At 42.1% G+C, this 144,179-nt stretch overlaps 1 protein-coding gene and 1 non-coding gene across 2 annotated transcripts; one reads left to right on the plus strand and one right to left on the minus strand.

Annotated features, from left to right (window-relative positions):
• Positions 1-2,942: 2,942 nt before the first annotated feature.
• On the plus strand, positions 2,943-99,580 carry FOXO1 (forkhead box O1). Its single transcript, XM_059143837.1, has 3 exons — positions 2,943-4,035; positions 94,440-95,794; positions 96,246-99,580. Exons 1-2 carry the CDS (start codon positions 3,385-3,387, stop codon positions 95,775-95,777), a joined length of 1,989 nt encoding a protein of 662 aa, XP_058999820.1. The 5' UTR covers positions 2,943-3,384; the 3' UTR covers positions 95,778-95,794; positions 96,246-99,580.
• LOC131814189 (U6 spliceosomal RNA) lies at positions 66,246-66,352 on the minus strand. Its single transcript, XR_009347190.1, has one exon. It is a non-coding gene; the product is annotated as a U6 spliceosomal RNA (small nuclear RNA).
• Positions 99,581-144,179: the final 44,599 nt, after the last annotated feature.

Below are 144,179 nucleotides of genomic sequence, written 5' to 3' on the forward strand. Positions count from 1 at the left end.
TAACATCAATTTTAACATTAACATTCTGCGGATCTAGCTGAAAAGAACCTTTAGGGATTAGCTTGATACAACTCTTATGGAATGCAATTTGACAGTGTGTCTCAAAATTGCAAATGCATTTAACTGCTGACCCAGTGATCTCTTTTCTGGAAATTCCTCCTGTGCATATACTTACACAGATGCGAAATGAGTTATGTATGGTTATTCATTACAGAATAGCTTGTGCAAGCTGAAGATTGGAAACAGGCTAAATGTTCACCAGCACCCTAAGGTTCAGTAAGTAGAGTAGGCAGCTGGAAGCTAGAAACACCTTAAACATACGTTCAGTGTTTTTGGAACTGTTGTTTCAGGGACATTGGCCCTCTAGGTACTCTGTGCCTACTTTGAGTCAAATTTCATAACAAGGCCAACGAAAAGCAAACTACAACAATTAAAACAATTAGGCAGGACAGTTCAGATTTCAAGGGCCTGAGTAAAGTCTGTAAGAAAACTTCCTTCACCAAGTACTGTCCTCTCATTGAAGCCATGAAAAACCGGAATTGAAAGGAAGGCAAAGCCAAATTTGCAGCTGGTTTCCTTTGCCAAGAATGATCCACTAGGGCACCGCCTATTTGCAGGGTGCGGCCATCTGAATGGGGGCTGCCTCTGCAGAGCTTGATTGGCGAGGTGGAGGGTATCAACAGTTCCACATTAACCTCCTTCCTTTGAGCTAATCATCTGGGTTACTGAGGTCCCCTAGCGGCTGGCAGAGGAGGCCCAAACTGTCCAAGTTTGATAGTACAGAGACCACAGGTGGAGGAGGGTGGGAACTAACCTGATCCTTCATCCATCAGGCTCAGGACCTTCTCCCCCAGGCCCCCATTATCCGTGGGAAGCTCTTGCGATAAGTGTATTATGAAGAAATAGGGGTCTGAACTAGGGAGATGATAGTGAGAAGGTAAAGGAAGAAATAAATCTCTAAGTTCTTTCAAACTTTTGTAAAGGAGGCCCAAGTTGTTTTAGACACTTTTTTTTTTTTTAAAATTTTATTTATTTATTTGACAGAGAGAAATCACAAGTAGATGGAGAGGCAGGCAGAGAGAGAGAGAGAGAGGGAAGCAGGCTCCCTGCTGAGCAGAGAGCCGGATGCGGGACTCGATCCCAGGCCCCTGAGATCATGACCTGAGCCGAAGGCAGCGGCTTAACCCACTGAGCCACCCAGGCGCCCCTAGACACGACTTTTTTAATTGAAGAATTAAACCTGTAAGGAAAAGGGGATTTTTAAAGTAATTGGGAGCTGTCATTTTGCTTTTCTTTCTTTTAAAAAAAAAATATTTTATTTATTTATTTGACAGAGAGAGAGATCACAAGTAGGCAAAGAGGCAGGCAGAGGCAGAGGGGGAAGCAGGCTCCCTGCCTAGCAGAGAGCCCCAAATCGGACTCATCCCATGACCCTAAGACCATGACCCCAGCGGAAGGCAGAGGTTTAATCCACTGAGCCCTCATTTTGCACAAGATATTTAAGACTCTGTCAATCTTCCAACCTGAGGGATCCCATCCCGAGGAAAGGAAATGCCTTCCATATTCTTCCTAAAAAACCAAACCAAAACAAACAAACAAAAAAAAACCCTGTTTCTTGAAAACTGCTTCTTTTGCTCCGTAGCACACAGGATCACTGTCTTCCTACTTTTGGCCCCACTGATCTCCACAGGACCGGGAGCCCAAACGTGGGGTTGGGTGGGTGATGGGCTTACTGACACTCGAGGCGAACAGTTTAGAGGAAACTGGGTTTGGGGCAGGGCTGAGCCCCAAGGCTTTCGTCTTACCCTTTGGGCGCTTTTACTTCTCGACCGACACCTTGCCAATTCCATCTTCCACAGCAAGGAAATAACAAGCAAATAGTGGAAGTGTATTAGGGGTAAGTAATAAAGTGAGGAGGTTCTGTCTACATGCTCTTCTCTGATTCCTCCCCCGCCGCCCCTGGATTATTAGAGTCTGAGGTTCCCGCCGAGGGGAAGATGTTCCCACAGAGGGAATGAGGTCTAGGATGCTTGAGTCTGGGTGTGCATGTGAAATAGGATTGTCTTCGGCCGCGCTGAGTCCCCTCTCCCTCATTTCTAGCCTTTTAGGTCAAGAATGGAGTGAACCCAGCTGGCGGCTGGTGGGCTGGACGCCTGGCCCTCGGCCAGAGGGAACCGCAGAGGCTCCGCTTGGGGTCGCGGACAGGTGGGTTCCGGGCTCGGAGGCGTGGGGAGGGCGGCCGCCGCGCGGACTCCACCGCCGGGACCCTGGTGCGGGGGGAGGTTTGCTGTGCAGCCCGCGTGGGGGCTGGAGAATTTGACAGGTCGCAGGGAAAGAGAACAAAAAACAAACACAAAACCCACCTATTTCCCCACGTTTCTCTGCAAAAGAATCGTGGGTGGAGCCGAAAAGGGGGGCGACTGAGTAGAATTCCGCGAGGCCACCTCCGCCGCCCACCTAGCGCCTGGCGGAGCGAGGAGCGTTCCCCCGGCCCCCGCCCCGCCCCACGCTGGGCCTCGAGAGGAGGTCGAGGCGAAGCGAGACACTCGTTCCACTCGAGCTTCCCGAGTACTCGGCTTTGCTCCTCAGTAGTAAACAAAGTGTCGCCGCCGCCTCCACGCTGGTTTGCCTCCTAGCAATCAAAACACTGAGAGGGCGAGAGACTCACAGAAACACTTGAGAATTACCAGAAAATAAACACAGAGATCCAAAAAAAAAAAAGAAAAAGGAGAGAGAGAGAAAGAAAGAGAGAGAGAGAGAGAGAGAGTGAAAGAGAAAAACACCCCACTACCCCCCACCAAACCACTGCCGCCTCCCGGTGGAAAACCGGCCCCCGCCCAGGCGGGCGACCATTGGCTGCCTGGGCGGCGGCGCCGCGCGCTCATTGGTAGCGCGCGCTGTCCGTCAGGGGCGGGCCGGCGCGCGCGCCGCCGCGGGCGGGGGGCGGCGGCAGATCCCGTAAGTCGGGCGGCAGCGTAGTCGCTGCAGCCGCCGCCGCCGCCGCCGCCACATTCAACAGGCAGCAGCGCCGCGGTCGCGCCGCGGGGAGAGCGAGCGGCCCGCTGCGTCCGTCCGTCCTCCTGTCTGCGGGCCCTGTCAGCAGGAGTACGACGCCGACCGCTGTCCGGCCCAGTGACTCTGGCCTGCAGTCCTGCCGGTACAGCGGACCTGGAAGAGCCTAGATGTTGATGGACCCGCGAAGTTAAGTTCTGGGCTCGCGCTTCCACTCCGTCGCGCCTTCCTCCCGGTTTTCGTCGGCCCGAGGCACGGACCTCGCCCCCCCCAAATCTCGGACCGGCTCTTCGCACCCCCTCCCCCTCGGCCCCGTGTGGTGCGCTCGACCCCTTTGGCTCTCCCGCGGCTGGGGGAGGGGTGGGGGTCACCATGGCCGAAGCGCCCCAGGTGGTGGAGATCGACCCGGACTTCGAGCCGCTGCCGCGGCCGCGCTCGTGCACCTGGCCGCTGCCCAGGCCGGAGTTTAGCCAGTCCAACTCGGCCACCTCCAGCCCGGCGCCGTCGGGCGGCGCGGCCGCGAACCCCGACGCCGCCGCGGGCCTGCCCTCGGCCTCGGCGGCCGCTGTCAACGCTGACTTCATGAGCAACCTGAGCCTGCTGGAGGAGCCCGGGGACTTCCCGCAGGCGCCCGGCTCCGTGGCGGCGGCCGCAGCGGCGGCCGCAGCGGTGGCGGCGGCGGCGGCCGCTGCTGCTGCCACCGGGGGTCTTTGCGGGGACTTCCAGAGCCCGGAGGCGGGCTGCCTGCACCCGGCGCCGCCGCAGCCTCCGCCGCCTGGGCCGCTGTCTCAGCACCCGCCGGTTCCCCCAGCCGCCGCCGGGCCGCTTGCCGGGCAGCCGCGAAAGAGCAGCTCGTCCCGCCGCAACGCGTGGGGCAACCTGTCCTACGCCGACCTCATCACCAAGGCCATCGAGAGCTCAGCGGAGAAGCGGCTCACGCTGTCGCAGATCTACGAGTGGATGGTCAAGAGCGTGCCCTACTTCAAGGATAAGGGTGACAGCAACAGCTCGGCGGGCTGGAAGGTGAGTGGCCTCGGGGCGCAAGGCTGGACGGAGCGAGGGGGCGCGGGGAGCCCTGCCTCCACCCGAGGTCGTGGTGGGGCACATGACGGGGCGACTGTGGAAGTTTGCTTGCCCTCAAAGTGCAAGGCATGCGGGCGGCGCGTGCAGAGAGAGCGCGAGAAGTGGCAGACGTGAGTGGTGGGCTTGCCCGGGACCCGTCGGGGGACAGGAATAAGTGTGTGTGAGCGCGCTCAAGTGAGTTCGAGTGGGACGGGGAAGGGGGCTCACTTGGGAATTAGGAGTGAAAAAAGTACAGTAAGAAGTGGACATCAGAGAAGGCAGAAAAGTTCGCCGGTGGGGGGAGGAAGGGGTTCACTGGGGTCTGCTCCCCCACGACTGGAGGGGACTCGTGCCATTACTCCTTTTCCTCCAGGACCTTGGGGGGTGAGGGCGGCTCCTCTCGGTCTCCTGCGGTGCGCGTCCCACCAGCTTTGGGCTACGCAGCAGAGCAGTTTCCGCCGCGCTGGGCGGAGGAGGGTGCGGCGGGGCTCTTCGGGGGCCCCGCCGCCCAAGCACCGAGCTGTAGGTGGAGGGGACAGACAGGTCGCCAGCCGGCCCCTGGGGGCAGGCAGCGCAGTTTTTGGAGGCCGGTGTGCATTTTGCTTTGTTTTTATTTTATCCGAAGTGGCCGCGAGTGCAGGGGGCCGGGCGAGCCGAGCTGGAGGTAGTGCATCCGACACGTGCGAAGAGGTGGCCACCGCTTGCGGAGCGCGGGCGCTGGGCCGCGCGGGGAGAGCTAAAGTTCAAGTGTGACCCTCGGCGGGGGCGGGGGTGGGGGCGGGAGCTGGAGCTGCGACGGAGAGGGAGGGGCCGCAGGCGTAGGAAGAGAGCGCCTTTAAAGGGCCAGCGCGCGCCCCGCGGCGGTGCGCAGCTCCCGGCCCGGCCGCGGGGCTGCGTGGCCGGCGCTCCTCTGCGCAAGAAATGCCCCCAAACTTGGCCTAGCCCCTGCTCCGAGGCCTTTAATTAGGCATGGAGAGGCTGCTCTGGGTGACGAGAGTTGGAGATGTGTGTACCTTCTCTCTCGCTTTGCCACCTCAGTGTTACCGAGCGTGAAAGTACAGACGTGGCAGGGGTCTTTGTGACAAGTGTTTCGGGCGAGTGGGAGTGGAGGTGCGCGTGAAAGGAATGTGTGGGGACGTCCTGCTTCAATAGAGGATTATAGATGAGGCGCCTCTGGTTCTTTTTTAGTTTTCAGAGAGAGGAGACTCAGAGGTTCTCAGGGCCGGGACAGGTACTTCCCTACTTGCGGGTCGAAAAGACCCGGGGGCTCTCAGGACAGGCTGTGGGCAGGCTTACCGGGGGTCCGTTCGCAGTGTGGCCTTCTGAAGCTGACGGTTTCTCAGTGTCGCAGGTGGAGGGATCGATACGAAAATTAAGTTGAGAACTTCTTCCTCATCCCTTATCCTGACTGTGTAGCATAATCAAGATTGATCTTTGCTACGCAGTTGGTTACAACACGATGGTTTTACATATGCTGTCATGTTTGTGGTTAATGTGTGTCAAAAAGGTTAACTTACTCATATCTCATTGAAGTTCCTGGAGGAGGAGCCAGGATTTTATTTTTTTCCAACGTGTGTTTTAGAGTAAAAGTAACCACTTACAATCTCATTCCTAGGCATTACGTGCAGTTTTACTGTTTCAAAAAGCTTGGTATGTATTCTTTCAAGTCACAAAATCCAGATCCAGTTTTACTTAACATTTGAGTTTAAGTATTTGACTTGCTCATCTGGCAACCCTGCTTGAGCTATTTATTATAAAGTATTTGCCATTAAAAAATTTTTTTTTTGAACATTGAAAGTACCGTGTGTACTTAAACCATTCTTTTATGTCCTTGGAAATGGATACAATCTACTTCAGTTTGCTGGAGTGCTTTCCTTCAAAGATGGAGAAGGGCATTGTTTGGGGATTATATTTAGTTTTGCCTCTCATAGGGTCTTAAATCAGAGTATTCTTCTTAAACTAGGAGTATAACCTAGACTTTTAAGATTAAGTGCTTTTTTAAAAAAAAAAATAGATATTAAGGCCAAATCAAAGCCCCAAACTTTTTTTTATTAGGTTCTTTCTTGTTATAATTTTTTTTTTTTTACCTAAATGGAATTCTAATTTTTTCTTTAAAAATATACTTATTGTAGGTAGAAGATCCATCAAGTGATAGTAAGAATTGTTACTATCTGTTCAGAATTGGAGGCCCAGTGACAGCTCCTGGTGGAAACCAAGTGGGGCTTTGGGAGGGAGTGGGCTGCTGTTCTCAAGTGAGTAAATGTTTCAGGTGTAGTGAGAGTCCGTTGGTACAAGTCAGATTACAGCAAGTGCATTTTCACTTTGAGTAAAAGGATATTTTAAGAAGAAAAGAAACAACCTTAAGTATTCTAACTCATAACTGGTCTTCTGGTTAGAGTTTTCATAAAAATGAGTTAGTTGTTAAAACCAAGTTTCTCAGATTTGAAAGACTCATCTGTTACAGATTCATAAAAGGGACACATTTTACTATGACTTTTAGCTTAAAAAAGAAATTGAATTCTAAAATGCAAATCAACCCAAACCTAACTTTTAGAACTGAGGAGAGGCTGGTTTGGAACTAAATATTTCCTGTGATTTACTACTGGGAATTAGACTGAATCTTTAATTAAATGCAGTTTCTTGTGCTTTAACTTCCTGGGGCCTGCCAGAGATTTTGAAAGCCATTTGCATAGGACAGAATAGTTGAAAAGCTGATAAAGAGTTCATAAACTTCTAGTTCCTTAGACACTAGTTGTATTTGTGGCATGTGCATTTTATGTTTGTAGGGATGGTATATTACATCTGTTTTACACTTGCTTTGTTATTGGCCATAAGTGTCATAAGGTTACATCAAAGTGGAAGCTAAAACTTTTGGAAAACCCGGGATCTTTTAAAGCATTTACAGTATTTATAAATAGTGAAACTTCATTTCCATGACCTGTCCCCCTCCCCCACCCTCCCACCCACAGAGAGCTTTCTAGAGCTTGGGAAGTAGTATTGTGAGCTCTGGCTCCACTTCCCCTCCCCCCTTTTAATGGCAGTTTTAAGTTGACTCTTGTTTTTTGTTTTGACATTATTTGGAACACCTGGGTTAAAAGAATGTTTCAACAATAAGACTTGATACCTAAAGAAAATTTTAAATTGTTTTATATATCTCAGATATTTGGTTTGGAATGACTTTTCTTAATTTGGCCTATGAACTGACAGTACTTTAAAAAAATTTTTTTATTTTAAAATTCACATTTTGGAGGTGAGTGATTTAAATCCTACAGAGTCCTTGGCACAGGGATGACAGATGTTTTCTTGCTGCATACTCACATTGGACTTAAAGAATGGCCTCTTGGTGAGGCTAATTTCAGCTTATTACTGAAGTTACCTTAAAGAAAACCTTGTTTTACAGTGGAGTGACAATTTCCGTATATGTATTTGGGGAAGGGAGCATGAGGTAAGAGAATTAAAAATGAGTAGGGGAATTAATGCAGCAAAATTGATAAGCATATTTGCTGAAGACTGAAAAAGGTGTGTGGGACTAATGGGACAGTTCTTACGGCTGGTACTTTTTTCCCAGAAATTCCAAAATTGGTGTCGGTGTCAAGTGTGAATCCCTTCATTGGTGATTATCAGAATTTTATTTTTATTTTACCTATGTTTTTATGGCAGGTCCTTGGGAGAGATGTGGCCAGAGTGGCGACTTCTATTTTTGTTTGTGCCCCCCCCCCCCATTTTATTTTCTCAGAGTGGCAAATATTTGGATACTGGAAAGAAGACATTTTTAATTCTCATGTAAATTTTTAAAAAAGGTTAAAGTACATTGAGACCCTTTTCCCCCTGCCCCACAATAACTTAGAAGCTATTACATTAGCAGTGGGCACAAATACGGCTAGATACCATATACTGCACAGAGAATCTTTTAAGGGACATATAAACTGGGGGGTGGGGATGGAATACTCAGTGGTGAGTTAGAATCCCTGATAGCTTGAAAGTGTTTTGCCTATTTTTGTGCGTTACCATCCGAGCTCCCTAAACTACTATTCTGTATGATTTTCTAAGACAGCAGCTGTCTGTATTTGCCTGGAATTTCTTTGGAGAGCCTGAATTATTTGCATTTTTCTAGAACACTCTGCCCTTGGAAACTACCCAGTAAACTGGCATCATGGGAATTTAATCAGCTGTTTTTTTTTTCCTCCCCCCGTATGTGCCATAACTTTGGGGCTTCCTGGAATCCTTTTGGAGAAGCACTGTAAACCCAGTGGTGACTGGCGAGGGCAAAGGAGTATTTAGTTGTACAGAGCATTGGAACATTGAGTAGAGTGGATCTAGCCTTGGTTCTTTCAACATTTGCCTTGGCCTTCATAATAACAACTTGTAGAGACCTGCCCTTGGCCCAGCGTCGAGGACCTCCTTTGGGTCAGATAACTACCTTTTCTTGCTGTGTACAAGATTCTGAAGTTAGTATGGGTTCCTTCTCAGTTGTCAGAGGATTGGATGAACTTGGAAAGTTTTTATTTTGTTGTCTAAGGGGTGAGGGCTTGTGTTCCAATGAATATGCTGTATATAAGAGCACTAAAGTTTGGAGGAATTCACCCTTTTTGCTAAATTCCTGATAAGGACTAACAGAACTCATGTCAGTGGTGCAGAAATTCTTTGCAGAGAATTACTGCTTGTTATCTGTAGTCTTCTAAGGAACATATGAAATGTGAAAATGGATTTTTATATATTAGTGATTTCACATGGTTCAGGTTTTTAATAAACCACCCTCTTCATGGCATCCCACTTTATTCCACTCAGTCTATGTATGGTTTATAAACTTGTGGGGTAAGCACTGCAATTACTGAGACTTGATTTGAATTATTCTTGCCACTTGGAAGGCTTTTTGGGGGGATGCTTTTCTCCCCCCTCTTTTTTATTCATCCTTGTATAGCTTTGACATAAGCTCTTAAGAAGAGCGAACTAGTTTTGATATTATGCCAAATAAGATCAGAAAGCTAAATTTGCTGTCCCTTTCCAGTTTATTATGTAGTGAATTTTCACCTTAATGCATTACTTTAAATAAGGACAGAAATTGAACAAGTGTCCTTTATTTCAGGCTGTATTTATTACAGGAAAAAAAAAAAAGTGAGGTAGAGCTGTGTGATGAGCTTCTGTAGCCCCCAGTTTTTGGTTTCTGATGATTGCTGAAGCTTGCCGTCTTTTTATGGTCAGAGGTCACTAAAGCTGACAGGGGAGTGTCCAGGTCTTCCCCTTTTGCAGTTTTCCATTGACCACCCAGTCCATTCTGACTGGGCACTCAGTTATATGGACAGTATGGCTTCTCCTCCAGTTGGTTCACTTATTTATAATTTTTTTCTTCTATGCTCAAACCTAAAGATACCCCAGGACAAGGTGCAGACTTTTTCTCATTTTTTCCCCCCTAGATAATTTAACCCCTCTATTGTCCTGGTCTCCAGTTACTTAAAGGCCATAAATGTCCCACTTTCACCTCAAATTGAACATTTAAACCCAAGCATGCTGTATTTCCTCTTACTCTGAGATGAGGTTCCCATCTTGAGTTTCCGGATTTGGTTAGTGGTCTAGTTAGTTAACCATTTACCTAGTTTTCAGACTTGGACGTCCTCTTCAGCACACTTTTTTCATGCTGTTCAGTGCCCAGAGTATCTCCCCTCTTCTTTCTCAGTCTGCTGAGACATTGACTTCCTGACCCCTACCTGTTACAGGTTAGGTCTCTTCTTTAAGTTCTAAAAAACCATCGTGTCCCCAGGACTTGGATCATTTTGTGCCTTTACTGGAGGTTTTGAAAATTTTGCTTAGTATGCAAAGCTCACACATCTGTTTGCCAACTTCCAGTCTTGGTTCCTGCCTGAAGGCATTTTTGCCTTCTCATAGTGAATGCCTGGTGATCTCTTGATTTCATGCTGCTTTGTATTATAACTTAACTTTAATGCCTGCAGTTATATTGTAAATATATGGTTGGGAAAAAGTTTTTCTTGAACTACGGATCTTTTCTATTTTAGCTTTCTGTGTTTTCACAATGTGATAATGTTTATATTAGTATAACTATAAAGTTCTGTGATGGTTTTATTTTCTGGAGATGGTCACAGTATCTTATTTTTTCTCCATTTGTTGTATGATTATTGGATTATTGGTGTAACGAATGTTTACAGGATGTTATATTAGATGTATCTGAATGATAGAAAAATGATTTAAACATGGATCCTGTAGGGATATATGAGGTATGACAAGTAAGTAACTATATAATACACTGTAGAAAGGGTTATGTGCCTTCAAGAAAAACTGAGTTCTGTGTTGGCTATTGAGATGGACCTTGAAAATGGGATGTTAGTCTCCCACGATTTCATTATAAAATTTTCAAATGTTAAGCAAAGTTGAAAGAATTCTACATTGAACACCTGTATACCTGCCATCTAGTTTCTATGACTAACATTTTATTGTACTTGCTTCACTGTGTATCTGTTGTTGGCACATCCATTTTTCTATCCATCATGTTATTATGCTTTTAAAGATTCCATTTATTTATTAGAGCACAAGAAGAGGGAGAAGCAGGCTTGCCAGTGAGTGGGGAGCCCGATGTGGGGCTCAGTCCCAGGTCTCTGGGACCATAACCTGAGCTGAAGGCAGACACTTAGCTGACGGAGCCACCTGGGTGCCTCCCATCAGATTATTTTTTAAATTGATTTTCTAAATGATGGTTTGGCATTCATAAAGGCATGCAAATAGGGGAGCATCAGTTTCTCTGAGTGATATGTAAAACCTAGGAAGTTTGAAAAAGTATAGGTAGACTATTGTCAGATTGAAATTGGACTTGGTATATAGTATGAAAATAATGTTACAGAGGTGCCTGGGTGGCTCAGTCATTAAGTGTCTGCCTTTGGCTCAGGTCGTGACCCCAGAGTCCTGGGATAGAGCCCCACATCAGCATTGGGCTCCCTGCTCAGCAGGAAGCCTGCTTCTTCCTCTCCCACTCACCCTGCTTGTGTTCCCTCTCTCACCGTGTCTTCTATCAAATAAATAAATAAAATATTTAAAAAAAAATCCTCTTGGGGCCCCTGGGTGACTCAGTGGGTTAAGGCCTCAGCCTTTGGCTCAGGTCATGATCTCAGGGTCCTGGGATTGAGCCCTGCATCGGGCTCTCTGCTCAGCAGGGAGCCTGCTTCCTCCTTTCTCTCTTCGCCTGCCTCTCTGCCTATTTGTGATTTGTCAAATAAATAAATAGAATCTTTAAAAAAAAATCCTCTTAAAAAAGTTATAGATTAAATTTTTCTATGAAATTATATTTTTTAATAAAATAAGAAATTATGAAAATATGGTCACATTTTTAGTTCTTAAAATTCAATTTCTTCGGGGGCACCTGGGCGGCTCAGTCGTTAAGTGTCTGCTTCAGCTTGGGTCATGATTCCAGAGTCCTGCTATGGAGCCCTGCATCTGGCTCCCTGCATAGAAGGAAGCCTGCTTCTTCCTCTCCCGCTCCTGCTGTTTTGTGTTCCTTCTCTTGCTGTGTCTTTGTCAAATAAATAAATAAAAACTTTTAAAAAATCCAATTTCTTAGAGATCTCATATAAATATAGAAACCCATGGAATGCAAATAAAGACAAGGTATTACATTTGGTTTAAAATTCATACATAGAATTTGGTGATGGAACACATTATATAATTAATTTAATATGAATAGTAGGCATGGGACTCCTGGGTGGTACAGTCAGTTAAGTGTCTGACTCTTGGTTTTTGTTTGTTTTTTTAATATTTTATTTATTTATTTGACAGAGAGAGACCTCGAGAGGGGGAACACAAGCAGGGGGTGAGGGCGAGGGAGAAGCAGACTCACAGTGGAGCAGGGAGCTCACTGCCAGGCTCAATCCCAGGATCTTGGATCACAACCCGAGGCAAAGACAGATGCTTAACAACTGAGCCACCCAGGTGCCCCAAGTGTCTGACTCTTGAAACAGACTCTTGGTTTCAGCTGGGTTCATAATTTGAGGAGAAATCTTAGGCTCTCAGGATCGTGTCTGTCTGGCTCTGTGCTCAGGGCAGAGTCTGTTTGGGATTCTCTTCTTCTGTACCCCTTCCCTGTGCCCCCCGCTAAAAAAATAAGAAAAGTATATGAACAGTAGGCATTTACATAATATTTAGCTTTTTGTTTGGTCTGCTCTTTAAAACTAATATTTAGGGGCTGCCTGGCTGGCTCAGTATGGTGGAGCGTGTAATTCCTGATCTCATGGTGGTGAATTTGCACCCCACCTTGGGGGTAGAGTTTATTTAAAACAAAAAAACAAAAACCTGAACTTCATACTTTTGTGTCCTGGGAGAGTGATTTAAACAAGGAAAGCTCATTGTTGTTGGTTTTATCTTTTTAAAATATTTTACTTACTTAATAGAGAGAGTAAGAGAGAGAAGACGAGCGGTGGCAAAGGCAGAGGGAGAAGCAGATTCCCAGGTCATGGGATCATGACTGGAGCCAAAGGCAGATGCCCAGCTGATTGAGCCAACTAGGTACACCGCACCCCCCACCTCTTTTTCAAAGATTTTACTCATCCATTTCAGAGAGAGCAAGAATGAGGAGGGGGGGAAGGGGTAGAGAGAGAGAGAACCATACACACCCCACCCCCCACCTTGTGCTGAGCAGGAAGCCCAACACAGGCCTCAGGCCTCACCCTGCCCTGATCCCAGGACCCAGAGATAATGATCTGAGCTGAAGGCAGATGCCCAACTGACTGAGCCACCCAGGTGCTCCAGAAAGCTCATTGTTACATATTATTATTATTATTATTATTTTAAATGAGAAATCCTAAAGCTGGAGTTAGCAATCTCAAAATATACCTAGGGCAATTGTGAGGCAAAGTTATATTGGCTTAAAAAGATGCCTTAAAATTTACATCAGTTCTAGTATTGCATTAGCGAAATACTAGAAATTCTTGAGAGCTTTCTCATTTTAATATGTTTATCCCCGGGGGAGGGGGGGGCTGGGTGGCTCAGTGGATTAAAGCCTCTACCTTTGGCTCAGGTAGTGATCCTGCTTCCTCTGCTCTCTCTGCCTGCCTCTCTGCCTCTCTGCCTACTTGTGATCTCTGTCAAATAAATAAATAAAATCTTAAAAAAAAAATACGTCTTTACCCACTGACCTTAGTATAGGATGAAGGTAATAATGAGAGACTTCAGTGGGTCCAAAGGGAGTTAAATTTTGATGTGCTAAACCTAAAAGTGATATCAGGCAGACAGACATGGAACTGAGTGCATCCTGAATCCTTGTGTGAGTGAGCCTGGCTAGCTCATGGAGAATTTAAAGATCTATGCAGTATAAAATGTACTCAGTTATAGCAATTGGCACAAATTTACACCTATTAGAACTTATTAGCCATGTTAGAAATAACAAGTGTTGAAGAAATGCAGAAGGCTATTTTAGTATTATATACATACCTATAGTAGCAGACAGCATATCATTTAAAAGGTACCTTGCTTTGGGGAGTGAGGGACAGGGAATCAAAAACAAAGAGCTCACTACTATGAGGTTTTATTAAATGTGTAAGTTACATTCCACGTGGACAAAATAGCTTTCGTAGCACACCAGGATACACTTGTGAGATCAAGTGAGGTTCAGAATTGTAGCTCATCTTTGGTCTTTTCATTCTGTAAGTTGAGAGAGATGTAAAATACCTTCATCCTTTAACTTGTGTCTTATCTTAGTTGTGATCACGAAGGACAGCAATGTGGGGTCTTAGCTCCTAAGAGGAGAGGCAGAGTCAATTTGATGATCTGTGGGAGGGCAGGTCATTTTTTTCCAAGGTAGCTTATCCCTACTGACACTAAGTCACAGGAGTTCTTGAATTCTTAGGGATGGTGGATGGCACATTTCTCCAGAAGAGAATGCCACTTCTAAAGCCTGTGGTGCATTGGTGTGCAACTGTAGTGATGTTGGGATGTGTGCTCTTATCTCCTACAACCCATGCTCCTTGTACACTCTCCTGTTGGCCATGTACGTGGGAGTCCCCAGGCTGCCACCTTTGTGAGTGTGGCTGGTTCCCACATCTCTGTATGGATTTTTGAGACCTGAAAACAGAATCTTTTTCAGCCTTGAAAAAGATTTCAGCCTTACCTTCTCCCCCTAGTTGATGCTGGTTTTAATTACAGTGTGTCACTTTGTGTGGCTTAAGTTAGGAACTGATCCTGATGCTAAATCCTGTGACCTTAATGGCTGTGGAGATGCTGCTCACCTCTTCTGATTAAAGGAGAGCTGTTATGCAAAAGAGGGTGGGAAGAAGGGGTGGCCTGTATTCTTTTGTTGGATTAAACACATTTCTTGGATAAACAGAGTTTTCTTAATTGCCATTCCTCATGAATCTAGAAAATGGGTCATAGTTTCCTGAATCTCTTCTTTTTATTGTACCAACTCTGATAAACATCAGAGTTGAGAAAAAATGTTTTTCTCCTTATAACGGGGATCCCGAAGTTGTTACAGAGCTGCCTGTGCACTGCTGGTGAGAGGCCTCCAATTACTGGTTTTCTGAGTTAACAGTCTGAAAGTAGCTCAAGGAACCTGACTTCAGGAAGGGGAGGGGACCTCAGTGGTTGCATTTTATAACTGCAGTAGAAAAGTCTTGAAGAGCAGGATTAACCCTCTCAGTTTTACTTGGACTCCAGCTAAGAGAGAGGCCTAATGAAGGAAGGAGGAAGAGGAGAACCAGCATGGATTCTTTGGGTAGATAAAGATCTTTTCATTTCAGTATCTCGCAAATGGTTATCTGAGGCCGGGAGGCACCTACCATTTAGCTTTGCTTCCCTTGTTCCTCCCTGTGCAACACCCTCCACCCCACAAGTTTTCCTTTTTTTTTTTTTTTGTAGTCTTTGTGCCCACCATGGATGGGGCTTGGGCTCACAAACCCTAGTTCAAGAGTCGCATGCTCTACTGACTGAGCCATATAGGCGCCCCCAGTTTTCCTTTTTTTAATCTAGAAAATTAGTGCTTTTCCTCTACCAGTTTCATGCTGCAGAAAGCCTGCCATGCAGGTGTCTTTAGAGAGGAACCATCTTGTTGTCTAGGTGAGAAATCCCTGCATATAGAATGGGAGAATACATACATCCTGCATACAGAATGGATTTCAGATCCAGTTTGAAGAGAAATTAAAATGAATTGCATAATTCCTAGGGTTGTAAATATTGTGTCCTTCAAAGCTTGAAAACAAAATAACCACATATGTATTTGGGAATGGTCTGTACAAGTACATATCAAATACCTTAGACAGTTTGGTTGCTTGGAAGCAAGGTCAAAGGAAATGGTTTGCATATGGTTTAGCTAGAGGCTCTTATTTTGGCAGATTCTTGAGGTAGTGATAAGTCAAAATGTGGATGTTATTGTACTATTTTGACATGAAAGGAATTTTTTTACCTGTTGTTCTCATATAACCTTAAATGTAGGGTTGCATCAGGATAAATCAGTCAAATTTTTTTTCAGAGATGATGTAGTTTCTTGAATTTGGGACTTGTAATTTGCAGAATCATCAATTTGTCACACCAGTGAAGTTTCAATGTCCAGTTCAGCCCACCATACTGTGATTTGAATGTAGGAGAAACCCACCTACCTGAAGGCAACTGTTACATCACCTGTCTGCATCTGGAACCTCTCTGTCTCTCAGTCTGAGGGGCCAGCTCTGAAGTGGGGGGAGGAGAACTTGCCAAACTTGTAAATACTACCTAAGGTTGTTTGTGTACTGGGTACCAAGCTGGTTGCATCTCTCTAAATTTCAATGTAAACCTTTTTTCTCTGGATGGGTAGATATGCATGCCATCTTGAAATTTACATGCAGTGAATGTGAAAGCTTCCTGTGGACATCCTGCTGACTTTTATGTAATCTGTGGCACTGAATTGGTTTCTCCTTTCTTTTTAATGTCCCATTATAACATTTGCATATACTGAATGTGAAAGATTCCTACACCTCTGTTACTGGTTTGTCTTAAATGGTTTCTTAAACCTCTTAGAATTCATAAAATAGAATTGATTATATAGAGCCTAGATTTATGTCTATTATATATATTTGCATTAACAGGTGGCAAATTTGTGTATTTGGCGGGGAGGGGGGGGATGGTATGTATATGACACTGATTTCAAACACAGTATTTGATGGCTTTACATTTTAGAAGAGATCACCAAATGGTTTTTATTGCTATTTTCTGAAGTATTGGGGAAAGTTAAAAAAATAAACACTAAGGAAAGGTGTTAGGGTTAAAAATTCCGGTAATTAGTTGTGTCTTGATGTGATTTACATCATCTTTTTTGGTTCTGTAATGGGTACTTCCCCAGCTATGATCTCAGTGCTTTCTAGTAGCACTGTAATACTATATCCTAGTATTCCTGGATATTTCCTTAAGGTGCTTTGTATTTCATGAAATGCTGTTTGATATCTTTGAATAGTTACATAGAGGACATTCTAAAAACAAACAAACAAACCCTCCACAAAACCCCCAGAGCACAAGAAAGCAGATTTAGAATTACCAAAAAAGAAATTTTAGAATCATGGCTGCATGGTTGTAACAGCTTTCATAAGCTTACACTTTGGTGTTTAGATGGGTCCTGTGTATTTGGGGGCTAGTCCCCACACTGTCTGTTTTCACTTTTTCAGAGACAGACCTTCTGTATGATCCTTTTAGCCTGTGATGTTTAACTCAGAAGTAAATATTCTGGAATCATCTTTCCAGGTTAGTTGGGTTTCAAGCCATTTAATAAGAAGTTTGAATATTGTCATTGCATTCCTTAGTGTAATTGCTTTATTTTTGCTTTATTTTGAGCTAAAGGTAGAGGTTGTGGGAGAGAGATACAGGATAAAATGGAGAGAATATTATAGTGATATATATGTAGCTCACATTACTTGTTCATTCTGCTCTGCAGACTAAGGGAAGGTGCATGTTTGTGAGTCAGTTTCAGAATTCATTACCATTGGATTGCATGGTTTATAAATTATATTTCTAAGAAATATAAAATTATATTTTCTTTAAAAACACTAAAATAATGGCTATTGTGCCATGTGATTCTGTTGAACAGTGTAAATGATCTTGGGTTATATCATTTGCTGAATTCATTCGTAGAAAGACCCTTTTTAATTTCTTTTGCGATGAAATTTTGGAGACATTTTAATCAAAGACAAGCTGTTGAAGGCTATGTTTCTTAGACTAACCATGACTTCCTCCTGTGTTTGTATAAAAGGAAAGAAGAGAAAAAAGGAAAACCTCTGTAGTCACGGAAGTCAAGAGCTGAGGTCATTTTCCTTCGATTGACAGCTCGGGGCCTCCAGTTAAGCTCTTTCACACTTCCCACCCCCATTTGTGTTTCAGATAACTTTTAAAGAGGACCGGGAGAAAGAGTAAAGGTGTGAGAGGCATAAAGTGAAAACTTTAAACATCTCAGATTTTAAGGTACTGCATCAGAGGGATTCCTTTCCTGATAAAATTCTTTTTGTGATCCTTAACTGTGAATATTACATCTGGGATTTGAAATGGAGAGCCCTCCTTTAGTTACATGCCTTTTTAAGCTGAGACTGTTTTAGGGACTCACTTAAATTAAAAAAAAAAATGACATTGAATTTTATTAAGCAAACTTTGGAGTCTTGTGACTTGCCTTTTGCACAAAGCGCATCTCTCCTGGTGAGGTAGGCCTGCTCCCTCAGGCTATTTTGTTACTCTGGCTTGAAACAAGTGAGCAGCGGCTTTCCTGCAGACCTTCGCAGGGCTTGTCCTGTCAGGGGCACACTGATAAGAGCATAATGACTTGTTAGACTGTATTTATTTTGCAGATGAGCTTGGAGGTCGCCAGGACTGCACGCGCGTGTAGGCTTAAAAACTTCTGAATTTAATGCCTCTTCCATCTTTACTCAGGTTATAGTTTTTGAATTTTAGTTATTCGTTCTAGCTATAAATATATTAGTAGTATTTTTCTTTGGCCAAATATGGGGTATGACCTTTGACATCCTGCTTGGCTGTGCCTGGGAATTTAACATCCTTCAGTTTAGATGGAATTCCCTTGCTTTGTTTCCTGTGATAGTGTGGGGAATACACATTTTGGCTCTTTCAACCAGTGGTGGAGGAAGACAGGAAAAAAATAAAAATTGAACCACACAAAGAGGGTCTTAATTATTTCTGCTGGGTGTGGTTCAGAAACAAGCGTGCTCTTTACAGGAGTTTGAGCCTACAAAATTATTTAGTGCAGAATATTAGGAAAATATTATAATGATATTTAGTTTTATTTATTTTTTTGATCTGGCTTTAATTTTTTGACTAGTTAGATATTTTAGGGTCTTTGAAATCTTGTATTTATAGTAGTATATAAACTATATAGTATATTATATATACTGTATATATATAATATATATATTATACTATACTGTATTATATAGTCTTGGGGTGCCTGGGTGGCTCAGTGGGTTAAAGCCTCTGCCTTGGGCTCAGGTCATGATCCCAGGGTCCTGGGATCGAGCCCCAAATCGGCCTCCCTGCTCAACAGGGAGCCTGTTTCCTTTCTAACCTCTCTGCCTACTTGTGATCTCTTTCTTTCAAATAAATAAATAAAATCTTTAAAAAAGGAGAAAGGAAGAAAGAAAATCTCTTTTTGTGATGCTTTTATATGTCTTAAGTATGCTATCAATAGCAGAGAAAGCTGCAAAAGGGAACATATCTCTCCTCTCCCCTGAGCAGGAGAGCGTTTTGCTGTTACTAAGTTTACATGTGTGATTGTTTTCCTGAACCACTGTTAGAACCTCCATCAAAAATTGTTCCTTCCGAATTGTCATAAAATTCAGTACCTAAAATTTGTTGAGGTAAAGAGAAGTGTTGAAGCCAGACTTTTGCAGTATTCCCTTTTTAGAAGTCACAGAATTCCACTTTTGCCTTAAGTGCTTTAAACAGAAAATCATGACACCCTGTTTATGACACCCTTCTTGGCTACTGCCCTCCCACCCCCCAGCCCCTGCATTAAAAGGCTTTTTGTTCATTAATTTTCTCGTGGCCCATCTAAGGCTGATACCTGGGGTAGATTAGTTAAAAATGTGGGATGTAGGGAATCTATCTGATCTGGTCTCAATTAATTCACTAAGTGAAGAATGCCACATAATCTTCTGAACTTTTGAGGGTACAGATCTAAATGGCTTATATTAAAAGGGTCTTTTTGATCATCTCCTACTTCTCCCCTCCTTATATTTTCATTTCCTTTTTGCATTCTTATTTTCAGTCCCCTAATTTATTTAATTTGAATAAATTTCTCCAACCTATTAATGTAAATCAGGTGAAACATTTATTCCAAGGTTATTGCTGGTTACTGGTACATTTTTACTTCGTTAAAACAACCCTATTGTATCAATTACTGCCATGGGAAATGGTCACTAAATTATTAATAGATCTAATCCCATTCAAAAGTATTTATAAGTAGAATATTTAATGTCTGACAAATTCTATAGGAGTTAGGTTAAAGTGTTTGGATTCTCATTTATTTCCTAGTTCTTGAATTTTGGCTTGGGCTTTCAAGTTCCTTTCAAGTTTGTGTAATGAAGGTATGAAGAATCATGGAGACTATTTTTTTTTTTAAAGTAATCTCTATATCTGATGTGGGGTTCAGACTCCCAACCCCGAGATCAAGAGTTGCATGCTCTGCTGATGGAGCCAGCCAGGTGCCCCTGAAGTTTCTTTTCGAACAAATTCTAGAACTACCCATCTGAAACAGAAGCCTCTCTTCGACCTTTTGCGGATTTTGAGTATCTTTTACTTCCCACACTGCTATAAGCCTATAATTCCTCCCTCCCCTACCCCTGGCTTGCTTCTGGTTCTGGATTTGGGAGCCATCTTGAATTAGCTTAATTTATTTTCCCTCTGGAACAGGAAGCCAGTTCCTATAATTATTCTTTTCCCAGCTAACTAGTTCTAACTCTTTAATAAGGCTTTCAGAAGACTTAGATTTCTATGTGTTGACAAAACAGAATCCCAAACCTAGTCTTCTGTTGTGGGTGGGGAATGACCAGTGAAGTACACAGCAGGGTTGCTGGTGCCCTTGTTTGGGCACCATGCTTCTGGGAGAGTGGCTTGAGCCTGTGCTAGTTTTTATATGCTGTCGCCATTTGACATAGAAGAACTGTAGTAGACTGTAGGGGCGTAGGGACGTGTGCTTCTAACCTGTGTTTGGAGGGTGGTAGTACGGTGCCTCATCAGAGCATGTTCCACATTAAGCAAGGCCTATAAAGAGGAGAGTAACTGAGAGGGGTAAGCTAAATGGAAAAAACTCAGTGTACTGTAGTCTTTAAGCTAAAAAAATCTGTAATTGTGTGTTTACCTGTCTTGAAAATACATATATTTTTTAAAGAGGTTCCCCCCCCCCCCTTAAGATATTTATTTATTTATTTAGCAGAGACACAGTGAGACAAGGAACACAAGCAGGGGGAGGGGGAGAGGGAGAAGCGGGCTTCTTGTGGGGTAGGGAGCCTGATGTGGGGCTCTATCCCAGGACGCCAGGATCATGACCTGAGCCAAAGGCAGACATTTAATGACTGAGCCACCCAGGTGCCCCCCCTTTTAAATATTTTTATTTTATGTATTTGATAGAGAAGGGAGTACAAGCAGGGAGAGGGAGAAGCAGGCTCTTGCTGAGCAGAGAGCCGGATGAGCAGAGAGCCCAATGTGGGGCTCTATCCCAGGACTGACCTGAGCTAAAGGCAGATGCTTAACCAACTGAGCCACCCAGGTGCCCCAAAAGATAGTTTTACTAAAATTCAGCTTGTACCGGTAGATAGGCAGGGAAAGGAAGGGAACAGCTTTTCTGGCATCAGATAGTCTAGTTGTATAGATGTCAATTTCCATTGAATCTGCACTATCAAATCCATCCTGTTATGTGATGTGTAGTTAACCTGTATTTGACACTTGGAAAGAGAGAACCAACAAAGGTGCAAGATAATAAGTAAATACAGCTGTATCAGTGTTAATTCTGGGTGCATTTTTTTTTTTTTTTAAGATCTTAAAGTAACCTCTACCATTGTGGGGTTTGAACTCACAACCCCAAAAGAGTCACATGCTCTTCTGACGGAGCCAGCCAGGTGTCCCTTTAGGTGCATACTGTTACTACTTGTCCTCGTGGAGTTAAAAGTGTATCTTCATGCTGTGCATTGGTGACTCCTAAACTGTGGAGCCATAATCTGGTTTAGCAGACTTTGCAGCCTTCCCATCCCATCTGTGTTAAATCCAGAAATTATTAATTTGGAGATGGATGGTGTTGGTTGACTTCACATTCTGATATATCTCTGTGTTACCATAGTCTGTACATTAGTAAAAGGAGTTAAAAATCGCAGGGTTGTATGGTTTTTGTGCTTTAATGAGTATGAGCAAGAATGCTGTCCCTGTTTTGCTTTAATACTTGGCATGGACATTTTTGTCTGTTGATTACAGAGATTTGACCGTATCAAACCAGGCAGGCTTAATGGAGTTGGCATCTCCAGTGCTAAGGGCTCCAAGCTCCTGTAAACTTCTTGGGAAGTGCCTGAGCCAGCATTGCATGTGTGACCTGTTACATGCCTTGGGATGACCCATGTACATATACTGTGCTATGAATATTTCTTCAGCTGCATTGGATTGGGTGTTCATTTCGTCTCTGCCTTCATCATCATCTCCCTACCCCTCCTAATAGTTCCCTTTCTGTTAGAAGCGGTGAAGTTCCCACGTTCCTCTGTTAGTCGATGTGGAAATTTTGCCTACTTGGCTTCATTTGAGGTGAGCTGAGGTGGGAGAGGAATACTAGTCTTAATCAGAGGTTGTTGGGATTGTGTGTTTTAATTTCCTTCTGTCTCCATTTTCCCATCTGTGATTTTAGATAGTCTAATTGGCTGGCCAGTGCCAGCGCCTGCAAAACATGCTCGGAGGTCTTTAGTCAGATCAGTTTTCTTACACCTCTGGAAGGATGTCCTTAGATTACCAAGGTGTTCCTGAACTGATGTTGGGACCATTGCAGAGCCTTCAGAATTCCTAACATTTGTGTTTTATCAAATGACCTCAAGAGCCTCACCCAGATCTGTAATATTGCGGTAAATATTAGGAATCCTGGATTCTGTTTTCAGATTGGCAACCAGATAATTTATATTTAGATAAATCACATCACTGCTGTACTAGTTTCTTGATCTGTAAAATGGGGTTAACAATTCCACTGGGAAGAACTTGATAGGACAAATGGAAGTGTTTAGAGCAGGAGCTGTATAATTACGCCATATTACACACTTCAGCATTAATCAGAACAGTTGGACTTAAAATTCAGAGTAGCTGAGAGTTTGGGGCTTTCATTTTTCCGTTTATGGGCTTCTGGATTATATGGAATATTCTTGTTTATTTATTAAATAGGTTTTATTTAATTATTTATTCATGAGAGACAGAGATAGGCAGAGGCAAAGGGAGAAGCAGTCTCCCTGCAGAGCAGGGAGCCCAATGTGGGACTTGATCTCAGGACCCTTGGATCATGATGTGAGCCCTAAGGCAGACACCCAACCAACTGAGCCACCCAGATGCCCTGGGATATTTATATTTATTTATTTAAATTTATATATTTAAAAAAAAACTTTATTTGACAGAGCATGTATAAGCAGGGGGAGTTGCAGGCAGAGGGAGGCTCTCCCCCTGGCCCCCCATCTGGGTCTCTTCTATGGAATATTTTCAGGTAAAAAGCACAGATCAGAACCAAAGAAAGAGCCAAAATACCTAGCTATCTTTCCTAATAGTACAGCATTGAGTTTGATAGGGACATTCTGGAAGACTTGTTTTGTATTTTGGAAGAGCTTCTGATGGCATGGGAAAATACCTAGCAACATGAAAAAGCAGAATATAAAATGGTATATAAACTGATCTGACTGTATGAAATACCTTTCAATTTCCGGTTGTGTCAAAAATCTGAAGGAAGTAATATCCAGATGTTAATGGTGGAAAGTATTTGGATTGTATAAATATGGGTAATTTATTTTTCCTTTATATTTTGACTGCCTTTTCACATTTTAAGCACCAAACACATTAGAAGCATGTAAGCTTTTTGAAATGAAAATTAAGTTTATGGTTTTCCATTCCTCTTTGAGAGAGTATATTGGATTCAAGCAAGTGTTGATTAGTTTTACTGTTAAAGGAAGGAGAAGAGGATGGGAATTAGACTGCATATTTATTCAATCGCATAAGCATACCAGGTAGATATTGTTACTATCCCCATTTTTAATTATTTTTCCTTTTGTTTTTACTATTTTTTTAAGTATTTATTCATTTAAGCAATTTCTTTCTTTTTTTTTTTTTTTTTTAAAGATTTTGTTTATTTATTTGTCAGAGTGAATGAGCATAGACAGACAGAGTGGCAGGCAGAGGCAGAGGGAGAAGCAGGCTTCCTGCTGGGCAAGGAGCCTGACGCGCGCGACTGGATCCCAGGACGCTGGGATCACGACCTGAGCCGAAGGCAGCCGCTTAACCAACTGAGCCACCCAGGTGCCCCGTTTAAGCAATTTCTACACCCGAGGGGCTTGTACTCATGACCCCACGATCAAGAGTCTCATGCTTCTCTGACTGAGCCAGCCAGGTGCCCTCTATCCCCATTTTTTAGTTGAGGAAACTGAGGCACAAAATGAATTGCCCAATGTTATGTAGTAAGTAATGGTACCAAGCAAGATGTCAGTGGTTATTTATTATAAAACTCAGGCTTTCAACCACTTCACTGTGCTACATCAGAGAGAATGATTATCTTTGGACTCTTGGAGAACAAAACTAGAACTCAAGGGATACCTGGGTGGCTCAGTGGGTTAAGCCTCTGCCTTCAGCTCAAGTCATGATCTCAGGGTCCTGGGATAGAGCCCTACATCGGGCTCTCTGTTCAGTGGGGAGCCTGCTTCCCCCTCTCTCTCTGCCTACTTGTGATCTCTCTGTCAAATAAATAAATTAAAATCTTTAAAAAAAACCCCCACAAAAAACAGAACTAGAACTTAAATTTAAAATTGGAAATACAAGGGTAAAATAATATTAATGGATAATAATCAGTTAATTAACAGAATCTAAACTGTTAATGCAGAAACTGGCAATCCCAAGACAAATTTTTGTTGACTCTTCCAGTTGGTTAACTTTTTTTGTTTTTTTTAAATTTTATTTATTTTATTGGCAGAGAGAGACACAGTGAGACGGAGCAGGGATCCTGGTGCTGGGCTTGATCCCAGGACCCTGGGATCATGACCTGAGCTGAAGGCAGCTGCTTAATGACTGAGCCACCCAGGCGCCTCAAGCTGGTTAACTCTTGAGGATGACAAAGTACTTTGGTGGAAAGAACCTTTGGGTTAGTGGGTTTTTTCCTCTTCTGAGGAGAGGAAAGAGTGCATTTGTGGTGATGATTAATGAGTGGTTGGGAAGAGATGACCAGGTGACCCCACATGGCTCACAGTGTGGCCAGAAGGAGTTGCCCGGTGTTTTCCTTTGTAGGTGAATGGGTGGACTTTACTCCTTTGTGCTGTGGACTCTGTCATTCCCTCCACATACTGCTTAAAAGAAGGAAAGTAGTTCCTTTCACAGATGGACTTGGCTTGCTGATGCTCTATGGTTGACAAATAGAACAAGCACTGACCCATTTGGACAGAAAAGACTTTGTTCTTGGGGTGAGCTTAAGCTTCAGAAAGCTTACTGAGTCCTCATTTGAAGGGCAAGGATGAGGTAAAATTCTCAAGCTATTAACCAAACTTCGTTAAGTGCTAGTCAGTCTTCCTTACCATTTGGCAGTGTCTCCAATGCATGGATAGGAAACTGAGGCCAAGGGAGGCCTTGGGGCTTGCTCCAGACCACCCTCCCGGCAACTCGTAGGAGTTGTGGATTGCCAAGCCTTCTTACTAGATCATCAGTTGGCCTTTATTACTACTGGGATTTCCCTTGTTTAGAGAAATTGTTTCGGTGTTGCTTTGCAATATGTATGAAGAGAGTTGTGTGGTTCAGAGGCAGTGAGTACCTACTTGCCTTTAGATCTTGCTTCCAAATAATGTTCATTCCCATATAACTTTTAAGAAATCATGTTAGCTCAACAGTGGTTCTTTCTTTTCACTGCTTCTGTATGTTGCTTGTGTGAAGAGGTGGTATTTTAGATGTTCCTAAACAAGTAGTTCATAATAGATGGACAGGATTTGTGCCAGTGTAGCATGAGATTATGTAGGTTATTAATATTTGTTTTTTTTAAGATTTTATTGTTTATTTATTTGACAGAGAGATCACAAGTAGGCAGAAAGGCAGGCAGAGAGAGAGGGGAAAGCAGGCTCCCCACTGAGCAGAGAGCGGAATGCAGGGCTCTATCCCAGGACCCTGAGATCATGACCTGATCTGAAGGCAGAGGCTTAATCCACTGAGCTACCCAGGTGCTCTGTAATACTTGTTTTATTAAAAAAATTTCTTCTTTTTTAACAAGATTTTATTTATTTGACACAGAGAGCGAGATGACAAGTAGGTAGAGAGGCAAGCAGAAAGAGAGGGAAGCTGGCTCCCCACTGAGCAGACCCTCTGAGCCACCCAGGCGACCCAAAGTGATAGAATTTCTATTTACCTATGTAAAAGGGCTCCTTGGGGGCAGTAAGTAGTGTTTAGAACCTTGAGTATTGTCACCAAATTTATTCAAGGTTGTTGAACTTAGTCGAACTTATTCATTAAGTATGGTTTCTTCATCTCTGAAATGAGAATAATACTTCCTGGGATTGTTGTGAGGGCTGAGATTGGGGTTGCCACATAAGGAGGCAGAATTTGCTGTCTCCCCTGTCCTCTATCCATTTTATCCACAGAGATTTTTTCAGATAGAGGGAGAAAGGAAAAAATTCTAAGTATTTTTGCATTCTTGTATAAAAGCCTAGGCTAGTTGTTCTCAACTGGGAAGGAGTTTGCCCCCCAGGGCACATTTGGCAATTGGGGAAAAACTTTTGGTTGTGGAAATGGGGCAGGAGGGGCTCACTACTGGCATATCTAGAGGCAGAAGGCCAGAGTTATTGCTAAACATCAAAACATCCAGCAGTGCTCTGGACAGCCCCTCAACAAAGAATGATCTGGTCTCAAATGGCTAATACTGCTGAGATTGAGAAACCTTGCTCTGTGCAAAATTACCCTATATATTTTCCCTATACTAAAATCCCTTTATTTATTGATCATTAAGTGTCTGCAAAACTCAGAATGGCATGGATATAGAGTTAGCTTCAGTTCTTCTCCTCATCGTCCTAAGAGGTCAATAGATATTCAGGACCCTTGCTGCCTTCTGAGACCTTGGGTTCCCCAGGTGTGTGTTAGCAAAATGCTCATCCCAGGCCTGGTTCTTCACAGAATGGGCATTGCTCTCACTGTGCTTCCTTCCTCCTCCCACACAACCTCTTTTACCACCTCCTTTATAAGCTTTTTTTGATTTCCTCAATGGAATTTCTCCCTTGGATTCCTCATAACAGGTGTGCTTTCTCATGGAGATTCTCCTGGATTTGTCTCTTGCTTCCTGTGTCTCATTAGGCTCTGAGCTCTGTAGGGCAATACTCTTCCTTCTCTTTCCTGGTTCTGGAAACACCTGAGTTTAGTTCCTCACACATAATGGCCGTGAAACAGACATTTAAAAAATAACACTTTTTGTTTTTCTTGATGAGGATGTGAAACTGTTTTATTCTTTAAAGTTTTGTCTTCCTCCTATTTCTTTACTGTTCCTCTGTAAGTTACATGATGATGATGATGATGATGAGAATGATGATGTCATCAGAGGTTCTCATCTGACTTCACATGTTTTTCTAGAGTAACCATTTAAATTATCAGGTCCACTGTTGCTCTTGGACTAACCTAACCTAACCTAACCCAGTCTATATGATTCTTACATGTAGAAAGGAAGAGAGTATTTCAATCTTTTCTGCCACTGTACTGTGCTGGTAGAAAAAGAAATTTCAAGAATTTTTTTTTTAAAAAGTACAGTTAAAGTAGGCAGACATACCATTGTTAAGGAAGCAGGTAGACTCTAGATAAACATGTGTATTGTAGCTTGGAAATAACTCTAAAGTGCTTAAAAATTTTAGTTTCGCCTATAATTGATTTATAGAGAAACAGAATGTTCTGAAATTCTGTAGTATTGGTTATCTAAACCATAGATTGAAGTTATTCTCATAAAGTTACTAGTTGCTGAGAAGTCGGTGGACTAGAGTGGCCAAAATCTTGGTTTCTGCTGGTCACACTGCTTGGCTCAACTTCTGCCTTTAGTACCTTGTTACTTGGGCAAGCCACCTCACTGTGCTGTAGCTTCTCATCTGAAAATGTGAATAGTAATTCTCCTCTGAGTTGTGAGAATTCAGTAAAATGTAGAATGTCCTAGTGAGGTGTTTGGTATGTAGGAAGTGTTTTATAAATGGTAGCTATTGTCATTACTTTAGCATAGAAGAGATTATAGAAGGGAGAAAATAGGAAGGGCATTGACATATTTTGAGTTTGGAAGACTCAGGTCAAGGGTGAGCTCGACATGTGGAACTGCTGCGAGGATTTATACTAATGTTATTAGCCATTCCATACCTCCGTTGCTGCAGGGCGAGCAGTGTAAATAGTTTCTCCCATTCCGTGGACTGTCTTTTCACTTCCTTGGTATTTTTATCTTTTTTTTTTTTGAAATATGGTAAACTACATATAAAGTCACCATTGTAACCATGTTTAAGTGTGTAGTCCATGGCGTTCAGTAGTGTCATATTGTTGAGCAGCCATCACCATCTTTCTCCAGTGTTCTTTTCATCTTGCAAAAGTGAAACTCTTTACCCATTAAACAGTAACTCCCCATACCCACCTATCGTCAGCCCCTGGCCACCAGCATTCTACTGTTTCTGAATTTGAATACGCTTATTTCACTTAATATAAGGTCTTCAAGCATATACTATAGCATGTAACAGACTGTCCTTTTAAAATGCCAAATAATATTCCATTGCATATACTACATTTCCATTCATCTGCCAATGGACACTTGGGTTCCTTCCATTTTTTTGCTCCTGCTGCCATGAACATGGATGTAGAATATGTGGTGGTGTTCTTGGAAATAAAAAAGGGGTTTTGTTTTTGTTTTTTTTGGTTGTTGTTATTTTAAGATTTTATTTATTTATTTGAGAAAGACACAGTGAGAGAGGAAACACAAGCCAGGAGGGAAGGAGAGGGAGAAGCAGGCTTCCTGCTGATCAGGGAGCACTGTGCGGGGCTTGATCCCAGGACCCTCTAATCATGACCAGAGCTGAAGGCAGATGCTTAATGACTGAGCCACCCAGGCACCCCGGAAATAAAAAAGGTTTTAAGAGTTTTTGGTGGAGGCCTATTTATCTATATTTTTGTGGTTGTTGCTTATGCTTTTGATGTTGTATCTGAGAAACTCATTGCCTAATCCAAGGTCACAAAGATTTCTGCTTATATTTTCTTTTAAGAATTCAATAGCGTTAGTTCTTATATTTAAGTCTGATACTTTTGAGTTAATTTCAGTATATAGTATGAGTTCCCATTCATATTTTTATGGACTGTTGACTTTAAATGTGTTCTCCTGTTGTCCAGTCTGCTTTGGTTATGCTGCAAGTTTGGAGCATAAACACTTCTGACGGGGACCCTTCTTCACCACCTGCTACAGGACCCCGAGACCCCCCTCTCCTAGCCCCAGAGGACTGAGAAGTGTGGAGCAGAGACTTTGGCAGTTACTTATTTTTGCACCGTCTTCATGTTTCTTTATTCAGCATAATAGCTTCATTCTTTCTCACTTACCTCCACAGCATACTTTATGTTAGGTAGAAGACTCCCCCCTCCATGTAAGCCTCTTTGGGACTCGGAAGTCCCACCTGTGTGAATGCACGTCCCTTTTCTCTTCTGACCACACTCCAGCATAGTGGTGTGCCAAGAGGGATCTTAGTGTTGTACCTCAAGGGAGCTTCCCTCCCTCCCATTTAAGAAATTTAAAACAAAATGACAGTGGTGTTGCCAAAGGATGTAGCCTTTATAGTACTTCAGTAGATTGTTTTAGGCCCTTTTCTTGTTTACCAGACCAGTCATTAGATGACAAGCCTCTCCTGGTTTTTCCAGTGTCGACAAGTAAGTTTTGCTCTTCAGTAGGAACAAAAATAGCCCAGGACTGTTTTTGAAGGATTCCCCCTGGCTTGTGTGTGTATAAACTACATGCAGAGTTTCTATACAATAGAGATTTTCAGGGTTTCAGTTCCCCTTGCATAGTATTTGAATTCCAAGAACAAAGTGCCTAGCATTTTGGAGGTCTGGGGTTCCTGGTTTTAGCTAATTATGTTTTAAAACCTCTTTCCCTGGGTGCCTGGGTGGCTCAGTCAGTTAAACATCTTCCTTCAGCCCAGGTCATGATCCCAAGGTTCTGCTCAGTTGGGAATCTGGTTCTCCCTCTGCCTGCCACTCCCCCCTGCTTGTGCTTGCTCTCTTTCTCTGTCAAATAAATAAATAAAATCTTAAAAACAAAAACTCAAACACAGAAAGCCAAAAACCTTCCCTTAGTTTTTGGAGGTAGATAGCCAATTTTTAAGTGGTGAGCATTCTTTAGTAAGTTAAAAATACTAAATGAAACCTAACTAAAGGTTCTTATTGCACCATATGTTGATGGGCTTGAGTTGCTGAGCATGAGAAAATCTTGGTGACCACCAGTTCCTATCTGCCTTCTAGGTCCTCTGGTTTCAGAATGATGCACATTCATTTCATTGTCCTGAATCCTGTCATCTGTAGCTTCCTTTTGAGAACAGTGACCCCCGGGGAGCCATGTGGAGGCCAGTGCCCCATAGGGCAACTGGATCTGTGGTCTTTCTTCAGGCCCACCCACAGCCCAGTATGTGAAAGGAGGGTCTGTGGTGGATGGGCCCCACATCCAGCCACTTTATACACCCACAGACTGCGAATGAAGTTGAGGCAGTTGAGAGCTTACTGCTCTAACCACCCATTGCCACTTACTGCCTGGGGCTGTTCACTGACCACAGTTGGATCACTGCAGTTCATTATGTTCCTGAATTTAGACATGGAGCTCTTAGGAAGCGCACAAGCCATAGAAAGCATAGGAAGATGAGGTATAGAGGGAACAGGGGGAAAGGGAGAAGCAGGCTCCCTGCTGAGCAGGACCCTGGGATCATGACCAACTGAGCCACCCAGGCACCCCCATGTGGTATTGTGATGAATGTGGTAGACCACAGATGGTCTACCAGAGGATCAGGGACAGTTCTGTTTTAATTCAGGGGAGAGGGGAGTCTGTTTCCAGGCAGGCACCGGGGGGTAAACTTTGGGCTTTCAATATATGGAGGTAATGATGCTCAACATTATTTTGTATTATTTCAGTTTACACAGTACTGTCATACTTTCAACCTCAGTTTCTTGGACCTTAGCCACTCTGCCAGTTGCCAACTGCATCTTGTCAGTAGGTGGCCATAATCCCCATTTCACAGATCAGAAAGTGGGCTTCTCATTGCGCATTTGACACATCTTCGATTTGCATCTGGCTGCGAGTCCAAATTCCACTATTCCTTTTCCAGAAAGTAGTAGTAGAATGAGCAAAACAGCAGAAGAAAGACAAGCTCAGATAGTACAGTGAATCCTTCAGGATTGTGGAAAGGAGGGGTGAAGAGTAAAGGGAACAGAGGCCCATGTGATCATAAGGTACGGTGAGACAAGTTGTCAGCCCAGGAAGACTGAAACCCTCAGGCTTTGAGTGTGTGTGTTTTTAAGAAACCGCTTTTTGAGGTGTAACTCAGTACATAAACTGCACATATTTTAAGTACACAATTTGATAAGTTTTGATGTACAGATGCACATGCGAAACATTACCACAGTCAAGATAATGAACATATCTATCACTGAAAAGCTTCCTTATGCCCCCTCAAAGGGCTTTTTAAAAAACAAAACAACCTTTTGTTTAGAAATATTTTCGAGGGGCGCCTGGGTGGCTCAGTGGGTTAAAGCCTCTGCCTTTGGCTCAGGTCATGATCCCAGGGTCCTGGGATCAAGCCTCATGTCAGGCTCTCTGCTCGGCAGGGAGCCTGCTTCCCCCTCTCTGACTGCCTCTCTGCCTACTTGTGATCTCTCTCTGTGTGTCAAATAAATAAATAAATAAAATCTTAAAAAAAAATATTTTCGAAAGGTAAGCTTAAAAATATAAAGAATTTATGTGCACCCTTTATCCAGATTCACCAATTTTTAACATCTGCCGCATTTGTTTGCATTCCTATGTATATATACATGTATGTGTAAATTTATATGGACATATGCACACATTTTTCCCTGACCCATTCAGGAGTAGCTTACATAAAATGGTGTTGCTTCATTCATCCCTTAATGTTTCAGTGTGTATTTCCAAATATATAGTATTTCCTATATATCCATGGTACAGCTGGCACATTTAGGAAATTTACTACTTTTTCTTCCTACTTTAATTTATTTTTAAATTTATGTTTTTGGGATGCCTGGGTGGTTCAGTGGTTTAGTTTAAGTGTCTGCCTGAGGCACAGGTCATGATCCCAGGATCCTGGGATCAAGTCCTTGCTCAGTGGGGAGCTGTCTTCTCCTCCTAGCTGCAGCTCCCTCTGATTGTGCTTGCACACTGTCTCTCTCAAATAAACAAATAAAATCTTAAAAAAAAATAAAAATAAATCATCTATTTAAAAATCTTATTTTCTGGGACACCTGGGTGGCTCAGTTTGTTAAGCAGCTGCTTTCGGCTCAGGTTGTGATCCCAGGGTCCTGGGATCGAGTCCCACATCTGGCTCCTGACTCAGCAGAGAGCCTGCTTCTCCCTCCCACTCTGCCTGCTGCTCTCCCTGCTTGTACACTCCCTTTCTGTTAAATGAATAATTAAAACCTTAAAAACAATTCTTAAAAAAAGTTATTTTCTTTAGACTTTATTCATTTTTTAAACATTTTATTTATTTATTTTAGAGGGTATGGGGGTCAGGGCAGAGGGAAAGAGAGTGGAAGAAAGAAAGAATCCTAAGCAGATGCCTCCCTGAGCCAGTTCCATGCAAGGCTGGTCTCACCACCCTGAGATCACAGCCCCAGCTCAAACCAAGAGCTGGAAGCTCAACCACAGAGCCACCCAGACACCCCTAGATTTCTTTCTTTCTTTCTTATTATTTTTCCAAAGAGTAATCTCTATCCCCAATGTGGGATTTAAACTCACAACCCCAGGATCAAGAGTTGCATGCTTAACTGACTAAGCCAGGTGCCCCCAAAATTTATTAATACAGTGCTTTTCATTCCTTTTTTTTTTTTTTTAAAGATTTTATTTATTATTTGACAGAGACACAGTGAGAGAGGGAACACAAGCAGGGGGAGTGGGAGAAGGAGAAGCAGGCTTCCCACTGAGCAGAGAGCCCGATGCTGGGCTTGATCCCAGGACCCTGGGATCATGACCCGAGCCGAAGGCAGACGCCTAACGACTGAGCCACCCAGGCGCCCCTTCATTCCATTTTTTAATTCCATGTTCCACATTTGTCAGCTTCCCAGTAGCATCCTTACTAGTGGTGTGCTTTTTCTCCTGGTACAGGATCCAGTGCCTGGTTGCACCGTGCACTGAAGCATTACTTTATTCAGTAATGCCTTTGAACAGTTTCTCAGTTTCATCTCTCATGCAGTTGACAGTTGAAGGGACACACAGCAGTTAGATTAAAGAGTGTTAGGCTTTTGAGCAGGTGGTTGAAGTGATCCCTCTGGGTCCAGGGAACTTGAACAGGGTCAGGATGGGCAAAGAGAGCGTCTGGGGCAACGGTCTTGTTGAGATTCAGAGAGGTCTGGGTTAGGCTAGAGGAAGTGCTGATAAAATTGCTTGACTGTGGGCAGAACTGGGGAAGTGCAGAGGAGATTGCAGGGTTCTAGTGATGCTCATGATTTAGCAAATTGAAGAAATAAAGAGGAGGGAGGAGTAAAGAAAAATGGGACAAGGGCAGATTCGTGTCCCCGAGTCATATACATATGTCTCTTAATTCTTGACATCATAACACCTCTGGCTGGTGTTAACTTTGTTTAGAGAGAGGTGGTGAAATGTTAGGAGTTCTGGATCTTGTGGCAAGATAGATAGAAGTTTGTTACACAAAGGGCAATTGTCAGCAAAGTCTCCCTTGGGCTCGTTTTGATAGCTGGTCGTCCTTCAGCTTTGGATGGAGGGAAGTTGGTCCTCTGACTCTAAGGAATCACGGCTAATGTCATTTTGGGTAGCAGAGTCTGGCTACCCAGTTTTAGGGAAGTTCATGAACCCCTTGTCAGCTGTGAAACCACAACTCAGTACACATTTGGAAAGGAGAGAGGTGTAGGTGGAGTTTACAACTTTGTAATATAGACTACTTTAACTTCCTTTCGGTATTTAACACTGCACTAAGGGTAAGGAGTTACCTCTAGGTTTTCTGTGTAATACAGTTGAGTCAAGAAAATTTGGGAATCTAAACTGACATGGGAGGCACCTGGCTGGCTCAGTTGGTAGAGCATGCTATTCTTGATAATCCGGGTGGTGAGTTGAAGCCCCACTTAGGGATTACTTAAAAAAAAAAAAAAAAAAAAAAAAAAAGTATTAAACGGACTAGGAATTATTTCTATAACCCTTCTATAACCCTTGAGAAACCCTTGCGGGGTTTGGGGCAGGTCTCTCACTGATAGGACAGCTTTAGAAACAGTGTTACATTTCCAATTTTATAAAAGCTTATTGCTTTGTATTGAACTGTTATAACCATCTAAGATCAGTGAACTTATTTGGTTCCTTTGTCAGGAGATTGGGAGTATCTTTGAAAGTTTTTACGATATCTTAGTAGTGGGATTAGTTAAAAATATATCCTGTTGCTACTAGAATGCCTGTTGGTGGGATTTCTTTTTTTATTTGATTTTAGTTGAATATAGACTGCCCCTGATACATAATGGTTTGACTTAAACGATTTTCCAACTTTACAGTGGTGCAGAAGCCATACGCATTCAGTAGAAACCCATACTTTGAATTTTGAATTTGGATCCTTTCCCAGCTGGGCAGCAACGCCTCCCAGTCAGCCACGTGATGACGGGGGTAAACAATAGATACACTTATAGTCATCTGTACCCATATGACCACTCTTTTTCACTTTCAGTACAGTATTCAATAAACTACCAGAGATATTCAACACTGTTTTAAGATAAGCTTTATGTTAGATGACTTTGCCCAACTGTAGCCTAATGTCCATGTTCTGAGTGCATTTAAGGTAGGCAAGGCTAAACTGTGATGTTCATAAGCTGGGTGTATAAATGCATTTTCGGCTTAGGGTATTTACTTTTACTTTTTTTTTTTTTTTTAAGATTTTATTTGACACACAGAGAGAGAGACAGTGAGAGGGGACACAAGCAAGGGAAGTGGGAGAGGGAGAAGCAGGCTCCCCACTGAGCAGGGAACCCAATATGATCTCAGGATCCTGGGATCATGACCTGAGCCAAAGGCAGATGCTTATCAACTGAGCTACCCAGGCATCCCTCAACTTAGGATATTTTCAGTTTACAGAAGGTTTAATCAGGATGTAACCCCATCGTAAGTTGGGGGAGGATTTATATTTCTTAGAACAGGTATTTGCTCTTTCTTTTCTCCTTCCTTCCTTCCTTCCTTCCTTCCAAACAGGTATTTTCTAAAATAGAGAGTAGTAAAGATGAAAAAAGCTTTCCACCCAGATCCCAGGTGCCCTCATTTAAACTCTCTTGTTTCAGTTTCAGCATATATAAAATAGAGCTGATAATCCATACTGTCCTGGATTGCTCTTAAAAGTATACACGTGATGTCTTCAGGTAGCAGTAGGGAAGGTAGCTATCTATGTAACATCCCTACCATGAGCCACATTTTCCTTTAATTTGCACTTTAAATATATATATATATTTTAGATTTTATTTATTTATTTGACAGAGAGAGAACACAAGTAGGCAAAGAGGAAGGCAGAGAGAGAGAGGAAGGGAAGCAGGCTCCCCACCAAGCAGAGAGCCCGATGCAGGGCTTGATCCCAGGACCCTGAAATCGTGACCTGAGCTGGAGGCAGAAGCTTAACCCACAGGCGTCCTGATACCATTCTTTTTGATGGCCGAGTAATATGCCATTATATACTTACCACATCTTTAGCCGTTCATCTTTCAGTGGGCACTTGGGCTGCTTCCATAGTTTGGCTATTGTAAATAATGCTGCAATAAACATAAGGGTGTATGTATCCTTTTGAATGAGTGTTTTTGTATTTTGGGGGGTAAATGCCTGGTGGTAGGATTGCTGGATTGTAGGGTAGTTCTACTTTTAACTTTCTGAGGATCCTCCGTACAGTTTTCCATGGTGGCTGCACTGGTGTGCACTCCCACCTGCAGTGCAGTGGGGTTCTTTTTTTTTTTTTTTTTTCCCCTATCTTCACCAACACTTATTGTTTCTTGTGTTTTTGATTGTGTTGCCAGTAGCTTTGATAACACTACTGTTCTGCTTTCTGTTGACGGCACTACCAGGCTGCGATGTGGTAACACTCCAGGGGCACGACATCTTAGAATTGAGACTAGGTTATATCTCCTTTCAGCCTCTCCTGCAGAAGTCACTTAGTCCCTGTTTATCTGCAGAAATGAGGGCTTTTTTGACCATAGTTTGCACTTTCAGCCTCCATTCCTTTTATAAGATGCACTCTCATTTACCAGTGTCCTTGGGGTGTGCCAGTCAAGAGCTCACCTATCCTCTGGCTATGATGTGGTTAGTTTTGAGCACAGTGGGACTTTAATTTCCTGTGATCTCCCTTTGATTAATGCAGTCTAAGACCCTAACAGAACCTAACTGATGGTTCAATTGAAGCTTGCAGTCAGCAAGTGTTTCTGTTTCTCACATCTTTGTTTTATAATTCTGTTGAACTTTCAATTTCATCTTGATTTTTAACCCAGCATTCTAACTTGTCAGTGTAATTTAATTCTGTTGTTGGTTTTCTTGCATGTCTCATTTTACTTCTTGTCAAGTTTGCTGGTCTTCTAGGTTATCATGTGATACACAGAGGTATACACATGGAATAAGAAAAGGTTTATTAGTAAGAGTCAGCAGTAAGAACTAATGCCCCAGGTGTTCCCCAGGGTCACGTTAAAAAGCCTGTGTTCATTGAGTGGCCTACCAATGGATTAATGTTTTATGGTCATGTTTTTGATAGAGAAATGTATTTCAGTATGATTGTGTAGTTTTTCAGAAGTCAGTTTACCATCTTCATTGTTCTCTTCCCCTTTATCTACATTTCATTGTTTTTTTTTTTTTAACTTTACCATTGGAGGATTAAAGGAAAGGTGAATAAATGCAAATGAGGTTTGTTTTGATTTAGTAGGACTCTTGATAAAAGGTATTCTTTCAGCTGAGAATTTGTGTGAATGTGTTAACCATTAGCATACTTAAAGCCAAATAAAATGATTGGCATAGGCTTAAATCTCCCAAGTCTGAGCCTGGAAGCAGGGAGTGCCCTAGTGGGTCTTCTCCTGTGTGAAGGTTAGTAATGAGTAGAGCACTCTTCCTCTTCCATGCTTAGCTCTAGTAATTTTTGGGAAATGGGCAGTATAGGAGTAAATTGGGAAATAATTTTTAAAGGATTGGAATTTTTCAGATGCCTGGGTGGGTGGCTCAGTTAGTTAAGCATCTGCCTTGGGTTCAGGTTATGATCCCAGGGTCCTGGGATCAAGTCCTACCCACGTCCTTGCTCTGCAGGGAGCCTGCTTCTCCCTCTACCTGCCAATCCGCATGCTTGTGCTCTTTTTCTCTGACAAATAAATAAATAGAATCTTAAAAAATATTTTTTTAAGGATTGAAATATTTCAGTAAATAATAAAAGAGCTAACATTTTTTTTTAAGATTTTATTTATTTATTTTTCAGAGAGATAGCACAAACAGCGGGAGCAGCAGGCAGAGCAGGCAGAGGGAGAAGCAGGCTCCCCGCTGAGCAGGGAGCTTGATGTGACTCAATCCCAGGACCCCAGCATCATGACCTGAGCTGAAGGCAGACACCTAACTGACTGAGCCACCCAGGCGTCCCAAGCTAACTTTTTTTTTTAATTGCTTTATCTGTCACTAGGTACTTCGTGTATATTATTTTATTTAATCATTAAACAACACTGAAATAACTACCTGCTGTTAACCCTGTTTTGTAGTTGTGGAAATGGGCTTAGGGAATAGTGGGATTATGTGGAATTGGCAGAAAGTTTGGTTACTTTTGTGGAGATAAATCTTGGATTTGAGAAAGGCAGATTGCCTTTTGCCAGAAAAGAAAGAAACTCCATGGGTGAGCTGTTATCCAGGAGTGATATCTCATGGTGTCATGTTGAGGCTTAGTCATTTGAATCAGAGATTTTTTTGTTTTTTTAATAAAACTCCCCTTTATTTTTTAATTTTGTATTTAGTTATTCTTAAAGGTTTTATTTATTTATTTATTTGACAGAGAGAGTGAGAGTGAGTGTGCACGCACGGGAGCACAAGCAGGGGGAGTGGCAGGCAGAGGGAGGAGGAGAAGAAGCAGGGTCCCTGCAGGGCAGGGGGAACCCGACTTGGGACTTGAACTTGATCATGACCTGAGCTGAAGGCAGTTGCCCAACCAACTGAGTCACCCAGGAGTCCACACACCCCCTTTATAAGTGTAGCATTTTCCACAACTGTGAAATTTGAGATTTTAATTTTAGAATGAAGAAGTCTTTAATGGAATATAGTCTGTACCTAAGAGAGAAGTGTCAAGCTCGTTAGTTAGGATACAAATCTTTTAAAAATAACTGTATATAAATAATTACATAATACTGAGGAATAATATTAATACATCAGATCTCTTTTGAGGAACCTCAAGTCATATACAGAGTACTTTAGGGTTTTAAGGATTTGGAGGAACCCCAGTTTTGTACTGCTTTCTACTGCTGGAATGCTGATGGAAATAAAAATTGAGCTTAATGGGGCACCTGGGTGGCTCAGTTGTTAAGCGTGCCATTCACTTGGGTCATGCTCCCAGAGTCCTGGGATCCAGCCCCACATCGGGCTCCCTGCTCAGCGGGAAGTCTGCTCCTCCCTCTCCCACTCCCCCTGCTTGTGTTCCCTCTCTTACTGTGTCTCTATCAAATAAATAAATAAAATCTTAAAAAAAAAAATGAAGCTTAAGCCATAGATGAGCTAATGACATAGCTGCTTTTTATTTGATACTTCTTTTGTACTAAGGGCATCAGTAGTTCTAATTCTTACTCCAGCCTTACAAAGTAGATGATGTTGCTATTCCCCTTCTTTGAAGTGGAAATCAAGGCTTAGATAATTCATGCAATAATGCAGTTAATAGAAAGAACAGACTGGGATCAAATCTAGGTCTGTCGGTCTCCAAGGCTCTTAGTTTCTATTATTGTACTACCATCAGTTTTGTAGTTCTGGTCTTCAATAAAATGAAAGTACTCCTCTCTCTGCCTTTATCATCGATTTGAGCAGAATCATCCACCTTAACATAATCCCGCAACATGGAACACAGCTCTTGGGAGCTTAGAAAAACGAAGTGTTTATTTTATTTTGAACTGTATTTACACGTGTACTTTTAAAGTTCTTAAATCTTGAACTGATCTGGAAGGAATGTTTGGAAATGTGGATAATATCATTTTGACAGGTGTTGTTACTTGTTGGTTTCTGTTTTGTCAATGAGAGGATGGGGTTGAAGTGGCAATTACTTGTTCAGTGGTCCAAAATGTGTGAGAGGACTTGACCTCTACATTTCTTATTTATGATAATCTTAGGCTTACACTCTAGTTTCCATTCTCTCCAGATATTTTCACATATAGTACACCTCCTTTGTCGTACCGTGTGCCATGTTGTGCCGTGTGGGGTGTAGTCTACTCATGCTTTCCTTGCTTTAGAAAAACTGAAATTAAAAATTAAATACTCTTTGGTTTTTGCTTTCTTCTTATTCAGCATTGTTCACGTGTCTCTTTCCGTTTTTACATCGTGATTTCTTTCTTTCTTCTTTTCTTTTTTTTTTTTTTTAAAGATTTTATGTATTTATTTGGCAAAGAGGGAGAGATTGCAAGTAGGTAGAGCAGCAGGCAGAGAGAGAAGGGAAAGCAGGCTCCTGCTGGGCAGAGAGCCTAATGCAGGGATTGATCCCAGGATGCTGAGATCATGACCTGAGCCAAAGGCAGACCCACTGAGCCACCCAGGCGCCCCCAGATCGTGATTTCTTTTCCTCCTAACAACTCATTTGATAGATATTTTTTGTTCCTTCATCCAAATACAAGTTAGGATCGCAGAAATGCTGGCCTCTTGAGGCTTGTGTGCTGGGGCTCTTTGTCTCTACTAGCTTGGACTGTATTTCCCACCTGGCCCTTGCATACCGAGGACATGTTATTTGGTCGTCTTTTCTATCAGAAGATTCTGTGGTCTGCGGTGATGTCACCTTTCTTTCTTTTTGTAGTAAATGTTTTTAAAAACCTTTCACCTTTTCCAGTTCCCTTATTCATTAGGGATAGTTGGTTCCCTAAAATACACTTTCTCTTCCTATTATCCCATTTGGATTCCATGCAGAAATTCTAATTAAAGTATCCATGTAAAGATGAATATTTTTGTATAATATTTTAAAAATCTGTTTAGTTTTTTCTTTTTAATTGAAAATTGTTTGGATTCAGCAAGGTGGGTAAGGGATGTCATTGTATGTATTTGTGTGTTAGGGTTCTAGAGCAGAAGGAATGTAACTTGGAAAATGAACACCTGAAAAACTTGGAATTTGTCTTGTGTTTCCTGTATCAAGCAACCAACCACTACCAGTTAATTGCAGTTTGAACTGGGGGTTAGTTGCTACTTTTCCCACATACCTGCCCCCCACCACCCCCATCCAGACTACCAAGTACTGCCAGTTTATCTGAATTCTTGGGTCTCTTTTAGGTCTTAATTTTACTGTGCTTCTTTGCCTTTGCATCCACCCTAACTCACCGGTCTATTCTGTCCTTCAGCACAGAAACAAAGCTTCATCTCTCTCCTCTGTATTTCAGGTGGGTTCCATTCCCGTGGTAGCTTTTAAGACTTAACCTCTTCCAACCTCTTACAGAGTAACATTGCTGATCACAGGCTTTTCGTACATCAGGTGTCTCTCTGTTATGAAGTGCCCTTTCTGCTACTCCTGTTTACGATTTTACTGATAGACCTCTTGTCCTAACCGGTGTGTTTTGCCCTTTGAGCCTCTTCATCTGAAATACTGTTTCCCTGTCTCTTCATTAGACCTACATTGTCTCATCCTCAAGACTCATTTCCTTCTTAAGAACTTTCTAGAGGTACCTGTTTTGATTCTTATTTCTGTCAATTAGTATTTCCATCTCTCTCCTTCGTACTTCTTCAAACATTAGTGTCTTTGTAGAGCTCTTCTGGGAGAGCTCAGTGTGGTCTACTAAAGATATTTGTGTTCCATTCAAGTAAATATTCCAGATAATACTTTTGAATTCAGAAAGACCTTATTCTTTTCCCTCTCCATCCCATGTGCGATTTTATCAGCAAATTCTGCTCTCTCTAACCTTAGAGTGTTCAGATTTCCTTCCCACGTCTCACCTCCTCTATCCCTGGCCCTTGGTCCAAGCCGTATGATTTTTCACCGGTTGCTTGCTGTGTCTCCTAACTGGTTTCCTGCCTGTGCCTTTGCCTCTGGTCAGCCTGGCCCTCTCAGTGTAAACGCTGAGATTCCTCCAATGGCCTGTGAGGCTCCCGTGGCCTGATCCCGTAGTCATTTCTCTGACGTCCTTTTGCTCTCCTTGGTAACCTTCTGATCACATTGACCGCCTTGCAGGCTGGCGTCTTCCTTCCCCTAGGCCTTTGGCACCATCCTTTGCCTCTGTTTGTAATGCTCTTCTCCAGGTATTCCCAGCATTCTCCTCTTTACTCTATTTTTCATGGTGGCATGTATTGTCACCTGACCCACTGCATGTATTCTGCTTGTCTGTCTCCCTTCTAGAGCCAGATGCCACGAAGACCAGCATTTTCTGTTATGCTCATTCCTTTGAACCTGGCACATAGTAGGTGTTTGCAACTGTTTGTTGCATGAATATACCTTTTTCTGTACCTCCAAGTTCACTGTGCCTTCTGTCTTACTGGGGAGGATTGGGATGGTCTTTGGGAACATCCACTTGTTTTGTGTTGTGTCCTAATGCTTTCTGGAGCTTTTGAAACCCCTCTTCACTTGTGCATTGATTGATCCCTCACTCCTTAAAGTGGTCGTCAAATTAGCAAGGAATGAGGTTCTCAGGAGAACCTGTATAAACAGTGTTAAATAACTGAACTTACTTTATACAAAGTTTAAGCAAGCTCCAGATGATGGTTTGAGAGGGTCTTTGTGCTTTGTAGGTTAGTAGTCGGTTTTCATTCTTTCCTTTCTGTCCTGACTTTCTGGTTCATGTTTGTCCAAATAGTCTGAACGTTTTCTGCTGGAAGGCTGCCTCCAGAGAAGGGGGCTGTTGCTGTGCTTTGTAGTCTGCCTCTCCAGGGCCTAGGGCATGGGTCTTCCACTGAGTGCACTGCACTGGAATTCCTCTAGCATCATTCTCAGTAACAAAACCCTCTACGTGATGATTTGCTCTCAGAAGCTGTCTGTGCCTTGGTTTTAGAAAAGTGAGGGGGGGCCTGGCTGTGTTTTTAAGTCTTTTACAATTCCAGTGACCTTGAGTCACTTAGGCCACTCTCTAGGTGGCGATTTCAGATGAATTACACGTGCTGCCATCCTGCCTCAGGATTGTGCTCTGAAATGGAGGGCCACATTCCTAGCAGTGCTCTCCTCTTTCTAAAGTAGCCTTAGCTGGTGGTCAGCACATATTCTGATGGGTAGAGATGTCTAGCCTCGGAATTTCAGCCACTGGAGGAGGTGGGGACAGTAGGGCCCAAGTGTACAGCCCTCGGTTTGGTATTCAGAAGCACCCTGGCATGGCTGGGCGCACACGCACGTAACGAACCACTGACGCTAAGTCAGTTCCCGGGGACTTTTCCAATACTTGTCTCCGTATTGAATTTTGTTCTTATTCCTGAAACAGAGTGGCCACTGAAATCAGGAACTAGATTGTTGGAAAATACCTTTGGAAACCACTGTGTTACATGGTAGAGGAAAGGTAACCACCAGCTGGTCAAATGCTGGGTTGGATGCTAGGACTTTTTTGTTTTTGTCCACCGCCCCCACCCCCTTCAGAGAGGGGCTTTGATTTGCTTTCTCTTCTGTCTGCTAAAGCTCTTCACAGACTTTTTAAAAAATGAGCCATTTAATGGTGCCAGCCATTAGGGTGCAGCTTGAAATGCTGTGAGCGCCATCCTGGCGGTCCTGGTCACTGGGCTCTGAGGAAGACTGCAGAACTGAAAAAGGGGGGCTGCCAGGCGGTCAGGCAGATGGTTCTGGTGTGGCCTACACTCATGTTTGTTCAAGTGACCTGAATGTGCTTCCTCTTTGGGGACCTGCTTTAAATGCAGATGCTAACACCCCATAATCACCCACTAAACTCAGCCAAGTGAGAGCCAGGAAATTCAAATTCATAGTGCCTGTGACTTGGCCGCATTGCCCACACACATATCAGGGTCTTAAATCAGAGAGACTACCATATACAGTAACACTCAAATTGCAGATGGGAGTAGAGTTGCTGTTGCTGTGGGAACTGCAACTTTGAAGTTCCAGACTTTGATGTGATTAAAGTCTCAGACTTAAAGTCCCTCTGTGTGTGGTAATCCTTTTTTTTTTTTTTTTTTAAACACCAAACTGAAAATAAAAATTGATTTAGATTGGGGATGGGTTGGCGAAGCAGCTTGTAAAGGGAGGAGGCCTCTTGCAAACCACATGTAACTGTCACATCCTTATGTGCCTAAGGAAGAGTGAGGTGACAGGCCACTGACCTTTTCACTGTCTCTTTCTGCTTCTAGCCATTTGTTCCTCACACGCTGCCCCCAACACAGAGGCCCCTTCCTGCCAAAAGGAGGACACTTTGGACTTTGCTGTGTTTCACTGACCTGCTGATCATCCTGATGGAGACATAAGAGTTTATATGCATTAGGTGTTTGTTTTAACAAAGATCCCAGGGTTCAGGTACTTGGGATCAATCTGGCGAGTTTCTTAAAATTCTGGCTGGTAAAAGTTTACTTCTTTGACTTCATGTTGCTGAGGAAAGAAGTATGGGAAAGCAGAGTTTGTGGATCATTTCCTTTTGAAGACGTTGCCATTAAAATTCTAGACCTCTTGATACCAGTAATGGAACTGACTTTAACAAAACAAGAAATTTTTGTGCCTAGGACTTTAAAATACCTTGGCCGCAGAAATTGTGGGGTGAGCTTTGTTTTGAAAAGAAGTCTTGGGTATTCTTGCTCTTGTGTATGTATTTGTGTGTGTTTGTATGTGTAACATGCGCACATATATATATCAAAATCCCTTCTATTTTTTAAGGTTGGAACCCTGAGGTGTCATCCTCATACTTAATTTCGCAGACTCACAGACACCCTATAACATTAATGGCACGTTCCCTTAATATTTCAGTGTCTGCCGTGTGCTGTGCACCTGTGCTGCTCTTTCCCTTTCTTTATAGAACCGCATGCGAGAGGTGATGAAGCCTAGATTTTGTGGAGGAGACTCGAGGTCTCCACAGTTGTGACTACTAGAAAATGCAGGATGAAGAGTGGGAACTCTGCAGGGCAGTTCTTGGCCAGGCCTCTACGAATCTGTTGTCTCTGTCCTTGGTAATTCCTGCAGGGAGGTAGGGCAAAGTTTAGTCCCCTAGTTCTTGAGTTTTGTATTGATAATACTAGCTGTGATAGGAGTGAGGTAACAGGGCTTATGAGAGAGCATAGTTTGTGCCTTTTAAAACTCTTGAAAATGAGAACAGCACTCCAAAATGTGCCTTCTGCTATTTGCCTTTCCTCATTCCCCCATTCGTGGTTAGGGACACAAGGAGAGTCAGGTGAGAAGGGTAAGGCAGTAGGAACATTCGCAGGTTTTTCTCTCTCTTAGCACCTTTCAAGGGACATCTGGGTGGCTCAGACGTTAAGTGTGTGCCTTCGGCTTGGGTTGTGCTCCTGGGGTCCTGGAATCCAGGCCCCACATCGGGCTCCCTGTTCAGCAGGAAGCCTGCTTCTCCCTCTGCACCCCCTCTTGCCCCCACTCCCCTGCTCGTGTTCCTTCTCTCACTCTATCTCTCTCTGTCAAATAAAAAGCATTAAAAAAAAAAAAAAAGGAGATGGAATAATGGCTTAAGTCTCTCAATGTGAACGTTCAGCAGAGCTATGGATTCTTTGTATTCAAATGTATTACGCACTGAGAGCCATATATAATTCTAAGTTAGTCATACCATGAAGTATACCTAATATTGGCTGCCATTTTGGATAACAAACAAGATTGCATTCTGAAGTGTTATCATCAGAGGTCTCTAGAACCCATAAGGTTCCCACAGAATGAATTTAAGTAGCAGGACGGAACAAACTCATTGTTCCTAGAATGCCCTTCTCACTCACTGTGGTTATTTTATCTGCAGCCATGATGGTCTTAACGGTTTTGTATGCACTGTAGATGTCATTGGATAAGCATTTATTATGGCAAAGGTGTCCTTTTCCCCCTGACTTTAGTTGGGAGGTTGTGGTAGCCAAGACTTTGGGTTCTGGAATGTATGTATATATTTGTGTATACATAAATGTAGTTTTATCAAACCTGGCAACCTTAACAAGTGGTGGCGAAATTTTTTGGTCATCTTTTAACAGTATTATCATGTGGTTGACAGTTTAAATAAGCAGCACTTTATCTTGATAAAAGCGAATGCATTTGATTGGTTATCTTGGCCCTCCAGGGTGTTTGTTGGTCAAAAATTTAATTTTCTTTCTGGGTGTTTATATTATTTTTCCTTCTAGATGTTTGCAAGGTATTGTTTTTATAGCTTATGTGGAAAACATGCTTTTTCTTTTTAAAGTGGATTGTAGTATAGAGCTTTGTTAATAAAACTAAAATAAAAATGGTAAGGCGGAATGACTTAGTTATTTTTATATTTTCCTGTAAAAACAGCCTCAGTGAAGTGAGCCACAATGAGCCATGATGTATTTCCTCCATCAGGATGGAAAATAAGCCATTTATTATTTCAGGTCTGACTCACAGTGAACCTGCTGACACTGGGATGTTTTAAAATCATAATCATAAGGAACAGGTTAGGGCAGAAACTTGGACGCTGGGCCTAGGATTACCTGCTTATTACAGTGTTTTACAACTTGGATGCTTTAGGTTTTCTGGCACAATGTCCTAAACCTCACACACTAAACACCCCCTTGTTGTACAATTATTGCTTGCTGATTTTAGATGGTGCCAAACAGACAGATGCCTCATCATAATTACCCTTTTTAAATTTCACTGTTTTACACACACACACACACACACACACACTGTTCTCTCCTCTCCCTTCCTCCAGTGTGCTCATCTCTCTCTGCATTCAGGATATCCTCAGTTAATAAGGACTGGAGAGTCAGAGTTGGGGCTCAGGGTGCAGCACAAGTGATAGTGGGTACATTTATTGTAGGGCAGTAGATGTGTTTCTTTATCAGTATATTAAAATAACAGGATCTTTTGGTGAGTCATCGTAATTCTGAGGTAACTCATTACAAATAAATATTTTGAATTTTTGATAGCAATTCTAATGTGGAGATACCAAAATTCCATTGGTGCCAAAGTCGCAGGAACTGCTAATACTATGTTGTATTGCAAGTAATGCTAAATCGCAGTGCGAGGTTAGCTTGAAAGAAAGTGTATGTTGTTTATTGCCCCCCAGTTACTACATCCCTTGAGTTTTGCTCTGTGTTAGGAAATTTGGCTTCGAGGGATTTCCCCCACACCCTGAAGAATATCTTTATCACTTTGAATATATGTAAGTAAGTAGTCTTTCATGAAGACTGTGCCATTTTCCTGGTCTTGATTCAGAAATGGGGAGCAGTGTTTAACTTGGTTTTCCTGGCCAAATTTTAATGAACCATCTGTAGACCACAATGGACTTCATTTTTTTAAAGGAGAGCACCAATTCGTTTGACATTTAAAAAAAAAAAAAAAAAAAAGATGCCTTCAAACTTGTATCCTTTTTTTTTTTTTTTTAAAGATTTTATTTATTTATTTGACAGACAAAGGTCACAAGTAGGCAGAGAGGCAGGCGGGTGAGGGGGAGTGGGCTCCCCAATGCGGAGCTTGGTCCCAGGACCCTGAGATCATGACCTGAGCCAAAGGCAGAGGCTTAACCCACTGAGCCACCCAGGCACACCCAAACCTGTATTTTTTTGTGCTATTACATGAATGGACTCACAGGTGCCTGGACTCCTGTGTAATTCTTTACATAGTCCAGGCATATAATACAGTGTATACTGTTGGATGAACTTGGAAGTTACGTCCTTTCGAAGGGAAGTATGTCCTCATTTTGTATACAGAAGAACAAAGAGAGGTGACACATTAACCTTGTCATGGCAACCAGAAGGAGAAATCAGCAGTAGGTTTCTCGTTTGGTATTTTACCCTGCAGATGACATAGAGTGTTCTGTGGGTCGAGATGTAGTCTTATTTCAAGTCTACTCAGCTTAAAAAATTACAGATGATAACTATAATTAATTAAGCTGTAGTAGTTTTAACAACATTGAACTATGTGCTGGAATAAGAGATGGCTACATTGAAGGACATTTACATGGGCCTTATCGTTTTAATATTACCCTGATTTGAGGTCCTTTAAAAATACCAGAATTAATTCAGTGTATTTTAACATTAATCGTAGTTGAGGGTTTTAAAGCAGCCTTTTAAAAGTCTTTAAGTACCTGTGCTGAAAGATGCATGTACTCCCTTCCTATCATATGAGCTGAGAATTATTTTTAATAAATTAGCTGTGAGGGTGACAAATCTTACTGCTTTGAAGGGGAAAGAAGACATTTTATGAGATGATACTGACAGAATATGTTTTCCCCCACTCTCACAATGCCTACCTTAAGAATCTGTAAAACATCTGGAGATGACACTGTAATTTGGAGACTCGTTCTTTCTGCAGGTAATTCAAATAAAAGATGGCCCTGAGGAATTAGTAAAATGGAAATAAAAAAGAGTAAAGTAATTGCTACTTTAACAGCAAGCTGATATTCTAAGAAGATATAGCCCTGACAGGTTACCCTAAGTATGCATTTTTTACTTGATGGTTAAGACAGTGTATCAGGCATCTTTTTCTGCATAACAAACCACCTCAAAATCTCTGTGGCATGCACCTGCCAAGCATTTATTTCTTGTTCATGTGTATGCAGTTGCCTGGGGCTGCTCTGTTTCTCACTTTGAGGGCCACACATGAAGGTCAGTAACTCTGGGATAAGTTCCTCTCACGATGATGATAGATGCTCAGGAGAGGGAGGGAACCTTACTGTGTAAATCATTTCAAGCCTGTTAGTGCCAGGTTCACTACCATCCCCACTGGCCAAAATAAGTCATGGCCAAGTCTGAAATCAAGGAGTGGGGAAATGTACTTCAGCCAGCAAGAGGCCATAGAAATAGCCACATGGGAACAATTGGGATCAACAATTCTATTTACCACAAATGCTAAAAATGTTAGCAGCTGAGGAAGCATTTGGTTATGAGATTATATGGTGCTACCTTGTTGTCTTTGGCTTTTACCATTTCCCATGCTCCAAGAAATACCAGTTAGGTTTTCATGTGACTGTGGACTGAATTTAACACATCACAGAGGACATGTTACTATCAGGTAAGGGGTGAGCTGAGATTTAGAGATTTGGATTCTAAATCTGGTTTAGCCATTGACCTGTTGGAGGACCCTAGGCAGTTCTTGAAATTTGTCTCTGCCTTGGGCCGTTTGTTTGTAAAATGAAGATGTTGGGCTATTCTGTCTCTGTAGTTCTTCTACCAGGAGCATTTAAATTCCATTCTTTTATCTGTACGTGCAGGTTTCATTTATTGTCACCTCCTGTCCACCCTTGTTGCCAGGTATGGGAAGGGTGTAAAGCTTTAGGAAATGCTCAAGAGCAACAGTTAGGATTTTATGGCCAAAGGAAGTTCAGTAGCGGACAAGAATAAAAGCATTAAACGTGTGGGGATTGATCATTTGTGTGTATTGTGGAATAGTGACTGCTGTATGCTGTATTTGGGGTTGTAGAAGGCCCCAGTAGGATCTAAACTCCCTGAGAGTGGAGACAGTGCTGTTTACTTTATCATTCATTCATAGTGCCTAGTACAGTGCCTGACATGTAGTAGAGCACATTGGAACAAATGAAGGTTGTAAGAAGCCCCAAATAGGAAATTAATGGAATTATATCTTAAAAGTGTTTCCAAGAAGAATCAGGGTTTTCTGGTGTTCCTGTTTAGTTGTTTATCTCTGGGGATTTGTGGTGTTACAGTAGTCCAAGATTGCAACACCGATGTGGACACATACACTCTTTGGTTTCTTGCTGTGTCTGCAGTATTTTGTTAAGTACTAAGGATGCAGAAGAAGGAAGCAGTCCCTGTCCTGCAGTTTCCCAGGTGTTGAGACTTTCTGTACCATGTGCCTCTTTCTGTAGCAGAGGCCTGGACAAGGCACAGGGAGAGACATGGCCAGAGGCAGCAGTGACCTCTGGTCAGTAGGAACAAAGAGACCTCCTCACTCAGAAGAAACTTGAGGGGTTTATGGAGAGCTTCTAGGAAGCACGAAATCTCACAGTATGTTTTGGTGGCCCATACAAAGTCAGGAGGGTGAGACAGGGCTGCAGAGAGGCAGGCAGGGTCAGATCTGAGAACCTTGCATGAACTTGATCTTTACCTGGTGGTACCTGTACCTTGGTCTTCACCTTTCTAATCTGGGAAAAGAAAGGCACGAAGGGGTTTTAAGCAGGGTCAGGATGTGATCAGATTTTAGAAAGTGGGGAATAGCAGCGAAGTTGGATGGTGGTGACACAGGACCCTCAGATGATAGTATGTCTGAGGAGAGTGGAGGGACCGAGTAGACACCTGACACAGGTAGTTCGGGATGAACAGCCACTTCCATAGCCCTGCCCTTCTAAAAAACGAACACACAATGTGCAATCATTTAAGACCCCTTTTTCATAAGCTGACAGTAGCTAGTGTACTATTCTGAAATATTACTAGTTCTTGAAATAGTCTATTTTAAGTTAGTTTCAGGTGACAGGATGGGTGTGGTATAGTCTCAGTATTGAAGGATGTTAAAACCTCACTTTGGTAAATTGTCAACTTGGTATGTTTGAAACCACCTTGGTACTAGAGTAATGGATTTTTTTTTTTTTTTTTTTGATCTTCAGTTTTTACTTTGTTTTATCTTGCTATCAGACATTTGGAAAACTTGTTTTTTGTAGTATTTTGGTTAAGTAGACATGCCTTTCAGTCAGTTCCACTGTATTATTGTGTCAGGGTATCTTTTTTCTGTTGCAGATTTGTTGATATTTTTATTTTTTATTATTGATATTTTTATTATTTATCATGTATCTCTTCTAGATTATTAGGTTCATGCTCAACTAGCTTTAAACACTTGTCAACTGATATAAGAGGCATCTTTTAGTGGTTAGTGTTGGCAGTATTATTGGTATAATTTGTGGTATCCTTCCACATTAGTAGGTTGCATTGCTAGCCCTGTGTCTTCACTGATCACCAGTGGTGTCCCTTCCCTCTGTGATGTTACTGATGACACAGCCTCTTCCATGAGAGGCTAACCACTGGTCAGGACTCCTGTAGCTACTGGCCTGCAGGTATGGTGGGCATGTGACTAGAGAGAAATGTAAAAGGGAATGCCATGGGGCTCCAGGGACTGGAAAGGTCATGTTGGTGGAAGCACCAGGAAAAGTACTGCCCTCCCCCTCTTAAATGGGTGCTGAAGTAAGGGTAGAATTTCAACAGGCTGAGGCAGTATTTGGGCCAGAAAGGAGGAAATACTGGGTAGTAGGAGTGGGCGTGACCAAAGGGATGCTTGTGGTAGAGGATGAGAGTGATAAAGTAATTGAGAAGTGCACTGTAGTTGGAATTGGGTATACTAGAGATGAAGCTGGAAAAGTGAGGGCCATGTCCCCATCATATCTATTTGAGAGTAGGGTGTTTTGGGGAGTATGTGTATCGTTGACAATAATACTGTTAAAGTTTTAGATTTTTTCTTTTTTCTTCTTATTTTAAAGACTTAATTTTTTATTTGACGGAGAGAGAGAGAGAGCGAGCTTACAAGCAGGCAGAGAGGCAGGCAGAAATAGGTGGAAGCAGGCTCCCAGCTGAGCAAAGAGCCTGATGCAGAGCTTGATCCCAGGACCCTGAGATCATGACCTGAGCCGAAGGTAGAGGCTTAACCCACTGGGCCACCCAGGCGCTCCTAGATTTTTTCTTTATTTAAGGGGGGGGCACAAGCAGTGGGGAGGGACAAAGAGAGAAGCAGGCTCCCCGCTAAGCAGGGAGCCGGACACAGGGCTCCAGCCCAGGACCCTGAGATCATGATCTGAGCCGAAGGCAGGTGCTCAATTACTATTAGTTTTTTTTTTTTTTTTTTTAAGATTTTATTTGTTTATTTGACAGAGAGAAATCACAAGTAGATGGAGAGGCAGGCAGAGAGAGAGAGAGAGGGAAGCAGGCTCTCTGCTGAGCAGAGAGCCTGATGCGGGTCTCGATCCCAGGACTCTGAGATCATGACCTGAGCCGAAGGCAGCGGCTTAACCCACTGAGCCACCCAGGCGCCCCTACTATTAGTTTTAAGCACCAGCTGTGACACGCTGGACTTCGTAGAATTGTAATGCAGCATCTACAGACAGATGGAAATTTACCTCAGAATATCCTGGAAGTTACTCACTTACTTCTTAATAAGGGAATTAAATGATATGATTAAGTGGTGGATTTTAAGAGTATTTTTCTGTTTTAGTTACTTCTTTTAATATTGACTTTTTCTACAGCATGTGGTTTTGCAGGCTGAGAAAAAGGACTGGATTACAGTTAATCAAAAGTGTGTGTGTGTGTGCTTGCATGCATTTTGAGTAAGTTGCAGTTTTGTTAATCTGAAAGCACACTTAAAAGGACTTTAACATAGGACTCATGGGTGGCTCAGTCGGTTAAGCATCTGGTTTTGGCTCAGTCTTGATGTCAGGGTGCTGGGATTGAGCCCTGCTCTGGGTTCCCTACTCAGTGGGGAGTCCACTTCTCCCTCGCCCTCTGACCCTCCCCTCCCACTCATGTTCTCCTTTTCTCTCTTTCAAATAAATAAATAAATAAATAACATCTTTTTTTCTTTTTTAAGGACTTTAACATAACTAAGCATAATTAGTTTTCCTAGGAATGCCCTTTCTTTTGCTGTTAGAAACTTCAAAGTTTTAGAAAATGTTAAATCATATTTTTTTGAGTAAACAATGAGAAACAGCACTACCCAGTATTATTTGTTGGGTTTTTAGTGAATCACAAAATATGTACGAGTTTTTAAATTCTGGAAACAAAGAGTTCAGGTTTCTATGGCATTTAATAAATGTGATTATTCATAGCAAAATTTGCATTCCTGAAGCAGTTTAGAGGGAAAGAATTTCTGTCAAAGAGGAACCAGTTGGATTTTAGGAGGAATTAAACATAGAGCTGGTTAACTCTCTATAATGTTAAATACATATACTTTCAGTGTCTGGGGGGAAAAATATTTTGACCCAGTGGCTTGTGGTTTATTCTTCCACATAGAACTGTATTTAGGGATGGCAGTAATATTTACAAATATGTGAACAAATACAGAGCTGTCTGGTTTAGAGCCATATTGCCTGTTAGGACATTTTCAGAGAAACCTTCCTGCAGGAAAGGGCTGTGATGATTAGCCTCACCTTTCAGTCCTCTGCATATGGGTTGTGTGTCTCCCCTTTCATTGATGCTGGTGGCTTGGTGTTGTTGCCTAGTACTGCTCTGATACTGGGCTGAAAGCATCCTACTCAGTTCTAGTAGAGATATGTAGAACACCCAGGAGGGTGAACATATGAAGAGAACCACATACGGAAAATAACTATGTATTCCAAAGTTTAGGAGAATTAGAAAAAAAATTATCTGGTCAAGGTAATTATGAAATATTGGGAGTTACATGTCGTCATAGGTGCACATGAACACACGTGCACATGTGCGCGCGCGCACACACACACACACACACACAGTACCACTGTTCAGATTTTCCAGAAGGTGGACTTGCAGGAACAAGTAACATGCAACTCTTACACACTTAAAAAGTGTTCATATAAAGTGCTTCTTATTCTTGGGTGGCAAGTTTTTTGTTTTTTGGTCCCCCCTCCCCCATAATCGAGCTCGAAACAATTCAGGCTAATTCTATCAGTTTAAACCTAAATCAGACATTAAAAAAACAAAACAAAACACCTTTTTATCCCCGTTTGGCACAAAAGTGTTTAAGGTATGTCTTGGTGGCCACACCAGCATCTACTGTTAAAAGCTCCTCTAGTTGGCTTTCACTGGTCAAGGTAATTATGGTAATAATCCATGCTCTCCATTCCCTCTCCATAAAACCCCTTACTGCTTGAGCTACCCTCTGCCTTAGTTGATTTTCTTTTGAAACTTCGTTGTGCTTTTTCAGACATGTTTGTGCAGCTTTACTTGTTTTCCCAATTAATAAAAATTATTGAATGAACCCATTAAATACGAATGAAATAATGGTTTTTAGGAAAACTGCATTGAACATTTTGGGAAGACTTAAGTTGCTATTAAGTTAGGTGTGATCCGACCCTATAAAAGATTGGGGGGAAAGCATGAAGAATTCTGTAGTTGGATTGCTATACTAGGGGCAGATTCCTTCTCTACTTTAGAGAAATAAAAAATGCAAGTATTTGATGACAGTGCATTGTAGATTGATAAAGAAAGACTAGAAATCCAACCAGAGGAACTTGCCTCAAAGAAACTTTTTGTTGCTGTTATTTTGTTTTTTTACTTTATCTCAAGCACTTTTACATGTATATTTTTAAGTTAAATGTTTAAATCCTATATTCCTTTAAATAAAATTCTGTACTTTTTTTTGTGGGGGGGATTAATTGACCAAGAAGGGTTTTGATCTAGTTTGGATTTGATTGGATAACAGACCTGTTTTGACCTAAGGGTCAGTGTTACTAAGAATATCAACTACTGGGATGCTTGAGTGGATCACTGGGTTGAGTGTCTGACTTGTGGTTTCAGCTCAGGTCATGATCTCAGGGTCATGAAATCAAGCCCCATGTTTGGCTCTGTACTCTGCAGGGAGTCTACTTGAGATTCTCTCTCTGCCTATCCTCCTGCTTGTGTATTCTTGCCCCCCCCCCAATAAATAAATCTTAAGAAAGCAAAAAACACAAACTACTAAAAAGCCACATTCACCTTATCACCGTGTATTGAAATGGTAGATTTATCTTTTAAGATGTGCTGAGAGATGTAACATACAAATAAAAGGCATAGGCATAGTAAATTGAAAGAGACTTGAAAGATTATTAGCAGGGTCTTCAGTTAAATGACCAAGGAGATGGCCCTAACAATGGTGTAGCTGTTGAGTGACTAAGACAGTGAGTGGGTGAGTTGAATGTATTGTGTTCACATTCATCCCTTACTCATCCCGCACAAGATTGCCTCTAGATTGGGACCTTGAACTCTGCGCCGATTTTATGGTAGTATGAGTAACATGCAGAAAATTGTGCTCATCAAGTCGACAAGCTTGGTAGTATGGTTTGGTAGTTGGTAGTATGCTGTTTTTTATTGCATTTGGGACTATCTTACATGCGTCAGCTCAAAAGAATATGTTGTTAATCTCTGGTACAAATCCTGGAAAAGCCTTAAAATGATTGGCAGTTACTAGCCAGAGATGGTAAATTATGCCTGCTAGATGGGATGCATTGTGTTGGGATGAAATTAAAGTAACAGGGTTTTTTTTTTTGTTTGTTTGTTTTGTTTTTTTGTTTTAAATTTTTGGTGATTTAAAAAATTTATTTATTTTTATTTTTTGGAAAGATTTTATTTGAGAGACAGAGAGCGAGCTCATGAGCACACGAGCAGGGGGAAGGGGAGAGGGAGAAGATTTCCTAGTATGCTGGGAGTCTGTCAGGACTCAATCCCCGGACCCTAGGATCATGACCTAAGCGGAAGGCAGTTGCTTAACTGACTGAGCCACTCAGGTGCCCTATTTTTATATTTTTTTAAAGTAACTGTAGGACCAACGTGGGGCTTGAATTTAGAACCCCAAGATCAAGAGTCTTTTACTCTTATTAACTGAGGCAGCCAGATGCCCCTCTAAATGATTTTGTCTAGAAAAACATGGGCTTTAAAAAAAACTGTAGTCTCAATTGAAGGTAAATACCTCTCTGTTGGTATTTGAAATAATCTTTTATATTGCTTCTGTGAATTTCATTCTCTCTTACATTAAACATGTACATTTATTATGCATCTTCACATATTCTTCTCATTGAACCCCAAGAGATCTGTATTAATGAGTTTTATGCTTTGAACTTAAACTTTTTTTCTTGTCCTCATAAGATACTGGGTAGAAAAAGGAAGAGGGTTTTTCATATTTCCTTTGAGAGCTTTTTTTTAATCTTATGAACCTATTTCTTTTGAGAATTTTTCAATTGCACAGCAGGCCTAATTTTTTTTGCAGATGACTAGTTTAAATACCTGAAAATAGATCCACTGTCCCTTGGTTGTTTACTTCCCAGTTCCTTCACTAATCCTAGATGTAAGTTCATTATTAAATCTGAAGCTGGTTAAAAAAAATTTTTTTTAAACTTAATTTGTTCCTATGATGATGGAACTGAAAATAAAAAGAAAACCAGAATGCTTGTCTTTTGTGAAAGTTTACATGAGTTTTTTTCTGTGTGTGATTTTAACCAGTGCCTGTTCACTTGAAAATTTATATATATAATAATTTCATTAACAACATACGTCCTTCCAGGGATGTCTGGGTGGCTCAGTTGGTTAAGTGTCTGACTTAAGCTCAGGTCAGGAGCCCAGGGTGCTAGGATCGAGCCCTGCATTGGGCTCCTTGCTCCGTAGGGAACCTGCTTCCCCTTCTGCCTGCTGCTCCCCCTACTTGTGCATGCTTTCTCTCTCTCTCTGACAAATAAATAAAATTTTTTTAAAAAATGGACTTCCATAGAGTACCAGTTACCTTTTTTTTTTTTTTTTTTTTAATGATTTTATTTTTAAGTGATCTCTGCATCTTATGTGGGACTTGAATTCATAACCCTGAGATCAGGAGTTGCATGCTGTGTGGGCTGAGCCAGCCAGGCACCCACCTTATTTTTTTTAACCATAAACCTTACAGTTTGTTTGTTTTTGGATTACCTAACAGGTCTGGACTGAGGATCTTTGATGATATGTCCATTTCAAGGTATTTATCTAGTCAAGATTAAAAAAATTTTTTTTTATTCACTTGAGAGTGTGCCCACATGGGGGGGGGGAGAGGGAGAAGTGGACTCCCCACTGAGCAAGGAGCCCAGGAGGGGGATGCAGGGCTTTATCCCAGGACCTGGGGTCATGACCTGAGCTGAAGGCAGACATTTAACCATCTGAGTCTCCCAGGGACCCCTCAAGTCAAGATGTTAATGATTAAAAACTGTGCTTGTACAAAGATATAGTTAGTTACTGCTTTATCATTTTCAGAAGAATAACATAGCACGAGTAACATCTTATAAAACATACACCAAAAAGTGCCAGTCTGACCAAAAAGAGCCATTTAACCACTGAGAATTTTTAGAAGTATTCTGAAATGGGGTTATAGTGAAGTGTCCGTGTTTAGCGTATTGGGCAGTTCAGAAGATTAATTTGTTCAGATTTGCTTGGAGACTTGATGAGAACAAATTTGGCTTTAAATTTTTGTTTATAATTATAAAAATGATTTAAAGAAAATTTGAAAAATAAGAGTCTGCTTTATTTCTTTAATGAAACACCTGAATGTTTTAGCTAATGCTTCTGCTTTCTGTGCATTGTCTTTTAAAAATCACTGCTTAATGCCATGTATAAAACTTGCCAACTTGCTTTTGATTAATAGAGTAAGTTCACTGAGGGAATAATGTAAAATATCATTGGCAGCGTGACTGGAAATGGCTTGAGCAAGTAAAACTTAGCTTCAAGTGAACAGCTAAATAAACAGAAAAGAAGCATGCCTCATTGTAGGGATTCTTATTTAAGATCTCCTAAAGGCTGGACTTTAAGCAAACCAATTTATTATTTGTCATTTGGTAGAAGTTAGAGTCTGGTGAAGGGGGAGATGAGTGCAGAGCAGGCAAACAGAGGGCGGGGGTGCATTATAATTAGTGCCTGTGGGATAATTTTACACACAGACTGGATATGGCTCAGGCTCATGTTTTCAGGCATTGTTTCTGTGCAGGCATTGATCTTGGATTTTCTTTTTTAGCTTTTATTTGTAGCGGATTTCTTGAAGAAGGGCCACTGTTTGATTGGTTGTTAATCATCTAGAATTTGTGGGGCAACTAGATAGCTCATTTGGTTAAGTGGCTGCCTTCAGCTCAGGTCATGATCTCCAGGTCTTGGGGTCCTGTGATCCTGGGATCAAGCCCCGAATAGGGCTTCCTGCTCAGCGGGGAGTCTGCTTGTCTGCTTCTCCCTCTCTCTCTGCCCCTCCCCCAGCTTGTGCTCTCTCTCTGTCACACTCTCTCAAATAAATAAATAAAATCATTAAAAAATTATCTAGACTTTGTTATGATTAGGAAGTCTAAATAAAATATTGGGTCTGTTTGATTTGGTCAGAAATTTGAATGCTTGGTTTCATGGATTGCCTTTTAATCATCATTGGTGATATGCAGATTGAGCTACAGTGTTAAATATGAACAGTACCTTAGGAGTAAATTAGACAGTTTGGAAGCTCCATTAACTCTTTCGGAGTACTAGGCTGCTGTTCAGTCTACCCAAACAGTAATTTACTAAGTTTAGCATACCCAGACAGTAATTTGCAAAGTAATATCTTGAAGATGCTAGAAAGAGTTAATGAAGCTTCTGAAGTACCTAGGGTTTGCTTGGAGAGCCTGCTTCAGCATTTACAGTGGTTGTACTTGAGAAAAAATGTCTTTAAATTGAATGCCTATTGCAGGAATTGTTGCTAAATTTATGCTCCCATCTTTCCATTTTTATCTAGTTCCTACCCTGTCCTCCGCCCTTTTTTGCAAGACTCCTTTTCCTTATTCTGAGTAAGGGTTCCCCAGGGTTCAGTCCTGTGGTTTCTCTCCTCACTGGGGTTAGCCAGGTGAGAACAAACACATGGTTTCTGGAGATCCATTTAGTTCTTGCTGTCTGGGAACACCTCCTGTATTCTCCTGTATCTGCGTCTTTCCGTCTCTGTCCCGAGGTTTAGTCTGAGTTTTCAGCCAGCTGGTGGCCACATGGTGTTGAACTCACCTTCCTCCCTGAAACCAGTTTCCCCTACTGCCTACATTATATTTTCAGTCGCACTTACCACCATTCTTTCAAGAGTCTCATCCTGGAGCTCTGGAAAACAACTCCTCCCGTCAACTGCAGCCCCTCTTTCAAGTGTCAGGATGGAACTCTCTTGAGGTTTTGTGTCTCTCCTTCCCAGAGGTGCTCACCATCTCCTATCTGGACCTCTACACCCCAGACTAACTGGGCTTGCTGTCTCCAGTTTCCTTCTTCACTCTACCCTGGACTGGCTACCAGAACAGATTTCTTTACATGTCACTTTAATCATATCATTTATCTCAAACACCTTGAGACACTCCTGGCGTTCCAGGCTACTCACCATTTGAAAGGCCCAGCTTTCCAGCTTCCTTTCCTACAGACTCTTCTACTAGCCCACCTTGCATGCTGTAAGACACTCACCTGTCCCCTACAGTTTTACAGGTACTCATTCTCCACTCCCAGCTGGACATGCCCTTTTCCTTGTCCACGCTGATCTGTCTGGAACTGTTCACTGGAAGAAGTCAGGCTCAGGAAGGTGTATTCTGCAAGATTCCGTGTGTTTGAATTTCAGTAAAGAAAACTGGTTTGTTTGTGTGGTAGAAGGCAGAACACTGGGGAAGGGGCTGCTGAGTAAGAGAGCCTCCTGCTAGGGTTCTGGAATTGCTTGCGGGGGTGCGGGGGGGGGATTGCATGGGGATAAACATGTAAAAATTCGTATAGCTGTACCCAGCAGGTATTAGCTCTTAGCTTAATGTAAATTAACCTCAGTGAAACAGACTAGAACAGTGCCCACCTTCTGTGGGCTGTGATGGGCTTAAATTAGTTAATGGGTTTAAAATGCCAGGCATAGAGACTGGCACATGGGAAAAATTACCCATGCTGCAGTTCCATGGTTGTTTTTCTCCTTCTGATGTGTGGAACAGCTATTCCCCAACAAGACTAATTTGCAAATAATTTGACCTTGAAGACCTTTTTTGGGTATTCTTTTCTTCACTTGAATCTTTTATTGCCATGTTTATTGCTTAGTTGATATTGTTGATTTAATGCGGATACCTGCTTGTATTTTTTAGCATACACTTCTGATGGTCAATAGAAAGAGTGGCAAGTGTGGTGTGTTATGGAATGCTTGCAATAGTTTTAATGTTTCTTATCCCCCAAAACATTGTGCACATCAAAAGAAGAATTTTGGTTTTGTTTTAAAAGTATTTTATGCAAACTTAACTTTTATTTCCCTGAGTATTCTCATTACTAGGGAAGCATAAATGGGACTTAGGGGAAGGCATATTATATAGTTCAATGTAGGGAAGACTTTCTTAGAAGAGCTGTTAAAATGGGCTTAAATGATTTTTAAATAATAAATGTCTTGCAAGATGGTGGTTAGCAAACTTCAGTGTGTATGAATTGCCTGGGGATCGTGTACAAATGTAGGTTCTGACTCATTAGGTCTGAGGTGAAGCCTAAGGCCATGCATTTGCAACCAGCTTTCAGGTGCTGCTGCGGGTCTCTGGACCACACTTTGAGTAGCAGGGAGTGAGTGACATTATGGAGGGCAAAGCAAGAACAACTTAGAACTTAGCTCATGAAAACCGCCCCACCAGTTTGGGTGGATAGTGACCGGGTGAGCCATATTTGTGTAAATATTCCTGAAAGAACCCATTCAAGAAAGTACTAACTCTTTTAAAGTTTTAATGTCAAGTGCATTTTTTTTTCATACTGGTGGCCCAAACTGGTTTATTTCATCAATTTGTTTTTGTTCCCTCTTGAAAATAATGTTGTATTAGTTGAAAGGGTCATGAATTCAATCAGAACTTTTAGGGAAAGAAATTTAAAAATAACTTGGAATCATTTGTGACTGCCTCTCCTTAAAAATAAAATTAAAAAACCAGACAAACTGAACTAAATACCACTGGCAAGACACAGTCCTTCCCCATTTGTCACCATATTCCGTGAACAAAACTTGACAAAATCACTACCACTCTGCGGTATGCCATTTAAAGAGCCAATTTCACTACTTTGTGTTTTCTCTCTTATGGCGGGGTAAATTTCCATTCCCATTCTCTGAATTGGGACCTCTTTTATTCTGTTGTTCCCTCTTGCTTATCATATTCTTGACTCAGTAGAGGATGATTCTATACCCTGTCAGACTTCAACATCTGTCAGGCTATGATTTGAGAAAAATCCAAGTTACAAATTGACGATGAGCTCCAACCCTTTGATGTTGGGAAAGCAGTGCTGTGAGAGGACTTGTCCCCAGAGCAGCGCCTGCCAGGCCGCTGCTAGCCTGCCTGCTGTTACAGGGTAACAGGAAGAACGTGGCTCTGCCTGCTGGCTCTTGGGCACATTCCTTTCTGTTTGGGACTGAGGTACCAGACGCACACATTATTAAATTACTTAATGAAGATTTTCTAGCACATCTCTAATACTTTTGAGAGGCCTTCTCAGTACAAGAAGGGTGTGTGGGCAGAGGGCTTGAGAGCAGAGGGAGAGAGGGGAGATTTCACACTGGTGAACAGGGTCCTCCCGGATTCTCAGGGTGCATGTGAGTGGTCCAAGGCTGGCTGTTTCTTTTCATCCCTGAATTGGCAGAAGGGACTGATGCATGCTCAAGGGAAGGTTCTTTATAGGGCAGGACCCATTACCGGGGTTTTGGCTTCAACCTTGATATAGCGTTGCCATTTATAGTCTGACACAGGAGACTTTGTTCAAAATTTTTTTAAAGGGGGCACCTGGGTGGCTCCCTGGGTTTAAGCCTCTGCCTTCAAGTCAGGTCATGATCTCAGGGTCCTGGGATCGAGCCCCACATTGGGCTCTCAGCTCAGTGGGGAGCCTGCTTCCCCTCTCTCTCTGCCTACGTCTCTGCCTACTTGTGACCTCTGTCAAATGAATAAATAAAATCTTTTTTAAAAATGTGTATTTTTTTTTTTTTAAGAAGACTTTATTTACTTACTTGACACAGAGAGCACAGCAGGGGGAGAGTAGAGGGAGAAGCAGGCTCCCCACCCAGCAGGGAGCCAGATGAGCATGAGGAGGGGGGCTTGATCCCAGGACTCCAGGATCATGACTTGAGTGGAAGGCAGATGTTTAACTGACTTAGCCACCAAGGCGCCCAGGAGACCTTGTTTAAACTATGATTAAGGGCCTCCACGTGGTGGGCTGTGGTTTACAGGCCCTGATAACTTAGAGGGATGCAGCTCACACTGATAAAAGTGGGCTCCAGTGGTCTCTGTCAGAATCAGATGTAATTGAATTATGTAGATGGTTCCAGTAACAGGTGGTTCACCTCCCTTTCACCTTACTGGGGAGATCTCTGTCTTAGAGACCAAGAACATACAGAAAGACTGGGTGGCCATGAACTTGTCTCTTACATTAAACTCTGAGATTTTTCTGTAATAATAAGAATAGTGATCCTAAATACACAAGGTTATTGTTAGGATTCATTGAGATAATAATGTATAGAAGACTGGAACTTAAAGTTTTAATCTCACACACATATTTGTAAATAATGGTCTTCCAGGGTTTTGCTTTGTGTAATTAGTCCTCCCGATGTGATCAGTACTAAATTGGGAGAAAAAAGGCAACCCATTCCTGCTTACACAGTGCTGGTGGAGATATGGAGTATTTTGGGATGCTGTGCTGTCTTCAGACAGAATGAGGCTAACATGAGGGAAGACAGAGGAGGATTAGTGAGATGGCATTGGGGACAGTGAAGAGAACGGTTGTGTGTATTGCAGACTTCCTTTCCTAAATACCATAGTGCTTAGTAGATTATGAAGAAATCAAGAACTATGTGATATTTAAGAAGTGAGAGTGACTTCCATGTGTTGTTGGCTTAGAATGTAAGCCAACTGAGAACAGAGCCCACCAGTGATGTGTGTGTGTATTTAGCACCATGTAAATTTGGGATTGGTTGGTTCAGTTGGAGAAGGTGGCCCTGAACCTAACAGTGATAATCCTGCCCTTGAACCTCACTGAGCCAGCCCCTGAGCTGCTAAGGAGCTCAAAGTACGTGATCTATTGTCCTCATTTTATAGTGGAAGAAACAGAAGGGTTAAATAATTTATCTAAGGTCATACAGCTTGCAACTGGCAGGCATTTGAGTAAAGATCTCTAAAGAAAGCCATGTTGCTTCCTAAGGCTAGGTTTTAAAATTTTATTCCTCAAATATGGATTAGCCCACAAAGACTTGAGGATAGTCTTCAGAAGGCTTATGTTTTCACTAAGGCACCATGAGACCAGGGACAGAAATGGTAGTACCGTTAATAATTTTGTACCTGGATTAGAACAACCCAGCTCCATTGTCTCGGCCCAGGCAGCTGGGCTGTCAGAATGAAAGCCTCAGTACTCCTAGAAAACAACAGAGTGCCCATTTGAGAGCAGATGGGTGTTATTTTCTTTTCTGTAAGGAAAGATGAGCTTTCATGCAAATGAATAGTAGGTCCATTTGGCCACTCAAGAGGACTTAAATCAGATTCCATAACTATCAACCTTGACTGTCTCTTTGTCATATGACAAAACACATAGACTGTGTTACTCCCTGCTGAGCCCAGAGCAAATTCTGTTGTATTAAATAATCACACTGCTTTTTTATTCTTAATTGGACTGAAACTCCTTCCTCCCCTCTGAAAAGTTATATTCACATTTCTACAGACCCAGTCAATCACCAAAAGGAGAACTCAAATGTCAGTGTTTTTGGGGAACCTGCCTACACTGTGGTGAGAATGCAAGCTGGTGCAACCACTCTGGAAAACAGCAGGGAAGTTCCTCAAAAACTTGAAAATAGAGCTATCCTATGACCCAGCAATAGCACTACTAGTTATTTACCCTAAAGATACAAATGTAGTGATCTGAAGGGGCACGTGCACCCGAATGTTTATAGCAGCAATGTCCACAATAGCCAAACTATGGAAAGAACCTAGATGTCCATCAACAGATGAGTGGATAAAGAAGATGTGGCATATATACACAATGGAATACTATGCAGCCATCAAAAGAAATGAAATCTTGCCATTTGCGACGAGGTGGATGGAACTAGAGGGTATTATGCTAAGCGAAATAAGTCAATCAGAGAAGGACAATTATCATATATGAACTCCCTGATATGAGGAAGTTGAGAGGCGACGTAGGGGGTTTTGGGGGGTAGGAAAAGAATAAATGAAACAAGATGGGATCAGGAGGGAGACAGACCATAAGAGACTCTTAATCTCACAAAACAAACTGAGGGTTGCCTGGGGGTGAGGGGTAGGGAGAGGGTGGTGGGGTTATGGACATTGGGAAGGGTATGTGCTCTGGTGAGTGCTGTGAAGTATAAACCTGGTGATGCACAGACCTGTACCCCTGGGGCTAATAATACACTATATGTTGATTTTAAAAAAAAAAAAAAAAAAGAAAGGAAAGAAAAATGTCACTGTTTTGTAGCTAGCAGACCAAGATGTGAAATAAATATACCTTGAAATGTAACTTTCATACTTCGTGTTTTTTATGCCTTGATACTTGAAGTATGGTTCATGGATTGGGTTGATGGCATCAGCATCACCAGAGAGCTTGTTAGAATCTAAGGCTTGATCCCAGGCATACTGAATCAGCCTGTCTTTTGACAAGATCCTGGGTGATTCCTATGCATGTTCAAGTATGAGAAGCACTGGTTTTTATGGTATTCAACCCCCTCCAAGTTAAGGGTTAAGCTTACTGAATGGAAGCTTTCTTCTTCTCTACAAAGTTCATTTCAAGGATAAAATTTTGTATTTTGAGCCCTAAAGAATAGAAATGTCAGGTTTGGCTGTTTAGCATCAAGGGGCATCTTTCCATTTCTAACATAGTCTGAATTATTTATTAAACCTCTTAATCTCAGTTTTTCTATACTGTCTTTGTATTCTGTTTGTAATGTAAAGCTAGTAGGGTGTTTCTTTATTTGGGGGGAGAAGAGTTAATCTTGGCCTCTTGAGAGTATACAAATCCCAACCAAATTACAGACATATCTCCTGTCCATCCCACTCAAGAGGGAAGCTGGTAACCACTCATCGTATCCCGCTGGCTTCTCCAGCAGCACATCTTTTCTCTGGGCTCCCACCTCTTGGTTTATTGTCTATGCATCCTCCCCTCTTAGCAGGTGACCTGGGCCTGACTCCTGTCACTTACTGCCTTTGTGACCAGGGCCTCAGTTTCCTCACCCCCACAATGAAGTTGTTGGATTCCTACACTCTGGAGAGCCTCACCAGCCCATTTTTGCCCTCTCCAGCCAGCTCTTCCATGACCTGTGGCCACGTCTGCCTGAACTCCTGACACCTCTTCTTTCTTCTCTTACCTTCCTTCTCCAATCGTACTGCCCTGCCTTCTGCTAGGCTCTTCCTGCTCTCACACATCTCCTTAAACTCCAGAATAGCCTAGAAGTGATCAATATGTGGTTTTTCTGTACTGTCAAGGAGGAGGGAGATTCCATGTTCAAGGACTCAGAGTTAACTTGTGAATTTATTTGAATTCATATTAAGTCTCCACTTGATGATTGTACAGTTCTCTCGGAAGTGCTTCAAGCAGAAGCACCCCTTTATGAAATAATGCCTCTCCCCCACCCATTTTTAGGGAGGAGTCTCACTTAAGTTTTTTAAATTCAGAGAAAGTAGGAAATCTTGGATCATTTTAGTATTAGCTGTAGGTTGTTGTCAAGCCAGCTCTTGTCTAAGGGGACCTCATTAGGCAGTGCTCTATAATGGTGACAGGGCAGCTTAAAATGTCTAAGTAAATGTAAATGATCTCAGAGCCAGTAGTTGAGTTTCACTTGAAAGCCAATGAAACATCTAATTAAGGAGCAAAGAAGGATGTCAGAAGGATCCAAAGGCCTGCATTTTTGTTATATTGTGGTAGATTTTACTGGAAGACAGAGGATTCTTTATATAATAAATCTGAAAAAAAAAAAAAAGAAGCAAATAACAAAAAATTTCCCTTTTCTTTACTTGTGGTGTAAACAGAAACAGCTCATAGATGGGAATGTCCAGTAGTTTGTATTACTTATTACCAGGTTCAAATTTGAACTTGAAATATTTTTTAAGATACGGGAGGAGTAGGGAGAGAGAGAGAGAGGATCTTAAGTAGGCTCCATGCTCAGCACAGAGTTCCACAAGTCTAGATCCAAGGACCCTGAGATCATGACCTGAGCTGAAACAAGAGTTGGACAGTTAATTGACTGAGCCACCCAGGTGCCTGAAACATTCTACAGTGGTAAAAGCTTTTCTTTACAACATGTATAATTAATTACCTTGCTAAGCTTTTTTAACATTACATAAGGAGAAAACAGTAACATCTTGGAATGATTGTAAACTGGCACTTAAGACCCTGGAAGTGAACTGTTTTCTAATTACTGTATTATATGTGTGACTCGATTCCGTACTCCTCCTCCTTGGATCTTAGGTTTTTAAATAGTCTTATTCAAAATGCTTCCTTCTATTCTTGAGGCATAGTTGATATTTTAGCAGTGTTCAGTTTTATATACATAATTGTGTGTAGGCTGTGAAATTATTGCTTATTAGATTGGTAATATCATAAGCTATGTACCTTTTAATTATGTTTAATAGTGTGAGACCCAGGAATGCCCCCTGTGTACTCCTTTAATACTTCATGGCAGGACAGTAGGGGCGTACCATCACTGTAATGTAGTAAAAGGAACTGGGAAATGGGAATTGGGGTTATTGAGCCTGGAAAACATGAGAAAGTTACTTGTAGATTCTTTCTGGTGATGAAAGGTTTGGTTTCCTGACTCTGTTGAGTCCTGCAGAAGGACGAACAAGGGTAAGGCAGAGTTTTAGTCCTTCAGGAGCTCACAAACCAGGCAGAGCTCAGTTGATGTTACAGTTCTAGCTGTTGGATTGGAGCTATTCAGAAAATATTCTGAGGCATGTAGAAATCCAGGCATTCTTCTGTCTTGCTTTTACTGCTGTTCAAAAAGCATATGTTCTTTGTTCTGGATCTGTGAAATATGGATTGATCTGTTGCTTTTCAAAATTTAAGATGACTCCCTGAAAGCTAGGGAGTAGGCCTGATTCACTAAGCAAATTGTGGACAGGAAGAACTTTATCTGTATCCTGAGTTTTGATGGTCTGTCCCCACCCATCACCCCCAGAGGACTAGGTACACAGGTTCTCAAATTAATTTGTTTGGTGTTGAGTCATCTGAGAGCTTTTGGAGGAGGAGGTGAGAATAGCATGAGATTTAAATAAGATGGGCATTGCACATTATGGTGTCTCCAACTTGGAAGAGTAAGATGTATATAGCATTGTTGGATGAAGACGTCAGTCTGTGAGTATTCAGCACACCTAATCATTTATTTCATTTAATCTACTTGTAAAGGGTTAACTTATTTATTGACCTATAGCAACCAAGAATTTTGAATCGTCTTTGCTCTAGTTTTAAGTTATGTGCATCCCCCAGGAGATACATAACCAGCAGCTTGTGGGGAAGGGATGAGGAGGAAGAGAGATTGAGTAACACCGGCCATATTACAGTGGTGTGCACAGCCTTTTGGGTTTTGTTTTTTAGTGGTGTTAACCCTGGTTTTTTTTTTTTTTTTTTTTTTTTTAACTATAACCGTTTTTGTGCAGCTTTGTTTTTTGTTTTTAAAGTATGTGACCATTTATGTGCCATTCTAGAACTGTGAAAATAAGCTATGGTGAATAAAATCATAATCGAGGGTGCCATTGTTGGAGGAGTGGAGTTGGCAGAATGCTGCTGAATCAACAGGAAAAGAACACAAGGAAACATTCAGGAGTGACAGAAGTGTCCTTTTCTTGATTGGGCTGGTGGGCCACGGGGTATGTAGTTGTCAAACTCAATCGTCTGTTAAGATCTGTGCATTTAATTTACTATAAATTGTACCTTCTCCCATAGGGCACACTTCATGAATTTGTGTGTTATCCTTGCACAGGGGCCGTGTTAATCTTCTCTGTATCGTTCCACTATTAGTATATGTACTGCTGAAGCAAGTAGAGTATAACCTCTCTTGTTACTTGAAATTTTAAAGTTTTTTTTTCCGCCCATATGAGATTTAAACAATACAGTGATTGGAAAGATGATGCAGCCACACTTTGAAATATCTGTAATGATTTCGACGTAACATAAAATAATGCATTGGAACTTCTTATCAAAAGTAGAATTTCACAAAAGTCATTGAAGGAAAAAGCCTTTGTTATCACATGTCTTCCTTCTGAGATATACGAGGGCAAGATTCAGTGTTTCTGTAGAAAAGTCCTGTTTCTCTTGGAGCTCTTGAAAAGGTAAAAAGTAACACATGCAAGATGAAAAGTATTTTAAATTTAGTATCATATCAGTGACCATGTCAAGAATATGCAGAGACTTTTCTCACCATACCTCCTTATTCATGGCGTCACTGTGTACTATAACACATAGCCGGGGGGCTGGTAACCGAGCAGTACACAGCACTCACAAAATTCATACCCATGTGGAGTTTACAGTCCCAGCAGGAGAGATAGATAATGATTAGATAGATAATGATTAGATAATGATTAGATAGATAATGTGAAGTAAATTATGGTGGTAAGTGCTTTGGAAAAAATTATGCAAGTGGGGCATCTGGGTGGCTCAGTTGGTTAAGTGTCTGTCTCTTGATCTCAGCTCATATCTTGATTGTGAGTTCAAGCCCCATGGTGGGCTCCACAGTGGGCATGGAGCCTACTAAAAAAAATGTTAAGCAAGGAAAGTGGGGTTTGGGGCAACCCTGGATTTGAGGATGGCCTTAATTGGGGTACATTTATGTAGAGACCTGAAATGGTGAGGTCTTCTTTCAAATCTTGAACCACATACATAGATTTCTTCTTCACAAATATATATTTTTAAAGATTTATTTACTTGAGAGTGAGAGGGAGAGAACGTCTTTTTTTTTTTTTAAGATTTTATTTATTTATTTGACAGACAGAGATCACAAGTAGGCAGAGAAGCAGGCAGAGAGAGGAGGAAGCAGGCTCCCTGATGAGCAGAGAGCTGGATGCAGGACTGAATCCCAGGACCCTGGGATCATGACCCAAGCCGAAGGCAGAGGCTTTAACCCACTGAGCCACCCAGGCGCCCCTTGAGTGTGTCTTTTTTTTTTTTTTTTTAAGATTTTTAAAATTTATTTGAGAGAGAGAGTGAGAGAGAGCATGAGCTGGGGAGAAGCAGAGAGAGAGCGAGAGTTAGACTCCCCACTAAGCAGGTAGCCTAACGCAGGGTTCAATACCAGGACCCTGGGATCATGACATGACCCTAATGGGGGACACTTAACCTACTGAGTCACCCAGGTGCCTGTGAGAGAGAGTCTTAAGCAGACTGCATGCTGAGTGCAGAGCCCAGCATGGGGCTCGATCCCATGATACTGAGATCATGACCTAAGCCCAAACCAAGAGTCAGATGCTTAACTGACTGTGCCATTCATGTGCCCTATCAGAAGTAAATATTAAGAAAAAACATAGTAAAAAAAAAAGAAAAAAGAAAAAAACATAGTATACCAGCTCTTGAGGGCGATGTCATTCTCTCAGGATCCTGCACCCTCATGAAGTTTTTGAGCCCAAAGATGAGAGTAGCTGCTATTGAGTTGTTTGGCTTTGTTCTTAAGGAAACTGTAATTTCAGTTGCTTAATTTTATATTGAAGGCTTCAATGAAATGGGATATTTTTGCTATCAATTACTGAATAACAGCATATTCTGAAACTTAGAAAAGCTAAGCAACACAGTCTTTATTTCAGTTTCTGTGTGGTCAGGAATCTGGGTCCTAGCTCAGCTGAGCGCCTGGAGGAGAGGAGATGACAGAGGGCCTGAATATCACGAGTAGAACCTGAGGGTGTCTTAAGAGGCTGTCTCCTGTGTGATGTCGTTCAGTAGTGACTCTCTATCTCTGCGGGTTGGCCTTGAGAGTTACAGTTCTTCTTGGCGCCCCAAGGAAGGAGAAGAAACTATTTCCTGACTTTGTATCCAGTTATCCAATCAAATACAGCATACACCACGAGGAAATAAGAGTTGGCAAAAATAAAACAGTAGTAAAAATTACAAAATGACTGGCCTTGAATGGTTTTACACTTTCTCTGTTCATGGGACCCATTGGGTGCTTTCTCTCGCAGCCTCCACTCTGCTTTCTGTCCTTTCCGGCACCTGGTTGGCCTGCTGGGTAAGGACAACACTGGGATTCCTGTTCTGGGCCTTGGGCTACCTTGTGCACTAACCTACTAGTCACTCCCTCCATTACCAGCTATCTCTGGAGCTTCAGTTTCTCAGAATTGCTGTTTGGCTGAAGCTCCTTGCCAATGATGGTTTCTTTGGTGGGGCTTTCCTTGTCCATGAGCAGCTGTCTGTCTGGACCATGTCTGGACCTAGTTCTGGTGCTCTGTGTCTGGAAGTAGGGAAGCACGAGGAAACAGTCTTAAGTCACTGCCATCCTTCAGCAGCAAGGTGCCACCGTTCCCTCTTCTGAAGTGTGCATTCCCTCTTGGATTTCTCAGAGCTCCCCCTTCCTCCTCAGTTGTTGGCAGAAGGACCTCCTTATTTCTCTGTTGGCAGAGCAGAAATGATGGACTTCTGGTGAATCTTGCCATTTCAGTTTGAGACTGCTAGTCCTCTCGGCCTCTGCTCATTTTATATCCATTAGTTATGCTCTGGACCTCCAGAGGTCTTGCAGAACCTGTGCCTTGTGTTTTAGGCAATACCTGCCACCTTAAAAATCAGAAAGGGATGAAAGGAAGTGGACTGTAGACATTATGTAGAAGAGGATTTTGCTGGCCAGTATATAAAATGGAATGTTAAATGAAAAATTGTCAGGTGCCACGTGAAATGTTTAGTTAAATTAAGCTCACTCCCTTTCCCAAGCAATTTGATTTTCTTGAAGAAGACTGCGCAGAAGGCATCAGTGCAGCTCTTGGTATGTTACTGAAGCTGGAATGACATTTCAGCGTATCTGTCTACTTCCTCATCGTGCCTCTGCTCCCAGCAAGTCTGAGCCATCGGAGCAAGTTCTGGACTTTGAGACTGCTGGACGACCTGTGCTGTGGAGATGGAAAGCTAACCTTTATCTGTTGCATTTTCTGGATTTGTGCTGTGTTTGGTTCATCTTTGATGTCACTGGTTCTGGATCTAAGTTGACATAATTCTTGCTGGGCTACCACTGGGGATAGTTAGTATCCGTCCTGCAGAGTGTTCTTAGGTCCCTCCCTCTGTTTCCTCAGACTGGGTGGGATTACTAAAGTGGGGTCCTATTTTTTTTAGACTGACTTTTACAGGAGTTGAAGGGTCTTGGGAGGCCATCTATTTACTCGAGGGACAGACTGAGTAGCAGAGAGGCTAAGGCACATTATGCCCAAGGTCGCCAGGCTGGTTAATGACACCAGGCAGAGTAGGATTTCTTGGCTGCCTGCACAGTATCCTCTCCTACACTTCTTTCCAGCTGTGTCGCCTTGAAAGCAGGCTGAAGGAAATCTCAGTTTCCATTTTGCACCCTTGACAGATGAACACTTCTCTAAAACTTGAGTTAGTTTAACTCTGGAAGGAGTGGGCTTTTGGATAATGGGCATTTTGGAGAGAAAGCTATTTGAGGAACGGTAACGGCCAGGATTCATTATGTAAGAAGGGACCCAAGAGTCTCAGCAAGGAGAGGATTTCCCTGTTCGTGGTATTTAAGTTGTGGTATGAATTCCTCCCATGGTGTTTGGTTTGCATCATTTGGCTTAGATATTGTTAGATGTTACTGATCTAATCCAATTCCTTGTTTTATGAAAATAGGTTTTTTGTTTCTCTAAGTGGACTTCTCTTTGTCAGTGTGCTGGAATAGTCATTCTTGGACCGAATTGATGACTTTTGAATCTCTCTGTTATGTTTTCAGGCATGCCTTAAGGGTCCTGAGATAATACTGTTGTTACTGGGAGGAGTTGGGTAAGGGCCGTAAACACTCCGAAGAGGTAGGAGACAGGCTGCTATAGGACAAAATTGCAGACTTCTGCTAAAACTTCTTGATTGCAAGTTATGGCAAAAGAGTATGACTTCTGTAGCTCTTCAGATTCTAGTCCTTAGGTCCTCACATTGCTGTTTCCAAGCCCCCCTCAAACATCTGCTTTGGGCTTTGTGCAGTCATGCTCTAGTGGCCAGCCCCAGAAGTCTAACACCTCTTCCTGTCTCAGCTCACGGCAGCCCCGAACAGCTGGGCTCCCGACACACAGAACAATGGGGCTCCTGAAGACATTCCTGCTGTTGACCTACAGAAGCACTTTTCCTCTTCTGAACTTCCAAGGGTTCTCTGTTAACCTATTCTGACTTATTTAGGAGGCAGGAACGTTCATTATTTATGTTAGTGGTTAGTTAACCAAACTAGAATATGTTTTCTTTTTATACCTGAACGCTGAGAGAGTAACAAAAACCAAATATTTTATAACACAGATCCTTGAATTTGCTCTGATAATACTGTATTTTATTTTGCAGCAACTTCCAGTTTTAGGGACAATTAAATATTTCTCTTATTGGGGAGTTTCACATTTTAAGTAAATTGAAATGGAAATGAAAGTTTTCTAAAAATAATGCTGGTTGTGTTTATGTGAGTTTTTCTTTCTCTCTCCCTCTTTCTCTCTCTTTTTTTTCTGTTTGAAATTCCATGTCACTGGTGGGGAAAGCCTTGATTGTGTAGAAAATGTAAATTTCATGCCAGTCTCTTTTTGTTTAGAATTGACGAGAATTAGATTGAACGGTTTGTGAGAATTGATGGAAGTGTATGAGGTTTCGTTTACTGTTGCACACTCTAACAGTCATTGCTTGATGATCTACCTTTACTGTCCTGTGGATACATCAAAGGCACTTCTGAGTCACTGTCGTCTTGTTGACTCTGAAGGACCGGCCCTTTATTCTACCAAGGAAGCTTCCATAGCTGCTCATTCTGAATTCTCTAGAGACAATTTGGTTGATCAGGGTGATCAGGCTGGTACCTTCTACCAGTGTGGCTTAGGAGATTAGGAGGATAAAAGGGAAATCATCATATTGCTTCCCAGGCCTTTTTTAAGTGTGTGGGGGAGTGTCGTAGGGTGATTTGGGGGGGGGGGGCTTGGGAGTAAATCCTTTCCCCCCTTGACCTCAGTCTTATACACTCATTCAAATAGAAGGGTGAAGATGTATTCCAAAGGTTAATGTTGGCTGTGATTGGGGGCGGGGGTGGGGGGGATATCTGGATTTTGGGATTCTGTGAGCATTTGGCGATTGTAGAGGGTTTAACACCCTTGTTTTAATTAGCTAACTCAGTGGAAGGTGACAGGTTGGTAGGGAATTTAGTTTCACTTGTGACATCACTTGGCTTATTCAGATCAGGTGAATCAGGGGTGGTAATGAAAGAGCTCTGTTCTCCAGATTCACCTGACCTTGCTGAGAAGTGTAGTTCAGGGAATTACAGCCAGAGCCTGTCCTAGGAACACACTGTGATCAGCTGGAGAGGAAAGGTTGGGGAGGAGGAGAGGGTTCAGCCTACCTTAATCCTCCTTTCTCAGCTTCTTTAGGGTTAAATTATTTAAATGTGGGATTCTGTTTCCCAAACCCCTAAACTTCTGTTCCTTGAATTTAATCTGTGAGATTATAGGCATTCTGTGTATACCACAGGAGATGTGGGGATATGGAGCATAAATGTAGTATTCTGTAGTCTGCATTATGTAATTTGAAGGTAGTTTAGAAAGCACTGTTATATCATGAAACAGTTTGTACATTGATTCTCTTGTCTAATGGACAACCCTATGGTCTGTGCAGAGGCGGAGACCAATTTCCATTACCAAACTGCTAGCAGTTTTCAAAGGCAGGCAAAGGATACTGTGCATGCCTAAGACAACACTCTAAATTGGGTGAGCTTCATAATTAATGTCTCCTTAAGTGAAGACTTTTGTTAATTTGTCTTTCTCGACCATTTGGTAGAAATTGCAGAGGAACAGGGGAACAACAGCACATCTCAGTGGGCAGTTGGTAAGAGCAGACGTGGAAGTGCCAGCTCCTTTGTTTAAAGGTGTCTGTTTCCTTTGAGCATTTGAAGGAGATTGGGTTTTCATCTACTGAGCTGTGCTGTGGGTGTTGACTGACAGCCTTTGGGAACATCCTAGTAATTATTATGAGTGGTACCAGGTTCTCCCTCAGTTCTTGTGTTGTCTTTTAACAAAAATGACTTTTTATTTTATGAGGGTACCAAACCCTGGAGAGAAGATGAAACTTGGATAAATCTTTATTTATTTATTTATCCATTTATTTATTTATTATTTCTGTATTTGAAGGGGAAGATAAAAACTATTCATGTAAATAACTGGCTTATCTGGGTTTTTGTGTCTTGCCTCTTTGGATCATTGACCATCGGAGTATGGTTGGTGCCTGGGGAACTTCTCCCACTGGTCTTCTCTCTTCTTTTCTTCTGCGTTTTGCACCTTTCCCAGGCAGAGGAGGTCAGGTAGGTACACGTGCCTTTCAGAAGGAGGTGGTGGGAAAATATGGTATAATGAGCCCTTCTGACTTTGGATTCAGCAGTTTAGCGTTGGTGCAGTAGGTGGAGTTATTCTTGGAGCCCCAGTTTGAAGATTGCTGTGCAGAAACCCATCTGTGCCACTGGTTGCCAACATTTCTGGTACAAATATTGTCATTTGCTCTTGAGGCAATCTGCTATTTCAGTCCTAGATGCAGTTTTATAATATGCTGGGCAAAATAGTGGAGAAAAAAATATCTTAAGTGGTGGTATAATCTTCAGTTTAAAAACACTTTAGCAATGTTTCCAGTAGAGGATTGTTCAGCGTGTCTCCTTTCCTCCTTCCCTTGGCTGTAAACATAATCCAAATTTCATTTTTTTCCTCACTTGCCTGAGCCATGGTTTCCTTGTGCTGCACCTACCCAGAGAAAAGATGGAGGGAGAGATGAAAGGCTTAAGTAATAGTACTTTAAAATTGCACTCTGTGAAGGTTTAACATGCCCTGTTCCTTCTGTTGATAAGAACATAACTTGCTCAGAAGTTACTTGCTTAAAAACTGTCCAGCATGGTACTACACAGCCCTTTCCCATTGCACACCCTTCCTTGCTTCAGGGGGAGAGGAGCATATTGGCCTTGTGGGCCACGAGTACAGGACCCTTCTGTTGCCTGTGCAGAGTGGGAGCTCCCTGAAGGTTATGGGACATTGCCAGAAGCCCTGGCGTAGCTATTCTACCATTTGACTGCGCTTTGTCAATAAACCTTCTCTAGAGCGGGAAAACATGTCCTCCAGAAAGTAGTACTTTTTTTCTGTTCTGTGGCTTTCTCAAAGTTTTTCCCCCAGCCCGATGTGTAGTAAGAAATCCACTTCATATTATGACTCAGTGTACATGTGCACACATATGATACAAGAGTTTTACAAAATAGTACTGTACTTGCCCTTTTGAGTGAGATATGCTCTGTTTTACTAATTTTAAAAAATTCTGGCCTCAGTCCTCAAAATTGATTTTACTGCTTTATGGATTGTGATCCAGAGTTTTTGGCCTGAGGGCTTTCCCACATTTATTCTTTTAAGTCCTTCATGTCATGGCAGCAGTGGTGGAGTTAGGGGAGAAGAGGTGGGTGCATCTGTATGTGGAAGACTGGCCTACAGGCATGAAGCAAGGAGGAGGGAGTTCATGACTCACTAAGAAAGTAGTGCCTCTTTGAATTGGTCTCAAACATGGAACTAGTTAAAATGATGCACTAACTGAAAGACCCCAGAAGCTGTTTGATGTGATTTGAGCCCTGATGTGCCAGGATAGTTTTATACTTATCTGGGTATCCTTATTATTTAGATTTTGGATTCAGTCCTTGAAAACTGGCATTTGGTTTGGATCCACTTGGCTGGATGGGGTTTCGTGCTCCTCTTCTGTATTAACCTAAATCAGGCTTATTTGACTGATGCTCAGTTGTCTGCAGGACCTTTGATCCCATGAAAAGTATGTTCCACTCTTCATTTCCTCAGAGCACATGTGAGGTCCACCTTCACCCTGGAGTCACCCAGGTTGTTGTCAATGTAAAGGAATTTTAGCTGTTATCAGTGTTTAATAAGAAATCATTACCCTTTCTCTGCGAAGCAGGAGCTATTAAAACCAGGGTCGTCAGGCTGCAGTCATGTTCCTCCCACCGAGTCCCTGACTGGCCTGCTGGTATCTGGAGCAATGATCTTGTAAGGACTCCATTGTGAAGTTGGCTGTGTGTGTGTGTGTCCAAGGGAAATATTAAAGGGGAAAGCGGGGGAGGAAAATTCCAGGAAGTTGAAAGGTGAGGTTGACACGTCCTCATTCACTAACGATGCTTCTGTTTTTCTTTCTGGAAAACAATGATGATTTAAAAATTGATCTCAGAATTAACTGGCTTTTATCCATAACCATATAATTATACTTTTAAACATCTTTTCTTAATCATTTATTAAATAACATCATACTCATAAATAACCTTTTATTATTTGGTGTAATTGACCCAAAGTACCACTAACACCACATTTCTCAAACTCGTCTATCATACGAGATATTTAATAAGAATATATGGGATTTCATCCTCTTGCTATTGAATCAGAATTTTTATGAAATAACACAGTTGAGTTATTTTCTTAGAATATCAGAACTGAAAGGAAGGTTGGTCATTAAGCTAGTCCATTTGTTTTCAAACCTGGTGAATATTTTAATACAGGTTCCTGGTCCTGTTTCATTCTTTACCTGTTGAATCCCAGCCCCTGAGCCAAGAGGTTTAAGTGTTTCTGTTTTCACCATGCTTTCTAGAAGATTCTGATTATTGGTTTGGAGTGATAACTACTCTTCTGTTCAGACTCCTTCAGGAGAGGAAAATTAATGTGCTTGGTTATTGAGCTAGATAATAGGACGAAGAATCCTCTTCTGCTTATCTGTTGATTTATTCAGATAATATTTACATCTCAGGTACCAACTAGATAGATGAGTGTTGGCAGTTTCGAGATGAGTGAGCAGCATCCCTGCCCTTGAGAGTGGATTGTTACTCAGCCTTTCTCAAGGGATGAGTTTGGGGATGGCATGAGAATCATTTGGGGAGCCTTTCAAACCCCAGCAGTCAGATGGGTGTGTGCCTGTGTGGTGGGGCCAAGAAAGTACAGGGGCCAGCTCTCCTTCGCTTGCTGGCTGCTGGCCATCCTCCATTTGTCTTGATTTTAAAACTCTATGAACTATTTTATTGATTTATTTGACAGACAGAGATTACAAGTAGGCAGAGAGGCAGGCAGAGAGAGAGGAAGGGAAGCAGGCTCCCCTGTTGAGCAGAGAGCCCAGATGTGGGGCTTGATCCCCGGACTGTGAGATCATGACCTGAGCCGAAGGCAGAGGCTTTAACCCCCTGAGCCACCCAGGCACCCCTGAACTATTTTAAACATATAGGAAAGCATAGAGGCTAACATAATTAGCACCCACGTGACCCTGCCAGGTTTTAAGAAATGTCAGCCATCTTGCCTAAGTCTTCTTGCGTTGGAGGGTCCCTTTACTTCAGGAAGTCTGCCTCCTGGCTGGGCTGATCCACTGAGGTCCATCTACCCTATAGAGGAATGGCCATTGCTGCCTCCCCCTCCCTTTACATAAATGTTATCATAACGTTGATATAAATGTTGTCAGTTAACATAGGTATCATTCTGCAACTTGATTTTTTTAAAGTCAGCATTATGTTTTTAAGATTTATCCATTGTTGTTACATGACCTGACATGACCGCATACTTAACAGTAAAATCAGGAAATTGAAGCCAGACAGCTTAAAAACCTTCTTAATGGAAAAAATTCAAGAAGATGTGGGTGGGAGAGAGTTTCTGTTGAATTTTTAGTATAGAACATTGTTATTTATGGGAAAATAGTTGATTTGAATTATGCACTATTTTGAACAACCCAATATGAGCTTAATGAGAATTAATTGCATGTTGTATGAAAATTTAATTGCTTTTATTTACTGTGGGTATAGTTACTGCAGTTTGGTCCAAACAGGTGAAAGTTAAGATTTGCAGCATAAAACAGGAAGCAGATGGGGGCTAATTAAAGTTCTGTTGTTGATAAAAGGATGACTGATCAAGGAGCAGCTGGTTTCCCAATTTAAACTCAATTTGTACTCTCCTTTGAGGGCAGCCCTCTGCAAGCCATCATGAGTATCTTTTCAAAGGTGGAGGAATGCATTTCAGCAACAAGTGGGAAGGCCTGTTGTGCTCTATTTTTGTTCACCTTTTTGCCTTCAAGCAGTGTCTCTTCAGGGTTTGTCTAAGATAAGGGAAGGGGTCACCAATCCGGCTACACTTTTCAGTGGAAAGCCTAAATCCTCTTCTGTATTCTTGTATTTTCCAAGAAAGTGCCCTAGCATTTGATTTAATGTTGTCATTCTTGTTATTTCTTCCAATATGCTCTCCGGGCCTTAGCACAAGAAGGCCCATGTCTCCTTAACTGAAGCACTCGCTCTGTGTGCAGGAGCACTAAGAGGTGCAGGAGAGGCTGTTTTGAAGCCATGTGTGTTTGAGCTTCTGGCTGAACTTCCTTTGCTTGATTGTGCCCTGGATGACTTTCACCTTGAAATGGCAGCATCTTTTGTTGCTACTGCTAATAATGGTTGGATAAACATTAAGAATCAGTACCCTGGATGTGTTTTGCCTAAAAGAACAAATCAGCACTGGGTGCTTTTTGAATTTGTTCGGGGAGGTAATGTGAGGTCAGATGAAGTGTAGCCTTTGCCTGTAGTCAGAGACTAGACATTTGCTTGACATTTTGTTCTTAACAAGTGCTTTGTGCGATTATGTAATTTTAATCCTTATAAAAAACCTGTGTTGTAGTGGCAAGTATAATGCCCACTTTGCAGATGAGGCCTTTGAAGCATGGAGAGGTTAAGTGACTCAGCCAAGGTCACACATGTGCTAAGTCCCAAGACTGGTTTAGAATCCAGGTTTGTCTGATAACAAGCCCATGTTCCTCAACCACTGTACCCTACCAGTTTTGTGTAACAGTATTGTTTTTTCCGCTTCCTGCTCAAGGAAAGAACTATTGTTTCCTGGAAAAACAAAAATCTTAGGATATGGTTTGTGAACTTCATTTTATTTGATTATGTAAGAGTGTGTGTGTGTGTGTGTGTGTGTGTGTGTGTTTATCACATTGATACAGGTCCTGGCACTTGATAGGAAATCAGTGTTAACATGTTATTTTTATTTTTTGAATGAATGCCTGAAAGAATAGGCCCAAGTATTTTATTTGGCCTCCACTTTCACCCCCCCAAAGGAAATAGCTTTATTCCGATTATAAAAGTTATACAGGCTCTTTCTTTTAACAGTGGCAAAAATGATAACATGTAAAGGTAAACTAGAAAGTGAAAATCCCCATAACCTTGCCCATCCAGAGACAACATCATTATATTCATTAAAATATCTTGTAAAAGAAATAATTGACAATGCAGATCTTACGTAACTGGCAATGAAGAGCACCATTTGTATTAGCTACAGATTCTAATAAAGCATGCACGAGAGGTTTCAGGGACGTCATAATTGACATTCCTTGTCAAATGTTGTATGCAGACTTTCCAATTCTAATCACTATTTTTGCCCAGTCTGGTTCAATACTAGTTCTACTACTCTCTGTGCTCGTAGGAGAGACCATGTGCAGGTTCTGTTCCCCTCTGCTCACATCAGAGTTCTTACAGTGTGAGGAATGGTGTCACAGCCAAAAGAGTGTTTTCCTGACCCAGGAGAACTCTCAGGATTCTTTGCTATTTGTTTAATTCAGCTGTCTTCCAAGCAAATCAGCCTGCTACAGTTCTCCCATGTTTCCTCTTCCTTTCTCTTCTGCTTCCTGTATCTTGTCTGTCTCTTCCTCTCACAAAAGCATTTAGGGAGATGGAAGAGATTTGGAAATGAAATGAGAGTGGGCCCATTCTTCTTCCCTGGTAGCTCTGCCTTGTGTATTTTTTAAAGATTTAATTATGAGAGAGAGAAAAGAGAGAGAGAGAATGTGCAGGGGGAGGGGAGGCAGACTCCCTGCTGAGCAGGGATACCAACATGGGTATGACCTGACCTGACCATGACTTGAGCCAAAGGCAGACACTCAACCGACTGAGTCACCCAGGCGCCCCTGCCTTGTGTATTTTGAAGACACTGTTGCTGACTGTTAACTGTGTGATGTTTGGGAAGGGTTCTATGGAAGACCTGCTGCATACAGAGCAATCTGACCTGGTAGGACAGTCAGTGTCTCCTTCATTCCTCTAGGAATAAGAGGTATGGTTCACAGTGCACCTGGGCTTTCCAGGGTAACTGGGAGAGCTGGTTCTTTGGTAGGAAGTTTGGGGGCAGCTCTCCAGCTTCATATTAGTGTCCCTTCTGCCCTGGGCACAATCCTAAAATCTCACAAATGCGTAGTACTTGGTTTATGCTTTTTGAAGCAGTGGTATCCATTATGCCTTTTCATAATGGATAGTTATGAAAGGCAGTTAGGAAAAGCATTATTTTTTCCACTTTGTAGACAAGAAAGCTGAGACACAGGATATAAAATGTGTTCAAAGTGCTACATACAAAGACAGAGTTAGACTTAGGTCTTCCTTTTCACCACCGTCTTGCCATTGGGGCAGCATTTTTCAAAGTGTGTGCCACTAAACATTGGTTTCACAGCAGAGTCTGTCAAGAATCACTGGGGTGGGGGTGGGGTGTGTGTGTGTGTGTGTGTGTAGGGCAGGGTATGTATTACTGCATCTACCAAACAAAAAGTATACTAGAGGGTGTTTTTTGCTTTGCTTTGTGTATTAGTGTGAAGAATTTTTGTGACCACACGTCCGGACTGTATGTCCTCAATGAGCTCTTTTCACCTTGAGAGGAATCATGGTTGTTCGGAGCTCATGTTCAGGATGTTTCACTGTACTGTGAATGTGCTTCTCAGTCCTGGGCTTACTTTAGAAGTGTGCCAGGAGACCTCAGTGGTTAGAGGAAAATTTGATCTGCAGGGATCTGGAGGGAAAATCCAGGGGATGCTGTTACATGGGCAGTGATTGGGGATGATGGTGGGGAGTGAACACTGCCCTGGGGGTGGAGTAGGAGGCTGGCCACGGGGAATCCTTGTGATCACGTCCTGGTCAGCAGTTCTGGAGGAGCTTCACGGAGGAGGGTTCTTAATCAACGGGATCAGCATTCTGGGACCAGTTGTCTGGGTTGTCAGGTAAAGATCTATGAACTGTAACCTACCTGACAGCTGCACTGTTGGCAAGGATGGACTTAAGAAATCTGGACCAGAACAGCATGCTGCTTGCTGCATCTTGGCACACGTTTGACAAGGCACATTCCCTGTATGAAGCGAACTGCATCAACACACCTACCCCCAGCTTTCTTTAATATTTAATAGTCAACTTTGCACTTGTTACTCTTACTAGATTGGCTATAATGTTGGGGGTGATGATAAAGGTGCAAGTGGCAGATTCTGCAGACATCTCATTAATCAGCTTTGCTCCTTCCTTTCAGCAGAAGCAGAACTTCTAACAAAACTCCTTTATTTTGAAGTGAATTGTTCCAACCAGCAAGGAATGATGGATTATTTTGCATTGAAATCTCAGACCAAGGAAGCAAGTCCAGCTTCTTAGAACTGATCTTGGATATCATACTTGACATTTTTCTTTAAAAATTTTATTTATTCATTTATTTGACAGAGATCACAAGTAGGCAGAGAGGTGAGGAGGTAGGGGGTGGAGAGGGTGGGAAGAAGGTTCCCTGCTGAGCAGAGAGCCCAATGTGGGAATGCAGGACTCTATCCCAGGACCCTGAGATCATGACCTGAGCTGAAGGCAGAGGCTCATTAACCCACTGAGCTACCTAGGTGCCCCTGATTTTTTTCCCCCCTTTTCTGTTTCCTTCCTAATAGCAGAGAATCTACCCACTTTCATCCTAAACTGTTCCAGGAATTGAGTGTAGATCAAAAGTTATAGTACAGTAGTATTTTTAAGTCAGAAAATAGAAACTTTGAATTAATTGCAAGTGTTTTGTTTGGTTTTGTTTTGGTGTGGATAGTAAAATGATCCAGTGGGAGGACTGACTGGGAGAAGGCGCTGTGAAGTAGATGGGAACGTTAACAACCTAAGGTGTGACCTTCTTCCCAGCAAGTGGTCTTTAGCTGTCCCTCTGGAAAAGTGATGAGAGAACACAAGACACTGTGTGACCTACATTTTATAAAATATTTCCACTGTCTGCTGTTGTTTCTTTGTTTGCTAGTGAAGTTGTGACTTGTCAACCTGATTGCAAATTGGGTGGCACTAATTTACTTTGGGACAGAAAGGAAAGGAGGCAGGAAGCAGGTAGAGGCTTGGGCATCTTTGTCGTGGAAGAAGAAAAAGTCTGTGGGGTTGGCCCAGGGTGGTAGGGTTTATGCCCACCATCATGTGCTTTTACAATCAAATTCTGATGGGATAATCAGCTAATAAATAATAAGTTCCCCAAATTTAGACCTCTTTCCTTTGTGCGTGTGTGTGCGGTGCCTTCCATGAAGGTGGGAGGCAGTGTTGTGTGGGGGACAGTTGGGGAGCCAGATGCCATCTGGGCTTACCCTCCCATCACTGTGGTCAGCTGTAGTGGGCCATTTTGGGCCCTGGATTTCATGTACCCGCACCAGAATACTGACTTAACTAGTGAATAATTTGTTGTAGTTTTATCCATGTTTATGTCAAACAGTTCGTGGTTACATTGTAGGGCATTATTTCCTTTAATTTCCTTTAGCAGTTCAAAACAACCTGAAAGATGTTATGGTTGAGCCCAGACAATGACCTCAAGAAACAAAAATAAATCTTTGAAAAAGTGAGAATGGAATTTGAATGCCAAATGTTGTGAATGATGGATGAAAGTATGAAAACACACTGGACTTCAGGAGGGGAGAGTTTTAAAATTTGTTTTGAAAACAAATGTTCCTGCCCCCCCAGATCCTGCCCTCCTGTGACTAGGAAAAAAAATCAGAGATTATGCCATGAGTTCTAGAACAACCAAGTCGTATTCAAGTCATGAGACAAAAGCCACATAGCTGCTTGATTGTAAAACTTCATCATTTTCCGATAGATTGGGTCCCAAGGATGACAGCTGTAATGCTGGCTCTGTGCACGGGTCTCTGCACGAGAGCTGTGGCCGTGTCCTCTTAGCGGGTGGAACCATGGACACCTCTTGGGGTGGGGAAGAATGGTGCCGAAATAGCACCTCCCTGAGAGGCTTCTGCTTAGCAAGAAAAGTGTATATGCATATTAAAATACAGGCACCCACACATATTTACGTTTTTGGACAAAGAAGCCTCTACTTTCCAAGCAGGACACAGACTCTTTCCTCCCACCATCTTGTAGGGAGGTAGGTTGGTACTTTACTCCAGGTTCCACGTCATACTTCATTCTGATCTTTTGTCTGCTCTTTATTACATGTTGGATGCAATACAGCAAGCTCCTGGCTCCTAGTTTTTTGTTTTTGTTTTTTTAAAGATTTTACTTACTTATTTGACAGAGAGACACAGTGAGAGAAGGAACAGAAGCAGGGGAGGGAGAAGCAAGCTTCCTTCTGAGCAGGGAGCTGGATGTAGGGCTCCATCGGAGGACCTTGGGATCGTGACCTGAGCCAAAGGCAGACGCCTAACAACTGAGCCATATCGTGTCCTGCTCCTAGTCTTTTTAAAAAGTAATTTCCCACCATTTTCCCCTCTTTCTGTGTTTGAACTCCTTCTTCTGACTTCTGTAGACATGTTCTGTTAGTGCTTTAAGATACTTTTTCTCAAAAATATTACTTAGCTTATATTTATTGGGCACTTTGCACATACTGAACAATCAGTATAGTGAATCAATAAGATAAATACTATAAGATGTGTGTCACTTGCATAGGAGTCTACATGCAGTATATGGTGGCAACTGGCTCGAGTCCAGGTTTCTGGTTTTAGAACACATGCTCTTAGCTACCACACAGTATGCTGTCAACTTTGATTCATGCTCTGCCCTCACATTAAGAATCCCTTTCCCTTTTTATTCAGCAATCCGAATCTTCCTCTGTTGTGCTGTCGCCCATATATACATACACATACACATACTATACACATACACATATACATATATATACGCGTATACATATACAGGAAACAGGAAAGCTCATGCTTGGTTGCTTTTTAGTTTGGCCAAGTTTCAAACAGAAATATGAATGTAAAATTAATTTCTTATTTTAGTAAGATTGTCAGTAGATTTAAATGCTTTGCATTAGACTGATTTCAACTAGGCTTTGCTCAATTTCTTGATTAATTTTGGATGGATTTCCCAACTTCAAAACAAAGGTAAATAAAAGTGACTGGCATCTGGTCCTGTGAGATCGTTCCTTCTTGGTACACAGTGCCCCTCCTCCCCTGACAGTGGGCTGGGATTGACTGAGCATGTTCTATTCCAACCCTCATTCATCCTATGGTCTTTTTAGAACAGTCAGGTGTGTTTGTGTGCAAACACACACATAGCCCAATCTAGAAAATTAGGTTTTGTTCTAAAATTATATGATACTCTGGCTTAATTTATAGCTACTTTGAGGACTGAAATGGTTATCCAATATATTGGTGTCTATCTCCATGAATTCTTTAATAGAAATGTATTGTGGACTTTAAAATGGTTAAGATGAAATCTTTATCTTCTGGGGCTAGGGTTGCACTGAAGAGTGATTATTTCAAACTTTGTTCAATTCGGTAACAATTCTAAGCTATCCATTACAATCTTAAATAGGTGTTCAGAATTTGACTCAGTTGGGATGCTGGGTGGCTCAGGCAGTTAAGCGTCTGCATTTAGATCAGGTCATGATCCCAGGGTCCTGCATCAAGCTCCTTGCTTGGTGGGTGGCCTGCTTTTCCCTCTGCCCCGTCCCCCCGCATGCACTCTTCTCTCTCTCTCTCTCTGACAAATAAAACATTTTAAAAAAGAGAATTTGACTGAATTGCTTTTCTCAGTAATAAAAAATTAATACCAAAGAGACTGCCATTGGTTTAGAGAAGAATGACTTTGAGAGGAGGTGACATGCTGAAGCTGTCTCTTAGATGGATGTCACTGCTTGTAGTTAAATATCCGTGATAACAGGAGTGACAACTTTTAGAAAACCTTATTACTTCTGTTCTGGAATATCAAGTTACAGAAGAATTCTCTTGAGCGGTGGAAGTTGTTAGTATCTTTTACATTTTGAATATTCTCCATGGTTTCTAAACATGTGCTCAGTCATCACGATGCTCCTTTGGGTGATATGGTGGCGAGGCCCTGGGGCACCATCTGACCTGTCATGTCAGATCAACCTTTGGAGTCCGTGACCTAACTTGGCCCCGGTTACAGGACCTGCCTTGTGAGAAGACCCTTAATACTGACTCTTATGGGCAAATACGTAATTCTTAAAGATTAAGTGGAGGAAAGGGCATCCCTGAATATACTACATAAATAATTTGTGGTATAGATCCTAGCCGTGGTTCAGTATCCTTAAGTACAGTAGCTTGGGAGAGATGCAAAGCATTTGTACTGTGTGCAAGATTCCAGGCATGATGGTTGCTATTCACAGTTCCCTTTTGGAGGGAGTTGAGACCCAGAACAGGGAGCAATGAGTTCCAAAGAGGAGTTTAAGGTGTATCACCAACTTTGGGCTCAGGTGAGAAGTTCTAACTTACCATTGGTTTGAATCATCCTAGGAAGTGGTTCATTTATTCATTTCTCTTTGCTGGTTTCTCTCTAAGTGTTTAAGATAGAGCTAACTGTACAAAATTCTTCCTTTGCTTTTTCAGCTAAAAACAACAAATGAGCATGATGGGTAGTTAGTGCATTTTAAAAGATAATGCCTTCCTAAACACTATTTATTACTACTAGAGGTATCTGTGAGGTTTTTGTCTTTGGCGATTTATAAACACAGTCTTGTACTTTTAATTCTTAGCTGCAGTGTTCGTGTTTCCAAAGAGGACATGAGTTGAAAGTGCAGCATTAGAGTAAAAAATTAATTGCAAGGAAAACTTTGCAGATGTAAAGGTTTGCTGATTGCTCAGGTGGGAGTCCTCAGGTGGTTTGGGATCCTTTTTATCTTGCCTGGATTTCTCTCCTCTCTCTGGAATATGGACCTGCCTAGCTTTGCAGCTGAGCTCAAAAACTAAGAAACACAAAGGATTCATAGTGGGATGTCCCGAGGTCATCTAAATCTGTTTCCAGGGCAGACTCAACTTGAAGGCTAGGGTCTTCCAGCATCCCCTGAACCCAAGGATGAACTTGGCCAAGTCTTTTCTCCCAGGACTTCTCCCAGGATTGACCTTCATCTTGACCGGAGACCTGACAGGTCAGGTGCCCAGAGCCAGTGGGCACCACTAACCTTAAATGCACTTAACTTCTGGTAGCGTGTCCATGACTATGCAGGGGTGAGGCAACTGCTGCTCATAGCATGGGGGCTTACGATGGGGAAGAAAGCCAGTGCTACAAGTAAGCACAGTACTGTATTCCCCGGAGAGCCCTCTGTACAAATGCTGTTTGAGAGGTGGTTAGAGGATCTGTGCTGGTGGGCAGGTGTGGTTTTGGGGTGGACACATTGTGGGAGGCCTTGAAGGTTATATTTGGAGGCCTTTAGGTAACAATGAAGGCTGCATTTCTGAAACATTTGGGGTTCTTTTGGACTGCTGGTGGTGCTGAAGGAGCCTCATTTGGTTGGAAAGAAGGTGTGGAGAGTAGGGCTGTTATGCAGCATGTGGTCTGCTTGCTGAATTGGATCTGGGTATCTACAGGATGCTTGGAAACAGCCCTGGCTTGGGCCCAGGCTCCCATGGCAGGGGAGATTTTATTTTATCATGAAGCAGAAGGGCCCAAATGGTTTTGCTGTTATGTTAGGTTTTGGTGTTAAGTCAGCCAGTGACTTTTTTTTTTTTTTTTTTTTTTAGCTATTTGATTTGGGACAAGAGTTTTTGGGAGGTGGCCCCAAACAAAAAATAATGTATGCTTAACATTCATAACTCATTGTTGCTTTAGGCCCCTTAGCCAGAGTATTGGGCAAGCAAGCTATTTTCAAGATCTGTATAACTAAGGAAACTATTTTGTAGATAGTATATAATTCAGAATATTATTTTTGCAGTTTCTTTCCTTTTTTTTTTTGTAATCTGGATTTGTGATATTTGAGTTCCAAAATAGAAAAAAGACACTTTGACTTCATACTTCTAAATTCTGTGCACTAAGAGTAGCAGTTCTTGGGTAGATAGATTATGCATTCAGTGGATTCATTTTCCCCTAGATTTTCCAGGCAGTGAACATATTTAGGGTAAAAAATAATTCTAGATCATATATTCTATGGATGGGTTGTTGTCCTAGAGATTTGATTTTATTTTGAAGATTTTAATTATTTATTTGACAGAGCAGAAGCAGGGGGAGCAGCAGGAAGAGGGAGAAGTGGGCTTCCCACCGAGCAGGGAGCCCGATGTGGGGCTCGATCCCAGGACCCTGAGATCATGATCTGAGCTGAAGGCAGACGCTTAACTGGCTGAGCCACCCAGGTGCCCCTATTCTAGAGATTTTAATCCATCAAAGTTTTGATGTTCTTGCCTTTGAATTTATATTCAGTTCATAAAGTTTTTCACCAGCTCTTGCCAAGAGTTGGGGCACATAACCAGAATAAACATTTCACCTAACATGAACAAATTGGATGGACTCATCACTAACCTCAACCATATATTTTAATGTTCACTTTGGTCCTTTAATAACTTTAGAAAACTTGAAAATTGATCAAACTGTGCTGTTTTCATTTTATGCCTAATCTGTGTTACTCATCAGAAGAAAATAACTTCTAAATTGTTCTTTTTTAAAAAAAATTAAATTAATGTATTTATTTTCAGAAAAACAGTATTCATTATTTTTTTTTTTACCACACCCAGTATTCCATGCAATCTGTGCCCTCTATAATACCCACCACCTGGTAACCCAGCCTCCCCCCCCCCCCCCCCCCGCCACTTCAAACTGTTCTTTGTTTTTATTTTACCTTACTCTGGTAGCCAAATACAGAGGTAGTTAATTGCATTGCAAAGCAGAGCATTTGTAGAGCCATTGAGGATGCGAAAAATGGTATAGCCTACAAAGTGGACAAAAAGTTTAATTAGGAAACAGCAGGATCACTTCAGCAACAAATGAATTTCCTCTTAACATTATGCTGTGGTGCGGCCTTATGTGTCTGAGGCATTCATAGGCAGCAGCAGCAAGAAGTCCGTATTCTGAGCAGAACAATTAAATTGGAGTTTCAGGAGCACCTGGATGGCTCAGTCAGTTAAGCATCTGACTCTAGATTTCTGCTCAGGTCATAATCTCAGGGTCATTAGACTGAGCCCCTGGTTGAGCTCCACACTGCGCTCAGAGACCAATCTTGAAAATAGAAAAGTTTGAGAAAGGATGGGCTCCTTTAGGTCACCTAAATGGGCAGGGTGGCGAGTTGAAGCTCTCGCTTGCCAAAGCCTGGTCTGTATGTCTCCCTGAGGAAGGAGGTGGGTTAGAGGTTTGCCAGGTATGCCTACACGCTGCACAGAAACAAAATTAATCCTGAGAGAAACAAGTTCTATGTTGAAATCCTTAGTTAGCCTATAGATCCCTTAAAGACACACACACACACACACACACACGTTTAAGAGAATTCTAGCTAAATGAAATTTAGTCTCTCTCTGTCCACCACTGGGACCTAATTAGCCAGGATTGATGACACTCACTTGAGAGTGGCCTTGTTGGATTTTGTGGTGATCTGGCCTAAGTGTATGACAGCCTGAGGTAATTTCTGTTTTCTAGACTTAAAACAGGGGTCCACATTAGCAACATTTATGGAAGTCCTAGAAGGAGAGTGATTAAGATAAACACTCCATGATCTGGAACATGAGAAAAGATGCTTGTATCTATAGCTATAGCTAAGGTTTCAATCTTACCTGGATTTTTTGGAGTTTTGTATTTTGGGGTTCCTAGTTTCTTATGGTATGTAAGACATGGACTTAAATGGTACAGGAAAGACTTTCCTTTCATGTTCTGAAAATTAAGGGCTTTACCCTTTCTTCCTAAGACAGTAACTTTCTTTGATACAGGGTTTTGCTGTAGGACACAGCAAGGGGAAGCACTTGCTTCTTTTTGATCATGACCTTCTGAAAAATCAAAGCTTATGAGAGTTTTGTTATCATTAAGTAAATTTTCTGTTCTATCCCTGAAGATTTGTTCTTAAATCCTAAACCATTGAGGTTATTGGCTGGCATGTTATTCTGAAATATTTAGGCTTTTGACTAATATGAGAGCTTGTCAAAGATCAGACAAGCATCGTCTTACATCCTCAGATGGTCATCTGTTTTCTGCATTGCAAGGTTTCTTCTTGTCCTTCCTTCAAGGCTGGGAGTGCCTGTCTTCCCTCATTGTTTACTAATACTGTGGTCCCATTCACGTGTAGCTTACCTTTTTACAGATATTTTGTTCTGCAGTGTGTTTGTGAAATCCCCCACCTCTGAAGGGCTGTTATAGGGTTTCTTCTCAGCAAAGTAAATGGTGGTGAGTGACCTCTGTGAGAAGAAATGAGAAAGAGCACTGTTCTAATTATTGCCCTCCTGAATATAATCTGTCATCAATCAGCTGGTCTGTCTCCTTGAACAACCCCATGGGCACACATGTGTTCTGACATAGGTTATCCAAAAAGCCAACAGAACAGACTAGTTAAAGAATCACATTTTTGCATTTAAAATCTTAAGGGGCGAAAACAATTTTTCTGTAAGAGAAGGATTATAGTTCAGTTGTGAGGACATGGAAACAAGTCTGAGGAAGGCTGGCAGCCTGTTAAACAGGAAGTTTGTGATGAATGGTTTTTAATCAAGTTGTAGCCATTCACGATAGCTTTAAAATTCCTGTTTATATATCCCTTTGCTTCCTATCACAAAATAGCCAACCTTTATTTCTTCAGCTTTGTGTCCAGGGGTGCACTAAGTGCTTTCTATACACATGCTGCTGTTCAGTCCCTAAGCATCCTGTGTGACAATCCTGTGTAATCACTGTTTCACAAATGGCAAGACTGAGACTGAAGCTTAGTGAGATCAAGGCACTCACTCAGGGTGGGCTGGTAGTCCTGGGTTCTGCCTCTCTGTGTGCTTCCCCGCAAAGGTGAAACTTCTAAGGGTACCCATGAGTTCTTACATTTGTCTTTTTGGTGGTGTTTTACATGAGAGCATAATCTCCCACATGCTTTTTTTTTGCTGGAGCTTCTCTAATGTAGTCATATTTTCCTTCTTTGGAATGATTTGAGTCAGAGAAAGCTGTTTAGAGCTAAATGTGTATCTGTAGCCATTTGAGAATCTATAGCTAAGAATTGGCTTGGCTAGGGGAAGGACGGTGCACGTTCTTCATACTTGTTCTACATTTCTTCTCGGAGTAAAGCCCCATGTGCTTCTGCTTTTTGTAAATGAACATTCATAAATTTTTCATCTGCATTTTAATCTTTCCGAACTCTCTTTTCCCTAATGTGAAATGGGGATGTTAGGCCGGATGATCTTCCCAGTGCCTTCTAGTTTGCAAATACTATGAGGCTGTGAGTCCTTTCTTCACAGCCCTGGGCTCACTGGAGACACCTGAGTCCTCCTCAGTGCAGACCCCGGGGGAGAGTGGCTTATGGGAGCATTGGTGATTGGTGTCCAGACAAGAAGGATAGGTTCCTGGGCAGTGATATCAGCCTTTTGGAAGAAGAGCTTAATGCTGCTGGAGCCTAATGTGTGAGCATGTAGATTAGCTATTCACAGCAAATCTTTTATTACAACACTTTTCAAAGTCGAATCTATATGCTGGCTATTGATAGCGTGTCTATTGACGTCACTTGTAAAAAGAACAGTTGGCAAATGGTCACGTGTTTTCCCTCTGTTTGCAGGCAAAATGGATTATTTTACAAAGTTGTTTTATTAGCAACTCTAATGGGAACTCTGTTGAATACAGATTATTCCGACTTTCTCCTTAGTTTGTTTTCACTCGTAGAAGTGCAGGAAGAGATGGTGTAAAAGAGAGGAAGCAGGAGGAGGGAGGCAGGTCTGTGCTGGGAGTCTACAGAACAATTACATGCAATGGCAGAGTTCACAGAAATTAGATAAAATGCTTTTGGAAAAATCTGGTTTGTCTAGCATTTTGAAAGAATTTCTAGAATTTCTAGAACAACAAGTTCATTTAGTCATGTGTTCCAGTGTCTCAGTTTGAAGTTCTTTTTGTTTGACTTGGTGACTGTCGCTCACACCCACCCTGTGGCAGGGTGATGGGCAGTTCTGGGCTGCAGGGGCCCCTGGGGCCTTTCCATTTTCCTTTGGGTCCCCACAGCCTCTTTACACACGCTTTCCCCAGGGTGCTGCTGGTACCTGAAGTTCACACTTAGCTGCTATGCTTTTCTGCCATAAAGAGTAACCCATTAGAATTAAAGCAAATCATAGTTTGTAAATTTATTATCCAGTGAGGCAGAAAATTAGTTTTGGAAACTAGTCTTTGTAAGCAGAATTATTTCTACTCCCTCAAGATGCATTCATATAACCTTAGTCTTAGGTATGTTCTTTTGCTTCTTCTTACTGATGGAGGAGCCAGGGAGGTGGGTTTTCTAGCTGGCAGCACTGCTACATGCAGACTCATGAAACCTTGGTCTGAATCCTGGTTGGACAGTTCATTTTCTGAGCCTCAGTTTTCCCATTTCTAAAACGGGTTCAGTAATATCTGCTTTATAATGATCTTCCAAGTGTGGGATCAGATGAGGACTTTTTTTTTTTTTTTTTAAGATTTTATTTATTTGACAGAAAAAAGAGAGAGTGAGCACAAGTAGACAGAGAGGCAGGCAGTGGGGGGTGAGTAGCAGGCTCCCTGCTGAGTAGAGAGCCCGATGAATCCCAGGACCCTGAGATCATGACCTGAGCCGAAGGCAGAGGCTTAAACCACTGAGCCACCCAGGCACCCCTCTGTGCATCATTTTTTGTCCCAAGTGGCTGTTCAGGTGGACTTGTTCTTGCCCCAGGTAGATCATAAATCATAAAACACCTAGAGGGCAGACTCTGCCCAATGCCTTCTCTTGCCCTTCCTTGCACCTAGCACAACATAGGTCCCAACAAATGTTATTTGCCATGAATCGGTGCATGCACAGATGGGTAAAGACGTGTAAGACATTACGTCTTCCCTGTGATGAGTTTGGGACAACTGTCAACAGACATGCGTTGAGTTTGTCTTGTGTGCAAAGCGTGTGTATTTGTGCGCGCACACGCACGGAGCATCTTCTAGGAGCTTTCAGTTTAGGAAATAAAACTGTCCTTCAGCCCTTGGCCTTTAAGCAGCTTGGAATCCATAGAGCTCATGAAATCGAGCACCTGGGTGTTAGAAGCAGGCCAAACAGTGAACACATACCTTGTGCAGCTGCTCCTGCCCCCAACACGACCCACTGGGTTCCTCAGGTCTCAGGTGGGACTTCCCAAGAAGAACATGCTGCCTTGTTTGGGGGCACACTCTGGGGAGCAGGCTGCGGAGAGGGTATGTGCAGAGGAAATCCAGCTCAGCATTAGTAAAAAGCCCAGGCTGCAGGGAAATACAGCTGGTGGAGAGGAAATTTGCTGATGTGTCTTTTTGTGGGGGGAAAAAACCTGAATGGCGTCATGTTAAAAACTCAGGATTTGGGTAAGTGGCTTGCAGTGCCCGAGTTTTCTGTTTCCACAGCTTGCCTCGTTCCTCGGGTACTGTTTCGTTCATCAAGAGCTGAGTAGCTCCAAGCACCAGCAGTCATGTGTGGCTGTGCTGCATGGTTCACGGGAGCACTATGGTTCCCACAGCCATGGCTGTGTCCCACAGGGATCTGCAGACATAATACCGTTAATAGCAGCACACATTTTTACAAGCTTTACCTACTGGCTGCCCCTGCCCCCTCCACCAGAGCCCCGCTGACTGTATGAAAAACAGGAATTTTTGTAACAAGCCCTGCACAGCAAACCTTTTCCTGTTTGGAAAAAAAATTTTTCTAATTGTTGGCAAAGTTAGAAGACAGCTCTGTTACTCAAAGAGCGACCTGAAATGTCCTCTTAGAAAAATATGGAGCGTGATGTTTTGATAAGTAAGGGATTGCTGTGGACCCCCTTTTTGGCGGGGGGAAGTAGGTTAGAGTCTTAGTAGTGAGTTAGTGTATGTGCCACCTGAGTTAGTTGAATGCTTTCTAAACTTTTTAAAGATTTCATCATTACGCATTCTGCAGTCTTGTTAAAAATGTCCCCTAATTGCAGTCCCAATGACCTGATGTAATTATCGTGTGTTGGAGAGCTGCACCACCCTCTCAGGCAGTGCAGACAGCCAGGAAGCCGTTATCTGGGAGGATCTTCCCCCTTTATCATTAACTAAATGTGACAAGGACAGGAGTCAAGCTTCCTCTCCTCCAGAGATTTCGTGTGGCTTATCTGTGTGTCTGTTGTGTTCCAAGAACAAGATAGTCATGATGGAATATTGTGCAAACGTCCAGACTTCCACTCTATAGAACATGTCACAGGGGCGGAGCGCTTGGCTCCCTTCCAGGTCCACCCCCCACCCCACCCCAATCCCCAGCCCTGCTTCCTTCAGGATGGATTTAGAACTTGGTGTGCTGGTCGTGTTAGTGGGCCCCGGAGATGAGGCTGTGGCTCTTGGAGCATACATAGGTGTGTGTGTTTAAGATACCTCTGCAGGGTTTGGAGACTCTTTGGGAATAAAATAGACCATTGTAGAAATGTAGTCCTTTTAGGGGTTCTTATGTACTTAAAGTCTTCCTCAGAGCTTGACTGGAGTTGGGGATAGGTCAGGAGATGGGAAGGAAGGGGAAAGTTTAGAGAACAAAAGAGACTGGCTGCCACCCACTTGCACACCTACCCCGGCAGCGTCCAGCCCAGAAGCCCCGTGTCTGCCCCACACTGACGGTATGCACTGGCAGAAGGGCTTGTCATGTCGCTGCTCTGTTGCAATTCTTGGGTGGAATGTAGTACAGAGGGTCAGAGGGCATTTTGAAATAGGGATATCTCAGCCCTGGCTGTCTGGCCTTACTCTACTCAAACTTCGCATCTCTTTTTAGAAAGGGAGATTTATGGGCACCTCGTGGCTCAGTGGGTTAAAGCCGCTGCCTTCGGCTCAGGTCATGGTCTCAGGGTCCTGGGTTCGAGTCCCACATCGGGCTCTCTGCTCAGCAGGGAGCCTGCTTCCCTCTCTCTCTCTCTGCCTGCCTCTCCATCTACTTGTGATCTCTCTCTGTCAAATAAATAAATAAAATCTTTAAAAAAAAAAAAAAGAAGAAAGGGAGATTTATTTTTCTTTTCTGTTTCCAGTTTCTTTTTAATAAGAAAGAACTTGAATTCATCATTTTTGTTGAAGCCTTGCCTCATCCTGCTGTGCAAAGGTTTTCCAGCACAGCGATGGGTACTCAAGCATCTACATCCCACATGGGTGGCAGAAGGATGTGGACATTGTGGCTGCATCCCCAGCTGACCACGATCCAGCCAGAGCCTTCTTGTGGTCAGGGAGAGAGGCCAGAAGAGGTCCAGGGGGCTCCGTCTGCTAAGCCTTGTTCCCGGTTGGCAGAGGGTGCCAGGGAAGCCTTGGAAGTCATGCACCAGGCCCTGCTCCCAGGTGTCTAGGACCCCCAAGAATCCTCCTGGACCTGGACTCAGGGCCCTGATAACAGAGGCTGCTGAATGAGCAGCTAGGAAGGGTCTGCTGTGTGCCCTGTTCCATATGGGGAACAAAAAGCTACAAGAAAAGGGACAGGAGACCCTTGGAATCCTTCCTTTGGAACCCATTGTTTCTTTTCCGTATGTCCCAGGAGCTCCCCAGGTGCTGGCAGTCTCACCACCCATCCATTAGAGGAATCAGATTGGGTCTTCATTGTTTGCAGCCTGGCTTTGCTGCTTTTGCCCAAGCTTGAAACGGTCTCTGGCCTCCTGTATGTTTGGAGTTGTGGGGGTGTATGCTTGCCTTACCGCTAAGCTCCAACCCACACTCCCAGTGAATTGGAAGAGGGGAGCAGGGTTCAGATTGGCAATATCCTTGAGCCCCCAAAGTTGGGATCTGGTACCTACTTCTTGGGAACTGCTTACTATGTGCCAGACACCATCGGACATTTTATAAACTCTTGTCATTCAATCTCTCGCATAAACCCTAAGTGGGTTTATTATTTATCTCTGTTTTATAGCTAAGGAAGCCTAAGACATCTAGGGGCCAAGCAGTCTCCTAAAGTCAAGTTGATTTTCTTTACTAATTGTGTTAGGCATACCCGTGGCACGATTTAACCATGGAGCCCCTGTACTTAGCGGCTAAAGCATGGCACTTTGTACTGCCGACGCTGCTTCTTCCTGACCCAGGGGATCTTTTTGGACAGAGCTTGACCTCTGATGCAGTGACTGACGTTCATTTAGTTGGCATGTACTACTGGTTGTTTTGGGGAGGAGGGGGGGTGGTGAACAACACTGGCATTTAAATTCTCCCCCTTTTTGGCAGTTCAACTTTCTAAAATAAGAAATACAATCCTGTTTATCTTATGTTCACCTGTATTTGCCTAATGGATTTGAAAAATAGAAAGGAATTTAGGTCTAACTAGTTTTTAGGCTTTTAATTCTTAACTAAGAATATACCCTGCTTCACTTCTTTCTTTTCCATAATCATGTGGGCTCAGTAATATAAAACTTCTCACTTGTGTAAATGGCATATGTGCAGTCTGAAGAGAACTGGCAGTAGTTTTAGGGACGGTAGAACGGGAAGGGTTTTTGATAGCACTTAGTTACGGAGTGCTGTTTGCATAGCATTGTAGCCAAGCAGAAACTTAAGTGGCTTTAAAACCAGTTCGTGTAATTGCCTTATAAAATACAGCTATATAAAAGATGCCTATAATAGTGCTTATTTAATTTTGTCCCCTCATTACAGTAAGATGCACATGCTATTTTTAAGATAAGATACTGTTTCTCTTGTACTGGTTTGAGCTCTTTCATAGTGAAGTTCAGAACCCATATGATTGTATGGATTGAAATCTGTACCACACACTTAAAATTTTTTTTTACTTGTCTACCTATACTGAATAGTAGGTATTCCAACTGGAGAAGTATTGTGTTTCTAATGTAATGTTTTGCTTTACAGAATTCAATTCGCCATAATCTGTCCCTACACAGCAAGTTCATTCGTGTGCAGAATGAAGGAACTGGAAAAAGTTCTTGGTGGATGCTCAATCCAGAGGGAGGCAAGAGTGGAAAATCCCCCCGGAGAAGAGCTGCTTCCATGGACAACAACAGTAAATTTGCTAAGAGCCGGGGGCGGGCTGCTAAGAAGAAAGCATCCCTCCAGTCTGGCCAGGAGGGTGCTGGGGACAGCCCAGGATCTCAGTTTTCTAAGTGGCCCGCGAGCCCCGGCTCTCACAGCAACGATGACTTTGATAACTGGAGTACATTTCGCCCTCGAACTAGCTCAAATGCTAGTACTATTAGTGGGAGACTTTCTCCCATTATGACCGAACAGGATGATCTTGGAGATGGGGATGTGCATTCTATGGTGTACCCGCCATCTGCTGCAAAGATGGCGTCTACTCTACCAAGTCTGTCTGAGATAAGCAATCCTGAAAATATGGAAAATCTTTTGGATAATCTCAACCTTCTCTCATCACCAACGCCATTAACTGTTTCCACCCAGTCTTCACCTGGCACCATGATGCAGCAGACACCATGCTACTCATTCGCACCGCCAAACACCAGTCTGAATTCACCCAGCCCAAACTACCAAAAATACACATACGGCCAGTCCAGCATGAGCCCTTTGCCCCAAATGCCTATGCAAACACTTCAGGACAACAAATCGAGCTATGGAGGTATGAATCAGTATAACTGTGCGCCGGGACTCTTGAAGGAGTTGCTTACTTCTGACTCTCCTCCTCATAATGACATTATGACAGCAGTTGATCCTGGGGTCGCCCAACCCAACAGCCGGGTCCTTGGTCAGAATGTGTTGATGGGCCCTAATTCGGTCATGTCAACCTATGGCAGCCAGGCCTCTCACAACAAAATGATGAACCCCAGCTCCCACACTCACCCTGGACATAGCCAGCCAACATCTGCAGTTAATGGGCGTGCCTTGCCCCACGCGGTCAACACCATGCCCCACACCTCGGGTATGAACCGTTTGGCCCCAGTGAAGACAGCTTTACCAGTGCCTCTGTCCCACCCCATGCAGATGAACACCCTGGGGGCCTACTCCTCTATGAGCAGCTGCAATGGCTATGGCAGGATGGGCATTCTCCACCAGGAGAAGCTCCCCAGTGACTTGGACGGCATGTTTATTGAGCGCCTGGACTGTGACATGGAGTCCATCATTCGGAACGACCTCATGGATGGAGATACTTTGGATTTTAACTTTGACAATGTGTTGCCCAACCAAAGCTTCCCACACAGCGTCAAGACGACGACACATAGCTGGGTGTCAGGCTAAGAGTGAGTTATGAACAGGTAAGATCACCCTACTATCAAAAGACCTTCTGAAGCCAGAGCTTGAAAGAGAGGAACACAGTAACTTGCCATGTATCTTCCACAGTTGGGCCTCCTCTGATGTCAGCTGGCTATTCCTTGCAGAGAGGCATCTTTTAGCCTGCGCTCTTTGCCCTTTTTACAGCTCAAAATTTTTATTTTTTTTTTTAAAGCATAAGGAAGCTTCCCTTGACTGCTTTAAAGATTTTCTTCTGACAGTTAGATGGCTGCATCTTTTTAGTAGCTCTTCCATAAGTGAATATGTTTGATGCAAATCAACTACTGCAGTTTTTTCTTAAGTTGAATGCCCCCCCAAATGATGTTGGAGCTGTTGAGAAAGCTCTAGCTTCACCCCCAAGCATGTCTGTCACTCTAATATGTTAAATTGAATTGATTTTAATTTGGCTGTATTTTCATTGTGTGTTTTTTCTAGGCTACACTTAAAAGTACTTCAGAGTGTCTGACAGCAGGAACTGAGAGAAGCAGTCCAAAGATGTCCTTCACCCCTCCTTTTCATTTCTTGATTTAAAAAAAAAAAAAAAAGTTTCTTTTTTCCTTTCGTCAGACTTGGCAGCGAAGACACTTTTCCTGTACAGGATGTCTGCCCGATGTTTGCAGGTTCTGTGCTGCTGTAGATAAGGACTGTGCCATTGGAAATTTCATTACAATGAAGTGCCAAACTCACTACACCATATAACTGCAGAAAAGACGTTTGAATCCTGGTGTGCTTTCAAGTTTTGTACATAAGCAGTAGCTACAGAATTGTATTTGTGTGTTTTTGTTTGTTTGTTTTGTTTTTGTTTTTGTTTTTTAATATATCCATTTGGTCCAAGGAAAGTTTATACTCTTTTTGTAATACTGTGATGGTCTCATGTCTTTGATAAGTTAGACTTTCATTTGTACTACCTGTGTTCCGCTGAACAGATGAACCACAGAGAACCAAGCTCTCCATCCTGGGCCTCCGTGGAATAGCTTTGGGCCTGTTCACACAGCCACACAATTCACATGAGAACCGATAGCCTGTTATCAGTCTGCTGAATTCATGGACTTGTCAAACACGTTTTTGGGGGGGGTAGATTAAATGCCAGCCTTGTACAGGTCTTTTCTATTTTTTTTTGTTTGTTATTTTGTTATTTGCAAATTTGTACAAACATTTAAATGGTTCTAATTTCCAGATAAATGATTTTTTATGTTATCGTTGGGACTTGAGATCATTTTGGAATAGATATCAAACTGTAATGTTTTCTTAAAACTAGAGTCTACTTTGTTACATAGTCTGCTTGTAAATTTGTGGAATCCCAGATATTTGAGGCAGCATCCATAATTTTCATTTTGTATTTCTAACTGGATTAGTACTAATTTTATACATGTTTAACTGGTTTGTACACTTTGGGATGCTACACGGTGTTTCTGACTAATCTTAAAATCATTGTAATTAGTACTTGCATACTCAACGTTTCGGGCTCTGTTTTGGCAGGAGAGTGATGTATAGTTACAGACATTTTGCGTTTCATGTCTAGGAGAACTTAATACTTTTTTTAAATGTATGTATTTGAAAAAACTCCCATCTGCTCCTGTTTTCCCGTGAACTCTGATAGATGTATTCCTTCAGTTGCTCCCGAGGGGCCTCGTATGATGTCTGTGGCTCAGAAAGGGAGTCTTGCGTCTAAAACCGTGCTCATACTCCTCTCTCAGAACCGGGAGTTGGGGTCAACCTAACCTTTCTGCACTGAGCTTCAGCAAATGTTTCCCCTCATCCTTCTGTGCTTTTATTTTGGTGTAGGTGGAGGTTGGTTTTGTAGCTCTGCCTCTTAAGGATTATGTTAAAACTCACACACTTTTATCCTTCCCTCCCTTCTGTCCTGCAGATTACGTAGCGTAGCGCACTGTGGAAATTTAGGTAGAAGGAGGAAAATTTAAAATAGGACTTTACTGATGTGCAGAACACATCAGTGTCCCTGAGTGCAGATGGCTACCAAAGGGACTAGAGCTTGTTAAAAAAAATTGGGGCAGTTAATTGGAAAACCCGACAAACCAGCTGTAAGTTGTTCTTGAATTTATTTGCAAAGCTCTTAGTGTAAGTTAGAAATTGGGGAATTTCTTTAGCCTTTAGCAACCTCAGCTATAATTTTTTGTCATTATGTTTTAATATTTTGCAGTTTACCTATAACTGACAGACCAGGATAATTGGCTTTGCATCTCATCAGTATTTTCAAGTCATGTGGAATGCCCTTAATCAGCACAATAAAAGGAGCAGGTGTACAAAAGTGTTCCTCTTGCATTTTTGAGAAGGCTCTGATCTCTTTCTGTGTACTTCGCCTGGATCTCACTTGCTTTGTCTTGCATGTGAATTTCGGATCTGTTGGCTTGGTTTTTCCTACATGTTTAACAAGAACACAATTGTTCCTGAAAGATTTCCTATACGAGGCCAGCTCTATTGTAAGCTTCCCACTGTGACTTCTGCTATTTTGAAAATTCATTGAATAACCTCCTCTCCAGCCATCTTCACCGTTGGCCACTCCAAAATATGTCTGGTTTTGGAAACCATCGTTCCTCTAAGCAGTGCCTTCTGCATATGTGATAGAACTCGTTGGTGCCAGAGTCCTTGGGTTCCCAATCCTGTTTCTGTGTCCACCTTCTCTCCTCCTCTTGTGCCCTCATACAACGAGCCTTAGAATCCCCCATTTGTTCATTAAAGAGGCAACTACAGCTGAAATCACTCTTAAAATCTTACATCCTAGAGTAGCTTTTAAAAAGATGTTTCTTCCTCCTGAGTCTATGTAAATATCTTTTTTTCCTTCCTTCCAATTCTTTCTTTGTGTCGATTCTGACATAAGTCTTGGGTATCTCTCTGGGGTACAGTGAAGTCCAGTGAAAGGCACCTTGTCTATTTTGAAAACATACATCATGTGACCTCTGGTAATTCTTTTTCTGTACGAATACTGACTTTCTGGAGTAATTAGTATATCAGTTATTGTACATGATTGCTTTGTGAAATGTGCAAATGATATCACCTATGCAGCCTTGTTTGATTTATTTCCTCTGGTTTGTACTGTTATTAAAAGCATATTGTATTATAGAGCTATTCTAATATTTTAAATATAAAGTATTGTTTCCGTAATATAGACGTATGGAATATATTTAGGTAATAGATGCATTACTTGCAAAATTCTGCTTCAACAAACTGACAGTCTAAATTAATTAGCAAATGTTGTATCCCAGTGGGCAGTAAATCAATGGAACGTACCAAGAAGAGGAGAAGGACACTTAAAATGGGAAAGAAAAAAAAGTTTCCAAAAGTTATACAATTTGGACTTGTTCAACAACTGCTGGGTATATGTCACCAACACCCCTCTCCCTCCCCCAGACTTACTTGAAATTCTCACATTCAGCTCTTAAGAGTGCTTAATTTATAACTGACTTCTAAATGAGAAGTTTCTCTTGTGGTTTTGGTTTGGGAGTAATCATTCATTAAAAAATGCTATGTGGTTTATGCAAACAAAACAGCCTTGCATTACTCTTGGCCTCCTCCTCTAGGGCGGTGCGCACAGCCTGGCATGGTGGCCAGGTGGCCAGAGGAGTCCATCAGGATGTGGCCACGCCCTCCCGCATTTCACTACTCGAGTTCAGTAACAGTGCGGATTCCATGTTCCTGTTCCGAGACTCTCTGAGAAGTGCCTGATGATGCTGATGTACTTACAGACACAAGAACAATCTTTGCTATTATTGTATAAAGCCATAAATGTACATAAATTATGTTTAAATTGTTTGGTGTCTTTCTTTACTAATTGTGCAGAATAAGCTCTGTTATTAGTGGGTTTTTGTTGTTTTTTTGTTTGTTTTTGTTTTTTGTTTTTTTGCTTGAGTTAAACCTTGTGAGCCCCAGTGCCATGGTGTCTTCAAATCTGGTATTTCCTTGGTGTGGGGGGTGGGGTGAGGGGATGCCAGCAGGAAATCGTCCCCCTAAGAGTTGAAGCCCCAAGAGTCAAACAAGTAAAAATTCTTGATAATCAGTGGCCCTGGAGTACTTTGTCTTTGGAATGTTTGAAACTACATTTTGTATAGTAATTCCTAGGCATATTAAATCTCGTGTCGAAACAGAGTGTGCTAAAGGTAAAAGGGCAAGTTAGAAGGGTCCTGGCTGGGAGGGCACCGAGCAGACGTTAGCTGGTGTGGAGGGGGCAGTGGCTTTCTGGGGCCACATGTGGCTCCTGTCCCTACTTCGCACTCCTTGCTGAAGGCGGAGGATTGTGTCCTTGAAGTGGCCACAGACTGGAGGTTTATATGATTGTTTTATTCAGAAAATGCCTGAGGAATGAGCTAGATTAATACGGTTACAATTTTGAAACCAGGACAAAGCGCTATCTCCTTGCTCCTGACTCATTTACAAGGCAAGTGAATGAATGAGTTAGAGTAGCAACAAGGAGATAGGTTATTCTAATGTATATAATGTTTTAGCACCAGAAGGTCAGTCCAGCTTTCAGGTTTGGTTGGTTGGTTTTCCTTGCTTCTAGCAAATAGAACCCTTCAAAACACATGATAGCCGGAAAGGTCGGAATGTAGAACAGATAAAAAGCATTTACTCCCAGACTCTGGGGATCACACACAGATCACTTTGAAAACTGATTTAGCCCAAATGCAGAGAAGTGCCCTGATCATACCGTCAGAACACAAGCCGGCAGGCTCCTCTCATAACCCTCCGTGCGTATACACAGAATACTGCCTCTTGTGTCATTTATGGAGACCAGTTCCCAAGTTCTAAAATCACTTAATGAGAGGATGCAGGGCAGCAGGAAGATTTCCTGACAGCCCAGGGCTGGAGCTTGGTGCTTAAGGTGAAAGGAGAAACTTCTTGGGCCGTCCCCCGTTCCCTCTGCGAGCAGACTGCTGACGGTAGAACCAGGAAGCGTACCTAGGATTGTTTCCTGATCAGTGGACCTGCCGCCCTGAAGGGCTCTGCGTCAGCTCTTGTCTGGTATTTGAGTTGGCCCCCAACAGTGATGGGCTCATTAAAGGCATGCTGGTTGGAGTGGTTGGGTAGGCGGAGGACGGCCCTGAGACCTGTATCGAGACCTGTATCGCACTAAGTGGCAGTCTCCGAAGTAGACGCATTGCATGCGCATTGAGCTTTGATCTTTTAGTGCTCATTATTCTGTGAGCCGGTAGCCCGGTAGGGCCATGACCTCCACAATGAGGGTGTGGTCATGCCAGGTGCCTTACTCCAATTTGCTCTTGTATTATTTTGGTGTAAAACACTGATGGAGGAACCTGGATCGCTCAGTCAGTGAAGCATCTGATTCTTGGTTTCGGCTCAGGTCATTATCTCAGGGTCGTGGGGTCAGGCTCTACACTCAGGGCAGAGTCTGCTGGAGAGTCTTTTCCCCCTCCTTCACCCTTCCCGTCTACTCTTCTCCCTGCTCTCTTTCTCTCTAAATAAAATCTTTATTTTTGTTTATTTATTTAGATTTTATTTGACATAGCACAAGTAAGCAGAGTGGCAGGCAGAGGGAATGGGAGAAAGCAGGCTCCCCGACTTGGGGCTTGATCCCAGGACCCTGGGATCATGACCTTAGCCATAGGCTGCCAGCTGCTTACCTGACTAAGCCATCCAGGAGCCCCCAAATAAAATCTTTCTAAAAAGTTTACACTGTGATAAATGACATACATGGAATCTAGGATGTTTTTCCATTTCCTTAAGCTGGAAAATGATATTTCTGTGGAATGGAAAGGAAGATAATGTTTGGTGGTGTGAGAGAAGAAAGAAGGCAGGGAGTCCCATTGGCAGTGGGTGACACATGAGGAAACCAGATGTGAAATGAGGACAGCTGTGGTGTGAGCTGAAGGTGTCTGGGTCCTTTGGAGGAAGGTACAAAGTGGCACAAGCATCCAGAAGTTCAAGAGAACTGCTAGTTACTAAAGGTGGCTGGTGGTGCGGACGCCTGGCTTTGACAGTATGGCTGTGAAGGGGGAGGCTCCACACTGAGAAGATGTGTCTGTTCCAGGAAAGGAGATTGGGGCCACCTTTTCTTAACTGATTGGTGGCGGGATATAGTCTTCTCCCCTACCCCAGCCCCCCAGTCCACTGTGAACTCAAAGGCCAAATGAAATTTCTTGACCTTAGTACCTTTGCCATCTTTCTGCCTTCCAAAAGTGCAAGTCTGGTTTGCACCAGAAACCACCGGTGGAAAATAAGGATTTATATCCTCCAGGAAGAAAGAGGGCAGCTTTGTGAGCTCAGCTACTCATTCTTCACCTCTCATTCCTTCCATGAGCTCCAGTCGCCCACCAGCCAGTTTTTCAGAATTCGCAGAGAACTCACAAGTTGTGGATGGTAGCCTGGGAACCATGTTGGGCACCTGTACTGGTAGAGTTTGTGCAAACATGTTTGGGGTTGTAACCATAGGAAAATGCCTGGCCCATGGAGATAACCTTTGTTGAGACCGCTGCTTGGAGTAGAGCTCACAGGGGAGCATTTTAAGCTGGAGTTTTCTCTTTGATGCGTTGGGGCAAAAGGGAGGTCTGTCCTGCACTTAAGTGCTCAGTTGCAGAATGAGAGCAGAGCTTCCCATTGGTGTCCGGGACGCTCAGTAGGCTTGAAGAGTGTGATCTGCTCTGATGCCTGCAAAGTGATTGCCGCACAGATAAGCAAAGTGGAGGCTACCTTCTACCACCTGCCTCCCAGGTTTGATGCGAGGATTAGGGGATGAGGTAATGTCTGCAGATGGCTTCCTGTGTCGGGGAGAAAGACCTTGTACATGTAAGTACCAACTTACATGTAGGTGTCAGTGTAGGTAATAGTAGGCTTTGGGGATGTGTTTCCTTAATGGGGCTTTTGGACAGTCAGCGTTAACTGCGGGATGAGTGGGAGAGCCACTTGGTTCCTTTCCATCTTCTCTCTGCATTCTTTACTTGCACTCTTCCATCTCTCAGGCAGGGTGGGTGCAGACAGTTGGCCAGATCCATACTCCCAAGGGAGTCGGTAGGCCTTTCTTTCCTTGGTAACTTGAGAAGGGAGCACTTGGTAAGTAGTAAGTTGTAAACCTGTTAAGTGCCCAATACAGACTAGTGATACTGGTCTTCAAGAAGATTCGCATGTACCCATACTAAGAAAATTGAGACACCTTTTAGGCTGCTTGACCTTAACTTCACTTCAGTCATGTTTTCCCAGTAGACTGTGGAGGACGCCAATTCCATGTGTTCTTTTCAGACCATCTGTGTGATAGCAGGGGAAAGCCCAATGTTGTGGAGGCCGCAGTGAGGTATTAGAACCTGACCCTCCAGTTCATGAGAAGTGGGGCTTAAATTTGCAGGGATTTTGAGAGCTGATTTTTTTTTTCTTGTTCTTTTAAGGAGTGGGGGGAGGGGCAGAGGGAGAAGGGGAAAGAGAATCTTAAGCAGGGTCCAGGCCCAGAGATCATGACCTGAGCCGAAATCAAGAGTAAGATGCTCAATTGACTGAGCCACCCAGGCACCCCATTGAGAGCTGATTTTAAATACTATCATTATTTACAATTAAATAAACTTAGTAGTATAAGTTATATTAAGAACAACAAGAGTAGTAAATGCTCAAAACTCATCACTAAAGAGTTTTGTCCTAATGTACTACATTGTACTCTTGTCTGCCCTTGAGGTGTGTATGTGGCCCGTGTCTGTCTGGTGGGAATACCATTTCCTGGTGTGCTTCTGCTCTGCTGAAGCCGAACAGTTTCAGTTGAATGAATATAATTTGAATGGGGGTAAGAAATAGTTTAACAATAAATCGTATCAGTTAAGTTTACTGGGGAAATACATTTATTGAGAAGAGAGTCTGTTGAGATGCAAGTCCACTCACCTAATCCGGGCTGACATCGCTGTCCTATGTTGGCACCAGATGAAAGAGTTGGGCGGATGTCAATGAAAGCATTTTGTGAGAATCAGTTGGCCTGACAGAATTTACACCAGAGAGTATGGTATATCATGTTGTTTGTAAATTGTATGCTACACATCCTTCATGGCAGTAAATTCACAATAAACTTCTGTATATCCAGGCATCCAAAGAGCAGGTTAAATATTGACAGCGTAATGAAGACACTAGAGGACTGGCAGTTTGGGTTATCTAGAACAAACAGGTAGAGTGGGAATAGGGCAGACAGAACAGGAAGTGGTGGCAAGGCCCAGGGTGTGGTCGGGGCACTGGGTGACTGAGCTGCTGTGAGGTACAGGTACGGGCCCTAGGGGGGATGAGGTCAGGGGAAGGTGAGGCCTGGCAGTCGCGTGGGGTGTGCACATTAGACTTACTTCAGAGCCAACGAAAGGGACAGCAGCAACACCTGGGGTGCAGAGGAAGTCTCAAATTCAAGTGCCAAAGCCTTTAATTTGGGGAAGAAACCAGGAGGCACGTGGCAGCTGGTTATCAGTGGCCAGGAAGGGCACACAGGAGGGTAGCTGGATGCCCTAAGCATCAACAGAGGCTTTGAAACTTGCTGGTGGAAGAAAAAGTTTCCGGAGTTGGAAGTGGAATGCAAAAGGATGCCAGTTCTGCTTTTGACTCAAGGTGTGTCACTTAGGGACCTACTTACTGGAGTGAGTGGGGGAATTACATGACCCGAGTCAAGACCCCCTCACAACGCCTGGCACACAGGGCTCCAGAAATTGGGGTGACCAAACATTCTAGTTTGCCCAAGACAGGCTTGGGCAACTTGTACCCGGCATAATTGTTACTGTTGCTTTTATCACTCTGAAGGTTTCAGGTTTGGGTGGTTAATTACATGTTCACTCTACCCATGAATAACTGCTGTTCAGTTTCTGCTTCCCGGAGTCCTCCCTTCACAGTGGATGTACTCAGAACTCCAGTGGGTGAGCGCAATGAGGGCCCCCTGGAAGAAGCTGCCTTGGGCTGGAGGGTCGAAGTGTAATCCCAGGCAGATGAGGTCCTTTCCAGCCTTCTTTCCAGCCTTTTCATCTGCTGGACCATTTGTTTTGGGGAGAATGTCTTTCTCCTTTCCTTAAGCAAGGTACAGCTCAAAGCCTTCCCTACCGTTCAGCCCCACCCCAGCCTCCCCTCTCAGGGGGTTTACTTGAACAGGTGGGTTAGCTGAGTTTCAGGGCTCTTTCCCCACACACAAGTGTGGCTGTGATGAGCTCTAGCTAAATAATAATAATCCTTCGTAGTCCAAGGCAGCCCCGTAGCCATCTTAAAAAGAAGTTCGGAGCCAGGCCTGACTCACTTGGGTCATCACCAAGCTCCCAGGGAGCCGAAAGCAACTGGCCGGTACACTTGACCACCAGACACAGCCAAAGGCATTCTTTGATGAGCCAGTGTGCGTCTGCCAACATTCCAACAAATTAAAAACAGACCAAGAAGCCCAAGGTATTTTGACAGGTCTGGAACTGCTATTTGCTTTCTTCAACCAAGGAAAAGCTCAAAAAGACGGGAGAGGGGAAAGGGCCCATGATGAAATATCTATAAGAGATCATCAGCCTTCTTTCTAGCTGGTGGTCCCTATGGGTTGCAAAACCCTGCCTTTCCATATGGCTTTACTCTGGGCTCAGGGGACAGAGCCAGTTCCTTGTATTTATCACCTACCTCCAAAGTTGCCATTAAGAACATAATGCCCATGCATCCGCTTACCACCACCCCGGGAAAGGAAGCTGCGTGTCTGTAGCTACGGGTTGTGCCAATCCCGTGTCAGTTTAGAAAACAGGTTGGGGTGGCGGGGGGGCGGGCAACTGTTCAGCCTTAGTTGCTGATGTGTTTTCATAGAACCTCCCCTGAAAAAGACGTAAAAGCTGTCATTTGTAATTTTTGTCTTAAAAATTGTTGCTGTGGCATTGGGTGGTCTCCACTTCTCCCCCTACCAAGTGGAATTAGATAAAATACGTGGACTTTTGCATCCTGATTTTTAAGAATATTATTTTGAAATTAATTTGAAGTCTTCAAATATTTCTTGAAATAAAATATTTTGAAAGGGAGGTGATTTTCTCCTTTGAAAAACAAGAAGTTGGGGCGCCTGGGTGGCTCAGTGGGTTAAGCCTCTGCCTTCGGCTCAGGTCATGATCCCAGGGGCCTGGGATCGAGTCCCACATTGGGCTCTCTGCTCAGCAGGGAGTCTGCTTCTCCTCATCTCTCTCTCTGTCTGTCTCTCTGCCTATTTGTGATCTCTCTCTCTGTCAAATAAATAAATAAAATCTTAAAAAAAAAAAAAAAAAAAAAAAAAGAAAGAAAAGAAAAACAAGAAGTTTTTCCTACTTCAGTTCACCGCACCTACCAAACCCAGGACTTGGTAAAAAGGAGACATTTCCTGAGGTCTGGCCATTTTGTTTAGAAATACTGTTGAAGCTGTTATAAGACATAACCTGAATAGAAAATGTCATTGATCCCTTTAAATGTATCTTAGGAGATCTCAAAATTCTTCGAGCCCTATGGGCTATACTTTAAATTAGTGTTATCTAAGGTTCCAGTTCCCTTCTGACTCTGTTTTCTGTCTTGAATAATTGATACTCCGTTAAAAGCATGAATAATTTTCAAAACCCTGGCTAGGACAGGCTGGAAGCATTTAACAGCTGTATGGAATCTCATGTAACCATCATGTGCCTTTCTTTTTTTTTTTTTGGAAACAACAATTGTCCTTGTCTTTTGTAAGAAAATCACATGATTAAAAAAATAGATGACTAGCAATAATTCTGCTGTCACTTGGTTACTGGCAGAAGTAGGGATAGGGAGGAAGACATAAGAAAAATGCATTCTTGGATCTCGCAGCCACACCAATCTGCAAACCTTCCTGGAGTAAATAATTTCCTTTGTCATTTCTGGGGAACTAAAAAAAGGCTTCGGAATGTTTCCAGGACTGGGCATTCTGTTGTGTAATACTTTTGGAGTCTGAGTTTACCTTCCTTTGCTCAAAGAGTTGGCTCCAAACCCAACCATCTTCCCCCCTCCTGGATCTGAGTGTTGGAGAAACTGATAGGAATTGAGTGAATGAAAATTCAGTCTTTCATTTATGGACAATGATACTCCCTCTGGGGTTAGAATTTCTTAATGTATTTGACAGCAAAAAAAGTTTGAATCAGCTACGGATCCCAGAGATGCTGGTTGACCCAAGTGTCTTGGAATGAAGTGTGCCTTTGTTTCAATTGTTCCTGCTTGGGAAGAGAGCTGCAGGGTACCTGTGCCTCAACTTGAGTGACAGGGGAGATCTTCCTTGATTCCTGAGTATAAAAGTCCCAAATGTGAAATGTTTGAAAGCAGCAGGGCTGGTCACTGACCTACACAAGGAAGGTGCTGGAATTGAGTATTTCTTGGTGAAATGAGCCCATATTTTTTTTCCAGGACAGTTCTAAGACTTCTGGATGGAAAACTATAATTAAGAAAAGTGCATGGGTTATTAGTAAAGGCCTCCTGTTCAGGTTTCGTGAGTTCGGTAGCGCTTAGCATTTTGTAATGCCCTCCGTCAAAGGATCCCAAGCATCTGCTAATATAAGGTCCTCCTCTTCCCTTTGAATTAAAAAGAGCAGAACAGTACCTGACTGGCTCAGTCAGTAGAGTGTGCAACTCTTGATCAGTTCAAGTCTCCCTGTTGGGTGTAGAGATTACTTGAAAATAAAACTAAATAAAGAGAGCAGAGCAAACCCACTCTAGGTGGACCACAGACTAGGGGAAAATGTCCCCTGGGCAGGGGACTTGTGTTACTGGAGACCTGAGGGAACCTCGAAGTAGGAGTTACTCACTGTGGGCAATAAGATTATTTGGGGGGGGGGGGGATCTGTAGACATGCCCCTTCCAGGGCTTCTCCAAGACCTTCAGGCTCGGAATCTGCAATAAGAGTTACAGTGGCTGAGAAATTCGTATTTTAACTATTCTGGGTGATTTTTATGAATGGTGCTGTTTGAGAACCGCCCCTCCTACCCCTGCCCTGGTCTATGGGGGGTACTAATAACATTAACTGCCATTCATCCATCCGTCCAATGATTAAATGTCTATTGAGCACCTGTTGTGTCCCAGGCCTTCTGCAGAGGGCTAGGGTTACCCTGTGTGGTCGACAGGACAGGGGTAGACCCGTCAGCCACCCTCCTGAGGCTCCACGTCTCCTACTCTCTTCAGCTGTGGAGGGAGGTTTGCTCAACCAGAAAGACCTCATGAAGTATTCTTTAAAAATAGGCGACTTGAGGGGCGCCTGGGTGGCTCGGTTGGTTGGGTGACTACCTTCTGCTTGGGTCATGATCCCAGGGTCCAGGGATCGAGTCCCACATCGGGCTCCAGGCTCTGCAGGGAGCCTGCTTCTCCCTCAGACCCTTTCCTCTCTCATGCTGTTTCTCTCTCTCTCTCACTCAAATAAATAAAATCTTAAAAATAGGCTACTTGGATCAGATAAATCCTGGGCTGATAACTGACCCTGAAACTCCAAAATTTCTGTTAGCCATCAAAGGCTTTTCTCTGCCTACCATGCTGGTGAGTGCTGAGTAAGTGGGCTGACTAGAGCGGACCCCTGTCCTCCAGGTGCTTACGAGTTGAGGCTTGGTTTGGCTTCTCACCAGCACGAGGCTCAATCCCTGAATAATGCTGTGGAGTGACTTTTAAGCAGCTTGAGCCCCAGAGGCAGACCTGGAAACACAGCCGATTTGATCTAGAGTGACCACAAGGCTGAGCTAAATGCTTCCAGGTCTAAGGAAAATAACCCAGCCCGTGAAGGATCTGTTTTCCATTGGAAATGAGGCTTAAAAAAAAAAAATAGTAATAATAATAAAGCTGTAGGAGAGAAGGAACTCATCTTGTAAAATCTTTGAAGGAACGTAAGCTGGACGTGGTTGTTCTGGCTGAGATGAGTTTACCATACAGACCTCTGTGGCCCAGGCTGGGCAAGTGTCTTTTTGCTCCCCGGCCAAGCCTGCTGCAGCTCCAGGGTGGGGAGCCTCTGTTCCAAAGCCCTGGTGAGGAGCAACAGCCACAGTGCGAACGCCTTGGGGAGGATCAGACACTTGGTTGTGATAATGCATTGACACCTCATTTGGGTGTCCTCAGGCTGAGCTCTGTTCCACGCAAGGGAACGTTCCGGATTACAGGAAGTCGCTGCCCCTATGGCTGCCTAGATTTTTTCTTTTGTTTGAAAAGTGTCCCCCAAAGTAGGATGTAAATCTTGGTCGCAAAAAGAATCTTACCCAGTTCCACTTGACCTTTTTGGATGACATGACAGAATATCTGCAACTGAGCCAAGTTGGGGTTCAGAGATGTCCTCGCGCCTTGACACAGATCTCAGTGTTGGGCCTTCTCTCCCTTCAACTCTCTTGCTGGGTCCCTCACTCTCCCTACTCTTTATCGTGGAAAACTTCCGACCTACACAAAAGCAGGGAGAATAGAAAATACAGTGGTCCTCCATGTCCTCATGCCCTGGGTTGGACAGTCACCGATTCCTGACCGAACTTGTTTTATGTATACCGACCCTTCACCCTGAACTATTTTGAAAAGACTCCATATAGCACGTGATATCACCTGTTTAAAAGGTTTATCTGTATAATTATGTAGAGAAGAATCCTTTTAAGTGTTAAAATATTTTTGACATGTAGAACTGACATACGTTCAGACCCTCAGAACACAAGCGTACCTACCATTCAGTGAATTTGGAAACTCCATCTCAAGGTAAATCACGTTTTCAGCATCTTGTCCCTTCGTGCCCTCCTCAGTCAGTTCCCTGCGTTGAGAAGCAACCACTGATCTGATTTTTTTTGCTACTGCTTATTTTTGCCTATTTGGGAATTTCATATAATGAGATCATCGTTCTGAACTCCTGGCTTCCTCTGGTATACTATTTTTGCGATTCGGCCATGTCATTGCTTGTATTAGTGGTTGGACCCCTCTATTTTTGAGTAGTATTCCATTGAATAGATAGGTGAGTTGGTTGATCCATTCTTCTGTTGATGGATACCTGTGCTGTTTTCAGCTTTTGATTAGTATGAATGAAGCTGCTATAAACAGTCCTATCATGTACTTCTCTTCCTATGTATTCACAGAACACTGTGATACATTCTTTACAAAAAATGAACATAGATATCACAGTGTTCTGTGAATACATAGGAAGAGAAGTACATGACATTTGTGTCTCTTTCTCATGATTTTAGCAGCCACTGATGATCATTGTTGTCATGATTATTTTATTACGGGTTATAAAATGAGGATATTCTATCATTTCTTTTAAATTCATTAGCTGAAAACTTCTGTGAAGCGACCTTCCTGTAAGAACTATTTGGGTGCCCTACGGGCTTTACCTTGAATAGTTCCCAGGACATCATTGATTTCAGCAGATCGCTAACCTGCTTTGTACCACCCGTTTTAAGTTCTCCCCACAGCGTTAGTCTGAAGTTGTTGCTTATTAGTATTTACAGCAACAGCAATAATAATCACTGTCTGCTGAGCACTTTTCGGGGCAGGTTCTAACCTAACTATTCAATGTAGGTCACTCATCAGATACTCTGAGGTGGAAATGATTACTCATAGATCCTCATGGCTTTCACCATAAGATAATGAATTTATTTATTTATTTATTTGCAGATGGCTTTTTTTTTTTTTTTAAGATTTTATTTATTTATTTGACAGAGAGAAAGATCACAAGTAGAGAGGCAGGCAGAGAGAGAGGGGGTAGCAGGCTCCCTGCTGAGCAGAGAGCCTGATGCGGGGCTTGATCCCAGAACCCTGAGATCATGACCTGAGCCGAAGGCAGAGGCTTAACCCACTGAGTCACCCAGGCGCCCCCCGATAATGAATTTATTTTATCATCCCTGATCTTCCCTGTGGGTTTCTTGTAGGCCATTGCTTCCACTATGGATATGTGGAAGGCTTCCCTCCTCCCTTAACTTTTTAGGTTGAAAAGATTGATACCATGAAATGCCTTTCCCTGCATGGAAAAAATAAGACCTCAGGATAAACACTCCTATAACAGGATGTTGACTATCCCCATGAAAGGTGAAAGACTGTGGCTCCAGCATGCGTAATCCCAACTCTGGCTGCTTACTGACTCAAGCCAGAAATTTAACCAAGTCATGCCACCCTGACAAAGGCTCCATTTCCTCCTCGGTAGAATGGGAAAAATAATACCGGATTGTGACTTGTTGCCAAAGAGGTGTTTCCCACTACAGACCACATGGAGACAAGTTGGGTAGGTAGTGGAGTTTGTGACTGCTTGCTTCCAAATAAACATAGGAGAGCAACATCCCAGAGAACATACTCTCCCTGATGAGAGTCCCCATTTTTCCATCCTTGTGGCTTCATGTCTTAAAAGGAAATGACCTAAGTGACGAGATGTTTGAAGGAAATTATTAAACCGAATACTTGACTTTGACTTGAAAGAAGAAAGTGGTCAAGATTTGAAAGACGAATGAGCTTGTGCTACAGAGCAGTCCATTTTGCCAGGAGACATACCATTCACCTAGGGGATAGGCTGAGGTTTGCACTCTGTCTTGATTGGAGGAGGGGGATGATTTTTGTCTCTTAAGCACCTTGTGCCTCCCTGTGCTTCCTAGCCCTCGATGCCCTTCCACAAATATAGCTTAGGCACACCCAGCCAAGTTGCCATCCCCTTGGACATTTAACTCAGTTATGAAACAATTTATTTTCCCTTAAAACCTCAACCAAGGATTGCTGTGGTCTTTCCTGAAGATATACATATGTTCAGAAAAAGTTTACCAGTCTCCACTGTTTTGTTTTGTCTTTCTTTCTTTCTTTCTTTCTTTCTTTCTTTCTTTCTTTCTTTCTTTCTTTCTTTCTTTCTTTCTTTCTTATTTTTTATTTTTTTATTTTTTTAAAGTGGGGAGCTGGGGGAGAGGCAGAGGAAGAGGGTGAGAGAGAATCTCAAGCAGGCTCCACACCCAGGGCAGACCTTGTTGCCAGGCTCGATCTCACAACCCCGAGATCATGACCTGAACTAAAATCAAGAGTCAGATGCTTAACTGACTGAGCCACCCAGGCACCCCCAGTCTCCATTGTTTTAAGCTAGGGATTCTGTTTTATATAGAATGATTATTCATACCAGTTTTCTCAGGACAGCTTCAACTTCTACTTGTTGGCCTCTGGCAGTTAATAATAGTATCCTCTTTCACTTTCAGAAGTGTTCTGGTTTGGGTATGTCATATGGACACCCTACTTACACACAATAGTTTACCCGGTACTTTTCTTCCGGCTCAGGTATGAAGTGGTGGACTTGAGCATGTCCTCTTGGCTCCTCCTGAAGGAGGGACTCACTGGCGTTTCCTGACTGTCCCCCTCTGATATAGCCCATGAGACCAAGAGTGCCCCCCCCCAGTCTTACTCAGCCTTCCTACTTCTAAATAACTGGAAATACTATTTTTCCATTGAAGCCACTCCAAGTCTCCACCTTGCAGCTCATTCCAAGAGAGCATAGCAAGTATGTAGCAACTGCCATGTTTCATGGTAGCCTGTCCACGAGGATCTGAGCTGCAGTCTTACAGAATTAGGCCAGGTTCTCATGGCTGGGCATCATACTCCTGAAGCTTTTGCTCAACGAATGAGAACCACATTAAGAGTATGCTGTTCACTTCATTATTTTATTTTATTTTTTAAGAAAGATTATATTTATTTATTCAAGAGAGAGAGTGTACAAGTTGGGGTGACAGAGGGGGTGGATGGAGAGGGTCCCTGACGCTGGGCTCGATCCCAGAACCCTGGGATCATGGTCTGAGCTGAAGGTAGATGCTTCACCAACTGAGCCACCCAGGAGCCCCAAGGTTGCTGTTCACATCAGACAGCTACCTCAGTGTACGGTAATAGACCAGCACTGTCCAGGCCAGACAGAGGAGAGGCAAGGGAAATTCAGCTGGGTCTGAAACACAAACACTCAAACAAAAACAACCTAAGATCTACCCATCAGAGTCCTATGCATAATCAGGCTGAGTCAAAAGTGGCAACTAGGGGCACCTCGGTGGTTCAGTCAGTTAAGCGTCTAACTTTTGATTTGGACTCGGGTCATGATCCCAGAGTCTGCTGAAGGTTCTCTCTCTCCCTCTCCTTCTGCCCGTACCCCCGTCATGTCCTGTCTCACTCTCAAGAAAAAAAGTCAACTATATAAAAATCAGAAACTTAAAAAAAAAGGGGAGGCAACTAGACATAGCTAAAATAATCAAGTATCTTGCCTGATGGGGGCCCCAGACTCAACTAAGAGAAGATAGGTAAGATTTGAATTCCTAAGTGAGTTCAACTTGGGTGCCTCTTTGGGATATACACTGAAGCCACTCATGAATTACCCTGGTCGTTATTCATGTGTACATCCTTCTAACAATGTAACAATCAAGATAATAGATCTGAAAACACTTTAAAAACTGAAATGTGTGTAAATATTAAGTAGTATGATCCACTTTATTTGTGGCATTGTGTTGAAGGCCTCTGGGAACAAACAACCAGTAAGACATGATTCTTACCTTCAAAAGCTTGTAATTCAGTAAAGCAAATCATTGCAACACAAATAAGGCTCCCAGCAGCCAAAGCTAGAACGATCTGGGCAACAAAATAAGTAATGGTAGTATTTATATTTAATATAATTTAATTCCTAAATAATATAAAATCTACAATGATAGAAGAGTATAATTATATATTCTGTGATGTAATACATAGTATAATTTAATGTTAATTTTAAATAGTACAAATGCTTTGCAACTAATACTGAGAAGTGTAATGAAATAAATAAGTATGTGAGGAGGAGACACAAGCTTTCTTTACAGAAAAGTTCTAATGAATAAATACAGATGGAATGAGGGAAGTAAATGTCACCATTCGAGTATCCGAGTAATGATTGTTGCAGGAAGATCCACTGATGAAGGGTAAATTAGTGAAAGTTTAAGGAGAAACAGAATATCTGCATAGCCTCAAAGTGTCTCCCCCACATATTTTCTTTTCAAATTTTAAAAAATTAACATATAATGTATTAGCCCCAGGAGTACAGGTCTGTTCTCTCGTGTATTTCTAACTGTGAAGGGTGTACATAATGAGACCAGAGTGGAGAACTCTGGCAGGTGCCACCTTGGCCAAGCGACCAAGGTCAGCATCAACGGTAGTAAGACTCAGCATCACCATGCACTTGCTGATGTGATGTCCTGAGAAGACACATCCTGTCTGTGGTATTCTTGCCGAGAATGAACAACCTCAGTCTAGTGGTGAGAAGGCATCAGACCAACCCAAGTTAAGAGACATTTTATAAAATACTTGATCAGTCCGTCTCTCAAAGTGTCTGGCTCACATCACAGATTTGGGGAGAGTAAGGAGACTTGATAACTGAATGCAGTGAGGGATCCTAGATTGGATCTCGTTACAGAGAAAAGGACACTGGTAGAAAAAAAAATCCAAAAAACCCCTGTAGTTTAGGTAATAGTATTGTTCCAGTGTTAACTTCCTGGTTTGGACTGTTGTACAGTGGCTATATAGGTGTTAACACCGAGGGAAGTTGGATGAAATGTGTGCAAAAACCCTTTGTATTATTTTTATAACTCTTCTTTGTGTCTATAATTATCGTTAAAAATCAGTATATGTGCATGATAGCTAGGGGTAAACAGTTAGTGTCCTCACTCTGTCTCTCCCCTGTGGTACAAGCAAGATTCCTGGCATGTCCAGGAACCTCGCCTGCTCAGAATGAAAATAATCTCCTTGTCGGACTCTTCCGCACTCTGGAAACCGGCTTGTCGGCATGTTGGGGTCGCTGGGCCCAGCATGTCCGGGAAGCCTCTGTGGGGTGGTTGGATGCCTGAAGTGTCCTACAGGGTTGCGTGGTGCTTGGTTCCATTCCTGTCGCTCCTGGGGGCCATGCTGTCTCTGGAGCTGCTTCCCCCAGGCCTGTGTAAGGTTGGGATTTTGGCATGAAGGCTCCTCCAGAGAAACGTGCTGGAATCTTCTGTCATGGCTAGACAGCCCCCACTGGGCCTGTTTGCTATCCCTTTCCCTTTGCTCCCAAGTGGTGTCAGGAGATTTGGGGAACTTCTGACTCATTTTAGCGAGTGACTGTGGCCATTCTGCTGAGATGCTGTGTCCCCAAGGGAAGAGGCAAGTGCTGCCCGGGAAGGTGTCTGCAGTCGCGTGGCTCCTTGGGACGACAAGCTCAAATAGGACTTTATGGCCACATGTCATGGAAACCATAACATGATTTTTGGGAGCAGGGCGGTGCTGGTGGAGGGGGTATTTTGCTCTGCTTCTGTTTGAATGGTCTGTCAGCAGCTCCAAAGTGTAGCAGCGTGACGTCTGTCATGCATGGCGTGACTTTTAGATCTGCAGACTTGAGGCCAGAACATGAGCTTTAAAGAATTCAAGCAATGAGAAAGCATGTACTCAGGGAAACTCTCATCTCTGCATATTCGGTTCTGGAAACTCTGCCGAGAGAGAGAGCAGCCCTTCCGTTAATTAATTTTCTGAAAAAAATGAACTTTAAATGGATTGTCATATTTTTTCTTCCAGGAGTTGGTCCCTAGATGCCAAATAAATATCCCCTTGATCTTGGGGTATGTGTGTGTGTAGGGAGAGGGTGATGCTTTTACTTGGTTCCACTGGATGCAGTGCAGCTAGGTCCTGCTTGGAGGGCTGGTAGCAAAGCTAGGGATGGGGGTTAGCCCGGTCCCACTACCCCCTCCTCTCTGTAACTGTGATAGAGGTTCATGAAACCACAGGGCTTAGGGGACACCTAAGATATTATGTCCCACAGGAAGGCAGTCTCTGGGCCTTTCTGCGTCCAAAGTGGGGAGCCGAGTGAGAAGGTAGAGAGGAATGGTTGGAGGGTTGGAATCTGTTCTGAGAATCAGTGTCAAATCCTGGCTCTTTCGCCCAACAGTTATGTAACCCTGGGCAGGCACCTTCACCGACCTGAGCCCTTCTTTCCTCCCTGACGAAACAGGATAAAAAGTAATGCCTTCTTTTCGGGAGTGTTGTGAGGCTTACATAACACAGTGCTTGTAAGCCGCCTGCCGGGCACGGGGCACAGAGGATGGGCTCTTAGCTCCTGCCGTCCCTCCTGTGGGGCTTCCCTCTCACCCTCCCTCTCATCCAGGTGGATGTTTGCATCTTCATCTCCGGGGAGGGGGCCAGGGATGCACACAGGTCTGTCTGACTCCCTGGGCCAGTGTGCCTTCTCTCCATCACCAGGCTCACTCTGGAGCCCAATGGGGCGGGCGGTGTGGGCTCCGAGAGACTGCCGCCGACCTTTGAAGCCTTTTAAACAGCTTTGCCTATGCAGAATCATCCTTGGAAAAATCTGTTCATCAGCCATGTGCCCTGCCAGGTCAGCCAGCAGCCCAAGTGCTTTATTTTCAATTTTTTTTTTCCCGCCAGTGAAACAGGCTGCAAGGCCCACCTCCAGTTCAGACCCCCACAAGTCTCAGTGCTAGAAAGCATCATGGTGAGTGGCTTCGGTGAACATGTCTTCTGTGCTGCCACCGTGCTCAAAGCATTCCCTACGTTATCTCATTTAAGCCCTGTGTCAGTCCTGAGAGGAAGGGGTTTTATTTCTATTTTCCTGATGAGGAGTCTGAGGATTAGAAAGGTTTAAGAATTGACTCCAGCTTGTGGAGCGGAGCTGGTCTACCTACAAGGCCATGTTCTTTACCACCATGCTGTGTTGTCCAACTCAGACCAATCCAGATGGAACGTTCAAGGTTTTCCTAAGCCGAGTGTCAAGGGCAAGTGACTGGATGCTCATATTTGGATACGGAAAAGCAGGGGTGCCTGGGTGGCTCAGTCGGTGAAGCGTCTGCCTTTGGCTCAGGTCATGATCTCAGAGGGTCCTGGGATCGAGTCCCACATCCAGCTTCTCGCTCATTGGGGAGCCTGCTTCTCCCTCTGCCTGCTGCTCCCTATGCTTGTCTTCTCTCTCTCTTCCTGGCAAATAAATAAATAAAATCTTAAAAAAAAAAAAAAAAGATATGGAAAAGCCCATTATACACCTGATAGGTATAACCCAGCCAGGGCCACGCCTTCTGCACTCCTGGCCCGTGAAGATGAACTTAGGACTTTAACAGTGCTCTTCTACATGGAATGCCATCCCCTAACATCTGGACTGATGATTCTGGGACGCATAATCCAGGATTCAGGGAAAAACGGGGGTTGGGTTGGAACAAACTGTATAAACCAACAAGCAACCATTATGCAGGGCTGTGGTGAGAGCTTTGGACTCCGCAGGGCTGGTTTACCAAATTTGGCAGGGAAAGCTCACCTCTACTCAGAATCTTCCTGCTGAGATGTTACTCCTGGACGTGTACGCTCCGACTTCTGTGAGACGATGTAAAATATTTAAGAAGAATGCATTTGTTGGGTCCGGGGATCTTACTTCACCAGCTAGACTCTGGTAGATAATAGGACATCTGTGTGTGGCACCGGGAGCTTGTAAACCACGACGAAACCATGATCATATCATTGCTCAGCCGCGCGGCTCCCCTCATGGGGTCAAACCCACACATTGGCGGTTGGTTTCCATTCTTGTTGCGACATCCCTGGGGTGGGAGGCAGCAGTCCCACACTTCATATAGTTTTGAAGATGTGGGACTTGAGTTACAGTGTTATTTTTTATATGCCATCCATTGCCACAAGGTATTTGCATTAATATCAAAGGTGGAAAGAGGAGAAATAATTAAGCAACAGAGCACTGATTCATTAAGAGACTCTCGTACTCACTGTTTCTCTTTGTCAAATCATCCTGTTATACCTCAGTCTTTTTATTATAGATAGAACATTTCTACCAGGCACAAATGTACACTAGTATAATGGCCCCACGTGCTTACTACCCAGCTGTAACACGTACAGTCCCCATTTACCCGACAGCAGAGTATTCTGAAAGCAATGCTTCCAATTCTCTGGATCTGTAAATACTTCAGTATTAATCTCTAAACGATAAAGGGCTCTTTAAAAACAAAACAAAACAAAAAAACACCACAATCTGATTATCATGCCTTAAAAAAATCAACAATAATTGTTTATTATCCATTAGCGTTCTTATTTTCCTGACATCTGACACACTTTTTTATTTTTTCAGTTTTATTGGGGGATAATTTACAAACTATAAACTTCACTGATCATAAATGTACAGCTTGATCTTCAGTGAATGTAAACAGTTGTGCAAACATGAACACAGTCCAGTCTTAAGGCATACATTCTTTTTTTTTTTTTTTAAGATTTTATTTATTTGAGAGAGATCACACGCAGGCAGAGAGGCAGGCAGAGAGAGAGGAGAGGAAGCAGACTCCCCACTGAGCAGAGAGCCCGACCTGGGGCTCAATCCCAGGACCTTGGGATCATGACCTGAGCTGAAGGCAGAGGCTTTAACCCACTGAGCCACCCAGGCGCCCCTTAAAGCATACATTCTTAATTGTTCGTTTGAGTCATAATTTTATTAGGGCTCCTATGTTGTGATTGCAAAAAAAAAAAAAATTGAAAACTGAAAATAAGGCATTTGGGCTGCTGGACAATACCTATACATGAAAAGAGACTTAAAACACATCATTTAACATAAATGTTCACCTTTCCTGTACTTCCTGTACGTTGGGTTTGGAGACTCACTGAGATTCAGGTTCCATTTCAAGGCGACATTATAGATGGTGTAGTATCCTTCCAATGGAACAGCATGGTGTGTGATTATCTTTTTTCTTGATTTTAGCAACCCTTGATAATTATTGCCTAAATCCCTTATTTCATGACGACTGTAAAATGATGGTTTGCTCATTTCATTTTCCTTCTGCCTTTATTATCTAGAAGGCTTCTGTAAGATAACCTTGCCCTTTTAAACTGCTTGGTATCCCAAGTTTGAATTCGAATATGAAAGCAGCATAAATGCCTCATCCTTTGTTTTATTTACCGTTTTTCTTTTTTTTTTTTTTTTAATTCTTATGAAGTTTAATGGATTAACATGAATTTTGTTGAATTTTTAAAATTTTTTATTTTTTTTCAGTGTTCCAAAATTCATTGTTTAGGTACCACACCCAGTGCTCCATGCAATTCATGCCCTCCATAATATTTACCATTTTTTCAAAATAATGGGTTGATTCGCCAGCAGGCTCCAAAGCAACCACTGAGTTTTGTTTGTTTTTTTAGTGTCTAATTAATGAAGTCAGAGATTCAGACGCACTGGAAGTGTTTCCGTTTATGGTGTGGATATTGTCCTCTTTAATACTCAGTCATTCCACGTGGACAGTTGGAATCAAATCAACTTGGCACTTCCTTCTTTTGGACACAACTTAGTCGTTTTTGGTAGCTTCTTTTCTTTGTGGTATGACAAAAATTTTGGGCTCCTCTGGTACATTTTGTGCCACAGATCTGGAATCAGTCATTTCTTCAAAGAGTACTTGTTCTTTAAAGTGGAAACTTTTTTATATGCAGAGACCATAGTCTGGGTGCTAGGAGACTCATTACTACTGAACAGGTTATTTTTCACTAGGATTTTTAGTGGAAGAAGCTAGAAAAAAAGGCTTGAGGTAAAATACATCATTAATTCCAATTCAAACTCAGGACCACAATATTTTTTTTTATTTGACCTAATTGATTGTGCATTTGTAATCTTCCTCCACTGACAATTCTCATTTTCAACTACCGCGGTCTCTGAAAAACAGTTTTGAAATATGCAGGTCCACTTACATGTGGCTTTTTTGGGGATACGGTACAGTACTGAAAATGTATTTTCTCATCCTTATGTTTTTCTTAATAACATTTTCTTTTCTCTAGCTTTCTTTATTGTAAGAACACAGTATATAATACATATACAAAATATGTAATAATGTTCATGTTATCGGTAAGTCTTCTGGTCAACAGTAGGTTATTAGTAGCTAACTTTTGGGGGAGTCAAAAGTTATACATGAATTTTTGACTCTTCAGGTGCTCAGATCCCTAACCCCAGCATTGTTCAAGGGTCAATTTTATAACAATATAATCATTTATTTGCATTATCAGCCCAAATTGCTGTCTTAGAACTATACCAACACTATTACAAACAATATGCTTACTAAAAAACAGTTTAAATTTTTTAAAAAAAGTTTATTTATTTCTTTATGTAATCTATACACCCAACAGAGGACTTGAACTCACGACCTTGTGATCAAGAGTTGCATGCTCTTCTGACTGCGCCCCAAGAGTGCAACTTTTTTTTAAATGTTAGTCACCATACAGTACATCATTAGTTCAAGTTTTTAAAAATATTTTGTCCTTTGTTTGTTTTCCTTTTCAGGGATGTTCTACTAAGGAGTATACAATAATATCACAGAATTTTAAAGTCACTTGGAAATCATCTCTGTGTGATTACTCTACTAAAACATACAAATTTGAGTTTATTTGCTTTTTAAAATTTCATTTTTAGGTCATCCTTTTTTTAACAGCTTCATTGAGGTATAATTTACATATCATAAATTCACCCATTTTAAGTGTACAATTACATAATTTTTAGGAAATTTATAGAATTGTACAACCACCACTAAAATCCAATTTTGAACTTTTTTTTTTAATCACCCCCAAAGGATTCTTTGTACTAGTTTGCACTTACCTGTGCCCCCCGGCCCACACAAACATGATTTTGCTTTCTGGCTTTATAGATTGCTCTCACCTGGACATTCCATATGAACAGAGTCATCAGTAAGTAATTTTTTTTCATTTCTTCCACACTGGATTTTATTGCTTCGTTAATACAGAGAGGGAAAACTGGTGACAACAGAGTGTTCTGTTCTTTGTTCTCCATTTCTTTTCCTAATTTCTCCATGTTGATCCATTCCATAATAAACTAGCTCACAGAAACAATAGTAAACTCCTAGAAGCTTAGAGGGGTAAATTTAAACATCAGATATATGAATGCTATATTTTGCTGGCATTTGGGTAAATATTTTTTTAATTAACATATAATGTATTATTTGCCCCAGGGGTATAGGTCTGTGAATCATCAGTCTTACGCATTTCACAGCACTCACCATGGCACATACCCTCCCCAGTGTCCATAACCCAGCCACCCAATGCCTCCTCCCCCACCCCCAGGCACTTTCAGTTTATTTCCTGAGATTAAGAGTCTCTCTGCTGGTTTGTCTCCCTCCTGATCCAATCTTGTTTCATTTTTTCCCCTCCCCTCACCCCATGGCCCCCTGCCCTGCCTCTCAAATTCCTCATATCAGAGAGATCACATGATAATTGTTTTTCTCTGATTGACTTCTTTCGCTTAGCATAATACCCTCTAATTCCATCCACGTTGTTGCAAATGGCAAGATTTCATTTTTTGATGACTGCATAGTATTCCATTGTGTGTGTGTGTGTATCTCACATCTTCGTTATCCATTCATCTGTTGATGGACATCTAGGGTCTTTCTGTAGTTTGGCTATTGTGGACATTGCTGCTATAAACGTTTGGGTGCATGTGCCTCTTTGGATCATTACATTTGTATCTTTGGGGTAAATACCAGTAGAGCAATTGCTGGGTCGTAGGGTAGCTCCATTTTCAACTTTTTGAAGAACCTCCATACTGTTTTCCAGAGTGGCTGCACCAGTTTGCATTCTCACCAACAGTGTAGGAAGGTTCCCCTCTCTCCGCATCCTCGCCAACATCTGTCATTCTGACTTGTTAATTTTAGCCATTCTGACTGGTGTGGGGTGTTAGTTCACTGTGGTGTTGATTTGTATTTCCCTGATGCCGAGTGATGTGGAGCACTTTTTCATGTGTCTGTTGGCTATTTGAATGTCTTCTTTGCAGAAGTGTCTATTCACATCTTCTGCCCATTTCTTGATTGGATTATTTGTTCTTTGGGTGTTGAGTGTGATAACTTCTTTATAGAATTTGGCTACTAGCCCTTTATCTGATATGTCCTTTGCAAATATCTTCTCCCATTCTGTTGGTTGTCTTTTGGTTTTGTTGACTGTTTCGTTTGCTGTGCAAAAGCTTTTGATCTTGATGGAATCCCAATAGTTCATTTGTGCCCTTGCTTTCCTTGCCTTTGGTGATGTTTCTAGGAAGAAGTTGTTGCAGCTGAGGTCGAAGAGGTTGCTGCCTGTGTTCTCCTCAAGGATTTTTATGGATTCCTGTCTCACATTGAGGTCTTTTATCCATTTTGAGTCTATTTTTGTATGTGGTGTAAGGAAATGGTCCAATTTCATTCTTCTGCATGTGGCTGTCCAATTTTCCCAACACCATTTGTTGAAGAGATGGTCTTTTTTTCCATTAGACATTCTTTCCTGCTTTGTCAAAGATTAGTTGATCTTAGAGTGGAGGGTCCATGTCTGGGCTCTCTATTCTGTTCCATTGATCTATGTGTCTGTTTTTGTGCCAGTACCATACTGTCATGATGATGACAGCTTTGTAATAGAGCTTGAACTCTGAAATTGTGATGCTGCCAACTTTTGTTTTCTTTTTCAACTTTCCTCTGGCTATTGGGGTCTTTTCTGGTTACATATAAATTTTAGGATTATTTGTTTCATTTCTTTGAGAAACATTGATGGTATTTTGATAGGGATTGCATTAAATGTGTAGATTGCTTTAGGTAGCATAGACGTTTTCACAATATTTGTTCCTCCAATCCATGAGCATGGAACGTTTTTCCATTTCTTTGTGTCTTCCTCATTTCTTTCATTAGTATTCAATAGTTTTTTGAGTACAAATTCTTTGCATCTTTGGTTATGTTTATTCCTAGGTATCTTATTGTTTTGGGTGCCATTGTAAATGGGATCGACTCCTTAATTTCTCTTTCTTCTGTCTTGCTATTGGTGTATAGAAATGCAACTGATTTCTGTGCATTGATTTTATATCCTGACACTTTACAGAATTCCTGTATGAGTTCTAGCAGTTTTGGAATGTAGTCTTTTGGGTTTTCCACTTAAAGTATATTATCTGTAGGGAGTGAGAGTTTGACTTCTTTGCCAGTTCAAGTGCCTTTTGTTTCTTTTTGTTGTCTGATTGCTGAGGCTAGGACTTCTAGTACTATGTTGAATAGTAATCATGATAGTGGACAGCCCTGCCATGTACCTGGCCTTAGGGTGAAAGCTCTCAGTTTTTCTACATTGAGAATGATATTTCCTGTGGGTTTTTCATAGATGGCTTTGATGATATTGAGGTATGTACCCTCAATCCCTACACTGTGAAGAGTTTTGACCAAGAAAGGATGCTGTATTTTGACAAATACTTTTCCAGCATCTATTGAGAGTATCATATGGTTCTTGTTCTTTCTTTTATTAATGTATTATATCACATTGATTGATTTGCAGATATTGAACCAACCTTGCAGCCCAGGAATAAATCCCATTTGGTCGTGGTGAATAATCCTTTTAATGTACTGTTGGATCCTATTGGCTAGTATTTTGGTGAGAATTTTTGCATCCACGTTCATCAAGGATATTGGTCTGTAATTCTTCTTTTTGGTGGTGTCTTTGTCTGGTTTTGGGATCAAGGTAATACTGGCCTCATAAAATGAGTTTGGCAGTTGTCCTTCCATTTCTATTTTTTGGAACAGTTTCAGGAGAATAGGTATTAATTCTTCTTTAAACGTTTGCTAGAATTACTCTGGGAAGCCCTCTGGCCCTGGGCTTTTGTTTGTTGGGAGATTTTTGATGACTGCTTCAATTTTCCTGCTGGCAATGGGTCTGCTTAGGTCTTCTACTATTTCTTCCTGGTTTGGTTTTGGTAGTTTGTATGTCTCTTGGAATGCATTAATTTTTTCCAGATTGTCAAATTTGCTGGCTTATAGTTGTTCATGGTATGTTCTTATAATTGTTTGTATTTCTATGGTGCTGGTTGTGACCTTTCCTGTTTCATTCATGATTTTATTAATTTGGGTCCTTTCCCTTTTCTTTTTGATAAGTCTGACCAGGGGTTTATCAATCTTATTAATTCTTTCAAAGAACCAGCTCCTAATTTCATTGATTTGTTCTACTGTTCTTTTGGTTTCTATTTCATTGATTTCTGCTCTGTTCTTTATTCTTTTTCTTCTCCTGCTGGTTTTAGGCTGTCTTTGCTGTTCTTTCTCCAGCTCCGTTAGGTGTAGAGTTAGGTTGTGTACTTGAGACCTTTCTTGTTTCTTGAGAAAGGCTTGCATTGCTTTTTACTCTCCTCTCAGGACCGCCTTTGTTGTGTCCCAAAGATTTGGACAGTTGTGTTTTCATTTTCATTTGTTTCCATGAATTTTTAAAAATTTTTCTTTAATTTCCTGGTTGACCCAGTCGTTCTTTAGTAGGATGCTCTTTATCCTCCATGTATTTGAGTTCCTTTCAACTTTCTTCCTGTGGTTGACTTCTAGTTTGAAAATATGTGGTCTGAAAATATGCAGAGAATGATCCCGATCTTTTGGTACCGGTTGAGATCTGATTTGTGTCCCAGGATGTGATCTATTCTGGAGAATGTTCCTTATGCACTAGAGAAGAATGTGTATTCTGTTCCTTTGGGATAGAATGTTTTGAATATATCTGTGATGTCCATCTGGTCCAGTATGTCATTTAAAGTCTTTATATCCTTGTTGATCTTTTGCTTAGATGATCTGTCCATTTCAGTATGGGGGGTGGTGTTAAAATCCCCTACTATTATTATATTATTGTCAATGTGTTTCTTTGATTTTATTATTAATTGGTTCATATAATTGGCTGCTCCCATGTTAAGGGCATAGATATTTAAAATTGTTAGATCTTCTTACTGGACAGACCCTTTAAGTATGATACAGTATCCTTCTTCATCTCTTATTATAGTCTTCAACTTAAAATCTAATTTAACTGATGTAAGGATTGCCACCCAGCTTTCTTTTGGTGTCCATTAGCATGGTAAATTGTTTTCCACTCCCTCACTTTAAATCTGGAGGTGTCTTTGGGTATAAAAAGAGTTTCTTGCTGACAGCATATCAATGGGTATTGTTTTTTTATCCATTCTGATACCCTGTGTCTTTTGATTGGGGCATTTAGCCCATTAACATTCAGGGTAACTATTTAAAGATATGAATTTAGTGCCATTGTATTGCCTGTAAGGTGACTGTTACTGTATATTGTTTCTGTTCCTTTTCAGTCTGTTACTTTTAGGCTCTCTCTTTGCTTAGAGGACCCCTTTCAATATTTCCTTTAGGGTTGGTTTGGTGTTTGCAAATTCTTTTAGTTTTTTTTTTTTTTTTTTTGTCCTGGAAGCTTTTTATCTCTTCTTCTATTTTCAATGGCAGCCTAGCTAGATATAGTATTCTTGGCTGCATATTTTTCTCATTTAGTGCTCTGAATATATCATACCAGTTCTTTCTGGCTTGCCAGGTCCCTGTGGATAGGTCTGCTGCCAATCTAGTATTTTTACCATTGCATGTTACCGACCTCTTGTCACAAGCTGCTTTCAGGATTTTCTCTTTGTCACTGAGACTTGTAAGTTTTACTATTAGATGATGGTGTGTTGACCTAGTTTTATTGATTTTGAGGGGGTTCTCTGTGCCTCCTGGATCTTGATGCTTGTTCCCTTTGCCTTATTAGGGAAATTCTCTATAATTTGCTCCCATATACCTTCTGCCCCCTCTTTCTCTTTCATCTTCTTCTGGAATCCCAATTATTCTAATATTGTTTTGTCTTATGGTATCACTTATCTCTCAAATTCTCCCCTTGTGGTCCAGTAGTTGTTTGTCTCTCTTTTGCTCAGCTTCTTTATTCTCCATCATTTGGTCTTTTTTATTACTAATTCTCTCTTCTATTTCATTTATCCTAAGAGTAAGAGCCTCCATTTTTTTATTGCACCTCATTATAGCTTTTTTGTTCAACTTGGTTAGATTTTAGTTCTTTTATTTCTCCAGAAAGGGAAGTCGTTTCTCCAGAAAGGGTTTCTCTAGTATCTTACATGCTTTTTCTGAGCCCAGCTAGCACCTTGATAATTGTCATTCTGTCATTGATAAATGTCATTCTGACATCTTACTAATATTTGTATTGATTAAGTCCTGAGCCATTGGTACTACCTCTTGTTCTTTTTTTGAGGTGATCTTTCTGCCTTGTCATTTTATCCAGATAAGAATAGATGTATGAGAGAACAAAATACTACAAGGGTAGCAAGAACCCCAGAAAAATACACACTAACCAAATTGGAAGAGACCTGAAACTGGGGTGAGGGGGAGGAAGGGAGGAAAAAAATATATGTGTGTATGTGTATACATACATATATGTATATATGTGTGTATGTGTATACATACATATATGTATATATGTGTGTATGTGTATACATACATATATGTATATATGTGTGTATGTGTATACACACATATATTAGACTGGTGAATAGAACTGAGCCACACACTTGATTTTGGGTTATTTTGGTTTGCTAGAAGAAACTGCCTCCCAAAATTTTAAAGAATGAAAAAAATATATATAGAAAAATAAGGGAAACACAATGAAGCGATGGAATATGACTGCAAAGATGAACATTTAAAAAGTTCTAAATGAGTTGATAAGATAGGAAGTTGGTTGAAAAAAAGAAATAAAAAGAGGAAAGAATGTAATCAGGCTGGAGACTAGAACAAAACCGTGTGCTAGATTTAGAGTATATTTTGATCTGTGAGAAGAAATTGTATCCCAAAATTTTAAAGAAAGAGTAACACATATGTAGACCAAAAAAAAAAAAAAAAAAAAAAAAGTTTAAATACAATGAAGGGATAGAATAGGACTATAAGAAAAAAATTTAAAAAGATTTTATAAAAAGATATTGATGAGATAAAATAATTTAAAAGGTTAATATAGTAAAGAGAAAAAAATAGAATAAGAAAAAAATGAAATTAAAAAAATTTAAGTTTGAAAGACTAAGGAATCATGGGAAAACAGCCTTGAATTTTATGCCTTGCTTTCCCCTAGCTCTGAAGTTCCACTGTTCTCCTTGATCAGTGAGCTTGGACTTGGCTGGATGTTCTTGCTGATCTTCTGTAGGAGAGGCCTATTGCCATAATTTTCAAATGTCTTTGCCCGAGGTAGAATTGCACCACCCTTGCCAGGGGCCTGGCTAAGCAATGTGCTTGGGTTCATTCTTGGTAGCTTTTGTTCCCTGAATGCTTTGCACAGAGCTTTGGAGGGTGGGAATGAAAATAGCGTTCTCCAAATCTCCAGCCCAGAGGAGCCGAGAACTGGGGCCACACTCCTCAGTGCACCCTCAGAGAAAAGCAGTCAATCCCTCCCGTCTCCCTGGTCTCCGACTGCACTTTGAGCTCTCCCAGCCTGTGACAGAGCATTTCTATATCTGGTGCACGGAGTCTCCAAAACCAGCAGATTCCTGCCATGCACTCCCGCACCACTCCTCCTGGAGAAGTAAGGAGCAGGTCTCCCCAGATCTGCCACTTGTGAGGTCCCTGCTCAAAGAGTAGTGCCTGACTGTGCCACGGATCATGGTTTAAGGTAAACCCCAAGCTGAGAGGTCACTCCTCAGCTCTGTCTCTGTAGCCAGCTTCCCTGCTGTGGTACCTGGGAGTTCTGCATTCAGACATCTGTCCCCGCGAGGGCTCCACTCCCTGCTTAGCTTCTGGAGCGATGTCCCTCAGTGTAGCACGAATTTAAAAGTTACAATTTTGTGTTCCACTGCTCCATGGCTTGCTGGGAGCCAGCCCCTCCCACCGCAATCTCTCTTTCTGTATGCCTTGGATTCACTTCGCTGCACATCCTACATTCCAGAAAGTGGTCATTTTTCTGTTCCTAGAATTGCTGCTCTTCTTCTCTTCAGTCTCCTCTTGAGTTTGTAGGTGTTCAGAATGTTTTGATGACTATCTAGCTGAATTCCTGGGACCCAAAGATATTTAGGTCTCCTACTCCTCTGCCACCTTGCTCCCCTCAATAGGTAATTTTTTGCATCTGGCTCCTTTCACTTAAAATAATGTTTTTGAGGTTTATACATTTTGTAGCACCTCCCAGCAGTATGAAACTTTTTCTTGACAAGTGGTGTTCCATTGTATGGATATAACGTATTTTGTGTATCCCTTTGCCAGCTTATAGACATTTGGGTAATTTTCATACTTTGGCCATTTTGAATAATGTAGCTATCAACATTCTTATACAAGTCTTTCTATGAACATATGTTTTAATTTCTCTTTGGCGGACACCTAAGTGTGGAATTCCTAGGTCACATAAGTTTATATTTAAAATTTTAAGCAACTCTTTTGAGAAGCTGTCCAACAGTTTTCCAAAATGGCTGTACCATTTCACACTCCCACTAACAAGGTATATGAATTCCAGTTTCTCCACACCCTTGCCAACATTTCTTTGCCTTGTTCCCCATCTCTCATTTTGATTATAGCCATTTCCATGAATGTAACGTGCTTTCTCATTTTGGTTTTAACTTGCATTTCTCCAATGTTGAACATTTTTTTCAAGTGCTTAACTGGCCATTTGCACATTTTCTTTGGCAAAATATGTATTTAAATCTTTTGCCTAATTTTAAAAATTGGGTCTTTGTCTCATTATTGAGTTCTATAAGTTCTTTATATGTTCTGGATATTGACCCATCATCAGAAATATGATTTGTAAATATTTTCTCCCATACTGAGGATTGTCTTTTCTTTTCCTTAATGGTGTTTTTTGAAGTACAGAAATTTTTAATTTTTGATAAATTCAACTTTAATAATTCTTTTATGGATCCTATTTTTGGTGTGATTTCTAAATTTTTACCTACCCGAGGGTTATGTAGGTTTTCTATTATGCTTTCTTTCAGAACTTTTAAATTTTTTAGCTTTTATTTTTTAATATATCATTTTTAAAATTTTTATTTATTCAACAAAGAGAGAGCACAAACAGACAGAGTGGCAGGCAGAGGGAGAAGCAGGCTTCCTGCTGAGAAGGGAGCCTGATATGGGGCACCTGACTAAGAGACTTGATCCCAGGACCCCATGATTGTGACCTGAGCGGGAGGCAGATGCTTAACAAGGCACCCCCAATTTTAGCTTTAAATTTATCGCTTGGATCTGTTTTTTTTTTTTTTTAAGTTAATTTTTGTGTATGGTGTGAGGTAAGGGTTTTTACTATGGTATAATTGACATATAACATTATATTAGTTTCACATGTACAACATAATGATTTGGTATTTATATGTATTGCAAAATGATCACAATAAGTCTAGTTAACTTCTGTCACCATATGTAGCTACAAATTTTTTTCTTATGATTACAATGGAATATTATTCAACCTTAAAATAGAAGGAAATACTGCTATTAGTGACAACATGAAGGGCATATGCTAAGTGAAATTAGCCAAAGGCAGATACTGCATAGTATCACTTATCTGTAGAATCTTAAAAGCTGAATAAAGTCAAACTCACAGAAGCAGAGAGTAGAAAAGTGGTTGCCAGGGGATGGGAGCTAGAGGAAACAGGAAGAATTTGGTAAAATATTACAAACATTCAGTTATAAGATGAATATGACCTGAGGATCTAATGTATCACATGGTGACTGTAATTGATATCCCTGTATTGTATAATTGAGATTCTCTGAGTGAGTAGAAAAATATTCTCACCACAAAGGAAAAAAAAGGGACACAAAATGTGTGAGGAAGTGTTAATTGGCTCAGTGAGGGGGAATTCCTTTCATATTTTATATATATATATATATATATGTACATATATATATATATATATATATATATATATATACCAAATCATTACATTGTATACTTCAAATATTTTACAATTTATTTGTCAGTTATACTTTAATGTTTTAAAAAATGAAGCCAGGATCTGGGCATTTGCTGTACTTGTATGTCGTTACTTCTCTCAGGTGATAGGGAAGGGAAATATATGTGTGTATATTAGTCAGTGTATGTAAACATACCAATAAACAATTCTCTATAAACCATATATGTCCAGATTAAACCCAACATGAATTCCTGTTGAAATCTCCAGTTGTAGTCCATTACCACATGTGTCACTCCCCTTGCTTGTCTGTAACCTCCCACTCTAACAGACCTGTCTCCCACCATCCACCATTCATTTACTTAGTTGTTTAGTTCTAGTATACGTGTATAGCAGTATCAAATTTGTTAACTTTTACCCCTGTGGGAAACAGCTTTAACCATTAGAGTACTGTGCTTTCATGCAATTTCTTTTGTCTTTAGTCTTTAGTCTTATAGATTCCATTCATTTCCAAAGTTACTAGAACAACAACATCTTCCCACATCCCCTTCAATAAGGTCATTTTATATATTCATGGTACAGTTAGATTGTTTTGTCACATTCTGTATTCCATTCTGTTGTCCCCCAACCTCCTAAATGATGTTTTTAAAGTTTGCATACATTAAGGCTCACTGTTTGTGCTGTTACGCTCTGTGAGTCTTGATAAATGCATAGTCATGTGTCCAGAATTACCCATATTACCCATGATACAAGTATCATACCCATAGTTTCACCACTCACATAAAATCCCTTGTGCATCACCTACCAATCCTACTTCTCTTAACCTGCGTTACTGGCAACCACTGATCTTTCTATCATTGTCATAATTTTGTCTTTTTTTTTTTTTTCTTGAGAAAGATATAGTGTATGTTCAGGAGCAGGGGTGGGGAGGGGCAGAGGGAGAGGAAGAGAATCCCAAGCAGGCTCCACCCTGGGCATCGAGCCCAGCATGGGGCTTGATCTCACAACTCTGAGATCATGACCTGAGCTGAAACCAAGAGTTGGATGATTAACCAACTGAGCCACCCAGGCTGGTTTGGTCTTTTTCAGACTGGCATATGTAGGAATATATGTTTATGAGTTGTCCATGTCTTTTTGTGATTTGGTAGCTCATTTCTTTTTGTCACTGAATAAAGTTCCATTGCATGTATATGTGAAAATTTGTTCATACATTCACCACATCCTGATTGCTTTCAGGGTTTTTTTCTTTTTCCAGTGGGCTCTAGGCCCAATGTGAAAATTGAACTCACAGCCCTGAGATCAAAAGTTGCAGGCTGGGGTCACCTGGGTGGCTCAGTGGGTTAAGCCTCTGCCTTCAGCTTGGGTCGTGATCTCAGGGTCCTGGGATTGAGCCCCACATGGAGCCCCACATTGGGCTCTCTGCTTGGCGTTGAGCCTGCTTTCCCCTCTCTCTGCCTGCCTCTCTGCCCACTTGTGATCTCTGTCAAATAAATAAATAAAATCTTTAAAAAAAAAAAAAAAGTTGCAGGCTGTACTCACTGATCCAGCCAGGCACACTGTTTTTAGTTTTTGATAATTGTGAATACAGCTGATAATTGTGAATATATATAATTGTGTATTTTGAATACACAATTTGATAATTATGAATGCAGATAATTGTGAAGACATACATTCACATGCACATTTTGTGTAGATACAAGTTTTCAAATCAGTTTAGTAAATACATAGGAGTGCGATTTCTGGGTTATTTGGTAAGAGTATGTTTGGTTTTGTAAGAACGTGCCAAACTATCTTTCAAAGTGGTCACACCATTTTGCATTTTTTTGCAGCAATGAATGAAGAGTTCCTATTGCTCTACCTCCTCATCAGTCATTTCAGATTAAAAATATTTTTAGCCCTCCTAATATGTGTATAATGGTATCTTGTTTTAATTTGCGATTTTGTAGTGACATTGTTTAGCACATTTTTATTTGCTTAGTTGCCATCTATATATTTACTTGATGAGATGTCTGTTCAGATTTTTTGCCCATGTTTTAATTGTTCAATTTTGAGTTCTGTGTGTATTTGCTTATAAGACCTTTATCAAATATGTATTTTCTCCCAGTTGGTGGCTTGTCTTTCAATATTGTTAACAGTGCGTTTCACAGTTTTTAACTTAAATAAAATCCAGTTTTTCATTTTGTTTCCTTCATCAATCATGTTTTTGTTATCTATCTAAAAATTCATTGCCAAATCCAAGATCACCTAGATTTTCTCCTATGTTTTCTTTTAGCAGTTTCCCACATTTGCATTTTACATTTCTCCATTGGATTACCTTTGCTTCTTTTTCAGAGGTCTGTTGATTATATTTGTATTCGTCTATTTCTAAGCTATATATTCTGTTGTTTTGATGTATGTGTCCATTCTTTTGCCAACACCATGCTGTCTTCATTATGGTGGCTTTACTGTAAGACTTGGAATCAGTACAAGTCTTCTAAATTTGTTCTTTTCTTTAATATTGTGGTGGCTATTCTGTCTTTGCCTTTCCATATAATCTTTAGAAACATTTTGTCAATATCTACAAAAACACTTGCTGGAGTTTTTGGTTGGGGTTGCATTGAATCTTACAGATCAGTTTGGGAAGAACTGACATCTTTATAATGTAGAGTCTTTCAATTCATGAAAGATCTTAATCTTTGATTTCTTTCATCAAAGTTTCTGCATATAGATCTTTCATATAGTTTGTTAAATTCACACTTAATATTTCTTTTATTTTTGATGTTTTTGTAGATGGAATTTTTTAAAGACTTCTTTTTTTTTTTTTTTAAAGATCTTATTTATTTATTTGACAGAGATCACAAGTAGACAGAGAGGTGGGCAGAGAGAGAGGAGGAAGCAGGCCCCTCGCTGAGCAGAGAGCCCGATGCGGGGCTCGATTCCAGGACGCCAGGATCATGACCTGAGCCAAAGGCAGAGGCTTTAACCCGCTAAGCCACCCAGGCGCTCCTTAAAGACTTCTCATACCGGTTGCTAATTGCTAGAATAGGAAAACAGATGACTTTTCCATATTAAGCTTGTGTACTACAACCTTGCTATATTCAATTATTAGTTCTAAGAAATTTTTGGCATTTCTTTGGGATTTTTCTACATAAACAATCATGTCATCTGCAAAGTTCTATTTCTTCCTTGACAATCTGTATACCTTTTATTTCCTTTTTCCTATCTTATTGCATCTTTTAAGACTTCTAGTATAATGTTGATTATGAGTGTTGAAAGGGAACATTCTCACCTTGTTCCCAATCTTTAAAAAAATTTTTTTAAAAAGATTTGTATTTATTTATTTGACACAGAGAGAGCCAGCGAGAGAGGGAACACGAGCAGGAGGAGTGGCAAAGGGAGAAGCAGGCTTCTTGCTGAGCAGGGAGCCTGATGTGGGGCTCCATCCCAGGACCTTAGGATCATGACCTGAGCTGAAGGCAGATGTTTAATGACTGAGCCACCCAGGTGCCCCGCCTTGTTCCCAAGCTTAAGGAGAAATTGTCTACTTTCTCACCATTAAATATAATTGCTGCAGGATTTTTGTAGATGCTCTTTATCAAGTTGAGCAATTTTCTCTCTATTCCTAGTTTGCTGAGAGTGTTGGATTTTCTCAAATACTTTTGCTCCATCAACTGATAAAATCATATGATAATTCTTCTGTAGTTCTTTTTTTTTTTTTTAAGATTTTATTTATTTATTTGAGAGAGAGAGAGTGAGAGAGACCACATGAACAGGGAGAAGGGTACAGGAAGAGTCAATGAATCTCAAGGAGACCCCATGCTGAACACAGAGTCTGAGTTGGGGCTCAAACCTACAACCCTGAGACCATGACTTGAGCTGAAACCAAGAGTTGGACACTCAACTGACTGAGCCATCCAGGTGCCCCACTTCTGTAGTCTTTTGATGTGGTAGATTACATTGATTGATTTTTGAATACTGAAACAGACTTGCATATCTAGAAGAAATCCTACTTGATAGTGGTACATAATTCCTTTTATACATTGTTGGTTTGATTTGCTAATATTTTGTTGAGGATTTTTATGCCTATGGTCATGAGAGGTATTAGTCTGTATTATTCTTCTTTTGTAATATCTTTATTTGGCTTTGGTATTGGGGTAATCTTGGCCTCATAGAATGAGTTAGGAATTATTCCTTCTGCTTCTATTTTCTGGGGGACATTGTAGAGAATTGATACATTTCTTCCTTAAATGTTTGATAGAATTTACCTGTGAAACATTTGGGCCTAATGCTTATTGATTATTTATTCAATTTTTAAAAAGATTTTAGGGGTGCCTGGGTGGCTTAATGGGTTAAGCTTCTGCCTTCGGCTCAGGTCATGATCCCAAGGTCCTGGGATTGAGCCCCGCATCAGGCTTTCTGCTTGGCAGCCTCCCACCCCCCTGCCTGCCTCTCTGCCTACTTATGATCTCAATCTCTGTCAAATAAATAAATAAAATCTTAAAAAAAAAAAGAAAAGCTTTAAAAAAATTTAAAAAGATTTTATTTATTTATTTGAGAGAGAGAGAGAGAATGCAAAAGTGAGAGGAGGAGCAGAGGGAGAGGGAGAGAGAGAATCCCAAGCAGACTCTGTGCTGAGCACAGAGTCCCTCTCAGGGCTTGATTTGATGACCCTGAGATCTGATGACCCTGAGATCCTGACCTGAGCTGAAATCAAGAGTTGGATGCTTTACCCACAAGCCACCCAAGTGCCCCTACTGAATTTTTTTAAAATAGATTCAGATTTTCCATTTCTCCTTGTGTGAGTTTTGTTAGCTTGTGTGTTCCAAGGAATTGGTCCTTTTCATCTAAGTTATCAAATTTGTTGGCATAGATTGTATATAATACTCCTTTATTCCTTTTCATGTCCATAGGGTGGGTACTGTTGATTTTCTCTACTTTTAAATGGATTTCTTTTTTTTCCTTATTTTATTTATTTTTTTTTTTTTGAGAGAGAAGAGGGAGGGGCATAGGGAGAGGGAGAGAGGATCTTAAGCAGGCTCCAGGCCCAGGACAGAGCCTGATGTGGTGCTTGATCTCTTAACTTTGAGATCATGACCTGAGCCAAAATCAAGAGTCTGATGCTGGGGAATCCTGGGTGGCTCAGTGGGTTAAAGCCTCTGCTTTCGGCTCAGGTCATGATCCCAGGGTCCTGGGATCGAGCCCCACATTGGGCTCTCTGCTCGGCAGGGAGCCTGCTTCCTCCTCTTTCTCTGCCTGCCTCTCTGCCTACTTGTGATCCCTGTCTGTCAAATAAATAAATAAAATCTTAAAAAAAAAAAAAAGAGTCTGATGCTTAACTGACTGAGCCTTCCGGATACCCAGAAATGGATTTCTAAATATTATTAGTAGTAGTTATAAAGAATATAACTCCCTGCATATAGGGAAAAGTACTACTTTTATTAAAAAAATTAATTATATAACTTTAAATATACATCTATTAGAATATGAATACCATATTAATTTGATATCTACCATTATCCATTTCAAAACTACATAAACAAGCTCATTTTTAACTGTTGGAAATATTACATTTCTTTTTCTTTGAACTTATATTTTTATCTCAGAATTTTATCTTAACATATTTTTATGCTTAAAAAATCTTTTTAAACTTAAATTCAATTTCGTTAACATATAGTGTATTTTTAATTTCGATGGTAGAATTCAGTGATTCATAAGTTGCATATAATGCCCAGTGCTCATTACATCAAGTGCCCGCCTTAATGCCTATCACCCAATTTCCCCATCCCCCCACCCACTACCTAAAATCTTAATACTTTCTTATAAAGAAAAAGCAGAAATTTTTGTTTTCAATATATCTTGTTATAAAACAGACTTTGTCTTTCTTTTAAAATCACAGTTAGTTCAAATACTCGTGGCTGAATGATACAAGAGTTGACATCAATTCTGTTACTATTTTTTATTTTTATAGATGTAATTGCTAAAAAATCTTGTCTGCATATATAAGTAGATAAGAGTGGGAGGGTTCTGCTAGAGCAATGTCACTCAATTCTCTGAACTCCTTCTGAGTTAAATGCCAAAAATCGCTTGGTGATCTTTCATCAAAAATTATTTTTAGATATCTAGAGTGAATAACTCTATTAGGAACTCCTTCCATTTTGTCTAAAGCAATGAATTAGAACTACTTGAACGGCAAGAAGATATGTTATTTAGTCATCAGCGTCATGCACTTTCCCAAACGCGACCTCAACATTTCAAATAGTTCTTTGCCTGACACCTGGGAAGTTTTGCAGGGGGTAGGGGTGGGGGGCAATGCATCACTATTAGATTTGGGATGAGGGAGAGGTAAATATTTCTTTTGTAAAGTGAGAGGAAGGTTTATTGTGAAGGACGAGATGAGTGGAGGAATTTGTAGGATATTTGATCCTGGTCAAATTCAAGTTGAACAGTTTGGGAAAAGATGCAGGTAGAACTAGAGGCACTTCCCTTAATACTATGTATGTGCTTAGATAATCCTTGGAAAGATTTTGTGTTTCTGGAGGCATATAACCTATTTTGAAGACCCTTCTATGGAGGAGGCAGAAAGGCATCCTTAATAAGGTGACATTCAATGAGAGACCTGAAGGAAGTGAGGTCACGTGGAGCCATGTAGCTATTTGGGAGAAGACCACTTTAGGAAGAAGGAACTGCAAAGGCAAAAGTCTTGAGGTGGGAGGGGGCTTGGAATGTTCTGGCAATAACAAGGAGGCCAGGGTTAGTTGTTGCAGAGAGTAAGGGAGAGTGGTAGGTTATGAGGTCAGAGAGGCAATCAGCATATTAGGGCCTAGAATCCAAGGTAGGAATTTGGGATTATACTCCAAGTGAGATGGGAAGAATGACTTCCCATTGAAGGGTTTTGAGCATGGGGGCGACATGACCTGACTTTCATTTTCCAAGCTCACCCAGGCTGCTGTGTTGAATATTACATGGAAATATTGCTGCCTTTATCATTTTCCAGTAGTTTTCCAACCATTCTTTCTGGGTTCACAACTGTGGATGTCAGTTTTAACTGCGTGAGATTGTGAAAATAACCTGAACCTTGAGGAATTTTGGCTGCTAACTTGGTCTGAGTGTGGTTTACTCAGTTTTTGTTTTTGTTTTTGTTTTCCCTCAGAATTCTTGTATTCAAAAGAGAACGACCTACTTTCTGACTGTCATTAGTTGTACTCCAGACATAAAAGTTGGGGTTTAGGAGTCAGGTAGGGGGCACTAGGGTCCCAGCTGATGACCTGCAGGTCATGGAAACACAGATACTATCCCAGGTCTGTTTCCAGGAACCTGACTTGGAAACCACGTGGGGGAAGTTTATTGGTGTGCTCCTTTGGTCATAACCTACTAGGGACAAGGTTGGGGAGGGTGGTGGTGGGACCGGACAGAAGGAGATGCCGGACTATGATGCAGTTGCAACAGAGCTCTTGGCCATCATGAAAGAGGATGACTCTTCACAGTTTTCCCCACCAAGGACTATGGCCTGGGCCTTCATACCTTCTGCCTCCTCCATAGAAGGGTCTTCAAAATAGGTTATATGCCTCCAGAAACACAAAATCTTTCCAAGGATTATCTAAGCACATACATAGTATTAAGGGAAGTGCCTCTAGTTCTACCTGCATCTTTTCCCAAACTGTTCAACTTGAATTTGACCAGGATCAAATATCCTACAAATTCCTCCACTCATCTCGTCCTTCACAATAAACCTTCCTCTCACTTTACAAACTCAGGTCAAGAGTAGTTTCTGGGGAGGGAGTCAGCTGGGAATCAGCAACAGCCAAGACTCCAGGCAGCCTGGGGAATGAGTACCCCTGTCTTGAAGGGGGTGTCTGGTGACATTAGCATCCTACTTTCTACCCAAGATTAGTCAGAGGAGACTTTTGAGGGTCACCATGCCTGTCCTCAACACCACCATTTTGAAGCTATAGAAACGGAGGCCCTGAGGGATTGCAAATATTGTTTATCTGTTACTCATTTTGTCTTGTTTTAATGACAAAACACAAAATGACTTCACCACATGCCTTCTTTCCTAAAGGAAGGAGAAGCTCAAACTTCGTCTTTAGTTTATAAAGTATTTGCATATTCCAGCCGAGAGTTTGCAGCTACTGTAAGTGCCGCATCTATTTATTCATTTACTTATTTTTAAGAAACACTTCTCTTACTTCCGAGCAGCCGCATGGACTCCTGAGATGGTCTCGGAGTTCACTTCTCACCCACTCCACGCACAGTCTGTTTCCCTCATCCGTCCCTGTGCTGTTCAGTACAATGAAAACCAGCTCTGTGCCTGCGGCGGAGACAGGAATCAGTTCCTAACACTGAAGTTTCAGCCAACGTGTGGTGCCCTGCATGGATAAAGCGGTTTGCTTTGCTTGGCAGGGGGTGGGGGGTGGACGGTGTGTGTGTGGGGGGTCTCTCTTCCTGAGCTCATTGTGAAAGGGATGTCTTTGACCACCCATCAGTAATGTTCCCTTACCTATGAATTTTTTTTTTCCCAAAAAAGAAATTGTACAGGACTGGAACAACCAGATTTTGTTAAGTGGGGACTGAATGCATTAACTTACTGAAAGAGATATGTTGGAGACATTTGGGGAAAATCAAATACATTAAGAAACACTGTTAAGGAATTATTATTGCTTTGCTTAGGAGTGATAAAGGATCTGTTGTCATGTTAAATTCAAATCTTTATGTATTAAGATCAATAGTGAAATATTCACAGATAATATAACGTAAGGTCTGGGAATGGCTAAAAATACTCCAGAAAGTAAGAGGGACTGGATGACACAAAGAGGGCCACATGTTGGTGATAGTTGGAGCCGGGTCATGGGACAGGGGGTTTCAGTTCTACCACTTTCTTGACTTTTGTGAGTGTTTGAAATTTTTCCTTAATAAAAAGTTAAAAAAATTTTTTTTCAGGTCTGGTTTTTAAATTTTCATCTTACTGGATAGAAGCTTAAATAAGGGGCTGTCCAGTTCAATATTGGACTTCTGGCAGTGTAAGTGTCCTAGTTTAGAGAAGAAGCATAGCCCAGCCTGCAAAAATGCCCGGCTGGACCCCATCTGCATATGCTCCGTCTCCCAGGCACTCTGGGTCTCCCTCTAAGTGGCTGCAAGCGTGGCTGAAGGAAGGGTGAGCTACAGAGCAAGAAGGCCTGGGTTCTAACCCTGAGTCCACCCTTCATAAGGAGAAAGATCTTACATATAAAATTTCTGTGCCCTCTCAATCTCATTTGTAAACTGGGACTTGTTTGGGGGGTTAAAAATAGCGCATTGAAAGTCTTTATTGCATAGTTGGTGGATGGTAAAATGAAAGTCATTATTAATGAAAAGCTGCTCCTTCTCCATCTTGGGAACTCGTTTTTTGTCTTACAGTCACTTAATCAGAAGGCAAAGAGCCATGTTGTGGGATAAGTTGATCCTGGGAGTTTACTTGTGTCTGGAAGGAGTGAGTCCTTGTTGCTAGATTTCTCCACTAGGGTCCCATATCACCCTGAACTAATACCCTTTAATTCTTTTATCCAGGTATATTTTCCAGTCTGTGCTTTGGATCAAGGTTGAGAATTTGAAATGTGTGTTTATTTTAAACATGAAGATCCGGGAGGAAGCTTAAGACATCTTTTTGCTGTTGGGTTGGCCTCTGACATTTGTTTGCTCCCTTGGGATCTGCTGGCCACGGGGATCACCCAATGATGCTGATTCCTTGGCTGGGGCTCCATTCTCTAAAATGAGGGAATCTGCTCCTTGGTGAAAAGTGGGGACAAATAATAATAACATTAACAGCAACAGTAATGTTTTTGATTTTTAATCAGAAGATTTTTAATAAGATTTTTTAGTTGTATTTTTATTCTAATCTTTTTTGCATATAAAAGTAATACAACATGAAAATCCACTCAATTATTTTATGTAATTTTTCATTTGTCTACTTCACAAGTACCTTTTCAAAGTATGTGTTTATCATTTCATTTTATTTATCCTAACCGTATTCCTGTGAGCTAGGGAGGTAGGAAATAATATCATTGGGAGACAAAGAGGGCCAAGGTGAAGGACTTCATTTCAAACACAAGATCGTACTTCTACTCCAGCGTCCATCCATTAATTAGACCCAGGCTTTTCCACGGGCAGAGTACAATCTCCCCATTGATCTTGAAGTCACACCTGGTTAATTTCCCAGCTGACAACTGCCACCCGCTCCCCTCCCCATGGGAATTTCCCAAGGGGAACCTGGCCAGCACTGACTCAGCCAACCCACACCTCACCCAGCCTTCCAACAGCTACCACTTCACCCACCTTGATCATACTTGAAGGAGATCAAAAGTAACACCTTTTTGGGAAAGGGCTAGGCTTCTCACCACAGATAATATTGCCTCCCACTCAGCAGTTGGTGTCATGTTCATTCAGACTCGAAGATCGTGTTGAGTTTTAAGAGCCGCGGTGCGGACCAGAACTAGGGAAAGAAGTTCATTTCCTGGTAGTCTGTGGGAGTGGTAAACTCTGGGTCTCTAAATCCCCTACTTCTTTGCTTGGGGATAGCAACAGTGGACATGACACTTGTTCCTCTCCCACTTACTTTCTCAATACATTTCTGAGGTTGAAGGTCTCAGCAGATAGCCTTTCGTGGACTAGCTATTCTTTCCTGGTTTTATGAGTTTGAGTTGGATGTTAATAGGAGCCATTATTTATTAAGCCTATACCATGCATCGGGCACTGTGCTGAGCAAAATAATCCTCCTGTCAACAATTATAGAGCCCCTGGTCTGAAGCTGAATGAAGCTCTCCCAAAGCTTATAATCCCTCAGGGGTGACAGCCACTGAACAACTGCTTATTTAAATGATTACAAGGGGGCGCCTGGGTGGCTCAGTGGGTTAAGCCGCTGCCTTTGGCTCAGGTCATAATCTCAGAGTCCTGAGATCGAGTCCCGCATCGGGCTCCCTGCTCAGCGGGGAGCCTGCTTCCCTCTCTCTCTCTCTCTCTGCCTGCCTCTCCATCGACTTGTGATTTCTCTCTATCAAATAAATAAATAAAATCTTTAAAAAAAAATAAATGATTACAAGGAAGAGAAGCCTGGTGGAGGGGATGTCCAGGGCACTCTGGAGTCTGTGACTAACATTATGCTACTTCCTCTCTTCTATGGTAGCCCTGGGAGACAGGTGCTGCTGTCCATCGCTTTCCAGATGAGATACCTGATGCTGAGAGAAGCTAGGCGTTATCTTAGTGAAGGGGAGTGCTGGCATTTGACTCGAGATCTATCCAATGCCAAGGACCTGGTGTGCTCCTACCCTGTGTTCAATGCATATATATGCAAACAAAACTTCTCACCATTGTTGACATTGCAGTTCTTCTGTAAGTTCACTTTAGCCACATCATTGTTATATGTATTAGAAGATCAAAGGTTCTTATCCCTGGGAACCTGTGAAACTTCTGAAATGTTTTGCAAGTTTTAGGGAATACATGCCTGTATTTCTCTGGAGAGGGTCCTTAGATCATAAGCATGTTCTCTAAGGGATCAATGACACCAAGAGTTTGATAGCCACTGCATTAGCTGGTGTTTTCATGGCCATGCTCCTGACTCTGGCCTCAGCCCACCCAGCAGGTAGCTGAATACATCCAGTGCAGAAAGATGTGGGTGTCATTGGTCCTCACATGTTTGCAAGGTGCCGGTAAGGATGACCAAGAGTTCGCTCCCACCTCAGTATTGCTCCTTATTTTCCCTTGCCAAGATCCATGGTTGTGACAGGTAGACTATGTGGTGTGGGTCTCTCCTGGGCCACTGATACCTTCTCCGAGTATTAAGTGGTGAGGTGGTGCCTGGCCATCCGGCATTTCAGATGTATTAGATTCCTAGGTTAACAAATAAGCTGCACACCTGCGTGGGTCAAAACAACAGAAATGGAGGCCTCACAGTTCTGGGGACCAGAAGTCTTAGATCAAGGTGTTGGCAGTGTTGGCAGGACTATGATTCTTCTGAAAGCTCTAAGAAAAAGTCCTGTCCTGGCTTTTGGTGGTTGGCACTATGTAATGTTCCTTGCCTTGTAGCTGCATCACTCCCATTTCTGCTTCCTCACTTGACTGACTTCCCTCTGTCTCTGTATCTCTCATGGACTTCTAATCAGGACACCAGTTACTGGATTTAGGACCCAACACAATCCAGAATTACCTCATCTTAACAATTACAGCTGCAAAGATCCTATCTCCAAATAAGGTCACAATTTGTGGTTCTAGGGGGACATGAATTTTTGGGAGATGCTGTTCAGCCCAGAGCAGATATATTCTTTGATTTTATCTTCTCTTAACAAAATAAGGACTTCTCAGTAAAAGAGCATTAACATCAGAAGGCTTCACAGTAATTTATACCATAGTGTGCACAAATTTATCAGGTCTTCTTCTAAAAGAAGGTTCTGTTTGGACAAGTGGGTGTGAAGTTACTGGGTAGCTCTGTGGGGAGGACATAAGCTCCTTAGCAGGGGAGGACAACTGAGCAGGAAGGCTGGAGACACCAAAGATAAGTTTTCTCCACTTTGTAATTTTGCCTAGGAGGGATCTTAATGTGGAATTCATTCATTTTGTGATACAGTCATTCCAACAATATTGAATGTTTGATATCTGTAAGGAGATGTGAGGACAAGCAACAACAACAAAAACAACACAAACACAACAACTCAGGTATGGTCTCTACTCTAAAGGAACCTGTGGTCTCACAGGGGAAGTGAACAGACCCAACATACTTGTTCTGTGAGGCAAAAAGTGATCGATGTCCCATTTGATAGCACCTAGAGCCCTAGCAGAGTTGAGACATGGGAACAGCCATGTGTATGTCTGTCCCAGGGGTGGGTCAGGAAAGTCCTCATGATGGTAGAGGTGTTGGAACTAGATTTTCAAGGATGGAAGTGTGGAGACATAGGAAAGAGGCAAGGAGAACTACAAGACAAAGACACCAAGGTGGGGGATCTGTGGCATGAATGGGAATGGCATGGTCTTGCTGGAGCCTACCGAGCATTAAGCAATGAGACTATAGGGGCTTTGGATGCCAGGCTACAAAAGCCAGGCACTAGATTTTAATGAAAGGGCCACGAGGAGTCACGGAAGGGAACTGAGCTACGTACAGAAAGCAGGATGAGAATTATGCTTTCAGAAGGCTTACTGGACAAGCCGTGGGTGTGGTGGGAGGAAGAAACAGACAGGGAGCCAATTAGGAGGCCACAGCAAGGATTCTGGGCAGAGGGGAGCGGGATGGGAAACTGGACAGAACCATGTGAATGGGGTAAGAGCACATAAATAATCATGAGACATAATGTGTAGTGAGGGGAGGACTGAACAATCACTGGATGATGCCAAGTGTCTTGTTTTTTAGAATTGGAAACATTAACCTAACATCCATTTTAAAATCACATTCTTTATGCAGTATTTAACACACAAAAGAACATAGGTAATATACATGTAAGTTATGAAGCATAACAGTCAAATGAGCACCCTTGAACCTACCACTTACTACTTACTCACTGACAGTCAGAGCAGTGTGCCTGATCTCATCCCCTGCCCTGCCCTTAATTTCACGTTGACTGTTTCCTTGCCTTTTTCTCAGAATTTTACCTATCTGTTTGTATCCATAAAATGTTATTTTATTTTATTGGTTTTGAGCTTTATAAAAATGGTGTGCTGTGTGTACTCTTTCCTATATTTATCTATTATATTTAATTTAACTCTGTGTTTTGAAAATTCATCCTCTGCCAATGGTTTTGCCTTTTAAAGAAATAGAAAAGGCCATGAATACTATTTGGACCTTTCCCTTTCATGGACAGAAGGTACCTCTGGCTGGAGACATTGGGAAGGAGATGTCTAGTCCCTTGAATGCCACTCTGGAAGGCATTTCAGAGGAGCTAGCTTAAGCTTCTCTCTGTTCTATGGAAGCCCTGGCGAGCAGCTTCTGCCTAACCATAACAGAGGAGAAGGCACCATAGTAACACATTCTGTGCCAAGATCCTCCCTAAAGGAAACTTGCTGGCTTGAAAAACAACAAGAAGAACATTGGTTTTGATCACAAATCTTCAGTCTGGGCAAGGATAGCCCCTTTCTATTCCACTCTATGTTGAGTGGGGCAGGTTGGAGACTGGAATCGTTTGAAGGTTCACTCTAGTGCCTGGGCTGGGAAGACTCAAACAGTGGGAGGCTGGGACAAACAGCTGGGGCTCCTGGGACAGCTTCCTCTCTATGTAGTCTTTCCGTGTGGTCTCTACATTGTCTCTTCATCATAGCAGCTTTGGAGGGCCAGACGTCTTATATGGTGGCTCACGGATACCAATGAATTTGTCCTAAGAGAAAGAGAGCTGGATGGAAGCTGTGTGGCCTTTCATGACCTAGCCTCAGATGTCATATAGGCATAGTCTATTGGAAGAATTGTTACAAAGGCCCACTTAGGTTCAGGGGGATGGAACATAGACCTCATCTCTTATTGGGAAGTGTCAACATCACATTGCAAGTGTGGAATGTATGGCATGGCCATCTTTGGAAAATACAGTCTGTCACAGACCCTGACCTAGCAGAATGAAATGCCTTATTGTGTTTTCAGAGGAGGATCCTGAGAAGGAATAGAAATATGCAAATGAAGATACTGGCCTGGAAAATAATCAGACATCTGGGCCTGGGGTCTAGGATACACCTCTCCTGCTTTAAAAACCAAGGAAACAGCATAAACCCACAGAAGCTGGGCTCAACTTGTCTGTCTAGCAATCACTGTGCAGCAGCACTGAACTCCAGTAACAAGAATGATCTTGAAGCTCATTGCTTTGAGGTGTCACAGTAGGGAGTGGCCTAAAGGCAGTTCAAAGTTGCTGTTGTGACACGGGCACCAACTTCTTACTGAAGAATCC

Source organism: Mustela lutreola, chromosome 13 (assembly GCF_030435805.1).
Source record: "Mustela lutreola isolate mMusLut2 chromosome 13, mMusLut2.pri, whole genome shotgun sequence".
NCBI lineage: Eukaryota > Metazoa > Chordata > Mammalia > Carnivora > Mustelidae > Mustela > Mustela lutreola.

What these genes read in the sequence shown, in the direction of transcription:
- FOXO1 (XM_059143837.1), top strand. Translation starts at nt 3,385, where the DNA reads ATGGCCGAAGCGCCCCAGGTGGTGGAGATCGACCCGGACTTCGAGCCG. An exon ending in ACAGCTCGGCGGGCTGGAAG is followed by an intron (nt 4,036 to 94,439) that starts GTGAGTGGCCTC and finishes TTTGCTTTACAG; the next exon opens with AATTCAATTCGCCATAATCT.